The sequence below is a fragment of the Oncorhynchus keta genome, chromosome 16 (assembly GCF_023373465.1).
Source record: "Oncorhynchus keta strain PuntledgeMale-10-30-2019 chromosome 16, Oket_V2, whole genome shotgun sequence".
Taxonomy (NCBI): domain Eukaryota; kingdom Metazoa; phylum Chordata; class Actinopteri; order Salmoniformes; family Salmonidae; genus Oncorhynchus; species Oncorhynchus keta.
Genome location: NC_068436.1, coordinates 6,888,081 through 7,025,269, shown reverse-complemented (window position 1 = coordinate 7,025,269; position 137,189 = coordinate 6,888,081). Strand labels below are relative to the sequence as shown.

Here is a 137,189-nt window from a genome sequence, read left to right as displayed (position 1 = left end):
TAAGGGGTTTAAGGGATTTTGTTAAGAGGAGGACGGTTTTTAGTTATTTGGAGGGTGTGGGGTTTGATTTTTGTTTTTTCACAGGAGGTTCACCTGAGGGATGGAGGGGATGTTAGTAGGTTTAAGAGGGAGTGGGACAAGGGGGAGTCGGTTTGGGGTGTTGGGGGGTGCACTCATCGGGGTAGGGATTTTGTGTGGGCACAGGGAGGTAAAAGTGGAGGATTCTTTTGTGTTAATGCAGGGGAGGGTTATAGGGGTGGATGTCACGATAAGGGATTGTAAATTTAGATTAGTGGTGGTGTATGGGCCACAGGTGGTGGCAGACAGGAGGGAGATGGTGGACTGTCTGACGCCCCTGTGTGTCACAAATAGAAAATTAGTGATAGGGGGGATTTTAATACAGATTTAGGAAGAGGGGGGATAGCCGTGCAGGCGCCATTGCCAGGCTAATGGCTTGCCATGGTCTGGTAGATGGTGGTCTGCACACTACTCCGAAAATAGACGGTCCTACATGGCGCAACTCCAGGGGGGTTGAGCGGAGGCTCGACTATATTTTTGTACCCAGGTCTTTGGGTAAGTTGTCTGGGCGGCTGTTGCCTGTTTTCTTTTCGGATCACGACAGGGTGCTCCTGCAGGTGGGGTCGCCAGTCTGCCTCTTTGGTAGGGGGTACTGGAAGCTAGATCGGGATGTGCTGGAGGAGCAGGCTATTGTTGACGGGTTTTATGGTTTCTTTTGGAGGCTTGAGGGCCTCCGGTCCATGTGCGAGGGGGTGTTAGAGTGGTGGGAATTAGTTAAGGTGAGGATTAGGGCTTTTATAATAGGGTATTGCAAGAGGGAAAAAGGGAGGAGAGGAGGGAGGTGGATCGTATCCAAAGGTTAATTGAACTCGAATACGAGGCAGGCAACCTCGGCGGGTCATTTGACTGGGAGAGATCCGCAACCCTAAAGGCGCAGCTCAGGGAGTTGCAGGAGCGGAAGGCTCGAGCTTTCCTGGAGCATGCGCATAGTGGCTTTCTAGAACATAATGAGACTTGTTCTGCTATGTTCTTTAAGTTGGTTAGGGCAAGACAGAGTAGGAAGGTAATGCATGGTGTTAGGGAAGAAAATGGTAGTATAGTTAGAGAACCAGAGGATATGGTCAGGGTGACAACTGATCATTTCCAAGGTTTATTTAAGGAAAGGGAAATAGATTTAGAGCAGGGAAATGTGTTTTTAGAACACTTGTCCAGGCAGTTGCCGGTAGGACATTAGAGAAGTGATGGAGGCCCAGATCTCACTAGAAGAGGTTGAGAGCGCTCTTAGGAGGATGGGAAAAGGGAAGGTGCCTGGGATGGATGGGCTGCCGGCTGAGTTTTATCTCAAGTTTTGGGGTATACTTGGACCAGTGGTCCTCGAATTCTTGAAGGCCATCCTTGAGACGGGGGTCCCGGGGGGATCAATGGCTGTTGGTGTGCTGTCACTTTTATATAAGAAGGGGGAAGTAACAGACCTTGGCAACTGGCGGCCGTTGACCATGCTGTGTGTAGATTACAAGCTACTTGCAAAGGTTTTAGCAGACCGGTTGCACACAGCCCTCCCCTACGTTGTTCATGAGGATCAGACGTGCGGGGTAGAGGGCCGCTCTATTAGATGGAACCTACAGTTAATCAGGGACTCCATCGCTTGGGTTGAAGATAGAGGACTGCCTTTTATGGTAGCAGCGCTAGATCAGGCGAAAGCCTTCGAACGCGTGAATAGATGCTTTTTATTCAGAGTGTTAGGTCGATTAGGATTTGGGGAGAAGTTTATAGGATGGATTCGTACATTATATGTCGGAGCGGGGTGCCGAGTTAGTGTAAATAGTCACTTGGGTGATGTTTTTGACCTCTCGTCTGGGGTCAGGCAGGGGTGCCCACTCTCGGCTCTCCTCTTCGTTCTGTACATGGAGCCTCTGGGGGCTGCCATTAGGGCAGACACAGGGGTGGAAGGTTTGCTGATCCCTGGAAGTGGTGGGCTGCGTGTTAAGATAACGCAGTACGCCGACGACACTTCCTTGCTGTTGTGCAAGGACTCGTGCCTGACAAGGTCCCTTGCCATCTTTGGGGATTTCACCCGAGCGTCGGGAGCAGTTCGGAACCATGCAAAATCTTCCGTCAAGTTTTTCGGAAGATGGCGCGGTAGAACGGATGTGCCTGGGGGTTATCTCTCTGAGAGGGGCCCTGAGGATTCTCGGGGTCCATTTTGAGACCTCCGGCTCAGCGACGCTAAACTGGAACATGCGTATCGCAGTGGTACAGAGGAAGCTAGCAATGTGGAAAGCTAGGTATTTGTCTTTTATGGGCAAAGTCCTGGACCTAAAGGTGGATGTGTTGCCGTCTCTTTTGTATTTGGCATACATCTACCCATTGCCGACTTGTCTGAGGAAGCCTCTAGTGAGGCTTGTGTTTCAGTTTATGTGGAGTGGCAGGTGCGAGTGGGTCGCCAGGGCACGCATGATCTGTCCGCTCTATGATGGACACTTTGGAGAGCGTGGCGTCTTGTTTAGTAGACAGGGACTGGATTGACATGGAAATGTCGTCTTTTACTTTTTTCACCGGTGGATTTTTACTTGGGGTCTGAGGTAAAGAGGTTGCAAGCATTTCATCCTGGTCAGTTTTGTTCTTTCTCTTGCTTGAGATCGCGGCTTCTTGTGTATCCATGCTGCTCTGGTCCTCGTTGTGGCTAGCTAGCATGTCAGCTGTCTTCTGAGAGACTTGGATATTTCGTCTACTTTTGTCTTTCTGTCGTGTTCTTCCCATTCAGCTTGACAAAAACTAACTCTAAACTTATCCCATGTCCATAAAAAAGTTATAGTTCGTGTCTTTCATAATTAATAGCCAATATTTGACTGGTAACCACCTAACCTTCAATATTGCTTTGAAGAGCGGAAAACACTCCCTCTCACAGCGACGCCATCTTGGAGTCCCCTTCTGGAAAGTAGCTATTGGCTGTCCTAAAAGTCGCTAAATGACGGCATGGTCTAATTTACATAATTGGCCATGTGCGTGTAATTGTGATGGACGCTGTAGGAGAGAGAAATAATGTCGTGGGAGAGACAAAAAAGGGAGTAAAAAACACCCTAAATATGTTTAGAACTACAAATGAACTTTCTGTCGATTCTTGTTTTTTTAATGTCACAATTCCAACCCTCCTCATTCTTATCGGCAGACCAAACAGCCTTGGTGTCTCGTATGACTGCCTCGCCTGGTCACCAACTACTTCTGAGACAGAGTTCAATGTGTCAAATCTGAGTGCCTGCTGTCCGGACCTCTGGCAGTTTCTATGGGGATGCCACAGGGTTAAATTCTAGGGCCGACTCTTTTCTCTGCATACATCAATGATGTCGCTCTTGCTGCTGGTGATTCTCTGATCCACCTCTATGCAGACGACACCATTCTGTATGTGTCTGGTTAGAGGTTATCGACTGTTCAGAACTGGTCTCTCAGATACAGCTTCTGTCCCTAACTAAACAACTTATCTCAGGTGTCCCATAGGTTATCACCTGTTTCAGAACTGTTCTCTCAGACACAGATTCTGTTCCTAACTACTCTTGAGTACCCTTCCGGAAGTTACACCAGCACTCAGAAGGTGAGATACTGTTCTTAATACATATAACAATTAACACACATTGACATACAACATGTCACTACTTCCGCCAAATTCGTTCCCTTCTCCTTGTTCGGGGGGCTTTTGTTTTGTTTATTAAACTGCGCCGTTGTAAATCAGTTTTGTCTCTCCTGCGACTGACTTCTCTCCCGCCAGTACGCACGCCCTACTTAATTCTGATATTCTGATATACTCCGCTACACGCACCGAGCATGTGTCCCTGGTGCGCAGGGTGCTTGGTTGCCTGTTGGAGCATGACCTGTATGTCAAGGCTGAGAAATGCCTGTTCTTCCAGCAATCCGTCTCCTTCCTAGGGTATCGCATTTCCACCTCAGGGGTGCGTAATTGGCCGACTCCCACCACGGTAAAGGAGGTGCAGTGGTTCTTAGGGTTTGCCAACTACTACCGGGGGTTTATCCGGGTTTTGATCAGGTAGCGGCTCCCATTACCTCACTGCTGAAGGAGGGCCCGGTACGTTTGTAGTGGTCAGCTGAGACGGACAAGGCTTTTAGTCACCTGAAAGCTCTCTTTACCTCGGCTCCTGTGCTGGCCCATCCGGATCCCTCTTTGGCGTTCATAGTGGAGGTGGATGCGTCCGAGGCTGGGATAGGAGCTGTAGCTCGGGTACGCCACCGAAGTTCCGCCCCTGTGCCTTCTTCTCGAAGAAGCTCAGCCCGGCGGAGCAAAACTATGAAGTGGGGGACCGGGAGCTGTTGGCTGACGTCAAGGCCTTGAAGGCGTGGAGACAGTGGCTTGAGGGGGCTAAACACCCTTTTCTCATCTGGACTGACCCCCGCAATCTGGAGTACATCCGGGCAACAAGGAGACTGAACCCTCGCCAGGCAAGGTGGGTCATGTTTTTCACCCATTTTGTGTTCACCCTTTCCTATAGACCAGTCTCCCAGAACGTGAAGGCAGACGCATTGTCCCGGCTGTTTGACACAGAGGAGCGGCCTGTGGATCCCACTCCCATACTCCCCGCCTCCTGCCTGGTGGCACCGGTAGTTTGGGAGCTGGATGCGGACATTGAGCATGCATTACATGCAGAGCCCACTCCAGTCCAGTGTCCCACTGGGCGCCTGTACGTTCCGTCTGCTGTTCGTGACCGGTTGATCTATTGGGCCCACACGTCACCCTCCTCTGGTCATCCAGGGATCGGTCAGACAGTGCGCTGTTTGAGCGGGAGGTACTGGTGGCCTACCTTGGCTAAGGCCATGAGGGTTTATGTTTCCTCCTGCTCGGTGTGCACCCAGTGTAAGGCTCCTAGGCACCTGCCCAGAGGGAAGCTACACCCCTTACCCGTTCCACAACGGCCTTGGTCGTACCTGTCGTTGGATTTTCTGAGGATATAGTGTCTGATCGAGGTCCCCAGTTCACATCTAGGGTCTGGAAGGTGTTCATGGAACGTCTGGGGGTCTCAATCAGCCTTACTTCAAGGTTTCACCCCCGTTGTAATGGGCAGGTGGAGAGAGTAAACCAGTGGTATTTCTGACTCTTATCTCTTTCACTCACCTGCAGGGTTCTGTGTCTATGAAGCTCTTTTAGCCTTGAGGCGCTTTCTCACAGACACCATGTTTTGACTGGAATAACTCACATATCTCTCAGACCATTTCTTATAAGAGGCAAAGACTAGAAAATAACTGTGGAACAATATTAAACCTTATAATGCATATATGTATTGCTAATCTGTAGTCTAGGACCCTATACATGTAGTGGGGGAGGGGTATTATAGCCCTTCCCCTTTTATTAATACAACAAAAGCATAATTAATTATTATAATACTTACAATACATATTATAATACATCAAACATTTGGTGCAGCCCCTATCATGACCCTTAGTTGACCCCATCACTCAAATAAAACATCTCCAATCCGAAATTAAATCTAGAATCGGCTTTCTATTTCACACAGCATCATTCAAAACATCCTTCACTGATGCTGCCAAACATACCCTTGTAAAACTGACTATCCTACCAATCCTTGACTTTGGCGATGTAATTTACAAAATAGCCTCCAACACTCTACTCAGCAAATTGGATGCAGTCTATCACAGTGCCATCCGTTTTGTCACCAAAGCCCCATATACTACCCACCACTGCGACCTGTATGCTCTCGTTGGCTGGCACTCGCTTCATATTCATCGCCAAACCCACTGGCTCCAGGTCATCTATAAGTCTTTGCTAGGTAAAGCCTTATCTCAGCTCAGTCGTCACCATTGCAGCACCCACCCGTAGCACGCACTCCAACAGGTATATTTCACTAGTCACCCCTAAAGCCAATTCCTCATTTGGCCGCCTTTCCGTCCAGTTTTCTGCTGCCAATGACTGGAACGAATTGCAAAAATCACTGAAGCTGGAGACTCATATCTCCCTCACTAACTTTAAGCATCAGCTGTCAGAGCAGCTTACAGATCATTGCACCTGTACATAGCCCATCTGTAAATAGCCCACCCAACTACCTCATCCACATATTGTTATTATTTTTTTGCTATTTTACACCCCAGTATCTCTACTTGCACATTCATCTTCTGCACGTCTATCTCTCCAGTGTTTAATTGCTCAATTGTAATTATTTCGCCACTATGGCCTATTTATTTCCTTACCTTCTTAATCTTACTTCATTTGCACACACTGTATATAGACTTTTCTATTGTGTTATTGACTGTATGCTTGTTTATTCCATGTGTAATTCTGTGTTGTTGTTTGTGTCGCACTGCTTTGCTTTATCTTGTCCAGGTCACAGTTGTAAATGAGAACTTGTTCTCAACTGGCCTATCTGGTTAAATAAAGGTGAAATAAATTTTTTTTAAATATTGATATAACAGTAGCTAAGATGGGGAGTAGTCTGTCTATAATAAAGTGCTGCTCTGACTTAATAATACTATCAACAAGGCAGGTCCTACAAGCCCACGTTCTGTCGCAACTGGACTACTATTCAGTCGTGTGGTGTCAGGTGTCACAAAGAGGGACTTTGTAATTTTCCTATCGGCTCAGAACAGGGCAGCACGGCTGGCCCTTAAAAGTACGCAGGGAGCTAACATTAATGATATGCATGTACATCTCTCATGGCTCAAAGGAGAAGAGAGATTGACTTCATCGCCACTTGTTTTTGTAAGAAGTGTTGACAAGCTGACTGCACCAAGCTGTCTGTTTGAACTACTGGCACACAGCTCCGACACCCATGCATACATCACATGCCACCAGAGGTCTCTTCACAGTCCCCAAGTCCAGAACAGACTATGGGAGGCGCACAATACTACATAGAGCCATGACTCCATGGAACTCTATTCCACATCAGGTAACTGAAGCAAGCAGTGGAATCAGATTAAGTAAAAAAATATAAAAATACCCCTCATGGGACAGCAATGACTGTGAAGAGACACACACACACATACAAACACACATAACATACACACTATACACACATGTACACCTGGATTGTGTGTTGTAGTGGCCGGAGGGCAGACAATGTACTGTGAAATCTGTTGTAAAAAGCATGGTGGTGGTAGTGTGATGGTTTGGGGATGCTTTGCTGCCTCAGGACCTGGACGACTTGCCTTTAATAGAAGGAACCATGAATTCCGCTCTGTATCAGAGAATTCTACAGGAGAATGTCAGGCCATCCGTCTGTGAGCTGAAGTTGAAGTGAAGCTGGGTCATGCCGCAAGACAATGATAGAAAGCACACAATCAAGTAAACACCCAATCATGTTTTGGAATGGCCTAGTCGAAGTCTCGACCTAATCCCAATTGAGATGTTGTGCCAGAACTTGAAATGAGCGGTTCATGCTTGAAAACCCACACACGTCGCTGAGTTAAAGCAGTCCTGCATGCAAGAGTGGGCCGAAATTCCTCCACATTGAAGTGAGAGACTGATCAACAACTACAGGAAGCATTTGGTTGCAGTCATCGCAGCTGAAATTGGCACAACCAGTTTTTGAACGTAAGGGGGTGATTACTTTTTTCACACGGGGGCATTAAATAAAATATGTATACATGTTTTGTTATTTGTTCGCTCATGGTCCCGTTACATAATATTAGGTTTTGGTTGAAGATCTAATAATATTCAGTGTAAAAAATATGCAAAAATGCCGAAAATCAAACAGGGGGAAAATACATGTTGTTGTCAACATGACAAGCCTAACATACAGTAGACCTACCGCAAGTGCCTTGGGCTACATGTTCAGGACATGTTATAAACAAACTAATAACATTAATACCATTTTTCTTACCAAAACCACATGAGGGTCAGGGGAACCATTGTAACGGAGTGCTAATCATAGGTCATCACCGTTATAAATCACACTGTCAATACCGACATAGGATGATTTAGGTGCACAGCCAGGGTTTTATGCATTAGTGCACACCATAGCAAACTGTTTTGCAAAGGAAACGAAAACAAGGGTTTCTTATCGGACAAATTCGGGTGATCCCTTTAGGTCAGTTTTCTTCCATTTGGTGCCTAATATATACGGCCCAGTTATGGGTTGTTGGCCTATAGTGACCTGACATGCTTGTTTTTTAAGCACTACCTCACTGCTTTAGCACATGGCCACAGTCACGTGTTCTAATGTGAATTCTTTAAGAGATGGGTGGCTTTAGAGGGTGTGAACAATGCTAAATGGGCATAAACAACAATAGGCAATTTAATACTGTTAATGGTTTGCCTAATGGGGCAACTTGGTGAGATAATGTTCAGAGAGTCTATTTTGTCAATTTGGTGAACGTATTCCTTTTCTAACTACGTTTCCCAATGATTAATACAGAGCAAGTGTGACATTCACTCCTCCTTCCCCATGTTTCCTCCAACTACAATGTATTATATGCCATTTTGAAGCTCTGTCTGTACTTTTATCAAATATAAAAAACACAATTTCAAATGTGTAAAAGAGATTCTGGGTCACAAATGTCCATGTTGGGATTCTCTGAAAGCTATTCTAATTTCAGAGAAGTAGATACGTTCAGTATATTATTTTCGGAGAACATTATTATTATTATTATTTTTTACCTTTTTAACTAGGCAAGTTTAGTTAAGAACAAATTCTTATTTTCAATGACGGCCTAGGAACAGTGGGTTAACTGCCTGTTCAGGGGCAGAACGACAGATTTGTACCTTGTCAGCTCGGGGATTTGAACTTGCAACCTTTCGGTTACTAGTCCAACGCTCTAACCACTAGTACTGCGTTAATAATGACAGTTAGAAGCTAATTATGTTAATAATGGAGGTTGTTGTCAGGTTCATTGTTTCATGTGAAAAGTGACATTGTTTATTTCTCACAAGGGGCTGATAGACATCCTCTTTTCCCTCCTGTTATTGTGTGCGTGTGCATGCGTACTTGCTTGCCCATGTTAGTGGCTGTGTGTGTCTTTCTTTGTCTCTGGTTGTACAGTCAATGTCCCCTCCACTCAAGCTATACTGCCTTTCCAGCCCACTGCCTCAACTCCCTTTCCATCATTAGGAACCGAGGTAGGGGGGGGTATTTTGGGATAAGGGTGATTCTCTTTTGTCCTTTCTCGTGGGTCCACATCTGTGGAGGCTGGTGGGAGGAGCTACAGGAGGACGGGCTCATTGTAATGGCTGGAATAGAATACATGGAATGGTATCAAACAGATCAAACATATAGAAACCACGTTTGACTCAATTACAATGAGCTCGTCCTCCTATAGCTCCTCCCACCAGCCTCCACTGTTCCACATACTCCATTGGGGTGTGTGTGTGTGTGTGTGTCTGTGTGGTGTGTGTGTACGAGCACATGCATGTGTTTACAAGCATACTGTACGTATGAGTTACTTTTAAAAAAACAACAGCAAAGCAAAGGATTTCTGTGGCATCACCTCTCGGACCGAATCGAGCAATCTCATTGTTCAGTGCCTAGACATCCCTCTCAAAATATACAGGGACAGACCTATAAATAACCCTCGCTCTCAGCCACATCCACACATACAGACCACCTCTGTCTCACAGAATACACCTCTCTCTCTGGCCCTGCCGGGCTCTCCAGTCACTGTGGTAACCTACCAAAACAAGAACACCAACGAAATACCTCTGCACAGTGAGTGAGTGAGAGAGTGGGAGTGAGAGAGACCCTTTACTCATTACTTTGTTGAAGCCCCTTTGGCAGCGAATACAGCATCAAGTCTTCTTGGGTATGATGCTACAAGCCTGGCACATCTGTATTTGGGGTCTTTGCCTCGATCCTGACAAGTCTCCCAGTCCCTGCTGCTGAAAAACATTCCCACAGCATGATGCTACATCACCATGCTTCACTGTGGAGATGGTGCCTCCAGATGTGATGCTTGGCATTCAGGACAAAGAGTTAAATTTTGGTTTCAAAAAGTGTCATATTATGTCTATATACGTTGTTGTAATATTGAGCAAATAGTTAAAGTACAAAAGGGAAAATAAATAAACAAATACAGGTTTTTATTTACAATGGTGTTTGTTCTTCACTGGTTGCCCTTTTCTTGTGGCAACAGGTCACAAGTCTTGCTGCTGTGATTGCACATTGTGGTATTTCACCCAATAGATATTGGAGTTTTGCGGGTCTGTGTAATCTTTGGGAAATATGTGTCTCTAATATGGTTATACATTTTGCAGTGGGTTAGGAAGTGCAGCTAAGTATCCACCTAATTTTGTGGCAGTGTGCACATAGCCTGTCTCCTCTTGAGAGCCAAGTCTGCCTTCGGTGGCTTTTCTCAATAGTAAGGCTATGCTCACTGAGTCTGTACGTGTTATTTTAATATATATTTTCTTTATACCCCTCATTCCTCCCCGTACGGACTCGGGAGAGGCGAAGGTCGAGAGCCGTGCGTCCTCCGAAACACAACTCAACCAAGCCACACTGCTTTTTGACACAATGCCCACTTAACCCGGAAGCCAGCCGCACCAATGTGTTGGAGGAAACACCGTACACCTGGCGACGGTGTCAGTGTGCACCGCATCCGTGCGGGCCGGAGATCAAATTAAGGAAAGATTATCTTCCAAGAGAATTCTCTTCGATTATAGTCACAGCCATGTATATCCCCCCCAAGTAGACCCCTTGTCGGCCCTGAAAGAACTTCACTGAACTCTATGTAAACCATACATCCTGATGCTGTATTTATTGTAGCTGGGGATTTTAACAAAGCTAACCTGAGAACAATACTTCCTAAATTCAATCAGTATATCGAATATGCGACACGAGCTGGTAGCATTCTGGATCATTTCTACTTTCCGCGATGCATACAAAGCCGTCCCCCGTCCTGCCTTCAGCAAGTATGACCATGACTCCATTTTGTTGCTCCCAACCTATAGATAGAAACTAAAACAGGAAACTCCCGTGCTCAGGTCAATACAATGCTGGTCAAAGCAATCTTATTCTACCCTACAATATTGCTTCGATCACGTGGACTGGGATATGTTCCGGATAGCCTCAGACAACAACATTGATGTATACTCTGACTCGGTGAGCGAGTTTATTGGCAAGTGCATCGGAGATGTCATACCCTCTGTGACTATTGAAACCTTCCCTAACCAGAAACCGTAGATTGATGGCAGCATTCCCGCAAAACTGAATGCCCAAACCACCGCTTTTAATCATGGGAATGCGACCGGAAACATGACCGAATACAAACAGTGCAGCTATTTCCTCCGCAAGGCAATCAAACAAGCAAAGTGTCAGTATAGAGACAAAGTAGAGTCGCAATTCAACGGCTCAAACACGAGATGTATGTGGCAGGGTCTACAGTCAATCACAGATTACAAAATGAAAACCAGCCCCGTTGCAGACATCGACGTCTTGCTCCCAGACAAATGAAACAACTTCTTTGCTCGCTTTGAGGACAATACAGAGCCACTGACACCGCCTGCTACTAAAGCCTGTGGGCTCTCCTTCTCCGTGGCCAACGTGAGTAAAACATTTAATATATACGTCTTAACACTCGCAAGGCTGCCTGCCCAGACGACATCCCTAGCCGCGTCCTCAGAGCATGTGTAGACCAGCTGGCTGGTATGTTAATGGAAATATTCAACCAATCCCTATCCCAGTCTGTTGTACCTGCATGATTCAAGATGGCACACATAGTTCCTGTTCCCAAGAAAGCTAAGGTAATTTAACTAAATGATCACCCCATTGAACTCATCATGAAGTGCTTTGAGAGACTAGTCAAGGATCACATCACCTCCACCCTACCTGACACTCTAGACCCACTCCAATTTGCTTACCGCCCCAATAGGTCCGCTGACGATGCAATCGCCATCACACTGCACACTGCCCTATCCCATCTGGACAAGAGGAATACCTATTTAAGAATGCTGTTCATTGACTACAGCTCAGCATTTAACACCATAGTACCCTCCAAACTCATCATTAAGATCAAGACGCTGGGTTTTGACCCCGCCCTGTGCAACTGGGTCCTAGACTTTCTGACGGGCTGCCCCCAGGTGGTGAAGGTAGGAAACAACATCTGCACACCGCTGATCCTCAACACTGGGTACTCACAAGGGTGCGTTCTCAGCCCTCTTCTGTACTTCCTGTTCACCCATGACTGCGTGGCCATGCACACTTCCAACTCAATCATCAAGTTTGCAGACGACACTGCAGTGGTAGGTCTGATTACCAACAACGATGAGACGGCCTACAGGGAGGAGGTGAGGGCCCTCGGAGTGTGGTGTCAGGAAAATAACCTCTCACTCAACATAAACAAAACCAAGAAGATGATTGTAGACTTCCGGAAACAGCAGAGGGAACCCCCCCCCATCCACATCGATGGGACTGTAGTCACAGACAAACTGAAATGGTCAACCCACACAGACAGCGTGGTGAAGGAGGTCCAACAGCGCCTCTTAAACCTCAGGAGGCTGAAGAAATTTGGCTTGTCATCTAAAACACTCACAAACTTTTACAGATGCACAATCGAGAGCATCCTGTCAGGCTGTATCAGCGCCTGGTACGGCAATTGCACCGCTCTCAACCGCAAAGCTCTCCAGAGGGTGGTGCGGGTCTGCACAACGCATCACCGGGGCAAACTACCTGCCCTCCAGGACACCTACAGCACCTGATGTCACAGGAAGGCCAAAAAGATCATCAAGGACAACAACCACCCGAGCCACTGCCTGTTCACTCCGCTATCATCCAGAAGGAGAGGTCAGTACAGGTGCATCAAAGCTGGGACCGAGAGACTGAAAAACAGCTTCTATCTCAAGGCCATCAGACTGTTAAACAGCCATCACTAACATAGAGAGGCTGCTGCCATCATCCTGACTCAAATCTCTGACCACTTAAATAAATGAACTTAATAAAGGTATCACTGGTCACTTTAAATAATGCCACTTTAATAATGTTTACATGTACAGTTGAAGTCGGAAGTTTACATACACCTTAGCCAAATACATTAAAACTCAGTTTTTCACAATTCCTGACATTTAATCCTCGTAAAAAATCCCTGTCTTAGGTCAGTTAGGATCACCACTTTATTTTGAGAATACGAAATGTCAGAATAATAGCAGAGAATGATTTATTTCAATGTTATTTTTTTTCATCACATTCCCAGTGGGTCAGAAGTTTACATACACTCAATTAGTATATGGTAGCATTGCCTTTGAATTGTCTTACTTGGGTCAAACATTTCGGGTAGCCTTCCACAAGCTTCCCACAATAAGTTGGGTGAATTTTGGCCCCATTCCTCCTGACAGAGTTGGTGTATCTGAGTCAGGTGTGTAAGCCTCCATGCTCGCACACACTTTTTAAGTTCTATCCACAAATTTTATTTAGGATTGAGATCAGGGCTTTGTGATGGCCACGCCAATACCTTTAGTTTGTTGTCCTTTTGGAAGACCCATTTGTGACCAAGCTTTAACTTCCTGACCGATGTCTTGAGATGTTGCTTCAATATATCCACATAATTTTCCACCCTCGTGATGCCATCTATTTTGTGAAGTGCACCAGTCCCTCTTGCAGCAAAGCACACCACAACATGATGCTGCCACCCCCATGCTTCACGGTTGGGATGGTGTTCTTCAGCTTGCAAGCCACCCCCTTTTTCCTCCAAACATAACGATGGTCATTATGGCCAAAAAGTTATATTTTTGTTTCATCAGACCAGAGGACATTTCTCCAAAAAGTACGAACTTTGTCCCCATGTGCAGGTGCAAACCGTAGTCTGGCTTTTTTTGGGCGGTTTTGGAGCAGTGGCTTTTTCCTTGCTGAGCTCCCAAGGATGAACCAGACTTGTGGATGTCTACAATTTTTTTTCTGAGGTCTTGGCGCTGATTTCTTTTGATTTTCCCATGATGTCAAGCAAAGAGGCAGAGTTTGAAGGTAGGCCTTGAAATACATCCACAGATACACCTCCAATTGACTCAAATGATGTCAATTAGCCTATCAGAAGCTTCTAAAGATGTTTAAAGGCACAGTCAACTTAGTGTATGTAAACTTCTGACCCACTGGAATTGTGATACAGTGAATTATAAGTGAAATAATCTGTCTGTAAACAATTGTTGGAAAATGACTTTTGTCATGCACAAAGTAGATGTCCTGTCCGACTTACCAAACTACAGTTTGTTAATAAGATATTTGTGGAGTTGGTGAAAAACGAGTTTTAATAACTCCAACCTAAGTGTAGGTGTCACTTGTCACTTTAAATAATGCTACTTTAATGATGTTTACATATCCTACATTACTCATCTCATATGTATATACTGTATTCTACACCATCTACTGCATCTTGCCTATGCTGCGCACCATCGCTCAACCATATATTTAAATTTACATAATCTTATTCATCCCTTTACATTTGTGTGTATGTGTGTGTATAAGGTAGTTGTTGTGAATATGTTAGATTACTTGTTAGATATTACTGCATAGTCGGAAAACGAGAAGCACAAGCATTTCGGTACACTCACATTAACATCTTCTAACCATGTATATGTGACAAATAAAATTGTATTTTATTTTATTTGAGTCTCAGTGGCCAGGTATTCTGTCACTGCATACTCTCTGTTTAGGGCCAAATAGCATTCTAGTTTGCTCGTTTTTTTTTGTAAATTCTCACCAATGTGTCAAGTAATTATCTTTTTGTTTTCTCATGATTTGTTTGGGTCTAAGTGTGTTGCTGTCTTTCTACTCACTCTCTGTCTTTGCTCTGTTTCTCTCTCACACACACACACACACACACACACACACACACACACACACACACACACACACACACACACACACACACACACACACACACACACACACACACACACACACACACACACACACACACACACACACACACACACACACAATCTGCCCCCCCCCCCTCTCTTGCTCCCATTCATTCAGAAGTGTGTGCTCTGTTCTGAGGTCAATGTTCTGTTCATTGCCTGCATGCCCTTTCGTCAGTCTTCCCCCTTCACCGTCTCTGCTCACATCAGTGCCTTTGTATTTGATTCAAACCATTGATTTATTATCGACTGACAATGCAGCAGAACCATGTGTATGATTCTGTTCATTGCAGATGCTTTGTGAGACTCAGTTCCACTGTGACTAGGGTTCTTGTTTGGACTAAAGCGCGTGGATGCGTTGGTATTCCCACTCCGTCTCTATTGTCTGAAATAGTTTGGTGGTGTTTGGGGGTTGGTTGGCCAATATCAGACCCAAAGTGGATGATAGAAATCTCAACAGATCACAGCACCGTGTCAAAGGGTCTCGGAGCTCAGAATCTCTCTCTTTTTCTTTCTCTCTCTCTCCCTGTCTCTCTCTCTCCCCTCTCTCATTCTCTCCCCTCCCTACATCTCTCTCGCCTGCTCTCTCTTTCTCCCACCCTCTATCTCTCCTCCCTCTCGCAATTCAATTCAAGGGGGCTTCATTGGCATGGGAAACACACTTACATTGCCAAAGCAAGTGAAATGGATAAACAAAAGTGAAATAAACAAACAGTCAACAGTAAATAGCACTCTCTCTCTCTCTCTCTCTCTCTCTCTCTCTCTCTCTCTCTCTCTCTCTCTCTCTCTCTCTCTCTCTCTCTCTCTCTCTCTCTCTCTCTCTCTCTCTCTCTCTCTCTCTCGCCTTCTCTTGTTCTCTCTGTCTGTAGTGTATCATGAGATTAAGCAGTCAAAAATAGAGGTAGGGTTGTAGAGAATCAAAGGACCATGAATGTAATAAGAAACCGTAGGTGCTGGCTTAAGGCCGCTAGTAAACCACTACAGGATGTCTGGTCAGAACAAGGATGAGGTGGATGACCGGGTTAGGGGGAGTTTACAGTTTTTTCCGATTGCTAAACGACAGTGGACACAACTGGAGTCACATGTGCAAAACTCTAACTACAGTCTGCACAGCAGCAGTTCATGTGGACCAAAATCTAGTTCGTTTTTCATTGCTTGAACACAGTTTTCAAAACTCTACACACTTATCCCATGACTTTAACCACAACCTGCACAACACTGTGGATTTACAGCACTTTGTTCAAATGCTAACACACTGCTGTCAAAACTGTGAACCACACATTCAAAACGGAATAGATTTCAGCCTTGTGCCTTTCAAACACTGCTGATTGCAATTTCAGCTGAAAGGCTAAGCAGGTGTCTTGTTTTAGACTTGTTAGTGAACACACACACACATATTACAGTATATATAGGTAGAGCTCAGAAAGACTCATTTTGGAAATGGAACAAGGAAGATGGGTTCATGGAGGGAGAAGGGTGGCAGGGAGAGGGCGGATGCGTGGAGGAAGAGAAAGAAGACAAAGAGCTGTTATTTCAGATGAAATAAGGGCTACACTTATAGACCATTTCGTGAACCATGGTCTCTCATTGAGAGAGGCAGGGTTGAGGGTGCAACCCAATCTGCAAAGATCCACAGTGGCATCTGTAATGCGAATTTTCCATCATGCAAACAGGTGAGAGTTACATCCTTACAGTAAATGAAAACATTACAGGAATCTATTTTGTATTGCAATTATAGAATATTTACACAGATATATATTACAGTAAGTTTGACTGTAAAATATATTTTTACAACAGGACCCAAAGGCTGCTCCCAACAGGGGGAAGAGGAAAAATATTTTCAGATGCGCAGGAAAATGCTATTGTTGACATGGTTGTTGTCAACAATGCAATAAAACTGTGGGAGATTCAAGATAGAGTGCTGGCTGATAATGATATATTTGAAAATGTTAATTCTGTCAGCACAACAACTATTGCTCGAATTCTAAAGAAACACCAAGTTACAATGAAACAGTTATACACTGTACCGTTCGAGAGAAACAGTGAACGGGTAAAAGAGCAAAGATACCAATATGTCCAGGTAAGACGTCTGAGGTTACGTACACAGCTATACAAAATATTTACAGTAAAAAAAAAAAAAACTAGAATTTCTACAGTAAAACTGTGCACTTACTGTTTTTCAGAGAGTAATGGAGGTGGAAGCACTGGAAAGACCACATTCATTTGTATTTATTGATGAAGCTGGATTTAACCTTGCCAAAACACGGCGCAGAGGAAGGAATGTTATAGGTCAAAGGGCCACTGTGGAGGTTCCAGGCCAAAGGGGGGGAAATATCACCATGTGTGCTGCAATGGCCAATGATGGTTTGCTTCTCAACACACCACTCATTGGCCCATACAACACAGAAAGGCTTATAGCTTTCCTATAACAGCTCTATGCTCAGCTAGTGCCAGCAGAACAGGGGGAGCCAGTAAGAAACCCCAAGTTTTTGTCATAGTTTGCGATAACGTTGCTTTTCACCACTCTGCAGCTGTCACAGATTGGTTTGCAGCACATCACAGATTTATGGTTTTGTACCTGCCTGCATATTCACCCTTCCTCAACCCAATAGAGGAGTTTTCTCTGCCTGGAGGTGGAAAGTGTTTGGTCACCACCCACATGACCAAATGTCTCTTTTGGAAGCCATGCGTGCCGGATGTGAGGACACGAGTCCAGAGGACTGCCAGGGATGGATAAGGCACTCCAGAAGGTTCTTCCCCAGGTGCATGGCAAGAGAAAACATTTGATGTGATGTTGAAGAAAACCTGTGGCCTGATGCTAGAGAGAGGCAGGATTAGCCCCTCAATTATTTGTTCGAAATACAGTATGTACTTTTAGTTTCTACCTTTTTTTTTCTCATTACTGTAATTCCGTAAATTACTACAGACTCTTGAAGCAAACTGCTAATTTTCATTTACCTTAAAGAATTGTTATGTTCTAAAAATTTTAATAAATCATGTGAAAGAATGTCACTCTTTTCTTTGAAGAAAATATTACTTTGTATGAAGTCACTGAAATTGTTCAAACTGTAAAGATGAAAAGTTTGTATTTTCTGTATTGGTGTTTGATGCAAGTGTTTTTACTCTCAGTGTGTTCTGAGTGACAGTGTGTGTTATCTCAGTGAGGGTTGTGCGTAGTGTTTGGCTGCACTGAGCATGTTTTGAGCCATGTGTTAAGAGTTGTGTTGCTTGGAATGAGTTTTGCAGGTGATGTGAACTGTTAAGCTCAGGTGACTGTTGGTAGTGCAGACTGTAGTTAAGAGTTTTGCACATGTGACTCCAGTTGTGCCCACTGTCGTTTAGCAATCGAAAAAAAAAACTGTAATGGAAGAAGATGTCCACATGCACACATCTGAGAACTGACATGAACTATGTGGTGGTTTGGATGCACGCACAATAAAACATCAGACGTAGAGGGATTCAGTCTCGAGGAGGAAAAGTTCAGCAGGAGGGACAACTTTTTTGAAGTGTTCATTATGATGGGGGAAAGCATGTTTCGGACCACACAGCGTGCTGGGGTCATAGACTAACTGAAACTGAAGTCCTGGGAATCAAAGCCACTGATAGGCTGAAGGAGATGTGGCGATAAGTGTTTGGCATGACCTTGACCAATAAGACACTAACAAAAGTTGGAGACTAAGCTGCCCGACTAGAACTAACCAGAAGTAATGGCTAGAATCAGCTGACTGAAAGCTGGCCATTTTCACAAGCAGTCAAACCTCTGTTCGCCTTAATGAGTGTGGGACGAAGCCACATCAAAGACATGCAATGAATTACATTGGTCGCATGAGACGTGTGTGTGTGTGTTTGTGTGTGTGTGTATATGTCTGTACGTGTGCATGCGAACATAAACATGTGTGTGTGCGCGTGTGGCTGGACAGGATGAGAGCCCACCCCAAAGTAATCATGATGTTTTGATTGTTGTAACCTTTGCCCTCTCTTCAACTTAACTCAAGTCTATTCCTGGTTCACTAACTATTTAGTTTGGATACTATTTTTTACTACCACTTATGGACACATTCCAACCTTATGACAGATAGTAATGGGTCTAAGAGTACTTCATATTGGCTTTCAGGGCAATATGTTAACGTTTTATGACAAGCTAAAAGCATGGTGGACATACAAAGTAGCCTCATATAGTCGCCTTGCTGGGTCAGACACAGTGTTTGCATCGCAAAACAGCACGCTATTCCCTTTTGTGCACTTTAGGGCTCTGGTCAAAATGAGTGCACTATATAGGGAATAGGGTGCCATTTGGAACAGAGCCTGTCCCGTCCAACTGAATTACTTGAGTAGTACCCGACCGATCAATCAAATTGCATCTATATAGCCCTGTGAACAAGGTGTCAAGATGAAGCTGCTGCTATCGTGAAGAGTTGGTTTTTGCAAAACAGATGTCATCTCAATGAGACGAGCCTGTAACCTCGTACAACCGCCCAGAAGTCTTATGAGTTCACGCAATAGTTTTGCTACATTACATCTGGCTGGGAGTGGAGGATGTGAGCTTGATGCCCTCGCCGTTTTGTCGGACGACGAACGCGAATCGCCACTGTTGACAGGCACTATATGGCTTCAGTTCAGCCGGCATTTCTTTGCTCAAGCCAAGGTAGTAAGCAGGCGTTAGCTGAAATACTTTTGCAGCCAGGTCACCGCGATACAGGTCAGGGTTAGGGTTTTTAAGGGTTAGGGTTAGGGTTAGGTATTTAACGTCCATCCACGTCCAAGGACCAAAGTTTGCAAGTTTGAATCCAGCGATGGAAAGTTGTTTTTGAGATTTTCGTTCAAGCCTATATCCCAAACCTTAACCCTTACCTTAACCATTCAGAGCTGATGCCTAACCTTAACCATTCAGAGCTGATGCCTAACCTTAACCATTCAGAGCTGATGCCTAACCTTAACCATTCAGAGCTGATGCCTAACCTTAACCATTCAGAGCTGATGCCTAACCTTAACCATTCAGAGCTGATGCCTAACCTTAACCATTCAGAGCTAATGCCTAACTTTAACCATTCAGAGCTGATGCCTAACCTTAACCATTCAGAGCTAATGCCTAACCTTAACCACTCAGAGCTGATGCCTAACCTTAACCACTCAGAGCTGATGCCTAACCTTAACCACTCAGAGCTGATGCCGAAACTTAACCTATAACCTAAAACATTCGAAGTTAATGCCTAAACGTAACCGTAAACACGTCAACATTTGACTTTGAAAGTTGTTTGTGAAACATGGATGCATGTCTAATTGTCAGACCTAGCTGGTCCTGGTACTCAATGTGCCTTCCTCTGCAACGACAGCAAGTGCTTGTTTTACTTCTGCAAAATGCAGCACTGTGGCTTCTGTTGTCTGACTGGTTGAAGATGCTCCAAACGCTTTAAAATGGGTTTTTCTGCAACTCCACTCGGGCAAAAAGGCTTCAATGGTATCTCACACACACACACACACACACACACACACACACACACACACACACACACACACACACACACACACACACACACACACACACACACACACACACACACACACACACACACACACACACACACACACACACACACACACACACACACACACACACACACACACACACACACACACACACACACAGAGAGAGAGAAGGATAATGTGGAGAGGGAGAGCTGAAGAGGGAAAGAGAGTGAATGAAAGAAAGAGAGAAGGGGAGAGAGAATTAAAGAGAGAGAGAGAACATCGCCCACACAGACCTTTTTAATGCACTGCCTTGATCACAGCAGACCTATTAGTGGAATGTCTCCACATTAAAGTTGCATTCACATGGCAGAGGAGGTTTGGGTGACAACCCCTTAACAGCGTGCGTGTGTGTGTGTGTGTGTGTTTGTGTAAGGGTAGGTGGAGTGTAAAGTACCTGCCACACGCTGATATGTGTGTGTGTCTCTGTGTGTACGCGCTTGTACGTGCGTGTGTGGGGGAATTTGTGCAGAAGGAAGCGATTATAATTGTACTTATAGGTCGCAGGGGCGCAGTTTCCTTTGGTAAAATAAATTCAATTTACCATGTGTTGGTTTTTCATATCAGGTCCACCACATTTCCCCAGCTCAGCTACAAGCAGTCTCCTCAACCTGTCTCTATAAGTCTGCATATTCCCATATAGTGCACTACATTTGACCAGATCCCAATGAGCCCTGATCCTGACTAGTGCATAGGGTGCCATTTGAGACACAACTCATGTTTCTGTGTTAGAGTTTGTAGTTTATCTTGATATTCTGTAGATACTAATCATGTGGATTACTCTTTACAACGCCTGCTGTTGGGACACAGATATGAGAGAGAGAGAGAGAGAGATTTACATGACATCTGCACATCTGTCTAAATCTTTCTGTCTCTCCATAATATTAGTAAATAATGTTATGTTATTTGAATTAACAGTGTTTTCTCTATCACAGTAATTGGAATAATTCCAATAATTGATATTACACATAATCATCACGATGATCTTAATAATAGCACAGTCGAGTCAACATCCTTATGTTGATCTTTTATTAAAAAAGGTGCATGTCACCTGTTTCTTTATTTGTGAATGAATCAACGTGGGAAAGAACAACAAAAACGTATCAGTGAACGCTTGAATAAATGAACGACGAAGTCGCTGGAAGCGAAGCCATAATTGCGAGGAGAGCTCGCAAACATGCCTCTAAAGGACCCTTGGAAACGAGTGCCGCCGCGTGCCGTCCACTGTTTTTCCCTCTTTCGGCCGCTGAGAGGCATCACTGGGCTACCACTTACCCGTCATCCAACCACGACGGGCCCACTGTAATCACATCATGTTAACATGGGAAGGTCTGAAGTTGCCTCTGAATGTCACATACCAACAATGTGATGGGGACACATGTAGCCATATAAATGTAGACGCTGACACACGAGCATTGTGACTAGAAGGTTAACCAGAAGGTTGTCTTCGGGATCTTATAACGCGCAATATGGAGAGGAGGAAAGCCACGGGAGAATAACACGGCATCCCTGTGTCCAAAATGTAGACTGCATATTATGGGACGGGCGGCACGTTTATTTCGCTAATTGGGAAAGTTACAAAATATACAATGATTATAAATGGGTCTTATCTGAACAGGTCGTCGCTGGACCCGTACGAGGAAGTGTTGAACCGCCCTCCGTGGGTGACTACAACTTTGGGGTGCTTCCTCATATTCACTATCGTGGTTGATATTTTGGGCAACCTTTTGGTGATATTCTCTGTCTACCGGAATAAGAAGCTAAGGAATGCAGGTGAGTAATGTATACTATTGTGCACGGGGTCGGAGTAGCCAAAGTAATTGTATTGTGTTTATAAACAAGTTTCAAATGGTTGTATTTGACACGACCTTGTTTTGATACATTTGAGTCTGTAATATGACAACAATAAAGGACAGGCGTTTGGGTAAAGCTATATACGCTGTTTGCGCGCACATGTAGAAATTAACTAAACAAGTAGGCTTATTTGTGCAGAATTTGTGATAGACCTACTACCTACATCGATGAAAAGCAATACAATGCACGGGTCTATCCCAATTAATTTAGTTTGAGCTTAAAGCTACGGTGAAAGTAATGATCCGGTGGCATATGGAGGTAGCTACCCGCGCGTTATAGAGGATGCCGTGCCAATGTTGGTAGCCTGATCGTATGCCCTAGGATATTATACCCCAGGCAATAACAATAGCCAAAGAGGGTCAATGAAAAATAGACTCGCGGAGATAGATTGACACGCGCCGCCCGCAGCTACTCAAGAGAATCTATAGGATGGACAGCAGTGTATTTCAGCAGACATGTGCGCCACAGGCTCTTCATGCTTAGTTTGAGTTTGCATTTCACATCCTATCAATCATGTAACTAAACTGGCATGTCTGAATGAGAACATCTTCAACTATCCGTTTTATTTTTCAATGTAAAAATTGGATTAAGTGACGGAAGATGCGTCACGTGCGCACTTTTTTTTATCAATTGGGATCGGAGTGGAGTCGGAGTGGAGCTGCTGTGTCCTGCCTATGATCACCAGATGGCAGATTGGATATAGAATGTGTTTGATATTATAATGTAGGATAATGTTGTATGTTGTACAGTGTGTATATTTTACATGTATTATAGTATTGTACTGTGACGTGGTTGTTTAACTTATGTTTGGATATTTCATGTCTTAATGATTCTATTCCAAAGTACAGTACTGCTGTAACCCTGTGATAAGAACCTACGACATTCTTGAGTGAGAAGCAATAACATACATGTCATAAAAATACAAAACATCTCTTCAGTAATAACATTGTGATTTGATAGGCTACAGATAACATGTGCGCCAGATAGAAGTTAAGCTGTTGAGAAAAGACACATTTAGTCCTACATTATTACTGACTGGTGAGTTCTCCAAATACCCAAATGGACATGCTTTGGGATCCGGTGCTGCTCTGGCCATTCAATGACAGATTGGAATTTTAGAAGAATCCACATTGTACACAGATTTGAGGGTTAGTAGTTTACTGGAATGTGAATCTAGATAAATGACAATTTTTTTTTACCCCCCAAATTACTTTTTTTCCCTTTGACCTTTCATGATATTAGTTGCGTTTGATTGACACAGCCTAGACCTAATGTCAAACGCAGAGCATCTTTTAAGTGATTTAAGAAAAATATATTTGTGCCAGTCATATTAAGACCCTCCCCCTAATGTGAAGAGTATTATTATTATTAACACTTCCTGTAATTCCTTGTCCCACCCCCCTCTCCATCCTGATTTATCATTATAATCACTTCCCTTTGATATAAACATACACACAATTACACAATCATTTGTCCTGGGTGTGAGTCTTTTAATAGTTTATACAGAAAATAGAATTGAACATTCCATCAGGTGCAGAAAAAAAATCACATATTTTTAATTTGGTGTGACATGTTTGATCACATTTTATGGTGCCCAGTCTGTGACCAAAAAAACAATACTTATTTAGGGAGCACGTCTTTGAGGACGGGAGGGATGATACATTTAAGTGCACAGAGTTCAATTGATTTAGCAAGTGCAGTCCCTCTGGGTGCATCTCAATAGTCTGACGTGGCTCCCTCTCCTCCTTCTGCGTCAATAATGGCTGCATCTTAACAGTCTAAAGTGGTGCCCACTCCTTGTCCCATGTGCTTCATTTGCACTGATCTGAAAGTCCTAATGGTAGTCCCGAATTATTAAACTGCTTCACCTGTCCAGTACAGTCCTTTCACATCAGTGCAGATGAAGGAAAGGAGACAAGTCGAGGAAGCTACTTTAGACTGTTGAGAGGCAGCCGTTGTTGTCAACTTCACAGTAGCTGGTGTCCTATTTTCTCCTTGTACATACTCACCCTAAAGTTATTCTTTAGTTTGTCAGTTATCTCCTTTGTCATTGTAGTTGCAAATCCTTGCTACGCCACTGCTGAAAACGAACGATAAATTAAGTATCTAAGATGTGCCAAATCAATTGTTTCCAGCTCAGGGCTCCGGCTAGGTATTTTGGCTCCCGAGTGGTGCAGCGGTCTAAGGCACTGCTTCTCAGTGCAAGAGACATCACTACAGACCCTGGTTCAAATCCAGGCTGAGTCACATCCGGCTGTGATTGGGACTCCCCTAGGGAGGGGCGCACAATTATGTATACCCCGGTATGGTACAGGAACGGTATGAAGGTATGAAATACCGCCCAACCCTAGTTAGAATATCTGCTTTGAATGAAACCATTTCCACTGACATGAATATCCATTCAGTCTTTTGTCAGCTTTCTACACAACAATAATTGTCTCTGTTATGATGTAATTAATAATGGATCTATGTGACAGGCTTCAATTGAGCCACGTGAAAAAATGTGGTAGCTCTCTAACACTGTTTCCACAACAGCGTTTGGCGAATACTAACATCCCTTAAGCAGGCCAGCCAGCCTGTTTCCCTGTATCCTTAGTTTTATGCCTTTCAGGAGCGTTTGCAATTTCCCTGCTCTGTTCTCAAAGATGGTCCAACTCAAAGCCCTCACAATTTTCTTTCTATTCAAGCCTCCCAAAAAAGGAAAAAACCCTACATTGGCAAATCGTATGCCTCATGGCAGCTATATTGATTGACACTTTTCCTTCGTATTTTCTAGGTCTATTGGCATGGAGTTGTCTCACCAGGCTACATCATGTTTGACATGGTTGTTATTTATGGGATGGAATGGAATGCATGTGCCGGTTCGTTTTGTCAATGTAAACACGGATTATGACTTGACTCCTCGAGCAGTCTGCGAGCTATGGATAAACCGCAGACAACCAAAGTCTGTTTGTTGATGCTGACCAAAATGGGCTTTAGTGGTATGGGAAAACTCAGGCATGGGAATAAACTGAAATAACAGAATGGGTTTGAATTCCATGCAAGTTTCCATTAACATGCATCCCAAATGGCACCCTCTCTATGCAGTGCACTACTGTTGACCAGGGCCCATAAGGAGAATAGCGAGCCATTTGGGACACTGATCATGCCTATTTTCTCCTCAGCGGATATTTAAGTATTTTGTAAAGTTCAGACAAAGTGCAAAGTCCCAATCGTGGAGTAAGGCTCATTTTGGGCATCCGGGGAACGTGGAAGCCACCACCACCTCTGCCCATGTGGCCTGCCCCTTTGCCAGTGAACGGAATGGCTGTGCCGCAGAAGAGTGTGTGTGTGTGATTGACTGCGCATTGAACTTTAATCTGAAGCACTCTCTCTCAACCCAGTGATGTTGCATTGCTTTCCATCCTTTCAGAAGCAGAATGTTGTTTGTGTGCTAAAGTTTTGAATACATGCTACATGCACGCTTGTGTGTGTGTGTGTGTGTGTGTTTGAGGTACACCAGGCACAACAACAGTGTTTACTTGTCGTGTTGTGTATGATTTAGGGCATTCAACTTGTGAGAACTTGAAGACATGACATACCTGTACAGCGCATTGGGAGAGTATTTAGACCCTTTAACTTTATCCACATTTTCTTACATTACAGCCTTATTCTAAAATGGACGAAAAAAAGTTTTCCTCGTCAATCTACACACAATTCTTTTTCTTTTTTCTACTGTGTTATTGACTTGTTTATTGTTTACTCCATGTGTAACTCTGTGTTGTCTGTTCACACTGCTATGCTTTATCTTGGCTTGGTCGCAGTTGTAAATGAGAACGTGTTCTCAACTAACCTACCTGGTTAAATAAAGGTGAAATAAATTAAAAAATAAATAATAATAATGAATATGTGGAAATTGGTTTTTAGAATTTTTGGCAAATGTATTAATTAATAAATAACAGAAATACCTTATTTTCATAAGTATACTATTTACTACTAAACACAGGTGCATCCTGTTTCAATTGATAATTCTTGAGAATAAAAAAACATTATTTAACAAAGCAAGTCAGTTAAGAACACATTCTTATTTACAATACCTGCCTAGGAACAGTGGGTTAACTGCCTTGTTCAGGGGCAGAACGACAGCTGTTTACCTTGTCAGGGATGCGAACTAGAAACTTTTCAGTTACGGGCCCAACACTCTAACCACTAGGCTACCTGCCACCCCATGTCTACCTATAGTAAATTCAACTGATTGGACATGATTTAGAAAGGCAGACACCTGTATATATAAGGTCCCAGAGTTGGCAGTGCATGTCAGCGTAAAATCCAAGCCGTGTGTTTGAAGGAATTGTCCCGAGAGCTCAGAGACAGGATTGTCTTGAGGCACAGATCTGGGGAAGGGTACCAAAACATTTCTGCAGAATTTCAGGTCCCAAAGAATACAGTGGCCTCCATCATTCTTAAATGGAAGGTTTGGAACCACGAACACTCTTCCTAGAGCTTGGTCAAATTGAGCAATTGGGGGAGAAGGGCCTTGGTCAGGGAGGTGACCAAGAACACGATGGTCACTCTGACAGAGCTCCAGACTTCCTCTGTGGAAATGGGGGAACCTTTCAGAAGGACAACCATCTCTGCAGCACCAATCAGGCCTTTATGGTAGAGTGGCCAAACGGAAGCCACTCCTCAGTAAAAGGCACATGACAGCCCGCTACGAATTTGCCAAAAAGCACTCTCAGACTCTCAGACCGTGAGAAACAACATTTTCTGGTCTGATGAAACCAAGATTAGTCAGGATCAAGGGAAAGACGAACGGAGCAAAGTACAGAGAGATCCTTGATGAAAGCCTGCTCCAGAGCGCTCAAGACCTCAGACTGGGGTGAATGTTCACTTTCCAACAGGACAATGACCCTACGCACATAGCCAAGACAATGCAGGAGTGGCTTCAGGACCTGTCTCTGAAAGTCCTTGAGTGGCCCAGCCAGAGCCCGGACTTGAACCAAATCGAACATCTCTGGAGAGACCTGAAAATAGGTGTGGAGCGATGCTCCCCATCCAACCTGGCAGAGAAGAATTAGAGAAACTTCCCAAATACAGATGTGACAAACTTGAAGCGTCATACCCAAGAATACTTATGGATGTAATCTCTGCCAGAGGTGCTTCAACAAAGTAATGAGATAAGGGTCTGAATACTTATGTAAACGTGATATTTCTGTTTTTTTTTAAAGAATTTCGGTAAAATTTCCCAAAACTGTTTTGCTTTGTCATTGTGGGGTATTAAAGTACCAGTCAAAAGTTTGGACACACCTACTCATTCCTTGGTTTTTCTTAATTTTGATTATTTTCTACATTGCAGAATAATAGTGAGGACATCAGAACTATGAAATAACACATATGGAATCATGTAGTAACCAAAAAAAGCGTTAAACAAATCAACATATATTGTATATTTGAGATTCTTAAAAGTAACCACCATTTGCCTTGATGACAGCTTTGCACACTCTTGGCATTCTCTCAACCAGATTCAGGAGGTAGTCACCTGGAATGCATTTAAATGAACAGGTATTCCTTGTTAAAAGTTCATTTGTGGAATTTCATTTCTTCTTAATGCATTTGAGCCAATCAGTTGTGTTGTGAAAAGGTAGGGGTGGTGTACAGAAGATAGCCCTATTTGGTAAAAAACCAAGTCCATAATATGGCAGCTCAAATAAGCAAATAGAAAAGACAGTCCATCGTTACTTTAAGACATGAAGGTCAGTTGATGCGGAAAATTTCAAGAAGTGCAGTCACAAAAACCATCAAGCGCTATGATGAAACGGGCTCTCATGAGGACCGCCACAGGAAAGGAAGACCCAGAGTTACTTCTGCTGCAGAAGATAAGTTCATTAGAGTTACCAGCCTCAGAAATTGCAGCCCAAATAAATGCTTCACAGAGTTCAAACATAAGCAATGGACATTAGACCGGTAGAAATCTGTCCTTTGGTCTGGTGAGTCCAAATTTGAGCTGTTTGGTTCCAACCGCCGTGTCTTTGTGAGATGCAGAGTAGTTGAAAGGATAATCTCCGCATGTGTGGTTCCCACCGTGAAGTATGGAAGAGGAGGTGTGATGGTGTGGGAATGCTTTGCTGGGGACAGTGTCTGTGATTTATTTAGAATTCAAGGCACACTTATCCAGCATGGCTACCACAGCATTCTGCGGAGATACGCCATCCCATCTAATTTGCACCCAGTGGGACTATCATCCGTTTTTCAACAGGACAATGGCCGAACACAACTCCAGGGTGTGTAAGGGCTATTTGACCAAGAAGGAGAGTGATCATCCAACCTCAATCATCCAACCTCAACCCAATTGAGATGGTTTTGGATGAGTTGTACCGCATAATGAAGGAAAAGCAGCCAACAAGTGCTCAGCGTATGTGCGTACTCCTTCAAGACGGTTGGAAAAGTATTCCAGGTGAAGCTGGTTGATAGAATGCAAAGAGTGTGCAATGATGTCATCAAGGCAACAAATACAAAATACATGTTGATATGTTTAACACTTTTTTGGTTACTCCAATTCCACATGTGTTATTTCATAGTTTTGATGTCTTCACTATTATTCTACAATGTAGAAAATAGTAAAAATAAAGAAAAACCCTTGAATGAGTAGGTGTGTCCAAACCTTCGACTGGTACTGTATGTGTAGATTGATGAGGAAGAAAAAGCAATGTCACCCATTTTATAATAAGGCTGCAACGTAACAAAATGTGGATGAAGCCAAAGGGTCTGAATACTTCCCGAATGCACTGTATGTCTATACTACAGAGTCTGATTATAGAGTCTGGTGTAAAAGCTATATATGGTCTTACAAGCCATTCGTATACTGACAAATTCATGTCTTTTCATGTATACAGATTAAGTTTCAATGATGTTTAGGTAAATCATTCAGATTCAAAATTCAAGTTCCCATGTTTGTTTTCGTTTCATGAAATGTTATTTTGGATCATCGTAGAATCCAAACCCCACTGCCCCTCCAGAGTGTGTTGCTGTAGCTCCAAGCGTAATACCTGATTTCTAAGCATATAATACGGCATTAAGTGCTTTGCGTATGTCTCCATTTGCGACAAGCGTTTACGGCCCCTAAATATCCCACTGGCTTTGTTGCTAAACCTCTTTAACGGAAATTGGTACACAGCACGGTGACGTCAAATTAGAGAGCTCAGTGAAAAAAACAAAAGACAAAATCTTCTTTTTGGAGGGAAATTGATATTTTTAATTGCAGTTTGAATTTCATCGAGAGGGGAAGACATTTTAAATCCCAATTGAACTCTGGGTCAAACGAGATTGAGGTTTGTAATTTTTGAGACCGTTCTGTTGTACTAGACACACCGAACCAACAGCAACTCTAAGGTATAAAACAGTGTTTAAAATATTTAGATTCGATTAGATAGTACTGTATTGTGTGTTTACACAGAAATGTGTATTAGGTACAAAATTTGCACTGCGTTCAAAGAGATTCCACAGCAAAAGAGAGACATGATATAGTCATAACATAAGACATACAAATTCATGAATTTATTCATATATGACACAGGTCTAGTATTCACTAATAATCTGTCAATGGACAGCTGTTTGTTCACCTCTCTGACAACCTGCTGCCCAATATCTGTCATTGGAGTGTACCAGTGTCACGCCCTGGCCATAGAGAGGCTATTATTTTCTATTTTGGTTAGGCCAGGGTGTGACTAGGGTGGGCATTCTAGTTTCTTTATTTCTCTCTGTTTTCTGTTTCTATGTTTTGGCCGGGTATGGTTCTCAATCAGGGACAGCTGTCTATCGTTGTCTCTGATTGGAAATCAAACTTAGACAGCCTGTTTTCCCACCTTAGTTGTGGGTAGTTGTCTTTGTTAGTGGCCTGTATAGCTCTAGGAAGATGCACGTTAGTTTTTGGTGTTGTTTTGTCTTGTTTTGTTGATGACATTCTTAATAAAGGAAAATGTACGCTCACCACGCTGCACCTTGGTCTGGTCATTTCTCTGATGACGTTCGTGACAACCAGACAGAAGAAGAGTCCCATTTTAGACCTGTCTTGTAAAGTTCAAGGTTCCTTTTGCTGGATGCACGTGGGAAACAAAGTATTGCCAGAATGTAGTGTATTGTATTTACATCACAAGGATTGGAATGAGAACTTATTGGCACCAGGTCAATTTGTTAGATCTAGTTGCAGCAGTCAACTTCTGTTGCTACCCAAGGTTGCCAGGTGCACAGTGTTTCCTCTGACACATTGGTGCGGCTGGCTTCCGGGTTGGATGCGCGCTGTGTTAAGAAGCAGTGCGGCTTGGTTGGGTTGTGTATCGGAGGATGCATGACTTTCAACCTTCGTCTCTCCCAAGCCCGTACGGGAGTTGTAGCGATGAGACAAGATAGTAGCTACTAAAATAATTGTATACCACGAAATTGGGGAGAAAAGGGGGGGAAAAAAAATATATATATCAAAGTGAGCTGTCATGCTGTTCCATAAAGACGTCAACACCACCTGTTTTTGAGAGACACATTCAATAGGCTTGGGCAGTATAGGGTATACCGGGGTATTTTGAAATAACAACTGTATGATTTTCAATACCGTAAAAAAAAATGAGATGTGCCAAATAAATGATCTGCAGCTCATGGCTCATGGTTTGGTAACTTGCTAGATCAGTGAGACTTGCAAGCTGATCAAGAGACTTGATCAGCTTTCAAGATCAACTCTTTTGGTTACAGCGGAGACAATCAATCCCCTCCTGAATCAACATCCCTGCTGTTAAAATTAGCATTGTGCGCCCCCACACAAAAAAGTTTACTCCGGTATGGTACAGGAATTGTATGGTATGAAAATCTAAATACTGCCAGACCATGGCACTCAATACCCAATATTACAATATTTTTTTCATTTTACCTTTATTTAACTAGACAAGTCAGTTAAGAACAAATTCCTATTTTCAATCACGGCCTAGTAACAGTGGGTTAACAGCCTTGTTCAGGGGCAGAACGACAGCTTTTTACCTTGTCAGCTCAGTGATTCAATCTATCAACATTTCGGTTACTAGACCATCGCTCTAACCACTAGGCTACCTGGCGCCCCATTACAGGCCCATGCTTACAGGCCCATGCGGTGTAGACTCCTTGCTTGGACAACAAATGGTGCAAAAATGTTTTTGATATTGGCTGTTGCATCTAATGCAAATCCCAAAAGCTCTTAAACAAAGCAGCAACAGTTCCACTCTTTGAAACAGTGTAAAGTTTGCATCCGTGAAGTGGGATGAGATGTCTGAGTCCTTCTTCCCCATCCAGGCAGCAACACATCCGGCCGTGATTGGAGTCCCATAGGCTGGCGCACAAATGGCCCAGTGTCGTCCAGGTTTGGCCGGTGTAGGCCGTCATAGGCCGTCATTTTAAATAAGAATTTGTTCTTAACTGTCTTGCCTAGTTATATAAAGGTTAAATTATCAAAATCCAGTGATCTGGTAGTATCATTAGCCCCCAGAGTTTTCACATCGGAAAAGTGCGACTGGCGCTACTTTGAGACCGGCCGGGACCCCATTTTTGACTTGGCCCGGTAGGCTCCTTCTGTAAGATCAGTGCAGCTATAGGTGATTTGAATGTGGGTTTAGTGCCACACACCAGGTGTCCACTGCTACCGTGTGTGAAATTGAACAGCGGCTGGCTGATATGTTTATTAAGTATTTGAAATCCGCCACCACTGCGAACGCCACTGCATTTGACACATTGTTACTCTCTGACACTGTTGCAGCGGAGAAGCTAGTCATTAACTACCTCCTTGAAACCCCTGTTCACATTTCTACAGAGACATTGGCACGGTGGCCGTATCGACTCTATTGTGTACATGACGCATCACTCAATGAATACCAGTAATCTGCTTTCTCATTCTCCTCTGTAGACGTTGTCCCTATCTTCTTTAGTTGCATAGCTTTCTAAGTTGGATATGTGTAACCTTGGTTGACATGCTCAAACTTTTCATGATGTCTTGTCAGTCGGAATTTCTACAAAACCGACCGCCGGGAACCAGTCTGTTACCACAGAGTTTGCCTCGCTACACTACACAAAGCACAGCTTGCCTAACAAGGGAATTGGTACCGTTCCCTCAGCATAAGAACATGTTTAAAACAGCACCGCAATGCTTCAAAACGATAACCAGAAAGTCACATTGCGATCGACATCTTTGTCAACTCTTACCAGTGAGCCTTGGCCAAAAAAGCTGCATGCTCCTGTTGATGTCCGTTGCCGCGGCGACTGACAACACTAGGAGTCAAACAGTGGTGGGGGGATAGGGCATGTTGTCAGGAGCAAGGAGGATGGTGGGTAAACTCAGGTGAGGGCCGCGGGATTGCATGACCTGGGGGTCCCATTTTTTGTTAGGAAGAAGTGGATTAGAGAGCGAGGCCTGGCTAAGCAACGTTCTCCTTAGTTCTCGTCATAACCCACTTAACATCGGCCGTAAATCAGTCTCAACATCACCTCCAGTCAACTAGGGTAATAAAAAAGGGAAAATCGTCAACTCCTCTTCAAGTAGGCTTGCCTGTGTGTGTGTGTGTGTGTGTGTGTTTGTGTGTATTTGGTATTTTATTAGGATCCCCATTAGCTGTTGCGAAAGTAGCAGCTACTCTTCCTGGGGTCCACACGAAACATGACATAATACAGAACATTAATAGACAAGAACATCTGTCTGTGTGTGTGATGTGTGTCTATCAATACACCCTGGAGCAGTGAGCAAACTTAATGAAAGGTTTGGATTGTGTTGTGTGGTTCAAATCTAATTGTATTTGTCACGTGCGCCCAATACAACAGGTATTACAGTGAAATGCTTACTTACAGGCTCTAACCAATAGTGCGGAGAAAAAAAAGTGTGTGTGTGTGTGTAGGTAAGTAAAGAAATAAAACAACAGTAAAAATACATTTGAAAATAACAGTAGCGAGGCTCTATACAGACACCGGTTAGTCAGGCTGATTGAGGTAGCATGTACATGTAGGTATGCATATATAATGAACAGAGAGTAGCAGTAGCGTAAAAGAGGGGTTGGTGGGTGGTGGGACACAATGCAGATAGCCCGGTTAGCCAATGTGTGGGAGCACTGGTTGGTCGGCCCAATTGAGATAGTATGTACATGAATGTATAGTTAAAGTGACTATGCATATAAGATAAACAGAGAGTAGCAGCAGCATAAAAGAGGGGTTGGGGGGGCACACAATGCAAATAGTCTGAGTAACCATTGGTTACCTGTTCAGGAGTCTTATGGCTTGGGGGTAAAATCTGTTGAGAAGCCTTTTCGTCCTAGACTTGGCACTCCAGTACCGCTTGCCATGTGGGAGTAGAGAAAACAGTCTATGACTGGGGTGGCTGGGGTCCTTGACAATTTTCAGGGCCTTCCTCTGACACCGCCTGGTGTAGAGGTCCTGGATGGCAGGCAGCTTTGCCCCAGTGATGTACTGGGCCGTACGCACTACCCTCAAGTGCCTTGCAGTCGGAGGCTGAGCAATTGCCGTAACAGGCAGTGATGCAACCGGTCAGGATGCTCTCGGTTCAGTTATAATTCTGCTGTTATCATCACTCCTTTGGGGATGGACGGAGGGGGGAGAGAGAGAGGTAGAGAGAGACTTAATAGAAAGGGAGGGATACAGAGGCATTTCATCTGTGGAATTTGTTCATTGAAAATGAAAATAGAGCACTTTTCTGGGCCCCTATTATTTAGCCTATTCCGTTCCCACTGGGCACAGACGTCAATTCAGCGTCTATTCCTTGTTTGTTCAAACATAATTTCATTGAAATGGCATGGAAGCAACGTTGATTCAACGAGTGTGTGCCCAGTGTGTTGCTGTTTATAGGGCTCCCGAGTGGCGCAGCTGTCTAAGGGACTGCATCTCAGTTCTAGAGGCGTCACTACAGACCTGGTTTGATTCCAGGCTGTATCACAACCGGCCGTGATTGGGAGTTGTCACGAATCCCACCTCGTCCTGTTCGGGTGGCGCTCGGTGTTCGTCGTCGCCGGCCTACTAACTGCTACCGATCCCCTTTTCTGTTTCATTTAGTTTTGTCTGATTAGTTTCACCTGTTTCTTGTTTGGGTTTTGTGTTGGGCCCGTCGGCTTTTGTGCGGGCTTGTTTTTCTGTTTATGGTGTGTCAATATTTTGTGGATTCCATTTTTTCCAAACAGTTTCGTCCTGTTTGTTGGACTGGGTCTTCATGCACCCTTGTGTGTGTGGTGTGACAGTCTCTCTGTTTTTTGGAAGTAAAAGATCCACATCTTTGCACAACCCTGCTCTCTGCGCCTGACTCCTCCACTCACTACTTCTAGAAGCCGTTACAGGAGTCCCTAGGGCGGCGCACAATTGGTCCTGTGTCAGGGCTTGGCCTGGGTAGGCCTTCATTGTAAATAATAATTTGTTCTTAACTGACTTGCCTAGTTAAATAAATGAAATACATACAGTTGAAGTCGGAAGTTTGCATACACCTTAGCAAAATACATTTAAACTCAGTTTTTTTTTTTTTTACAATTCCTGACTTTTAATCCTAGTAACAATTCCCTGTCTTAGGTCAGTGAGGATCACCAGTTTATTTTAAGAATATAAAATGTCAGAATAATAGTAGAGAGTGATTTATTTCAGCTTTTATTTATTTCATCACATTCCCAGTGGGTCAGAAGTTTACACACACTCAATTAGTATTTGGTAGCATTGCCTTTAAATTGTTTAACTTGGATCAAACGTTCTGGGTAGCCTTCCACACGCTTCCCACAAAATAAGTTGGGTGAATTTTGGCCCATTCCTCCTGATAGAGCTGGTGTAACTGAGTCAGGTTTGTATTCCTCCTTGCTGTCACACGCTTCTATTGGATTGAGGTCAGGGCTTTGTGATGGCCACTCCAATACCTTGACTTTGTTGTCCTTAAACCATTTTGCCACAACTTTGGAAGTATGCTTGTCATCATTGTCCATTTGGAAGACCCATTTGCGACCAAGCTTTAACTTCCTCACTGATGTCTTGAGATGTTGCTTCAATATATCCACATAATTTTCCACCCTAATGATGCCATCTATTTTGTGAAGTGCACCAGTCCCTCTTGCAGCAATGCACCCTTGCAACATGATGCTGCCACCCCCGTGCTTCACGGTTGGGATGGTGTTCTTCGGCTTGCAAGCGTCCCCCTTTTTCCCTCCAAACATAACAATGGTCATTATAGCCTAACAGTTCTATTTTTGTTTCTTCAGACAAGAGGACATTTCTCAAAAAAGTACGATCTTTGTCCCCATGTGCCGTTGCAAACCGTAGTCTGGCTTTTTTTATGGTGGTTTTGGAGCAGTGGCTTCTTCCTTGCTGAGCACCTTTTCAAGTTATGTCGATATAGGACTCGTTTCATTGTGGATATACAGTGGGGAGAACAGTATTTGATACACTGCCGATTTTGCAGGTTTTCCTACTTACAAAGCATGTAGAGGTCTGTAATTTTTTATCATAGGTACACTTCAACTGTGAGAGACGGAATCTAAAACAAAAATCCAGAAAATCACATTGTATGATCACATTGTATGATTTTTATGTAATTAATTAGCATTTAATTCCATAAAGATGGCCTGGGCTATAAGAAGATTGCCAAGACCCTGAAACTGAGCTGCAGCACGGTGGCCAAGACCATACAGAGGTTTAACTGGACAGGTTCCACTCAGAACAGGCCTCGCCATGTCGCCATGTCGACCAAAAAAGTTGAGTGCACGTGCTCAGCGTCATATCCATAGGTTGTCTTTGGGAAATAGACGTATGAGTGCTGCCAGCATTGCTGCAGAGGTTGAAGGGGTGGGGGGTCAGCCTGTCAGTGCTCAGACCATACGCCGTACACTGCATAAAATTGGTCTGCATGGCTGTCGTCCCAGAAGGAAGCCTCTTCTAAAGATGATGCACAAGAAAGCCCGCCAACAGTTTGCTGAAGACAAGCAGACTAAGGACATGGATTACTGGAACCATGTCCTGTGGTCTGATGAGACCAAGATAAACTTATTTGGTTCAGATGGTGTCAAGCGTGTGTGGCGGCAACCAGGTGAGGTTTACCAAGACAAGTGTGTCTTGCCTACAGTCAAGTATGGTGGTGGGAGTGTCATGGTCTGGGACTGCATGAGTGCTGCCGGCACTGGGGAGCTACAGTTCATTGAGGGAACCATGAATGCCAACATGTACTGTGACATATTGAAGCAGAGCATGATCCCCTCCCTTCGGAGACTGGGCCGCAGGGCAGTATTCCAACATGATAACGACCCCAAATACACCTCCAAGACGACCACTGCCTTGCTAAAAAAGCTGAGGGCAAAGGTGATGGACTGGCCAAGCATGTCTCCAGACCCAACAATTTCAACAAAGGACACTGGGCGGACCCCTGGTAAATGTAGTCTCTTATGGCCAATCTTCCAATGATATGCCTACAAATACGTCACAATGCTGCAGACAACTTGGAGAAACGATAGAAAGGGCAGGCTAATTCGTGGCGCTTTCACAGCCATATAAGGAGACAATGGAAAACAGAGCCTCAAAAATCCTGCTCATTTCCTGTTTGAAGTTGCATCGTGGTTTCGCCTGTAAGATCAGTTCTGGGGCACCCACAGATAATATCTTTGCAGTTTTGAAGACGTCAGAGTGTTTTCTTTCCAAAGCTGGCAATTATATGCATAGTCGAGCATCTTTTTGTGACAAAATATTGCGCTTAAAACGGGCACGTTTTTTTTATCCAATAATGAAATTAGCGCCCCCCTAGCTTCAACTGGTTAAGGCAGTGCTGGAAAATGATGGTGGCCACACAAAATTATTGACACTTTGGGCCCAATTTGGACATTTTCACTGTACTCACTTTTGTTGCCAGAGGTTTAGACATTAATGGCTGTGTGTTGAGTTATTTTGAGCGGACAGCAAATTTACACTGTTATACAAGCTCACTACTTTACATTGTAGCAAAGTGTCGTTTCTTCAGTGTTGTCACATGAAAATATATACTGAAATATTAAAAAAATTGTGAGGGGTGTACTCACTTTTGTGATATACTGTATATATATATATATATATATATATATATATATATATATATATATATACGTCTCTCTGTCTTCAATACTCAAGTACCCTTTTCATTTTCTTTATCCCCCACCACTTCCTTCCTCTTCATTATCCCTGACCTCTTCCTTCCTCTTCTTTATCACCCATCTCTTCCTTCCTCTTCATTATCCCTGACCTCTTCCTTCCTCTTCTTTATCCCTGACCTCTTCCTTCCTCTTCTTTATCCCTGACCTCTTCCTTCCTCTTCTTTATTCCCCACCACTTCCTTCCTCTTCTTTATCCCCCACCACTTCATTCCTCTTCATTATCCCTGACCTCTTCCTTCCTCTTCTTTATCCCCACCACTTCCTTCCTCTTCTTTATCCCCCACCACTTCATTCCTCTTCATTATCCCTGACCTCTTCCTTCCTCTTCTTTATCCCTGACCTCTTCCTTCCTCTTCATTATCCCTGACCTCTTCCTTCCTCTTCTTTATCACCCATCACTTCCTTCCTCTTCATTATCCCTGACCTCTTCCTTCCTCTTCTTTATTCCCCACCACTTCCTTCCTCTTCTTTATCACTGACCTCCTCCTTCCTCTTCTTTATTCCCCACCACTTCATTCCTCTTCTTTATCCCTGACCTCTTCCTTCCTCTTCTTTATCCCCCACCACTTAATTCCTCTTCATTATCCCTGACCTCTTCCTTCCTCTTCTTTATCACTGACCTCTTCCTTCCTCTTCTTTATCCCCAACCACTTTATTCCTCTTCTTTATCACCCACCACTTCCTTCCTCTTCTTTATCCCTGACCTCTTCCTTCCTCTTCTTTATCACCCACCACTTCCTTCCTCTTCATTATCCCTGACCTCTTCCTTCCTCTTCTTTATTCCCCACCACTTCCTTCCTCTTCTTTATCACTGACCTCCTCCTTCCTCTTCTTTATTCCCCACCACTTCATTCCTCTTCTTTATCCCTGACCTCTTCGTTCCTCTTCTTTATCCCCCACCACTTCATTCCTCTTCATTATCCCTGACCTCTTCCTTCCTCTTCTTTATCACTGACCTCTTCCTTCCTCTTCTTTATCCCCAACCAATTTATTCCTCTTCTTTATCACCCACCATTTCCTTCATCTTCTTTATCCCTGACCTCTTCCTTCCTCTTCTTTATCACCCACCACTTCCTTACTCTTCATTATCCCTGACCTCTTCCTTCCTCTTCTTTATCACCCATCTCTTCCTTCCTCTTCTTTAACCCCCACTACTTCCTTCCTCTTCATTATCCCTGACCTATTCCTTCCTCTTCTTTATCACCCATCTCTTCCTTCCTCTTCATTATCCCTGACCTCTTCCTTCCTCTTCTTTATCCCTGACCTCTTCCTTCCTCGTCTTTATTCCCCACCACTTCCTTCCTCTTCTTTATCCCCCACCACTTCATTCCTCTTTATTATCCCTGACCTCTTCCTTCCTCTTCATTATCCCTGACCTCTTCCTTCCTCTTCTTTATTCCCCACCACTTCCTTCCTCTTCTTTATCCCCCACCACTTCATTCCTCTTCATTATCCCTGACTTCTTCCTTCCTCTTCATTATCCCTGACCTCTTCCTTCCTCCTCTTTATCACCCACCACTTCCTTCCTCTTCATTATCCCTGACCTCTTCCTTCCTCTTCTTTATTCCCCACCACTTCCTTCCTCTTCTTTATCCCCCACCACTTCATTCCTCTTCATTATCCCTGACCTCTTCCTTCCTCTTCTTTAACCCCCACGACTTCCTTCCTCTTCATTATCCCTGACCTCTTCCTTCCTCTTCTTTATCCCTGACCTCTTCCTTCCTCTTCTTTATTCCCCACCACTTCCTTCCTCTTCTTTATCCCCCACCACTTCATTCCTCTTCATTATCCCTGACCTCTTCCTTCCTCTTCTTTATCCCTGACCTCTCCCTTCCTCTTCATTATCCCTGACCTCTTCCTTCCCCTTCTTTATCCCCCACCACTTCCTTCCACTTCATTATCCCTGACCTCTTCCTTCCTCCTCTTCATTATCCCTGACCTCTGCCTTCCTCTTCTTAATCACCCACCACTTCCTTCCTCTTCATTATCCCTGACCTCTTCCGTCCTCTTCTTTATTCCCCACCACTTCCTTCCTCTTCTTTATCCCTGACCTCCTCTTTCCTCTTCTTTATTCCCCACCACTTCATTCCTCTTCTTTATCCCTGACCTCTTCCTTCCTCTTCTTTATCACCCATCTCTTCCTTCCTCTTCTTTAACCCCCACCACTTCATTCCTCTTCATTATCCCTGACCTCTTCCTTCCTCCCTTTTATCCCTGACCTCTTCCTTCCTCTTCTTTATCCCCCACCACTTTATTCCTCTTCTTTATCACCCACCACTTCCTTCCTCTTCATTATCCCTGACCTCTTCCTTCCCCTTCTTTATCCCCCACCACTTCCTTCCTCTTCATTATTCCTGACCTCTTCCTTCCTCTTCTTTATCACCCACCACTTCCTTCCTCTTCATTATCCCTGACCTCTTCCTTCCTCTTCTTTATCCCTGACCTCTCCCTTCCTCTTCATTATCACTGACCTCTTCCTCCCCTTCTTTATCCCCCACCACTTCCTTCCACTTCATTATCCCTGACCTCTTCCTTCCTCTTCATTATCCCTGACCTCTTCCTTCCTCTTCATTATCCCTGACCTCTTCCTTCCTCTTCTTTATCACCCACCACTTCCTTCCTCTTCATTATCCCTGACCTCTTCCGTCCTCTTCTTTATTCCCCACCACTTCCTTCCTCTTCTTTATCCCTGACCTCCTCTTTCCTCTTCTTTATTCCCCACCACTTCCTTCCTCTTCATTATCCCTGACCTCTTCCTTCCTCTTCTTTATCACCCATCTCTTCCTTCCTCTTCTTTAACCCCCACCACTTCATTCCTCTTCATTATCCCTGACCTCTTCCTTCCTCTTCTTTATCCCTGACCTCTTCCTTCCTCTTCTTAATCCCCCACCACTTTATTCCTCTTCTTTATCACCCACCACTTCCTTCCTCTTCATTATCCCTGACCTCTTCCTTCCCCTTCTTTATCCCCCATCACTTCCTTCCTCTTCATTATCCCTGACCTCTTCCTTCCTCTTCTTTATCACCCACCACTTCCTTCCTCTTCTTTAACCCCCACCTCTTCCTTCCCCTTCTTTCTCCTGCTTTTCCTCCCTCTTTCAGGGGCTGTATTTTAATCATTTACAATATAATACAGTGCAAACCTCTTTCTGCTTGAAGTGCACTGGGGATGACGCAATTTGGCGGGCTCAGTATATCCTAATGCTCGTCCGAGGGGAACCGTGCACAACTTATGCATATGCCGGGTCAGAGTATAAGAGATGTTTTGAACACACGCACCCACACTTGCGCCATTGCGCAAAATGATATGCAGCATCATCGAAAAATTCAACGTTCAGGTTCTGCTACCATTTATGTCAAGCCTTCTACACATACGATTTGATACAGACGTTTGTTAAATTCAACGTATGCACCACACTGAACAAATGCACCACATACAACTGCCTCTAACACGCAATGTTGCAAGGCAAACCCAGCGTTCCGTTGGAAATGAATGTACTTCTGGTGTCTCCCCTCTGATGCGCCTGTCTGTTTTCCCAAAAGAGCTTGGGCATGATCCACTTATGTTTGATCCCACTCTCTCCCCCATCCCATCAGACTAAGCCAAGTATGAGTGGGCTACCTTACAGGCAAAAGGGGTTGCAATGATGTCATTCTAACATATTTTGTGACATCATGGGCAGGTTTTATATGCTGATTCTGGAGACCAGAAGACCAGATTACAACCAGGTAAAGATTTATTTATCTGTCAACTCTATGACCAGGTAACCGATTTACAACCAGAAAATGTCATACATCGCGTGACACATTTTTGAATTCTGGTTAAACTCAGGAATCTGAAAAAAAGGAGATATTACTACATTAACTTTGGAACTAGTGAACCGATGTATCATAGATGAACGTGAACAAGAGACCCCCAGCTTTCAGAGTAATACGCCTGATTCACTACGTATGTCCCAAATGGCACCCTATTCTCTAGTGAACTTCTTTTCACCAGCGCCCATAGGGACTATATAGGGAATAGGGTGCCATTTTGGGACAAACCCATAGTCGATGATAGACACACAGGCACTTGATGATAGACACACAGGCACTTGATGATAGACATGTAGGCACTTCTTTAATATCCACTGTGAACACTTTGTCCCCTTCAAGCTTTATGTGAACGCTGACCAGCATTTCCTTGTGATTATTACTGTAGATTAGCAGGGTCACCCTGTATCCTCACTATGTTCAGTTACACTTATTATAATCAAATCTCACAGAAGTAAGAGAGAGAGAGAGGGGGGTAGAAAGTTGGAGAGAGTAAGGTAAAGAGAGAGATAAGGAAAGGTAGAGAGAGAGAGGATGAAGACAGGTTGAAAAAGACAGAGAAAGAAGGAGAGAGAAACAGACAGTGAGAGAGGGATGGAAGGAAGGAAAACAGCAGGACATGTAAGCAGAAACCAGCAAAGGATGACAGGACGTGATGAAACATTACTGTTGTCTTTGTGTGCAGGAGGAAAATAGCAAGAGAGGAATACAAGACAGGCCAAAAAAAACAAAATAACAATCGTGTCTGATGCGCCTCTTTATTTTGGGCAAAAGATTTGTTGAAAATGATAAAGTATCACGATGCTCAAAGTGTAATTACAGAGACAAAACTTTTATCAAATGGGTTTTTGTGCTCAGCAGATTAGAAAGAAAGCCAATTCCACCCCAAGGCAAGATGCGTTCCATGTGATAAAACAATTAAACGTTTGTTTTTTTCTTCTAGGGGTAGGATCAATTACTGTACCTGGGTTTTCAGCAGCGGTTGGAATCCAAATGACTTTCCAATGATTTTGTTCTGAAAATAAACATTATTTTACTAGAGCCACGCTCCTATAACTTGAGCCATAGAGGACCAGCGAAAACCACGTAGTTGTGAACTGCCAAGATAAGCCGATTAGCTTACCCGTCCTCGTCACACGATATGCCAATATCACCCTATACGTTTTCAATAGCCACTCCATTGAACTGACCAAGCGCTAATGGCTTGTATTGTTGTGGCACACCATGCATCCCAAATGGCAACCTATTCCCTACGTAGTGCACTACTTTCCCACCAGGGCCCATAGTAGTTGCACTGTGTAGGGCATAGGGTGACATTTGGGATGCAGGGCATTGTGTCAACGACCGCAATTGCACTTCACAGTACTGTATGTGCCACTGTGGTGACAGGGCCATCCATGCGTCAGAGGACATTAGTGACAGCTTCTCCCATAGGGCAGTATACATTCCCTTGTATGGATGGATCTTAGGGACAAGTATGCACCCCCTCTGACCTCTCCTCCATTGTCATTGTCACATAGTGAGGAACTTTAGAACAGCTAGTGGCTCCTAGTAACAGCCTATTTTTACAGTAAATGCATTAATGAAGCCTAAATTAATGCATACATGTATTTGTATTTGTTTTATTTAACCTTTATTTAACTAGGCAAGTCAGTTAAGAACAAATTATTATTTACAATGACGGCCTACCGGGGAACAGTGGGTTAACTGCCTTGTTCAGGGGCAAAACGACAGATTTTTACCTTGTCAGCTCAGGGATTCGATCCAGCAACCTTTCAGTTACTGGTGCAATGCTCTTTCCACTAGGCCACCTGCATAATGAATTGTGCTACATATAGAAAGTGTGAAATAGGAGCAGATTGCGTTGCCAAACTGCCAGATTGTGTTACCTCCAGTATGTGTACTGTATGTCACAAACTGCACATCTCTTGTATAATTTTATATATATATATTTTTTTTTAGAATTTACAATTGCCGTGCAAGCTCAGTCCATCAGAGGATGGAATACTAACTTTCCATTTGCTAACGCTAACGTGTAAGGGGGTGCAAATGGCTTTCCTTCCAAGCAGTATGTTTTCTTTTAACAGGCCATAAACAAACTCTTTGAAATGCTTCTCAACATGAATTCATCAATTTCATAGACTTTCTAATCCGTTACAATCTCTCTCCTCATGCCTGGCTGCTCAGCCCTTGTCCAAGCCAGCTAGTCTGAGAGCCCCCACCGTCAGGGCCATTTGGGCACAGTCCAAAAAAAAAGTGAAAATGATGCAGTAGGAAATAGGATGATCTCGCCCATAAACTACCCTGACATCCGACACTCGGCCGAGCCGTATTTTCTCAGAGGCCTTGAGCCCGTCAGAAAGCACCTTTTGGATGTGTTATGAATCCAAAGGATTCCGTGTTAATGCGGTGGTGAAGACAGCCTCAGATTTGTCCATGATTGATATCACCTGTGGTATTATAGGGGGAAATATAACATTGATAAGCAGGGCTGCTGAGAGGTTTTGACGCATCTTGGCAGTTGGAAGGTGGGTGCATGGCTGCTGTGTGTGTGTTTGTCAGAGACTACTCTCTCCCCGGTGGAGCGGACGAGGTTCACAGATATTTTCCCTCTGTCAGAAACCACACCTTTGCTGTGGTTACCTAGTGGGTTACCCCACTTTTCATTCTGCTGCTCGTAACAGAAGGAAAGAGAGAGAGTGAAAGAGAGGAAGAGTTGGCTGGACCTCCAACCGGTGCAGAGTCAATGTGGAGGCTATATACAGGGGGTACCGGTGCAGAGTCAATGTGCGGTGGCACCGGTTAGTCGAGGTAATTGAGGTAATATGTACATGTAGGTAGAGTTATTAAAGTGACTATGCATAGATAATAGCAGCAGCGTAAATTTGATAAGACGTTCAGGAGTCTTATGGCTTGGGGGGTAGAAGCTGTTTAGACTTGGCGCTCCGGTACCTAGACTTGGCTCCCTGGTACCGCTTGCCGTGCGGTAGCAAGTCTATGACTTGGGTGGCTGGAGTCTTTGACAGTTTTTAGGGCCTTCCTCTGCCTGGTATAGATAATTTGAAGGGGCTGGAGCAGTTTGGCCTTGAAGAATGGGCAAAAATCCCAGTGACTAGATGTGCCAAGCTTATAGAGACATGCCCCAAGAGACTTGGAGCTGTAGTTGCTGCAAAAGGTGGCTCTGCTAAGTATTGACTTTGGGGGGTGAATAGTTATGCATGCTCAAGTTCTCTTTTTTTGTCTTATTTCTTGCTTGTTTCAGAAGAAAAAATATTTTGCATCTTCAAAGTGGTAGGCATGTTGTGTAAATCAAATGATACGAACGATACGCTTGTAGTCAAAATAGGAATAATGCCAAGGGAGGTGAATACTTTTCCAAGCCACTGTAGGTGTTCCTTTTGCCCAGGTGTGAAAGTGCAGTGTGGAGTGCAATAGAGATAGCATCATCTGTGGATATGTTGGTGCGGTATGCAAATTGGAGTGGGTCTAGGGTTTCTGGGTTAATGGTGTTGATGTGAACCATGACCAGCCTTTCAAAGCACTTCATGGCTACAGATGTGAGTGCTACAGGTCGTAGTCATTTAGGCAGGTTACCTTAGTGTTCTTGGGCACAGAGACTATGGTGGTCTACTTGAAACATGTTGGTATTACAGACTCAGACAATGAGAGATTGACACTTGCCAGTTGCTCAGCACATGCTCGGAGTGCACGTCCTGATAATTCGTCTGGCCCTACGGTCTTGTGAAGGACCTGTTGACCTGTTTAAAGGTCTTACTCACATCGGCTGCGGAGAGCATGATCACACAGTCATCCGGAACAGCTGATGCTCTCATGCATGTTTCAGTGTTACTTGCCTCGAAGCGAACATAGAAGTTATTTAGCTCGTCTGGTAGGCTCATGCCACTAATCTTTCCAGTCTTTTAGGTCATTTGAAGCAGCAGGTAGTCAGCAGGTTGTCACCGTCAAAAACAACGTCCTTTGAGAGCAATTCTGAGATATACATTTTGCGCAGACTGAGCTGGCGCTTATGAGGCGAAATAGTACTAGAACTGCCCGCTTCCTCCTTCCTTCATGACCTACACGAGGTAAAATAGAGCCAAGCATAGCAACGGACACTTTGGTTCATTACCTAAGTTCTAGCAACAGCCCTAGATCTCACCGAATCCCATTGTGAAGCAGGGGGTGGACACTTTTTGGCAGGGGGACACTATTTGGCATGACAAGCCCTGAGTCTAAACCCCTCCCTGTGCAACTGGGTGTTGGACATCCTGGCAGGCCGACCCCAAGTGGTGAAGGCAGGCAACAACGCCTCCTCCACATTGATCCTCAACACGGGGGCCCCACAGGGGTGCATGCTCAGTCCCCTCCTGTAGCCCCTGTTCACCCATGACTGTGTGGCCACGCAAATCGTCTCCAACTCAATCCTCAAGTTTGCTGACGACACAACAGTGGTAGGCCTGATTACCAACAACTATGAGACAGCCTACAGGTGAAAGCCCCACACATCAACGGGGGCACATGGAGTGCCCTCCAAAACATATATAGCCCCGGATGTCACAAGAAGGCCAAGAAGATCATCAAGGACCTCATCACCCCAGCCACGGCCTGTTCATCACACTACCACCAAGAAGGCAGAGACAGTACAGGTGCATCAAAACTGAGAGACTGATAAACAGCTTCTATCTCCAGGCCTTCAGACTGTTAAACAGTCACCAATAGCCTGCCTTTGCCCAGTACAGTGCCCTGAACCTTATTCACTGTTAATAGCCGGCTGCCACCTGATACCTCTACCCTGCACTTTAGAGACTGCAGCCCTATGTACTTGAATAATGTTTAATAATGTTTACATACTGTTTTACCCACTTTAGATGTATATATTGTATTCTAGTCATGGCTCATCCTATATAACTGCTGATGTACACATCTTTTGTATCTATATACTGTCCATAATGTCTATAGACACCAGTTTAATAATATCATATATTGTATATTCTGGACTCTGACATTTCTTAATTTATTTCTTTTCACTTTTTGGATTATGTGAATATTAGTGTTGCTATGGTATTATTGCTGCACTGTTGGAGCATGAAACACAAGCATTTCTCTTCACCTGTATCTGTATACGCGACCAATAAACTTTGATTTGTTTTGATTTGACATATATTCCGTGTTCTGGGTCTCAGTCTTCTGAGATGTAAATTCCCATTGCACACTTGTGGCATGAGTTGGAGTGTTAATCTCAATGTCCTGTCTAAATTCCAACCCTGGCCCTCAGCTTCCAATGGGCTCTTTCGACCTCTCTCTTTTCCCGTCGTATTTGTAAATGAGAATGTGCTCTTCATTAACCTAGTAGCTGACTGATTGTACTGATACTCTTTACTTCAGTCTCGGGCACAGATTCACAAAACACTTTACACAAAAACGTAATAAGAAGCTTCTTAAGAAAAATAAGATGAAGTTCATAAATTAGTTCATAAGTGCAATTCCTCAACAATATCATAAGATAGAATGATTTTCTCAAGAACTTATCAAATATTACAATTACAATTCTTACAAATCTTAAGATGTTTGTTGCTCGCTATCTAGCTAGCAATAACAATCGTATTAGCATATTTCCTACTGAGATTACAGTTCTAAAACATGTTATTGGGATTAAATAATCAATACTGAAACTTTCAGATGAAGTTTGTGAATGAATTAAACATGTTCAATTGATTTCATGAGCTTTTTCTCTCACTGGCCTGAGTTTAAGACAAGGTTTTAGCTATTTGGGAATTATGAATATTTCCAATAATATCATTTCTTCGTAACTTTTTGCTAAAGGAGAAACATAAAAAAAAGCGCAAGAACATTTCCAAGAAACTTTTTGAGGAATAGCAACTTTGTTTATCTTTCTTCTTAAGTCTATAGTTAAGGGAAAATTGCAGTTAAGAAGACATTTCTTCTTCACCTTTCTGGCGCAGGCGTTCCGCTAGCGACCCACCTCGACAACATCCTGTGAAATTGCAGAGCGCCAAATTCAAAATACAGAAATACTCATAATAAACATTCATAAAGGACACAAGTGTTATACATCGGCTTAAAGATGAACTTCTTGTTAATCCAGCCGCTGTGTCAGATTTCAAAAAGGCTTTACGGCGAAAACATACCATGCGATTATCTGAGGACAGCGCCCCGCTTACAAAAGCATACAAACATTTTACAACCAAGTAAAGGAATTACATAAATCAGAAATAGCGATAAAATTAATCACTTACCTTTGATGATCTTCATATGGTTGCAGTCACAAGGGTCCCTGTTACACAATAAATGTTTGTTTTGTTCGATAAAGTCCCTCTTTTATTTCCCAATAACTCTGTTTTGTTGCCGTGTTTTGTTCAGTAATCCACTGGCTCAATAGCGGTCACAACATGCAGATGAATACATCCTAATAGTACCGGTAAAGTTCGTGGAAACATGTCTAACGATGTTTATAATTAATCCTCAGGTTGTCTATTGTCTAAATAAGCGATAATATTTCAACCGGACAATAGCATTTTCAAGAGAAAGGAAAAAGAACGAAGGGCGCGCAATCATTCATGAGCGCAAACTAGCTCTGGTTCATTCTACAGTCCATGTAGAAAATGGTCTCATTCTTCCAAATTTTTCAGAAAACAAGCCTGAAACAATATCTAAAGACTGTTGACATCTATTGGAATCCATAGGAGCTGCAATCTGGGTCCTAACCCAACACATACTGTAAAGGCATTCAATTGAAAACTACACACATCAAAAATATCCCACTTCCTGGATGGATTTTCTTCAGGTTTTCGCCTGCCATATCAGTTCTGTTTTATTCACAGACATTATTCTAACAGTTTTGGAAACTTTAGAGTGTTTTTTATCCAAACCAATTAAATGCATATCCTAGCTTCTGGGCCTGAGTAACAGGCAGTTGGGCACGCTTCTCATCCAGATGTCGAAATACTGCCCCCAAGCCATAACAAGAAGGTTTTGTGAATCTAGGCCCTGGAACTGTCTAGGCCCTGGACCTCTATACCAGAGTGTGTAGTTTATTACTTGCATCAGGTGTATTAGTACAGTCCAAAAACGCGTACACTGTGGTTCCCCCCAAGACCTTGATTGAAAAGCCCTGCTCATTACTCTAGAATCTGGAGGCACCTTTTGACTTCACACCATGCCATGTGAAGATTCAAAGGGGGTGGCGCTCCATTAGTACAGGATGTTTGTGTATTCAGCCCAGGCTCAGTTGAGCTGTATTTATAGACTAATCATCATTTATCTGGTTTAGCTCTCTCTGCACACTCCCAAACTGCAACACCAGTCTCTCCTGGTGGTCCCTTACGAAAAAGCACTATAGGATTACTATAAAAGAGTATTATACAAATATCACTAAAAAACACAATATTCTTGTGGTAAATTTGGACATACTATAGAATAACTATAGTAATCTTATAGTAAAAATATAGCAATAACGATATCAATATTGTAATGATCCTATAAGATTACTATAGAAATATCACAGAAAAACATTTTCTAAATTCTATAGTATTTTATGGTAATTTGGACATACTAGAGAATAACTATAAAATACTTATTTTCCACCATAATTTGCAAATAAATTAATTAAAAATCCTACAATGTGATTTTCTGGATTTTTTTCTAATGTTGTATGTCATAGTTGAAAAAATATCATGAAAATTACAGGCCTCTCTCATCTTTTTAAGTGGAAGAACTTGCACAATTGGTGGCTGACTAAATACTTTTTGCCCCACTGTATTTCATCATTCTACATGTTATTGTACAGTATTTATAGTAAAAAAATGACTAAGCAACTTACTGCAGCCACTTTGGTTGGGCACAGCTGCTTCTTTGCCTCCTGGTCCCAGAATGCATTAAAATGTTTTCCTGTCAACGAAGAGACAGCCGTCCTCTCTCTGGGAAACAGAACTGTCATGAGCTCAGAAATGCACATTGATGGTTCTTTGCTCAGTCGAGTGATAATGTTTGCCTGGAGTTTAACACCCTCTGCCAGTTCCACCTGTACGACTTCAATAAACAACAACTTTAATAAAAGACACAAAACATTAAGCCAGTTACACATGATCTTGGGCCTTTAGAAGCTGTGGTCAAAATTTGCTCTTCGTACAGTACTGTAATAGTTATCAACAATGTATTCAAACTGTCCTTTGTGATGGACTGAAACTTTGTTTTTTGCATGATATTAGAATATAAAAAAAATATATATGTGTCTGAAATCTATACAGTATTTTAATATTAGGATTTGCTCTGACTTCTAGTTTGTGTTCACCTGTTCTAAAAAAAACCTTGCCTTGTTAGCGCAATCATCCCCAGTATGTCTTTAATAGGGGTGTGCAGAGTATTTGGACAAAATCGTTATTGTTACTAATATGAGCACTTTCAATAGCATTGCATTGGAAGTCAATCTGAGTTCCACATGTTTTTTCTCCTCAGGTTTTCGCCTGCTATATCAGTTCTGTTATACTCACAGACATTATTGTAACAGTTTTAGAAACGTCAGAGTGGTTTCTATCCAATCCTACCAATTATATGCATATCCTAGCTTCTGGGCCTGAGTAACAGGCAGTTTTCTTTGGACAGGCGGTAATTCAGGAAACTAGCCTTACTCGCGGAGAGGTTAAAAGTACTTTTTCGATGAACCACCCCTTTAAGTAAGTAAATGTATTTGAATTATAAAAACATTTCCTTTCTGCCATGACTCAAGTTGTTTGCTTGCTGTCATCAACCTAACAACAATCTATAACACACACCATTCGAAACTGTTTTTCCTCTCTCACCATTGTGAGATTTGGGGATAGTTCTCAGACCACCAGCCATGTCTGGGAACACAGTATGACAGTTAGAGAAAGTGAATACAGATTAATTCAACCACCTCCTTCCAACTTCTAATAATCTTTCCTTCTCTCATTCTCTACTGCTCATATTTTGGTCGTCATGCTTAAACCAAACACACAGACACCCTTTGAAGTTGTGTGTCTCATTCTATCCCTTTAGGTTTTTCACCTCCTGGGGAAAACCTGGCAACTCTGAAAATATTGAACATAATGTGCTATCATTACACTTGCATGCAATATGCATTCAACTAATAGATTGGTAGACACTTTACAACTGCACCTACTCACAGATACACCTACAAATGAACCTAATCACTGTATCTATGGGTATATACTCAGGTACACACACACACACACACACACACACACACACACACACACACACACACACACACACACACACACACACACACACACACACACACACACACACTCAGTTTTTTAGCCTCACCCTTGTGAAGTCAGAGTCATGTATTCTAGCTAATATTTTCATTAGATATTGTTCTGTATTGGTTTTCTCTGTTCATTTTTAGGGCCCCCTGAAACACCCCAATCAACCTGGCTCTGATCATTTAGACTATGATGATGCCCCTGAGATGGTAAGTGTCAGGTGCACAAACACACACACATATTTGTTTTTCTATCCTTGTGGGGACTTGAGACCTAAACTTGAACCAAAAATTCATGTTCCCTAGCCCTAAACGTAACCCCAACCCTCATCTTAACCCTAATCTTAACCATAACATTTAGGTTATTGAGGTTAAGGTTAAGGCTAAAATTCACCTGGCCCTAATGCCTAACCCCAAACTTAACCCGCAATGCCTAAACCTTATAGTAACCCCAATTCTAACACTATGCACAATTGTTCTTCCCTAAATTTAACCCCCGAGCAAAAAATTGCAATTCCCCTCATGGGGACTTGCCAAATGTCTCCACGATGTCCAAATTTGTCCGTTTTTTGTATACATGTGGGGACATCAGGTACTCACATGGACACATAAATGTGGTACACACACAGACATTCAGTTTCTTAGCCTCACCCTTGTGAAGTCAGTGTTATGTATTCTAGCAAATATTTCAGTTAGATAATGTTCTGTGTTGGTTTTCTCCATGTATTCCTAATTTAGGACCCCCTGACACACCCCAATCAACCTGGCTCTGATCATTTAGACTATGATGATGCCCCTGAGATGGTTAGTGTCAGTTGCACAAACACACACAACTCTCAGGCCTTGGCAATCTGTTCTACCTTTACAGATTTATTATACGTTTCCTTCTGGCTTCTTATACAAATGTCTAAATATACCTTGCATCTAACTCTTTTCAGAACAAAGAAATGATTTACCCTGGGGCATCAGTAACAAAGGGGCAATGTCTTATGGCAAAAATCCTCTTTGTTCTGCATCATCACCTGACTGGAACTGCACTGATAGACCTACTTGCCTTGCTGAATTTGCTTGTCCCCAATTTGGTTCCAACATCTAAATATCTCTTCAAAAGAATGTTGGGTAACCCAGCCCTGACAGCTGTCTCTCATTGATTTTGTGTTGAATGCCAGAATTACTTAGGAAAGCAATGTGGAACGTCCTTCATCAGAGAAACAAAATGTTTATTTGGGTCAATACCTTTGAGGGACCTTCTGCGAGATACACTGGAGAACCATGGAATAGATATTTTGAGGAAAACAGTGAAGGGAGAAGAATGTGAAATTGAGGATGTCATGGATGGAAAGATGTACCAGACATTACTGAAAGAGAAAGAGGCTATCTGCTGATAATTTAACATGAACCTGGAACTGTGATGGAGTATCCGTTTTCAACTCCTCAAATGACTCAGTTTGGCCCCTTCCATTTACCATAAATGAACTGCCTTACATACATCGGGAAGAAAATATGATGATTGCAGGACTTTGGTTTGGCCCAGAAAACCCCAGAATGGATAACCTTTTAAAACCTTTTATTGATGAATGTTGTGATTCATTACGTTGGAGAGAGAACAGTGGGATTCTGAAGAGGACAAAGGTCTTCTCCTTGATTTGTTCCTCGGACACAATTTCCAGGCCAATCCTTTTACCGTAAGCAATTCAATCGCGGAATATGGTTGTGACTGGTGCTGGCACCCCGTAAAGTTGTCCCCAAAAGGCAGAGGATATGTAAGATCTTGTCCTTACAGTCAACAACTGCAAATTGAAAGATCACACAATCAATTTAAGGGTAATGCATTTCATGCTGTTCGCACTGACATTCTGTAAAATGGTGTAAAGGGGTTGTCAAAATGGTGTAAAGGGGTTGTCAACACTGTTTTTGTTCAACATTGTGTTTGGTTTTGTGCCTAACTACATGCATTCTGTTCTCCTCTGCATAACTCGACAGCTTCTGTCTCTTCAGGTTGGACACGTGCAACTGTTTGAATCCATGGTACATAGGTCGACGCATCACAGAATTAGACAGAACTGTTTCGGTTTTTCACATTTGTTCACATTTGTTGTTTTGTATTCATTGTTTTGTATTCATTGAGTGTTCTGTTTGTGTTTTTAAATAAACAACCATGGACACTTACCACGCTGCGCATTGGTCCTCAGATCCTTCTCGCTTCTCCCCCCTCAGACGAAGAGGAGTAGGAAAACCCTTACACATATCTCATTCAGCGGCAGCGTAGCCTAGTGGTTAGAGCGTTGGACTAGTAACCGCAAGGTTGTGAGTTCAAACCCCCGAGCTGACAAGGTACAAATCTGTCATTCTGCCCCTGAACAGGCAGTTAACCCACTGTTCCCAGGCCGTCATTGAAAATAAGAATATGTTCTTAACTGACTTGCCTGGTTAAATAAAGGTAAAATAAATAAAAAATGAAAATTCAAGCTGACAGTTTGTTCATCAACCGCATTCTAGGCATCTCATTAAAAAAAAATGTATGTGAAAGTTGAGAGGTCGAGACAAAAAAAATACTTTTTCTCTTTGGAAGACATCAAATGTAAATGTATTTATGTGGATGGCTGGTTTGTCCCTCTGTCGAACACTTATGAGAGAGATTAGTTATGGGTGTTTTTTTTAGAGAGCTGGTTGATGTTATTGTGCTGATTGATAATGAGAGCTGAGTCTCATTTGCAATGGTGACCTGGCCAAGAAAAGCATCAACATGTTAGTGACGTGCAGCTTCCAGTTAAATGCATGCATTTAGTTTCACAGGGATTGAGCAATAGTTGGAGATCACAGAATGTGTGTTGTATGTCAATGAATTTGTGTGATTCTAATCGTATGTCTCATTGATAACTTATCAGCAGCATACATCAGTGATGCAAGGGCCATCGCTTATATATAATTGTATTGTACATGTGGTTAACATGTTCAGTGGAATAGATGTTTTTTTTTTTTTAAATACAAATAAATGAACATTAATATTACTGGTCTGTTTTCACTAAGATGCAACATGTGTTTGATGGATTTAATGTATTGAAAGTATCCATCCCAAAAATTCACCCTACTTTAAAAGTAACCTGGCTATAATAACCATGTTGGCATATAAAATAAATATTGGTTGGCTTTCTTTTTTTGCTTGCAGAAAATGTTTTTTCCTGGATATTTATCATCACCTCAAATAGAATACTATTAAAAACACGACTGGAATAGCCTATAGGAATGCCTTCAATAACTTCAGGGGAATACTAACAAAAATAACACAGGAACGCGGTTTAAATTCATAAGAATATTATAGAGATAGTATATAATATTTGTACTATTGAAAACATTGGATATTTTGAGGTTATTGTAGGTAAAAAAGATACATACTATAGAGACTCCTATAATCATTATATTTTCAGGATTTTCATAGCAAAATAATATATCATAGCATACTATAAGCTAACAATAGGGTATTATAATAAAACGTACAGTTTCTTATAGGAACGCTATAGTGCTTTTTCGTAAGGGGTGTGTATGTGTGTGTGTGTGTTTGTGCACGCTTGCGAGCGCGAGCTAGAACGCATGTGCGTGAGTAGTTAACTCTTCACATGGGATGATATCACTGAAAACAAAAGAAAGGGAATATTGAATGCTCCCCAATGATCAATCGCCTCTCCCAAAAACGTTTTCAACATACATCTGTAAAATGATAGTCTAGAAACTAAAGCGTTGGTTGTCTTCCTCTCAGGCTTCCATGTCTTCTCCCTGGACCTCCTCAATTTCCACCTCTTGAACATCAGACTCTATAAGGCCTCATCTTCACTGTCACTTTCCAACCTTGTTGAGGATGGCTCGTTGTCAGGCTCAAAAATCCAGAAATTTGCCCGGATGGCCACCAATTTTTCAACCCTTGTATTGGTCAGCCTGTTTTGATGTGTGTTCTCAAACAAGGACCAGTTTCATACATTCACAAATAACAATTTAATATTCACTTACTTTTTGAAAATGTTCCTGTGATTTGTCATCCAAAGGGTCCCAGCTATAACATGTAGTGTCATTTTGTTGGATAAAATCTTTCTTTATATCCCTAAAAGTCAGTTTAGTTGGCGCCATCGATTTGAGTAATCCACTCGTTCAACATGTAGAGAAAGTCATTCGAAAATCTACCCCTAAACTCTGTTTCAACAAGTAAAAATACATTTTCTATTTACTCCTCAGATACCCTAAAATGTAATCAAACTATATTATTTCTTACGGAAAGAAGTATGTTCAATAGGAAACCAATTTTAGCAGGTGCGTAATGTCTTCATGGCACGCGCAAACACACATTTCCAAGACTGTGTCCTTCTGCTAAACCTGATATTTCTTATTCGATTTTGAAGTTACAAACCTGAAACCTTGAACATAGACAGCTGACACCCTGTGGAAGCCATAGGAGTTGCATCGCGGGAGCTAATTTTCAATATGACCTTACTCTTGCATTTCTAAGAGTCTCTCCAAAAAAAGAAAATTCCGGTTCGTTTTTCTTTGGATTTTCTCCTACCATATCTATCGTGTTATATTCTCATACATTATTTAATTATTTCTACAAACGTCAAAGTGTTTTCTTTTCAATGGTACCAGTTATATGCATATCCTGGCTTCAGGGCCTGAGTTACAGGCAGTTTACTTTGGGCACGGGAAAAAAGGGGCCCAGCCCTATGGATTTTTATTTAGATTTCATGTAATGGACATACACAAAATAGTCCAAATTGGTGAAGTGAAAAAAAACAGAAAAGTGGTATATGCATGTCTGTTCACCCCCTTTGCTATGAAGCCCCTAAACAAGATCTGGTGCAACCAATTACCTTAAAAATGTGAGTAGTTTTCTGTTTATTTGTATTATTTCTTGCTTGTCTCACAAGAAAGCATGTTTTACATCTTCAAAGTGGTCGGCATGTTGTGTAAATCAAATGATACAAACCCTCCAGGTTATAAGGCAACAAAATAGGAATAATATAATAATATATGCCATTTAGCAGACGCTTTTATCCAAAGCGACTTACAGTCATGTGTGCATACATTCTACGTATGGGTGGTCCCGGGAATCGAACCCACTACCCTGGCGTTACAAGCGCCATGCTCTACCAACTGTGCTACAGAAGGACCACTAAAATGCCAAGGGGGGTAAATACTTTCACATGCCACTGTATGTTGGCACGAGTGCCATATTGCATCCCCCATCCCAAAGCCTTTGCTTGGAAGTCTACTTCGCCAGACTGCCAAGAACCCTCTTCCAGGCCAAGGTGGCGAGACACGGTAGTGATGACACCATCGGCCTTGTTGATCTCTGCACCCGACAGGATGCTCTCGCCAGCATACTTGGGGTCCAACGTGTACGCTGTGGCGTGTATGGGCTTCAGGCCGAAGTCTTGACGTTTCCGACCCTTTGCAACCCTATGTGTGAGAGAGAGAGTGTGTGTGTGTGTGTGTACGCTCATGCTCATATGTGTTTCTGTAGATGTGCATAGCCTGTAGTTGTTTATGTGGACTCAAGTCGGAGCAGCTAGGGTGGGAAGGAAGGAAAATCAGAGGGCTGCAAAGCGAGCTGCTGTTTCTCTGGAATATTCTGCCCAATCCTGTTTGTTAAGTTTCTGCCTGCTGGTATGTATCTAATCATCACCCAAGAGTTGTCAGTGTTTTCAAACGTTGAACTCTCTAAGGCCTGAAGACTTGCGCTATAGGTCCCTGAGGTAAGCCTGGCTAAAACAGTATTGTGGCGTGGAAGATATTCGTGTTCGAACCCAGTCAGTCGGTGACATATAGGAGATCAACGAATCGGAAAATGTTCATGGTGCAAAGACACTTTTTTTTTGTCACCAGAATATGTAAAAAAATATATGTATATATTTTTCAAAGTATGAGTCTCTTCTCGATGAACCAGTATGAATGCCACTAGAATTGTAAAATTGTGTTGCACACACAAAAGAGTCCTTGATTGTGTGTAGAAAACAAAGGTATTATCAAGGTACTGAGGTGATATGTTTACACTGACTCAGACATATACTGTACTGATGCATACATGTAGAAGGAGACTGTGAACCGTGTGGGTGCTCAAAACAACAACACCAGCTGCAGCAGATGGAAAATAAAGACGTATGCATTACCTTTACATGGGTCACTGAGTCTTTTTCTCCGGCACACTTTCTCTCTGTAGACTGTGTGTGTGTGTGTGTGTGTGTGTGTGGGGTGGTGAGTGTATGTGTGTGAGTCAGTGTGTGGCTCTCATTTCAGTGTGTGTGTGCATCTCTGTGTGTATTTATAGCTCTGTCTCCAGTTTCTGTGTGGGAGTGAGTATGTGTATCTGTCTCCATTGTGTGTGTGTGTGTGAGTGTATGTGTGTGAGTCAGTGTGGCTCTCATTTCAGTGTGTATGTGTATCTCTGTGTGTATTTATAGCTCTGTCTCCAGTTTCTGTGTGTGAGTGAGTGTGTGTATCTGTCTCCAGTGTGTGTGTGTGTGTGTGTGTGTGTGTGTGTGTGTGTGTGTCTCTCTCTCTCCAGTGTGTGTCCTAGCACCATTCAATGTTTCACATTTGTGTGATCCCCCCAAACCCACAGTAGGCGAGATTACAATGCAATATAGAAACGGAAAGTGCCGTCAACAGGACCACCTTGTTGTGGTACATTGTGGGCCATGGGCTTCCGATTGCAGATGGTGTGCGACCGAATCTGGCAAATGTGTTTAAAAATATATATGGAACTGATACCAGGAGCCTGGATCCCATAGAATAACCCCACATTTAGGTTTGGAGCTAGTATTTCTCTGTCTCCTGAGAGGCAGCTCTGCAGGGTGGGAGGGGAGGGGTGTCTTATTAGGGTTGTCGCGATACTCGGAAGTATCGTGGCAAGGAAACAAAACATTTCTTGAGAAAAACAGTCCTATGATGTATCACCTAGAGGCACATTTGTTTATTTTGCCTGCTATAACACCCACCATTTTACATGAAGTTGTTTTTTTATAGGATCATTTGTGTGTTGTTTTTTTTGCCATGGAAAATCTGGTGCCGTAGTAATGCAATACAGGTATCGTGACAACCCTAGCAATGTGTGTACGGGAGGTGGGAATGAAGTCTGGTAATTAGAGCTTATCATTCCTGCCTGAGGTGTGTGAGAGAGAGAGAGAGAGAGTGTGGGTGTGTGCGTGTGTGTGTTTGTGCACTTCTGTCTATCACTGAGCCGTGTGTGTGTGTGTGTTAGGGATATAACAATTCACTGAAACACATTGGTCCTGGTTCAAATGTTTAAGATAAGAGTGCATCAGTCTGCCCGAACCGATCCAAATGAAGCATGCATTGGTAGGAAACCCGATTGAAACGTTAAGAATCGCCAGTTCACTAATGTTTTTTACTCCTATTGTTTTGTTCCAAAAAATCTTCTTATCAGTTGTGTCTGAATTGATGAATCCTCTCCTCCAGTTCAGTAGCCCATCGAACTTTGTCGTAGCAGAATCAGAATTAGTTAGGTAACATTGATAAATAAGATGTTTTTATCTACTTTCATAAATATGCTTATGTGGGTAAAGTCACTTGGGGCCCAGAGAGGGGAGAGGTCAGGATTGTCTTCATATGTGAGGGTATCTGTTAAACCATGTGAAGGGCTCCACAATGTCTGCACACCAGTCACTCCCTACTTTTCCCATTGGGGGGAGGAGTATGACAGTGTCTGGAACCATTGTATGTCCCCTCTGATGTCAAAACTTGTCTTGATTTAGTATATGACCTCACTACTCTCCGTGAGCTTGTCCAGGAGGGTTGTATTTGAGATGGGAGTATCTACATTTGACAATTGATATATGCCATTAGATGAGGTAATGTTTTGGTGATATCAAGAACGAGAAGTAGAACCTTGTCTTAGAGAGCAAACTGAACGATAATTTATAGCTAATGCTGTCTGGCTATGGGATACTCCTCTCTCAAGTAAAAGTCTTCCTATTGTGCAGTTTTCCTAAGACCTGTGGTTCGTCATTGTGAGTTGAGAGGGGTGGAATTATGCCATTATGTTGACACTCTCAGAATTCATTTATAGACACTGAATTGATCTGAGAGTAAAAGGGCTATGGTGAAGCTCATATTATTAAAAGATTAAGTTTAAAGTATAACTCTGACTTGTGTGGTTTGTAAACTCTCCTTTCACTTAGTAATACAGGAAAATTACCACAACAACGTTTATACATGTAACTGTGTATGCCTGTCAGATAACAACAGTGCAGCAGACACAGATGCTCACACCAACGAGCGGTAGGCCTAATCCTAGCCCCAAAGGCCGACAGATGCCGATATTGAGTCGTGTCATTTAACTATCTAAATGAATTGTATGCAGCCGGCAATACATTGCTATCCCTAGTGGACCGGTTCGTACCTAGAACATTCTCCATCAGACTGCGTAGGCTTTGATTTCCTCCTTAACCTTATTTAATGGCTAGAAGGTGGGGGGAAAAAACTGGGGAAATATGCGTACTTTCTTTATGAAACACCATTTTCCACCATCATGCTAGAAGTGTCTAAATGCTAATCCTGGATGTTGTGTAAGGAAAGTACGCATATTCCCCTGTTTTTTCCCCCTCCTTATCTCCATCATATAAAGTTAAGGAGGAAATCGAAGCCTGTGCAGCCTGAATGGAGAATGTTTTAGGTGTGAACCGATCCGCGAGGGATACCAATGTATTGTCGGCTGCATATAATAATGCATTTGGATGGTTAAATGACACAAATCAACATCGCTGTCTGCCGGCCTTTTGGGCTTTTTGGTATCCAAAGCTGCATTATATTAATTCTCAAAATACCATTGCTCATTTCTAAATATAAATATTGACATAGTACTAGCTCAAAACATTTTCAATCTGCAAAAATGCGAAGTTAATCAGTGGGTGATGGTGATTTCAGATAACAAGTGCTGGGAATAAAAACATACATTTCCCCCACCTCTAATTTGACAGTGGGGTGGTACATGCTCAATCTGCCCAATGGCTCAGCTCAGGTGCCCACACACACCATTGACTTTGGAACGCACGCAAGTACGCACGCACGCACGCACACACACGCACGCACACACACAGGCCCAACTCTTGAGCTCACATAAGCAGCAGATATTCATTTAAAATGGAATATTAAGTTCATGCAACAAAAAAAGAATAATCGTATCATATCGAACCGAATCGCATTGATTCGTTATCCTAATCAAACTGAATCGCACCGAATCATTTCAAACTAAAACATTGTTCCTGTATCATATCGGATCCCATGCATCTAGATGCGTATTGAATCATTCATGTGAGGAGAGATGCACAATCCTAGAGTGTGTAAGTGCAGTTGTGTTACTATCTGTGTGTGTTGCTATGATTTAATATGTTTTGGTGTGTGTTTATGTGTGGGTGTGAGAGAGAGAGAGAGAGAGAGAGAGAGAGACACAGAGAGAGAGAGAGTGATGCACATAAAGGGAAAGAGAGAGTTAGTGTGTGTGTGACAGGGAAAGTGTTTCTGTGTGTGTGTGTGTGTGTGTGTGTGTGTGTGTGTGTGTGTGTGTGTGTGTGTGTGTGTGTGTGTGTGTGTGTGTGTGTGTGTGTGTGTGTGTGTGTGTGTGTGTGTGTGTGTGTGTGTGTGTGTGTGTGTGTGTGTGTGTGTGTGTGTTCTGTCAACCCCAATGTGTGGCTTATTTATTTTGTGTATTTTTGGGGTCACTCGCCGAGCTGTCAGAAAAGTAATTACAGGAGTGTCTGAGCTGTCTGGGATGGAGGGAGAGAGTGGTGGGAGGCAGGCGAACGGATGGGATCTACTCACTGTCGTGGAAAATAGGATTCATTTTAATGATGAATTGAAGATAGTGTGTTTTTTAATATAGGGATTAATAAATGTGACGAAATGCTCAGAATTCCGGATAAGGTATTGGCACGACGTTGATGGTGAACACGTTGCATAAACAGAAAATTGGTGGGCTGGGTGACAGCTTATGCATTGACAGGTCCCTTACTAACCAGGGTGGTGTTCAGTCGGCTACACCGTACCAAAACGTTTTGAAATGGAAAACAAAAAAAAATCTGTTTTTCCGATTGGACAGGTTCAGGTAGTACCTCCCCATTTCGAAACATTTCAAAATGTTGTTTTACCTACTGAATATGACCCAGAAGGCTTGGCTGCTTGTCCTCCTATAGGGCCACATTATTCACGTGGGAGGGATAAACGGCATGGTTTATCTTTTCATCAAGGGGGGGTTGGTTTCATTAGAAAAGACACACGACAGCAAAGTCATAGAATGTCATTGGAAAATGGGAAGATATGAGATTGACATATTATGCAACGCATTCCCATTCAAAGTTTAAGGAGATTAAATTTGAGGTCTTTTAAGTCAGCCGGGGCTAGGTCATCTGCTTAATAAATGGGTGATAAGACTAACAACCGTCACGCCAGCCAATCAGAATTTAGAGGCTCAGCAGGCAGATGTTAAACCATTGGCTAGGCACCGGTTGGCCAACATATTTTCATCAAAACACTGAACTGTCACTTACGGTAGCAATGGATAAACCACACTCCGGGGTGGAGTTTACCCTAGGTACAGATCTGGGATCAGCTTCCCCTCCCCCAATCCTAACCTTAACCAATAGTGAGGTTTAATGAGGCAAAAAAGATCAGCATCCAGGGGCAAATTCAACCTACACCGATAAACAACATATTTATTCCTTAAAGGAATATTAATTGTGTATGTTTTACCAGATGTGTATTGGTACTGTGTAGGTAGTAGTATTCAGCTACTGTAGGCCACAACCTAAACACAGTCATTTTTTCAAATGGTCATTTGAAACTCACAGTATGTCGAGGTGTTTCCATTTGGGAGGAATACAATTAAGAGGTAGGTGTAGGAATAATGTGAGATATTGCAGCCCGGTAAATATATTTTCTTCTAGAAGGCTTCATGGTTTCCATACTAATGACTTTGACCAATGTACCAAGCTCATATTCATTTAGTTCAGATTTAAAGGGCACAACATTTAAACGTTTAACCCATCATTCTTTGGAAAATGACCCACTATCTAGTCCATCTTAATATTCTATTGTAATTATGGGGATATTCAGTACCATGCAAACAAAGCGAACACTCACCCTACTGTAATGCACCCAGTCTTCCTTTCCAAAGATAATCATCCTTTACATTTTTTTTTTACGTTAATCATACCGTATATACCGTTGTAAATAATAACTTAATCAAGAAAAAAAACACCCACACCCTTCCCCCAATCTCCCGCCATTTTTAAAACAGCCAGCATAGTGCTATGCTACCAAAAAGTCTTTGTCTACCGAAAGGTAGCATTTTTAATGGGTCGACCTGTTTATCATTTTAAAGACTGCGAGTAGCTCATCATTTACATGGTGTCTTTATGAGGACTTCAAAAGCTAAAAGGCGTGATGCGTTCAATCCATAGAGATAAATAGAGAATATAAATCGCTACTTGGAAATAACAAATGTTTGCATGGACATTGCCAATGAGAACTTTCAAAGTAGTCAACTGGGTGGGACTCCTCATGGTTTAAGGAAGGATCAGCCAATTAATTAGACTGATGAAACAACATTCCATAACTTCAGGTGGCAGTAAATCGCCATCCTGGGCTTTATACCTGTTCAAACAACACACTCCAGGTGGCGGTATTTCCCCCTTTTAGTTTGTTTACCAACTAATAGAAGAGGTAGAAGAACATTTACTACTTCAAAATGGAGATGGCCCATAGAGATGGATAGAGGACTCATTTTTGGATCTGAGCCATTATAGCGTCTGTGACAGCACGGCTATCTCCATTTTAACATTGGACCAGAGCTAGCTAGCTCGCTAACAAGCTTGGGAAATGCAGAGCGGCACCTGAATTCAAATAAAAACACTTCTTACCCTTTCGTAGCTAATACATCCAAAGTGAAACCTGATAACTGTAGTATCCTTAAATAGCATTAAAAAAAGTGAATCCATTCTCCTCAAATAAAAAAATGTCTCCTTCATTTCTGAATCATGCTTGTAACGTCAGTAGGCTACAGTAGCCTGTGCTTTGGAGGGTCAGGAGTAGGTAGCCTACACACGCACGCAGATTAAACTAAATGTTGTTTTTTCTTCATTTACATTTCTTTATTTTTTTTTTACCCAATCCAATTGTTAATAGTTACTCTCTTGTCTTGTCGCTACAACACCCGTACGGGCTCGGGAGAGACGAAGGTCAAGAGTCATGCATCCTCCGAAACACAACCCAACCAAGGGTTGAACCACTGCTTCTTAACACAGCGCGCATCCAACCCGGAAGCCAGCCGCACCAATGTGTCGGAGGAAACGCCGTACACCTAGCGAACTGGTTAGCGTGCACTGCGCCTGGCCCGCCACAGGAGTCACTAGTGCGCGATAAGACAAGGATATTCCCTACTGGCCAAACCCTCCCTTACCCAGACGACGCTAGGCCAATTGTGCGTTGTCCCATGGACCTCCCGGTCGCGGCCGGCTGCGACAGAGCCTGGGCTCGAACTCAGAGTCTCTGGTGGCACCACTGCGCCACCCAGGAGGCCTATTCTTAGTTTTTTTAACAACTAATTGACCGTCATCGGTTCAATGATTTGAATTCCATTTTTTTCTTTTCTGTAAGCTTATTAATGTGCACAGTTTTTCTAGAGATAAATCAGACCAGCCTGAACTGTGTGATGTAGTAGGGAGTTGTAGTTTCCAACAGGCAAATATTCTACATCGTTTAGCACATAAAACGTGGTAATTAACTACAATGATCATAATCCATTGCACATCTACTTGTCCGGTCTGAGGGGTTATAGAGAGCAGCTGTTGCTTCGCGAGGTACCAATACCTGAAAATAAATGATCCAGTCATAAAAGTATGTCTAATTTACTTTGAAGAACTGCAAAATAGTAATTTTGTCAGACAACATACTGTATGCAGTCGCTCTATAGAAATGCATTGACTTAAACATAAAACACATGTTTAAAACACATGTATGATACACAACAACTGAAATATTTTAATAAAGTAAAGTAATGTGAATAAATGATGGTTAAGAAGTGATCAGCAGTCATGAACAGTCACTACCATCATGGGACTTTAATTCATTATTTTATTCTGTGTTGTTACAGTATTCAACCCAAATAATCGAAACTGAAAACCGCGATTGTTTTTTGAATAATCGAACGGAGACTTAACCCGACCTTGAAAAGCACTAATTGCTCAGAACTAGAAGCAAGTTTGGGAAAATGACGCAGCTAATGTGTTATTGTGTAGCAGTGACTCTACATGCTAACAGCTAGCTAGCCTAAAACACAGCTTTTCAGATCCTCGCGTTGGACCGAATCGTAGTTTCTTGGTCATAATGACACATTGAAGATGTTATCTGGTTTTTTTTTTTTTAAACCTGCAGGTTTGTGCCACATCTAGAACGGTGATGCAAACAGCCTTTGTCACTCAGTTGAGGCATGAACAAACACGATACGATACCTTAACTAGCGCTTCGTTCACAGGTTTGACGTTTTCCGTCAATGTTTTTGGAGGAGAAGTTGCAACTAACATTGGAGACGGCGAAACTTCACAAATGAAGGATGGCGTAATCGGATTGACAACATGACAGCGAACAACTCCGCCTTGGGGGGTTCTGTCTGGCTCCACGACCACCGTGGCTGGTCCTGTCATCTCTCTTCATGCCACCAGTTGTGTGGGCCGTGTTGACATCCCATTGTGACAACACCCATGGTGTTTTGTCATCGCGGCTTCCTCAGCTTCCCGAGGAGAGACTGTGAGTGCACCGGACAGGTAAATGCACAGCGCATGGTCCTCAAAGCTGCAAATTGACTAGCAGCCCGGCAAATTGAGAATGAGACCGTGAACTTTGGGAGGATGAGCAACTTTGGTGGATTTGTTTTGTGGCATGTTCCGTGAGTAGGTGGGATGTACGATTCATGTCTATCTGAGTACTGTTAAACCACAGCGCTATCACACCCTAGGACTTGTCTTATTGTGCCGTAAACTAAGATAAATAAATAGGGAATTGGAAGAACTTGACAATTGTTTTCCGTTTCCATGAATATAACAGTGAATGTCCATTTCCTGAGGTCTTCAAGAGCCCACGCAAGTAGTTGGTCGCAGTTAGAAAAATGTCAATGTGCACAGAACTAAAAACCCCACCTTTGTCTGAAGAGTTCTGTCTGAATACAAACACAGGGAAGCCCCCTGACCTGACAGTCTGTCTGCAAGGCCAAAACCTGCACTGAGAAAAAAAGAGACAGAGTCCCAGAAGATGGAACAAGTTAAAAGCACTTTCCGAAATGTCAAGATTTAGGTAAGTGCCTTGAAATACCTGTGGTAATGTGAATCTCTTCGGTCTGCATTTGGGTTCTTTCTTCTCTTCTCTGGCACTGGTTCGCCTCGTATGATAGCTTTGACTCCTGTGATTTATTAACTAGTGACAATGACAGTTCACGAGGGGCAGCTTACTGCAGAATCAGCTTTCACTTATACTGCTTCGAACTGTAGGTTTCGTTTTGTCTAGTTTGTCTTTTGTGGTCGACTTCTGTAATTCCGTTGTTGCTTTGCATTGTCTCGGCATTTGCTTTATTACAGTATGTCTGCTGGTGTGAATTGGTCGAATGCCAGATGTTTACATATTACATTTAGGATAACATATTGCTTTTATATTAGAGGTCGACCGATTAATCGGTATGGCCGACTAGTTAGTGCCGATTTCATAACAATCGGTATCTGCATTTTTGGACACCGATTATGGCCGATTACATTGCACTCCACGAGGAGACTGCGTGGCATGCTGACTACCTGTTACGCGAGTGCAGCAAGGAGCCAAGGTAAGGTGCTAGCTAGCATTAAAATGATCTTATAAAAAAACATCAATCTTAAAATAATCACTAGTTAACTACACATGGTAGCTTGTCCTATGTTGCATATAATAGACGCGGTGCCTGTTAATTTATCATCAAATCACAGCCTACTTCGCCAAACGAGTGCCTTTCTTAAAATCAGTACACAATTATATATTTTTAAACCTGCATATTTAGTAAATATTGGCTGCTAACATGAATTTATTTTAACTAGGGAAATTGTGTCACCTCTCTTGCGTATATGCAGCAGTTTGGGCTGCCTGGCTCGTTGCGAACTGTGTGTTCCATTTCTTCCAAACAAAGACCATAATTATTTTGCCAGAATTGTACGTAATTATGACATAAGATTGAAGGTTGTGCAATGTAACAGCAATATTATGGCACGGTTCCGTACTTCACTGAAATAATAAACGTTTTGTTTTCGAAATTATAGTTTCTGGATTTGGCCATATAAATGACCTAAGGCTCATATTTCTGTGTGTTCTTATATTATAATTAAGTCTATGATTTGATAGAGCAGTCTGACTGAGCGGTGGTAGGCAGCAGCAGGTTTGTAAGCATTCATTCAAACAGCACTTTCCTGCATTTGCCAGCAGCTCTTCGCTGTGCTTCAAGCATTCCGCTGTTTATGACTTCAAGCCTATCAACTCCCGAGATTAGGCTGGAAATACTATAGTACCTATAAGAACATCAAATAGTCAGAGTTACGGTATATGAAATACAAATGGCATAGAGAGAAATAGTCCGATAATTCCTATAATAACTACAACCTAAAACTTCTTACCTGTGAATATTGAAGACTCATGTTCAAAGGAACCACCAGCTTTCATATGTTCTCATGTTCTGAGCAAGGAACTTAAACATTGGCTTTTTTGCATGGCAAATATTGCACTTTTACTTTCTTCTCCAACACTTTGTTTTTGTATTATTTAAACCAATTTGAACATGTTTCATTATTTATTTGAGACTAAATTGATTTTAGTGATGTATTGCACCAGCCCTCATTCATATTAAGTTAAAATAAAAGTGTTCATTCAGTAAGTATTGTTGTAATAGTCATTATTACAAATATATATATAAATATCGGCCGATTAAATGGTACCGTCTTTTTTTTGGTCCTCCAATAATCGGTATTGGTATCGGCGCTAAACAATCATAATCGGTCGTTTCCTCTAGTGGATGGTATTGAAGGCATCTCCCTACTAGATGGTAATACGTGCTCACGTTGCCTCTAGTGGATGGTATTGAAGGCATCTCCCTACTAGATGGTAATACGTGCTCACGTTGCCTCTAGTGGATGGTATTGAAGGCATCTCCCTACTAGATGGTAATACGTGCTCACGTTGCCTCTAGTGGATGGTATTGAAGGCATCTCCCTACTAGATGGTAATACGTTCTCACGTTGCCTCTAGTGGATGGTATTGAAGGCATCTCCCTACTAGATGGTAATACGTGCTCACGTTGCCTCTAGTGGATGGTATTGAAGGCATCTCCCTACTAGATGGTAATACGTGCTCACGTTGCCTCTAGTGGATGGTATTGAAGGCATCTCCCTACTAGATGGTAATACGTGCTCACGTTGCCTCTAGTGGATGGTATTGAAGTCATCTCCCTACTAGATGGTAATACGTGCTCACGTTGCCTCTAGTGGATGGTATTGAAGGCATCTCCCTACTAGATGGTAATACGTGCTCACGTTTCCTCTAGTGGATGGTATTGAAGGCATCTCCCTACTAGATGGTAATACGTGCTCACGTTGCCTCTAGTGGATGGTATTGAAGGCATCTCCCTACTAGATGGTAATACGTGCTCACGTTGCCTCTAGTGGATGGTATTGAAGGCATCTCCCTACTAGATGGTAATACGTGCTCACGTTTCCTCTAGTGGATGGTATTGAAGGCATCTCCCTACTAGATGGTAATACGTGCTCACGTTGCCTCTAGTGGATGGTATTGAAGGCATCTCCCTACTAGATGGTAATACGTGCTCACGTTTCCTCTAGTGGATGGTATTGAAGGCATCTCCCTACTAGATGGTAATACGTGCTCACGTTTCCTCTAGTGGATGGTATTGAAGGCATCTCCTACTAGATGGTAATACGTGCTCACGTTGCCTCTAGTGGATGGTATTGAAGGCATCTCCCTACTAGATGGTAATAGGTGCTCACGTTGCCTCTAGTGGATGGTATTGAAGGCATCTCCCTACTAGATGGTAATACGTGCTCACGTTGCCTCTAGTGGATGGTATTGAAGGCATCTCCCTACTAGATGGTAATACGTGCTCACATTGCCTCTAGTGGATGGTATTGAAGGCATCTCCCTACTAGATGGTAATACGTGCTCACGTTGCCTCTAGTGGATGGTATTGAAGGCATCTCCCTACTAGATGGTAATACGTGCTCACGTTGCCTCTAGTGGATGGTATTGAAGGCATCTCCCTACTAGATGGTAATACGTGCTCACGTTGCCTCTCGTGGATGGTATTGAAGGCATCTCCTACTAGATGGTAATACGTGCTCACATTGCCTCTAGTGGATGGTATTGAAGGCATCTCCTACTAGATGGTAATAGGTGCTCACGTTGCCTCTAGTGGATGGTATTGAAGGCATCTCCCTACTAGATGGTAATACGTGCTCACGTTGCCTCTAGTGGATGGTATTGAAGGCATCTCCCTACTAGATGGTAATACGTGCTCACATTGCCTCTAGTGGATGGTATTGAAGGCATCTCCCTACTAGATGGTAATACGTTCTCACGTTTCCTCTAGTGGATGGTATTGAAGGCATCTCCCTACTAGATGGTAATACATGCTCACGTTGCCTCTAGTGGATGGTATTGAAGGCATCTCCCTACTAGATGGTAATACGTGCTCACGTTGCCTCTAGTGGATGGTATTGAAGGCATCTCCCTACTAGATGGTAATACGTGCTCACGTTGCCTCTAGTGGATGGTATTGAAGGCATCTCCCTACTAGATGGTAATAGGTGCTCACGTTGCCTCTAGTGGATGGTATTGAAGGCATCTCCCTACTAGATGGTAATACGTGCTCACGTTGCCTCTAGTGGATGGTATTGAAGGCATCTCCCTACTAGATGGTAATACGTGCTCACGTTGCCTCTAGTGGATGGTATTGAAGGCATCTCCCTACTAGATGGTAATACGTGCTCACGTTGCCTCTAGTGGATGGTATTGAAGGCATCTCCCTACTAGATGGTAATACGTGCTCACATTGCCTCTAGTGGATGGTATTGAAGGCATCTCCCTACTAGAGGGTAATAGGTGCTCACGTTGCCTCTAGTGGATGGTATTGAAGGCATCTCCCTACTAGATGGTAATACGTGCTCACGTTGCCTCTAGTGGATGGTATTGAAGGCATCTCCCTACTAGATGGTAATACGTGCTCACGTTGCCTCTAGTGGATGGTATTGAAGGCATCTCCCTACTAGATGGTAATACGTGCTCACGTTGCCTCTCGTGGATGGTATTGAAGGCATCTCCCTACTAGATGGTAATACGTGCTCACGTTGCCTCTAGTGGATGGTATTGAAGGCATCTCCCTACTAGATGGTAATACGTGCTCACGTTGCCTCTAGTGGATGGTATTGAAGGCATCTCCCTACTAGATGGTAATACGTGCTCACGTTGCCTCTCGTGGATGGTATTGAAGGCATCTCCCTACTAGATGGTAATACGTGCTCACGTTGCCTCTAGTGGATGGTATTGAAGGCATCTCCCTACTAGATGGTAATACGTGCTCACGTTGCCTCTAGTGGATGGTATTGAAGGCATCTCCCTACTAGATGGTAATACGTGCTCACGTTGCCTCTAGTGGATGGTATTGAAGGCATCTCCCTACTAGATGGTAATACGTGCTCACATTGCCTCTAGTGGATGGTATTGAAGGCATCTCCCTACTAGAGGGTAATAGGTGCTCACGTTGCCTCTAGTGGATGGTATTGAAGGCATCTCCCTACTAGATGGTAATACGTGCTCACGTTGCCTCTAGTGGATGGTATTGAAGGCATCTCCCTACTAGATGGTAATACGTGCTCACATTGCCTCTAGTGGATGGTATTGAAGGCATCTCCCTACTAGATGGTAATACGTTCTCACGTTTCCTCTAGTGGATGGTATTGAAGGCATCTCCCTACTAGATGGTAATACGTGCTCACGTTTCCTCTGGTGGATGGTATTGAAGGCATCTCCCTACTAGATGGTAATACGTGCTCACGTTGCCTCTCGTGGATGGTATTGAAGGCATCTCCCTACTAGATGGTAATACGTGCTCACGTTTCCTCTAGTGGATGGTATTGAAGGCATCTCCCTACTAGATGGTAATACGTTCTCACGTTGCCTCTAGTGGATGGTATTGAAGGCATCTCCCTACTAGATGGTAATACGTGCTCACGTTTCCTCTGGTGGATGGTATTGAAGGCATCTCCCTACTAGATGGTAATAGGTGCTCACGTTTCCTCTAGTGGATGGTATTGAAGGCATCTCCCTACTAGATGGTAATACGTGCTCACGTTGCCTCTAGTGGATGGTATTGAAGGCATCTCCCTACTAGATGGTAATAGGTGCTCACGTTGCCTCTAGTGGATGGTATTGAAGGCATCTCCCTACTAGATGGTAATACGTGCTCACGTTGCCTCTAGTGGATGGTATTGAAGGCATCTCCCTACTAGATGGTAATAGGTGCTCACGTTGCCTCTAGTGGATGGTATTGAAGGCATCTCCCTACTAGATGGTAATAGGTGCTCACGTTTCCTCTAGTGGATGGTATTGAAGGCATCTCCCTACTAGATGGTAATACGTGCTCACGTTGCCTCTAGTGGATGGTATTGAAGGCATCTCCCTACTAGATGGTAATAGGTGCTCACGTTGCCTCTAGTGGATGGTATTGAAGGCATCTCCCTACTAGAGGGTAATACGTGCTCACGTTTCCTCTAGTGGATGGTATTGAATGCAGCTCCTGACATCCTGGGGACCTGAATAGAATATTGAAGTAATATCTGGTGTGATCTCGCTGATACTCTACACTGCTTGCATTAACATATTGTTTCAGCATGCTTTCCAAATGCTGTCCATTTTCCTTTCTAAGCCGTTTGTTTTATGGTCCGCTCTTGAAATAGCCTTAGTAGAGAGGAGAGAACAGATTAAGTCTGGAGAGGCATGCCTCATCATCCACGCCTGTCATCAGCCCTCATTCACAAACACTATATCTGCAAATCCAATAATGTCACGAGGGACATCGCTCATGTTTCTCTCCTATCTCGACCCCTCTCTCTCTCTCTCTCTCTCTCTCTCTCTCTCTCTCTCTCTCTCTCTCTCTCTCTCTCTCTCTCTCTCTCTCTCTCTCTCTCTCTTTCTCCCTGTCCATCTCTTGCTCTCTCTCACTCTCTCGCTCCCTCTCTCCCTGTCCCTTTTGCTCTCTCTGTCTCTTCCTCTGTCTCTCTCCCTCTCTTACATGAAGGACCCGGATTACAGTGAGTGCCATAGAGAGACGACACACTCATTTTTTTTTTTTTTTGCATCCACTTTTGTCTCAGTACAGTAGCTCCATCTCACCGTTATGTGTTTGACTCTGATCTGTCACATTGGTGCTGTGAGGGAGTTGGAGCCATCGTAATCCAATTTGATCATTGTTGTGCTGGTGGCAGCGGTGGGATATTTTGGGTGAATTCCAACTAGCCCTTGTTAAATGCCTGCCATGCCCAATCTGTGACACATGCCAATTCTGTAACACCATCATTGACTTAAATAAGCCAGTGTTTCCATATTGCCTTTGTGAAAGAAACACTTTATTAACCATTAACCAATTATTAACCATTCTATCGATACCTAAGTACAGAAGGTGAACGTTACATGTGAAGTTACAATTCATGAATGTCAGATACAGTGGGGCAAAAAAGTATTTAGTCAGCCACCAATTGTGCAAGTTCTCCCACTTAAAAAGATGAGAGAGGCCTGTAATTTTCATCATAGGTACACTTCAACTATGACAGACAAAATGAGAAAGAAAAATCCAGAAAATCACATTGTAGGATTTTTAATGAATTTATTTGCAAATTATGGTGGAAAATAAGTATTTGGTCACCTACAAACAAGCAAGATTTCTGGCTCTCACAGACCTGTAACTTCTTCTTTGAGAGGCTCCTCTGTCCTCCACTCATTACCTGTATTAATGGCCCTGTTTGAACTTGTTATCAGTATAAAAGACACCTGTCCACAACCTCAAACAGTCACACACAGAACTCCACTATGGCCAAGAACAAAGAGCTGTTAAAGGACACCAGAAACACAATTGTAGACCTGCAACAGGCTGGGAAGACTGAATCTGCAATAGGTAAGCAGCTTGGTTTGAAGAAATCAACTGTGGGAGCAATTATTAGGAAATGGAAGACATACAAGACCACTGATAATCTCCCTCTATCTGGGGCTCCACGCAAGATCTCACCCCGTGGGGTCAAAATGATCACATGAACGGTGAGCAAAAATCCCAGAACCACACAGGGGGACCTAGTGAATGACCTGCAGAGAGCCGGGACCAAAGTAACAAAGCCTACCATCAGTAACACACTACATCGCCAGGTTCTCAAATCCTGCAGTGCGAGACGTGTCCCCCTGCTTAAGCCAGTACATGCCCAGGCCCATCTGAAGTTTGCTAGAGAGCATTTGGATGATCCAGAAGAAGATTGGGAGAATGTCATATGGTCAGATGAAACCAAAATATAACTTTTTGGTAACAATTCAACTTGTCGTGTTTGGAGGACAAAGAATGCTGAGTTGCATCCAAAGAATACCATACCTACTGTGCATGGGGGTGGAAACATCATGCTTTGGGGCTGTTTTTCTGCAAAGGGACCAGGACGACTGATCCGCATAAAGCAAGGAATGAATGGGGCCATGTATCGTGAGATTTTGAGTGAAAACCTCCTTCCATCAGCAATGGCATTGAAGATGAAACGTGGCTGGGTCTTTCAGCATGACAATGATCCCAAACACACCGCCCGGGCAACGAAGGACTGGCTTCGTAAGAAGCATTTCAAGGTCCTGGAGTGGCCTAGCCCGTGTCCAGATCTCAACCCCTTAGATAATCTTTGGAGGGAGTTGAAAGTCTGTGTTGCCCAGCAACAGCCCCAAAACATCACTGCTCTAGAGGAGATCTGCATGGAGGAATGGGCCAAAATACCAGCAACAGTGTGTGAAGACCTTGTGAAGACTTACAGAAAACGTTTGACCTCTGTCATTGCCAACAAAGGGTATATAACAAAGTATTGAGATAAACTTTTGTTATTGACCAAATACTTATTTTCCAGCATAATTTGCAAATAAATTCATTACAAATCCTACTGTGATTTTCTGGATTTTTTTTCTCATTTTGTCTGTCATAGTTGAAGTGTACCTATGATGAAAATTACAGGCCTCTCTCATCTTTTTAAGTGGGAGAACTTGCACAATTGGTGGCTGACTAAATACTTTTTTGCCCCACTGTATGCATTCTCCAATGTCTTTTTCTATGGGCACAAGCACTGTTCATGACACAAACAGTTCACACCCCTCTTGTTTTGCATATTCATTTATTTCCTGAATTGGTATACATGCTTGCTGCAAACATATATATTTTGAAGTAGGATTTATGTGCTGTTTTAAAGCTAATTCCCTGCAATGTATGTCTTATGTGATTTCGTCTGATATCTGAGTGACTCAAACTTTACAACAAAATCAAAACATTAGACGACATGGGCTAAATAAATAGATAGCTCCCTCTACAATGACTGACTGAACAAGAGAAAAACCTCTGATGCACTACCCAATTTTGAAATTGCACCTTTTACTATTACAACATTCAAGAGTACTGTAAGTTGAAAGTTCCTTTTTCATCTGGTTTGGGAACCACTGCCATACATTATCATAGATTACTTTATAACAGCTATCTAGCCTATGCATAATAATCTGCCAGGGGCAATAGAGTTAGGGCCCTTGGGACCTTCTCCCACTTGCTGACACTTCGACCTTGGTGCCTCGCTGACCCTCAAGTTGTGGAGTTTACACTTTGACCCTAGGCGTTGAAATTCACACCTCATTAGCGGAGCATAACCGTGAGGCTACAGTTGGCCTGCGCCGACGTGCTCGGACTCACTCTGACTCGCTCTACCTGCTGTCCTTCAAAAAGGGCACGCCGCTCGAGGTATTCAAGTTATCTTGTCCATGCTGCTCCATTGAAAAAAATGTATCTCCACTGCCTGCCACAGAAAAAGACCAGAGGTTATTCCCTCATGCCTAAATCCTTATCGAAGTCGGTGGCAAGTGAATGAAAAATTCAAACTTGGAAGAGCTGGGCTGTATCTCCCCTTAAGCCAAATTAATACTTTGAGTGGTGTGTCAATCAGCGGGTCTAGCCTCCACGGTGACAACAGCCGATAGAAGCCAGGCCTCAGGGCACTTGAATGCCAGCCGAGCTGCCTGTAAGGGCTCTGTCTCACAACCTTGTCAAGGTCTAGGCTCTGTATGAACATTCCAAGCAGCTCAAATCGTCTAAACCCTGGCCCCAGCTTTGCTTTAGCGAGTCTCACATTTAGGGGTAGTGCAATCTTGGTCTTAGAGGTCTTAAAGGCAAACTCCTCGACCCTTGCTGTCTCCACCCTTAAGCTCTCACGCCATAGCTTGAGAAACATCTCTTTGTTTTAGCCGCCAGGCCTTCTGTTAAGTCTCCTCGTCCAGCTACAATAGCAGGTGCACAACGCAGGTGCACATAATCCTCTTACAGAGGGCGTCTGGATGACAGATCCAGGAGGACAAAGCTTCATTTATTGCAGGAAAGGTCTTCGGCCATGAAATAATTTCTGGTATAGACTAGAGCATACAAGTCGCAGTGGTGGGTAGTATAAGGTGCTTTAGTGACAAAACGGATGGCACTGTGATAAACTGCATCCAGTTTGCTGAGTAGAGTGTTGGAAGCAATTTTGTAGATGACATCGCTGAAGTCGAGGATCGGTAGGATAGTCAGTTTTACTAAGGTAAGCTTGGCAGAGTGAGTGAAGGAGGCTTTGTTGCGGAATAGAAAGCCGACTCTTGATTTGATTTTCGATTGGAGATGTTTGATATGGGTCTGGAAGGAGAGTTTGCAGTCTAGCCAGACACCTAGGTACTTATAGGTGTCCACATATTCAAGGTCGGAACCATCCAGTGTGGTGATGCTAGTCGGGCATGCGGGTGCAGGCAGCGATCGGTTGAAAAGAATGCATTTGGTTTTACTAGCGTTTAAGAGCAGTTGGAGGCCACGGAAGGAGTGTTGTATGGCATTGAAGCTCGTTTGGAGGTTAGATAGCACAGTGTCCAATGACGGGCCGAAAGTATATAGAATGGTGTCGTCTGCGTAGAGGTGGATCAGGGAATCGCCCGCAGCAAGACCAACATCATTGATATATACAGAGAAAAGAGTCGGCCCGAGAATTGAACCCTGTGGCACCCCCATAGAGACTGCCAGAGGACCGGACAGCATGCCCTCCGATTTGACACACTGAACTCTGTCTGCAAAGTAATTGGTGAACCAGGCAAGGCAGTCATCCGAAAAACCGAGGCTACTGAGTCTGCCGATAAGAATCTGGTGATTGACAGAGTCGAAAGCCTTGGCAAGGTCGATGAAGACGGCTGCACAGTACTGTATTTTATCGATGGCGGTTATGATGTCGTTTACGAGTCAATCACCACCTTCCGGAGACACCTGAAACCCCACCTCTTTAAGGAATACCTAGGATAGGATAAAGTAATCCTTCTCACCCCCCCCCCCCTTAAAAGATTTAGATGCACTATTGTAAAGTGGCTGTTCCACTGGATGTCATAACGTGAATGCACCAATTTGTAAGTCGCTCTGGTTAAGAGCGTCTGCTAAATGACTTAAATGTAATGTAAATGGTATGCTACGAGGGAGAGGGGAGACAGAAAGAGAGGGAAGGCACCGGGCAGACCTGGGTTTTATTGTGCTTGCGTGTCTGTGCCACCGGCGTCCCGGAGAGAGTGACACATTTCCCAGAAGCGTCTGGCGACTGATCTGTGTGATAGATCGTGGCTGGAAGTCAAGGAGTGATTGGTGTGGAAAGACGATACTTCAGTGCTACTGCAAAGTTGCTGAGTCGTTGTAGCGATGTTGTCGAAGCGTAGTACTTGCTGCCTTTATGTTTAGCTCACGTCTGACACAAGAGGAACTCCTCACTAACAGGACCAGGTTTATGACACACATACAGTACTGTAGGCACTGTAGGTGAAAGCTGTTAACCACCTGATCGAGTAAATTCAATCTTTGCCTTTACAATTTCACTCTTCAGAAGATCTGTCGGGCAAACGCGGGGAAAAACACTGACTTTGCATAATTAAAGCAAACTCGGAACTAACTAGCGTGTGTTTGCGTGTGCGAGCCTGAGCGCGGTCCTGACAGAATATAATGAGAGATTTGTTCTCATCCTCCTTCTCTGTGTGGAGTGGCATGTCATGCACTCACTTCACTTGCTGGTGAGTCAATGACCAAAAGCCCCCTCTTTTGCCTCACCTGTGGAATGTTTTTGCATACTGAATAAAGATGATAAAAAAGAAACAAATGATGTTTCTATGTCAAACGGTTTTGTTATATTTCAGTCTTCTGTGATGTATATGAAGTGTAATGTTGGGAGGCAAACTCAAAATTGAAAACATGTCATCTGTATATCTGCCATGATATGGGTGCCTTCTTTTTTGTTGTTGTTGACCATAACCATGTGTGTGAGGTGTATACTTGTGTTTCAAAGTAGATTTGTTTAAGACTACCAAGAAACAGTCTAAAAACCAACTTCTCATTTGGAAAACACCCTATGTGGCATCAATATGAATCAGAAACATTTATTCTACTGTGTCAGTGACATGACTATCGATTAATGCGATGACGGTTATTTCATCAAATCAATTAACTATGTTTAATTATTATTGTGAATAAATTAATCATGTAACACCATTAGTAATCTTTAGCAAACTCATTAGCAATCTTGGGGCACCATGGAAAAAGTTTGTTTAATGAGTTACCGTTTCACGAATTAACTCAATAATATATTGTTATATATCGTTATCATACCATCATCCATTAATAATTATGACCTCGTATCAGTCTCATTCTGAACGTCGTTGACTTCAAATCTGCACGAACCCTAGTCTAAGTTATGATTATTCAGGGTACAGCTGGAACCGATTTACACACCCGGCATGTTTTGGTCTAATGTAAATCAAATCAAATCAAATGTATTTATATACCCCTTTGTACATCAGCTGATATCTCAAAGTGCTGTACAGAAACCCAGCCTAAAACCCCAAACAGCAAGCAATGCAGGTGTAGTCGAGCATCTTTTCGTGACAAAATATCTTGTTTAAAACCGGAACGTTTTTCATCCAAAAATTAAAATAGCGTCCCCTATATCCAAGAAGTTAAAGTCATCAACTGACCCAATTTCCACCCCTTCCTCTCTGGTGGGAGAGAGGGGGGGTGCACTCTTTGATCCTCACCCAGAAGGGAAAGTCATGACAACTGTCAAAACTGACTACCAAGTGTAAATAGGATAATTTTGGTCATAAAGTCAGTCTTGTCCAAAATGTATTTTCGTGAGACTTGTGGTAGTCATGACTGCATCACAATGTAAATGAAGGTTGGGTTGGTTTCAAACTTTCAATCCTGTCCACATGTCCAGAGCTGGCAGCACACAAGTAATTATGAATTCAGAGTGCAGATGCACGCCGGAGATGGAAGACGAAGTGAGACACCACACTTGCGGATTATTTTGTCAAATGTTATGGTTAAATGAAAGTTAATAAATGAAGTTGACCAGACTCAGCTGCTATTACACTGGTGTCTATGGGAGACACACCCAATTAAGCAGACTGGAACGTAATACATTTTTTCAATAGCTAACGGCCTGAGTGAACTATCTTCATTTTTCCACCATCTTTGCTGCATTTGACCCAATCGTAATGTCTGTGGTAAATTTGGGATGACTTTGGATATCCGTATGGGGCTAGTTAGGGACCATCAGTAAATTACACCATGTACATGGGAGAATATGCTAAACTTTCAATAGCTCCAAATGTCAATGACTTTAAAACCTAAAAACAACTATAAATTATAGAAATTCATATACAAATAAACTAAAAGGTGTGCAACTTGAAAATATTGTCTCATTTACATTGTGTAATTGATTGATGGTCCCTAACTAAGAAACAAACAAAGAAACACACACACACACACACACACACTGACATTGACATACTTACACAAGCATATCCAGATCAAAAAGCCATTGTTTTCCTCTCACCATAAGCACCTAGTTGTCAAAGTAGTAGCCTTGAAGCAGATTGCTGTGTTGTGAGGTATGCAAAATGGTATATGTAAATAAATTAGCCTTTCTGGCTGAAAGAATGGAAACACAATTACCTGTCCGTCCATTCAGCCGCTTATTCAGTGACATTAACATCGTGTTTGTCTTGATGACTTTGATTGTGCTCATTGTGATAGGATAGAATAGTTTCTAATTTCCATGATCTTTGTTCTCTCTCTCTCTCTCTCTCTCTCTCTCTCTCTCTCTCTCTCTCTCTCTCTCTCTCTCGCTCTCTCGCTCTCTCTCTTTCTCTCTTTTCTCTCTCTCTCTCTCTAGGCAACATCTTTGTGGTGAGCCTGGCCGTGGCCGACCTGGTGGTGGCCATCTACCCCTACCCTCTGGTCCTCACCTCCATCTTCCACAAAGGCTGGAACCTGGGCTATGTCCACTGCCAGATCAGCGGTTTTCTCATGGGCGTCAGCGTCATCGGCTCCATCTTCAACATCACCGGCATTGCCATCAACCGCTACTGTTATATATGTCACAGCCTTAAGTACGACAAGCTGTACAGCGACAAGAACTCAGTGTGTTATGTCCTACTCATCTGGGCGTTGACCATTGTGGCCATCGTGCCGAATCTCTTCGTGGGTTCGTTGCAGTATGACCCCAGGGTGTATTCGTGTACGTTCGAGCAGTCGGCGAGTTCGGCGTACACCATCGCCGTGGTCTTCTTCCACTTCATCCTACCGATCATGATCGTCACTTACTGCTACCTGAGGATCTGGATCCTGGTCATTCAGGTTAGGCGACGTGTCAAACCGGACAATAGACCGAAACTGACGCCACACGACGTGAGGAACTTCGTGACTATGTTCGTGGTGTTTGTGCTTTTCGCCGTGTGCTGGGCGCCGCTCAACTTCATCGGGCTGGCAGTAGCCATCAACCCAGAGGTGGTGGTGCCTCTCATCCCCGAGTGGCTCTTCGTGGCGAGCTACTTCATGGCCTACTTCAACAGCTGCCTTAATGCCATCGTATACGGGGTGCTCAACCAGAACTTCCGGCGCGAGTACAAGCGCATTGTGGTGTCGGTCTGCACGGCGCGAATCTTCTTCCACGGCAGCTCCAATGACGCGGCCGAGCGGCTCAAGAGCAAGCCGTCGCCGCTCATCACCAACAACAACCAGGTCAAGTTGGAGTTGGTGTGAGAGGACCAGCTGGTCCCAGTGAGCTCCCTACCCCTCCCCCATGGTGCGAACCCATCGATGTCTATACATCTGTAAGGTGGAAGGAAGCAATATGGCGGAAGCTCAAGCTGCCCCATTTCGCTTCTTGTACCTATCCAGTACACTGCAGATCTACAAACATTGGAGGAGTTAAGGAGCCCAGGGGAAGGGGTAGGGAGCGATTTGGGACCGGGTGATACTAACACACACGCATGAACAAAGGGGGAGGGACTCTTAAGGGAACCAACGTGACATAAAATAGCAAGATTAGTTTAAGAAATCCAAGTGAACGGAGAACAATTACCAAATACAAAAACGAAACTTTCTGAACCGTCCGTGATTTGTGCTATCTTCACCTCTATACAGTCAAAGCGAAACGGAGAAAATGTATCTTTTGTCTTTTGCAAAAAGCACTTTTGTTCGTTTTTTTGGTACTTAATTAAAAAAGTGATAATGTACTTTTGTTTTCATGTTTACAGTGATGATAACAGTGACTCTATGTAAGACATATTATATGTTTTTATTTTATATGAAGTATATGTTATATAGATGTACGAGAATATATATCAGGTTCATTTCACCAACATCAATAATCTGATTAAATAAAATGCCTAGGGTTGCAAAATTCCTGGAACTTCTCAAAAATGAACAGGTTTTTCAGAAATCCCAGTTGGAATATTCCCAGAATCAGGAGGGAATAAGCAGCATTCAAGATGAATAGAAAATCTGCATTTTGCAAACCTTCAAATGACAAATATATCATACCGTGAAAGCCAGAAAAATTCTGCAATGTCTGGTCATAAACAAGATTTGACCGATGTTAATGATCAGTTTTGTTGGGGTGTGACACTGTTACACTCCTTCCTTTAGAGGAGGAAGCAATATGTTTGGATTGCTGCTGTTTCGCGATGCAAAACTGTTCCCATCATTCGGTGGAATATGTTTGTAAGTATGGGATTTCTCTCTCTCTCTCTCTCTCTCTCTCTCTCTCTCTCTCTCTCTCTCTCTCTCTCTCTCTCTCTCTCTCTATCTATCTCTATCTCTCTCTCTCTCTATCTCTATCTCTCTATCTCTGTGAGCTCCTTGTATGCATGGATCTGAAGAATCTTTAATATGCAAAATAAAGGATCAGATGCAGATGTGTGCAACTATTTCAGTACAGCACAACAACACACAAGCACACACATATTGTAGTCCGCTTTGTTCAAATCCAATGTCATCTTTTTGTTGTTGTCGATATTTTCTTGGAAAATTCATGCATGTTAGTTATATCGATGCGTAATGAAGTATACTTAGTAAACACATTTGGGTAAAATGGATGACCTTGCTATTAGCCAGTAGATTTTCACAGCTCAGCAGCTTCCTTAGGACTTATTTGAAGAAAGCGTTTGTCCAACGGCACTCGCTAAGACAAATACACTTTCAAACCCACTGATTACACTTTAATTGCCGTTAGAAAACAAACCAATCTGTCTCAGGCTGGGGCCGTATCGATGCGCAACGTTAATTGATGTCCCCCAACTTGGCTGAGGTCCTGGCTCCGCGACCCTATTCTTTGGCCCAGAAACCAGAGATCAACAGTGACGGCGGCGCTACAAATCTGCCCAGGTAATATGTGATTCGACCTGGCCCATGCTAAGGTTCAATCACTAACAGTAGCTGTAAACCAACTAAATATCTATCCTAGCTGGAATTTTAAAAAGTATTATGGTGAAATGGACTATATCAGTTTGGATTCCAGGCTACTAGAAACCAGTACTGAAAGAAGACTCTATTCGTTATCTCTCATGGCAAAAGATAATTAGTTTAACACTGCTAATGATATAGTTTGATAGCTTTCAGGTATTCTAGCTCTAACAAACCAGATTTTCCATCAAACACTTGAACATACTTCCTGGGAACGGGACTCTAGAGCAACTAGCTGGAAACAGTGTTTGATTTGGGATGAAAGAAGTGCAGGAGCTGTCTTTTTCCAATGCGGTCTATTCGACAAGGTCACCAATTCACAAATGCTATAAAAGCTATAGAAACCTCTGATTATTCACAGTTAAGGGTACATACACATTTTTCACGACGTCTCCATTACTTTTAACCACATTTCCATGACTTATTATAGCCTTCATTAAAAAGTAAAGCATTATTGACACTGGAAAGCTGCTGTGTCTGATCCCATGTAGGTCTACCATCTCCTGCCATTGTTCCCTTGATCAAGGCACGTAAACCCTCCACAAAGTAGAACTGCACTGTTAGTCACATGCTGTCAATATGTGGTCAACCCTCCATCTGGAGAGCTCGCTTTTGGCTTTTGATCCAGTCCTGAAACACCCGAGGCTGCTTAGCAAGGTCATGTTGAGCAGCTGATGTTTAGGATACAATTCGGTTAGACCAGTGCTGGGAAAAAAAAGCCTGCACACCCAGTAGCTATCCCGGAGGACGGTTGCCACCCTTGATATAAAATATTGCAACATTTACAATCAACTACTTTGGTCTTTCTAAAATAATCCCCTCATTCAATGAATCAGAGATCAAATGGACAAGGCAGGTTACTTTAAAAGCGAGGTATCTAGCTCGACGTGTTTATATATCAGTCCCAAATATTCGTGTTTGAGGGGAGATCTATGCACAGCAAGTTATTTGTCAATTAGGCTATTCTCAGAGTATTTCTGGACGTTGTCGCAATTACATGGCTGCTGTTTAATAGAGTGGAATCCCAGTGTTCCAACGGACCCCGATTTATTAAGGCTGTCGACAGTGCTGGTGGAAAAGAAACAACGACATTAATGTTTAGTTAGCGATTGTTAACTAGAGCGAGAACTACTGCAAGTTATGTTTTGAATTGGCTATCTAGTTCGTCTGTTGTCTGTCATTATGTTATACCTGCCGCTAAAATGTTGCGCTCTCTCTCCTGGGGCAACGGGCTATTCGCACCAGCACACACAGACACACACTGAAGGGTCGTTATGTTACTGGAATGACGTGTCAATTTGTTGTGATTGATAATATTTAAAAGTGTGCCTTCATGAATTACATTAACAAAAATGATTAAACAAATTTTCCATGACTTTTCATGACCTTACACACCCCTCGTTGGCAACTTGGAACAGCGCACCGTGTGCATTCAGGATGGTGCATTTTCAGTCTGTGCAATCTCGAACAGCCTGCTGTCACGCACAGATTTATAGACGAGCGGGAAAAATAAACTTGAATAAAGCGGATTCGTGAAATCAATGCCCACTTTCAGTATTCAATGCAGATCCCATCCTCATTCCGCTTTGATCAATCTTTTCTGCGTGTCAATCTGGGCCGGCTATGGGCTACTTTGTTTCATAGTGAGCAGTATTGCCTTTGTTTAAGGACCAATGTCATAGGCGGCTCGATTGTGTGTGACGCTGCTCACCCCCCTTGTCCTTGTTGTTGCCTGACGTGTGTGGGCAGCGGTGGTTCGTGGGCCACAGACAAAAGCAGCATAAACCGCCACAATTGCACTGGTTGCAAAAGTCTGAACTGAGCATTTGACATCCACTTGACGGACGGACGGACATCCACTTGACCATCCAACACCATCCTCCACCCACTGAACCAACCAACTCCGAAAGAGCCAGGTCATCGTTCTCCCTACCTCTTCCCCACTTCCCTGTACAATCCCCCTGCTAATCCTGTGAGCTGTGTGTTGTAGGGAATTAATGAGCAGGACAGAGACTGGAGCAAATATACAAATCCCAGGGATATATGCCCTCCTCAAACAGATTTATACAGTGATCTGGTCCCCCAAGGGGACTTTTATAACCTCCCCTTGGCCACAGGATCTACAACACACACACACACACACACACACGCACACACGCACGCACGCACGCACGCACGCACGCACGCACACACACACACACACACACACACACACACACACACACACACACACACACACACACACACACACACACAGAGAGAAATGCACACACAGAGGTCTGGGAGGTGATGAGGGGGAAAACAGTGTTACATGTTTTCCTCCCTCTGTGTGTGTGTGTTTGTGTGTGTGTTGTAGATCCCAGTGTCAAAGGAGGTTATAAAAGTCTGCAGGAAGGGACCAGATTACTGTATAATTCTGTTTGAGCAGGGCGTAAATCCCTGGGATTTTTATATTTGCTCCAGTCTCTGTCCTGCCTATTTTTTAGTGTCTGTCCTCCTCGGGAGGCCAGGGAGAAGGGGGTGAAGTGAACCGTAGGTGACTGACCATGGTGACTTGATTGTGGGATGACTGCTGGGAGGCTTGGCCCTGGCTCTGAATCAAATATTTGCCTGGCTGGTGTTCATCAGGCACAGAATGGAAGAAAGCAGACTGAAATAGGAAGGGACTAGCTGGTTTAATAGGAAATGCTCATCTTAATTTTCCGTTGCAAAATGTGTTTACAATTTTCTGTTGCGTGCCCTAATGAACATGACCCTGGTCGGATCTGGGTGGGTGAAGTGTTCATCAGGGTGAAACGTTGATGATCTCACCACCAACCTGGGCCTCATTCCCCAGTGTTTCAAAGATAACCCTGAAGGAGCTGCAAAGCTCCACAGCAGAGATTGAAGCATCTGTCGACAGGACTACTTTAAGCTGTAAACTCCACAGATTTGGGCTTTACGGAAGAGTGGCCAGGAAAAAAACATTGCTTAAAGAAAAAATGTTAGCAAACACATTTGGTGTACGCAAAAGGCATGTGGGACTCCCCAAACATATAGTAGGTACTCTGGTCAGACGAGACTAAAATGTAACTTTTTGGCCATCAAGGAAAACCTGGTGCAAACCCAACACCTCTCATCACCCCGAGAAGCGTGGTTCAACATCATGCTGTTGGCATGTTTTTTGTCGGCAGGGACTGGGAAACTGGTCAGAATTGGAGGAATGATGGATGGCTCTAAATTCAGGGAAGGTCTTGAAGGAAACCTGTTTCAGTTTTCCAGAGATTTGAGACTGGGGCGAAGTTTCACCTTCCAGCAGGACAATGACCATAAGCATGTTGCTAAAATTACACTTGAGTGGTTTAAGGGGAAACACCTAAATGTCTTGGAATGGCCTAGTCAAAGCCCAGACCTCAATCCAATTGAGAATCTGTGGTATGATTTAAAAATTGCTGTACACCAGCGGAACCCATCCAACTTGAAGGAGCTGGAGCAGTTTTGCCTTGAAGAATGGGCAAAAATCCCAGTGGCTAGATGTGCCAAGCTTATAGAGATATTTTGCATCTTCAAAGTGGTCGGCATGTTGTGTAAATCAAATGATACAAACCCCCACAAAATCTATTTTAATTCCACGTTGTAAGGCAACAAAAAATGAAACATATCTTTTTGATACTAAAAAGTCTACATAGATACTTCCATACATTTTTTTCAACTGGTCCTGGGGACCTTCAGACGAGTCTTGTGGGGCCACTGACATGTACGTGTTTGTGTGAATCTCACCTTTCCACAGAGGGGTCATATTTTTGTGTGGCCCAAACTTTTCGGATGCTGCAGACAGAAGTTGCCAAATCGGCTGTACCAACTTCAGACGAGTCTCCTTACATTTTTGGAGGGTGCAGAGTAAAATGGAGAACACCATCGTGTTCATGAGAGTCTCATCTTTCCACAAAGGGGCTGAACCGCTGTGACGCTACAGATCATTTTGTGAGAAGACCGATTTTCGGGACTTCTCATGGTCTGACAAACACCGCTCTAGCTGTGTCACCTTTCACCGCAGATGCGGAAATACGACGTTGGCGGATGCGGTGGATTGAGACACATCCAATGCAAAAAATGCAGATATAGTCTACACATTAATAATAGACATTCACATGTTGGATTCACATATCCATTTCCACAAAATATCAAAGTTTGGACTAAATCAAAGGACTAAATAGACATTATCCTGACCAACTTGCCCTCCAAATACACCTCTGCTGTTTTCAATCAGGATCTCAGCGATCACTGTCTCATTGCCTGTATCTGCTATGGGTCCTCGGTCAAACGACCACCCCTCATCACTGTCAAACACTCCCTAAAACACTTCTGCGAGCTAGCCTTTCTAATCGATCTGGCCCGGGTCTCCTGGAAGGATATTGACCTCATCCCGTCAGTTGGGGATGCCTGGTCGTTCTTTGAAAGTAATATTCTCACCATCTTAGATAAGCATGTCCCATTAAAAAAATGTAGAACTAAGAACAGTATTCTTAACGGCAGACTCAATAGCCTTTGTTTCTCTAATGACTCGCCTGGTTCACCAACTACTTTGCAGACAGTGTTCAGTGTGTCAAATCGAAGAGCCTGTTGTCCGGGATCTCTGGCAGTCTCTATGGGGGTACCACAGGGTTCAATTCTCGGGCCGACACTTTTCTCTGTATATATCAATGATGTCGCTCTTGCTGCGGGTGATTCCCTGATCCACCTCTACGCAGACAACACCATTCTGTATACTTCTGGCCCTTCCTTGGACACTGTGTAAACTAACCTCCAAACGAGCTTCAATGCCATACAACAGTCCTTCTGTGGCCTCCAACTGCTCTTAAACGCTAGTAAAAACCAAAGGCATGCTTTTCAACCGTTCGCTGCCCGCAATCCTCGCCCGTCCAACTAGCATCACCACCCTGGACTGTTCTGACCTAGAATATGTGGACAACTACAAATACCTAGGTGTCTGGCTAGACTGTAAACTCTCCTTCCAGACTCATATTAAACATCTCCAATCCAAAATCAAATCTAGAATCGGCTTTCTATTTAGCCACAAAGCCTCCTTCACTCACGCCGCCAAACTTACCCTAGTAAAAGTGACTATCCTACCGATCCTTGACTTCGGCCATGTCATCTACAAAATAGCTTCCAATACTCTACTCAGCTAATTGGATGCAGTCTATCACGGTGCCTTCTGTTTTGTTCCCAAATCACCTTATACCACCCACCACTGCGACCTGTATGCTCTAGTCGGCTGGCCCTCGCTACATATTCGTTGCCAGACCCACTGGCTCCAGGTCATCTATAAGTCTATGCTAGGTAAAGCTCCACCTTATCTCAGTTCACTGGTCTCGATAACAACACCCACCCGTAGCACGCGCTCCAGCAGGTGTATCTCTCTGATCATCCCAAAAGCCAACACCTCATTTGGCCGCCTTTCCTTCCAGTTCTCTGCTGCCAGTGACTGGAACGAATTGCAAAAATCGCTGAAGCTGGAGACTTATATTTCCCTCACCAACTTTAAACATCAGCTATCTGAGCAGCAAACCGATCGCTGCAGCTGTACATAGTCTATCTGTAAATAGCCCACCCAATCTACCTACCTCCTCCCCATTCTGTTTTTTATTTATTTTTCTGCTCTTTTGCACACCAGTATCTCTACTTGCACATCAGCATCTGCTCATTTATCACTCCAGTGTTAATCTGCTAAATTGTCATTCTTCGCTACTACACCTATTTATTGCCTACCTCCTCATGCCTTTTGCACACACTGTATATATACTTTCTTTTTTTCTACTGTGTCATTGACTTGTTTATTGTGTTATTGGCTTGTTTATGGTTTATTCCATGTTATTCCATGTGTAACTCTGTGTTGTTGTCTGTGTCACACTGCTTTGCTTTATCTTGGCCAGGTCGCAGTTGTAAATGAGAACTTGTTCTCAACTAGTTTACCTGGTTAAATAAAGGTTGAATGGTTAAATAAAGGTGAAATAAAACATTTACATTTAAATAAAATCTATTCAAACATTAAATAGACTTTAAATAAGGTCTGATTTGATTTTGATCTTTGGTTGAGATATTTTGTTGAGACGGAGACGTGAATCAAACATATCAATTATTAATTAGTAGACAAACTGGAATTCAATTCAATATCACTTTTGAAATACAATAAATAGCCTATTAATTTGTCGCCAAATTAAAAAATGATATGTTGGATTCACATCTCCAATTGAACTAAAAAGAAAAGTTTAAGAATGGGATTAAGCCGGTGTCTCAGACCATTGAAGCATTAGATACATCTCCTTTAAATCTTGATATCTGGTTGCATTTCATTTTATTACTTTTGTAAAACAAGAAATAGCTATCTTACAAAATAATCGAACGTTCAACCTTAAAAGGAGTAACACATCTATGGGAAAAAACAGTTTTGGTGACTTCTAACGTAAACTAATGTCATCATATAAAACGTACATGTGCAAGATAGCATGCATGGGTTGTCGCAGGTCTGTGGAGATCTTCCCAATTGCTGTGATAATCTACCTTTGGCTGTCTTTTTGAGTGGGTGAATATAGGTTGTGGCTGGGCTGAGTCATAATCTCGTTGATCGACGTCTCAACCAAATATTACCCAATTATCCATGTTGAAGTGATCGTTTGGTCGGGTGTTTCTTTCTCTCTTCAGAGTTCTTTCATAATGTCTTTCCACGATTCCTCCCATCCTATCGCCTCACCTCTTTCCCTCACCCCTTCTTTAAGGGGTTTTATGAAGGATGTGTGGAGAGAGGATGCGAGAAATCATGAGAAAATGTATTGAAAATGTATTGAGAAAGACCCTATCCCATGATGATACACTTCTATTCTCCGTCTTCTGAATGGACCATGTCAACTCGGGGTGTTGCCCAACCAATCAGGGCAATGAGGACAGATAGGGCCCCACATAGTGCATCCATGAAGAAGGGTCGAGACAGAATGAGACAAGAAGAGAGGGAGCGAGTGTTAAGGTTTTCTTCTTCCTCCTCCTCTGAAGAGCAGGTGTAGCAGGGATCGGACCAAAATGCAGCGTGGTTATTTTGATTCATCTTTAATAAAAGATAAACACGAACAATACAAAAACCGTGAAAACCTAAACAGCCTTATCTTGTGCAAACAAGCACAGAGACAGGAACAATCACCCACGAAACACTCAAAGAAGATGGCTGCCTAAATATGGTTCCCAATCAGAGACAATGATAAACACCTGCCTCTGATTGAGAACCACTCTAGGCAACCATAGACTTACCTAGACAACTATACTACACCACAATCCCATAACCTACAAAAACCCCAAGACAAAACACACCACATAAATAACACCATGTCACACCATGGCCTGACCAAAATAATAAAGAAAACACAAAATACTAAGACCAGGGCATGACAGTGAGAGAGAGAGAGAGAGAGAGATGGGTTCAACATTGAATGACAAGGACGCTCCTTTTTCACCAGTTGTCTCTGTTGAGAAAAATGTTTTTTTTTTAAACAATAAAAAAAAAACATTCAGCCATTGACACGTTCTCATAAAACACACTTGGAATAGTCCGGCTTCCAAAATACACAATTAGAAATAATTGGTCAAACAAACCAGTAAATAAGCAAAAGCTACAGTACATGGATGAACAACTTATTTATTACACATATTATTTATTATCAGTGAATGTTTTCCCCTTACTCCTTCCCTAACCCTCGGTTAGAATCATATGGGTGAGTGTGTGTGTGTGTGACAACGTTCCTCTCCTCATAATGTTTCACCTAAGCCCTGCTGAGCTACTGGACATGAGTGTGTCTGCCAGCATAATATTATGCTACTCGCTACATGCTACATCCAGCCAGCCAGAGAGCACTGACAGTTGAGATAATGTGGTCGCAATGCAGAGGATGTCCAGGACACACACACACACACACACACACACACACACACACACACACACACACACACACACACACACAGCCTTGTACAACACACACACACACACACACACACACACACACACACACACACACACACACACACACACACACACACACACACACACACACACACACACACACACACACACACACACACACACACACACACATCCCAAGCATCCCATAACCACCCATCAGCGGGCCAGACCAAAAAGCCAGACAACTCATTCTGAATTGAATTCCTTTGCTCTATCGATTGCTACATATATTCAGTCTGACACTGCCATCCTAGAAGTTGTTTGTGTGAATTTGTACAAAACAAATTCCTCAGCATTTGGATGGTCTCTAAAAAATTGGAACCAATCAGTTTCAAGGTTTATTCCGTCATCATGTATGCCAGCTCTGGCCCAACCTATTGGTTTCTGGGACCAATCAGAACAGTCAGAATGTGTTAATTTTTTAGAAATTGTCTTGAGGGAGGCAAATCGTGGAGAAGAAATGTAATTTGGCCGGAGCGATGTTGCTGGATAGCCAGGCAAGAAGCCCATGATTTGGAAAAGGTGTTCTGTCCATTTAGGAGGAGACCAACAACCATCAAATATTGTTCATTCACTCACGTCCGAAGATCAAGGGCCTATTCATTTGTGCATGGCCATATTCATGAACACAACAGAACAGTTTTGCAACGTTCAGGTCCCACTGGACACAAAATGGGTGAATAAACATTGAAAAGTGATTTGAAAGAGTCATAAAGGAACCTCCGCAATTGTTGTCTTTTTCTCCACCCAACCTCTGATCTAAATCCAATGACATATAATTTACATACATTTAAAAACACATAACATGTAGTGTGTGTGTGTGTGAGTGTGCATCTATCAGTCACTCATACATGTCAGTGTACATGTATACACACAACAAGTAGGTGTCACGATTTTCATGTGGTGAAGGAGACTCGGACCAAACTGCAGCGTGTATATTGCGATCCATGTTTAATCACACAAGTAACACGAATCCAAAACACAAACTCTACAAAACAATAAACGTAGTGAAAACCAAAACAGCCTTAACTGGTGCAAACTAACACAGACTAAGGACATCAAGACACTCAGGACAATCACCCACAATACAACAAAGAAATGGCTGCCTAAATAGCTCCCAATCAGAGAAACATGGATTGAGAACCACTTCAGACAGCCATAGCATTAAGTGTCACACCCTGGCCTGACCAAATACATAAAGAAAAACACAAAATACTTCGACCAGGGCGTGACAGTAGGTCACATGGAGGAGAGGCATTGAGTTGTTAGTATATTTGTTTTTTGAAACCAGGTTTGCTGTTCACTTGCGCTATATAAGATGGGAGTTCCATGCACTCATGTCTCTTTATAATACTCTATGTTTCCTTGATTTTGTTCTGGACCTGGGGACTGTGGAAAGACCTGGAGACTGTGAATTAGCCGTCTGTTTACAATTAAGAGCAAGAGATATGGCTCTGTTCTGGGTCCGCTGCATCTTAACTAGGTCTTTCTTTGCAACACTTGACCATACGACTGGACAATAATCAAGATAAGATACAAGTAGAGCCCACAGGACTTGCTTTGTGGAGTTTGGTGTTAAAAAAGCCGAGCATCTCCTTACTACGGGCAGACCTCTCCCCACCTTTACAACCATTGAATCTATATGTTTTGACCATGACAGTTTACAATCTAAGGTAACGCCAAGTAACTTAGTCTCCTCAACTTGTTCAACAGCCACACCATTCATTACCAGATTCAGCTGAGGTCTAGACTTTAGGGAACGATTTGTACCAAATACAATGCTCTTAGTTTTAGAGATGTTCAGGTCCAGTTATTTATTGTCCATCCAAAACAGACTGCAACTCTTTGTTAAAGGTTTCAGTGACTTCATTAGCTCTGGTTGCTGATGCGTACATTGGTTGAATCATCAGCAAGAGCTGGCAGCAAGGTGATAGATCTGCTGCTAGGCTAACTGCTACACTAAGCAGGCTCCTCAGACATGGCCTTGGTCGCCAGGATCCCTGGACAGATAGTAGAGGTCCCAGAAGGTGACGCCAACCGCGACACGGGATCCAAACTCAATAGACTTTCAAAACGTTCCAAAACAACAAACAAACAAAAAACGAGCTCTCCCTCGTTCTGCCTTCAACAGGAAGTGACGTGGACGCTCATCCAAAGTGATCGGGAAGCTCATCCAACACTCTGGAAAATCGAATCAGGGGGGGCTGGGTGATTCTGGATGATGCTCTATCCTGCATATAGATTAGGATTAATCCTGGCCTCAGCTAAGTGCCACATTAATCATGGCGTGAGTCCCAAATGGCAGCAACCTATATCGTGCACTATCTTTGACCAGAACCCTACAAATGTAGGTTCTTAATTTGAGGCCGTTTGCTGCAACAGGAAAATAATCCTGCAGCAACAGGAAATGTGAATTATTATGTGGATTATGATTAAATTGACTTTTTTTGGTAGGGGATGATTTTTTTTTTGTTAGGGCAAATCAAGTCTGACATTTTAGCTTTAGAAGCCTTTTAAACCTTGCATACACCACACGTTTGCGTTTCCTGCTGTGCAGGAAATTCTGAGCAACAAAAGAGTGATCAAATAAAGATCCTACATCCATATGGGCCCTGGTTATAAGTACGTAGTGCACTACGTGTGCCATTCGGGACGAGTCCATAGAAGATGTGTGCAGTGCCCTCTGCGATGTGTGTCTTGTGTTAAATGTATGTCTTTTCAGGAACAGAGAAGGAATCTTGGAGTATACCACTCATTAGGAGCACCTTCATAATATTGAGTTGCACCCCCCACCCCTATTTTGCCCTCAGAACAGCCTCAATTCATCGGGGCATGGACTCCACAAGGTGTCGAAAGCGTTCCACAGGGATGCTGGCCCATGTTGACTCCAATGCTTCCCACAGTTGTGTCAAGCTGCCTGGACCATTCTTGATACATAGGAAACTGTTGAGCGATAAACACCCGGCAGCGTTGCAGTTCTTGAAACCGGTGTGCCTGGCACCTACTACCATACCCCGTTCAAAGGAGCATAAATATTTTGTATACACACAACCCCCAAGCCTGTGTACTTCACGCACGCGCACACACACACACACACACACACACACACACACACACACACACACACACACACACACACACACACACACACACACACACAGACACACACACACACACACACACTTCACGCACGCACGCACGCACACACACACACACACACACACACACACACACACACACACACACACACACACACACACACACACACACACACACACACACACACACACACACACATGCATGCACACAAAAACACTTCACAAAGTACAGGGAGGGGGTGGCCACAACATCAGCTAAAAGCAGAGAGGGGATACAGGAGTGTTATGCTAAAGGATGTTACAAGAGCTATACCCCCCGGGGAAACAGAGTCTATCAACCTCCAAACATTCACCATGCTGTGGAAGGTGAACCACGCTAAAATACCCCCATCACCAAGAAGAGAAATGACATATAAATATGTCACACGACACAAGTCTGTCACACAAGTGTGTGTTCAGGCCACCTTTGATATTGACCTTAATGACAGCAATGGTCGAGACCGATGTCCAGGGATAAGCTGGGGTTAAGTTTCCTCTAGGTACAGATCTAAGATCAGTTTTCCCTCTTTCAATCCTAACCATTAGTGGGGAAAATGCAAAACTAGCAAGATCAGTGTCTATGGGCCACTTCACCCTACTCCCCAGTGATAACCCATTAATTTACAGATTAAACAGACGATTTCTCTTGTGACAGTTTGGAGACTGGCCCTCGCCGCCGACAAAGCCGTGGATGTGATCCTCTGGATCAGAAAATGATCAAATATATTTGAACGTCTCATTATGTTGCATTGTACATTATTTGGGCGTCAGCAGTCCGGTGAGTATGGTGAGTGACCTCTTTGTTAACTCCAGCCCTTTCTGAGCCCCCTCCCACTCTCTCCCTCCACTCTTTCTCCTTCGGCTTTCTCCCTTTGTCTCTCTCTCACTTTGTCTCTCTTTCTCTCCACTAAGAAGTGAGATTTTAATGAACATCATGTATCATTTCATTCACTTGGTATTGAAAGGTAGGTGTTATGTTTCAATACAATTGCCTATAATTTGGACTTGCTTCTCTGGACTGGTTGGAGCATCTCGTCACTCCAACCGATGTTACTTCAAGGCTCTCCTTTGTGTTGTTGTACAGCGAGGTAAGTTGGAACAGGTGATGGCCAAACAGTTATTCAAATGTCAATATAATGTTATGACAATATAATAACATATCTAGAGAAAACATGAATAAATAGACACATTAACCTCAAGTCAATGTCCGCCCCCACAGAAATCGATTTAAAAAAATAATAAAAAACTCATAAAAATCTGTTCGTTTTAAACTAGAGATATCTGGTGCATCTCATTCCGCCAACGTCACACTTCCACATTTGAACAGACCTTCTTATCCAGAGCGACTTACAGTTGTGAGTGCATACATTTTCATACTGGTCCCCTTTGGGAATCAAACACACAACCCTGGCGTTGCAAGCACCATGCTCTACCATGTTCTACCAACTGAGCCACGCAGGACCATCTGCGGTGAAAGGTGACAGCGCTAGAGTGGCGTGTGTCAGACCATCAGACATCCCGAAAATCGGTCTTCTCACAAAATCGTCTGTAGCCTATGGATGGTTTGGCCCCTCTATGGAATGAAAAGATACTTTGAACCTTCACCCCCACAAGCGTTGTGGGACGTGTCTGAGGTCGGTACAGCTGATCTGCCCACTTCTGTCTGTAGGGTCTGAACAGCTTGGCCTACACACTAATAACCCCTCTGTGGAAAGGCGAGACTCTCACGAACACTTACATGTCGAATGGTTTGCTTCAGTACGGCCACAGGCCTCACAAGACTCGCCTGTAGGTCACGCGGTACCAGTTGAATGGAAGTGCAGTATATTATGGAGACTGTTTAGAGCCAAAAAAATAAGGGGACAGGCACTTTAGAACAAAGTTCCTTTCGTTTGTTTGGGGACTATCTGTTGTTCCGTGCAGTGAGTCTGTTATTCAATGCGTTTGTTTGGGGACTATCTGTTGTTCCGTGCAGTGAGTCTGTTATTCAATGCGTTTGTTTGGGGACTATCTGTTGTTCCGTGCAGTGAGTCTGTTATTCAATGCGTTTGTTTGGGGACTATCTGTTGTTCCGTGCAGTGAGTCTGTTATTCAATGCGTTTGTTTGGGGACTATCTGTTGTTCCGTGCAGTGAGTCTGTTATTCAATGCGTTTGTTTGTTTGTTCCGTGGGAGTCTGTTATCTGTTGTTTGGGGACCGTGCAGTGAGTCTGTTATTCAATGCGTTTGTTTGGGGTTTGTTTGTGGGAGTCTGTTATCTGTTGTTTGGGGACTATCTGTTGCAGTGAGAGTCTGTTATTCAATGCGTTTGTTTGGGGACTATCTGTTGTTCCGTGCAGTGAGTCTGTTATTCAATGCGTTTGTTTGGGGACTATCTGTTGTTCCGTGCAGTGAGTCTGTTATTCAATGCGTTTGTTTGGGGACTATCTGTTGTTCCGTGCAGTGAGTCTGTTATTCAATGCGTTTGTTTGGGGTTTGTTTCCGGGGACTATCTGTTTGTTTGGGGACTATCGTTGCAGTGAGTCTGTTATTCAATGCGTTTGTTTGGGGACTATCTGTTGTTCCGTGCAGTGAGTCTGTTATTCAATGCGTTTGTTTGGGGACTATTGTTTCCGTGGGAGTCTGTTATCTGTTTGTTTGGGGACTATCTGTTGTTCCGCAGTGAGTCTGTTATTCAATGCGTTTGTTTGGGGACTATCTGTTGTTCCGTGCAGTGAGTCTGTTATTCAATGCGTTTGTTTGGGGACTATCTGTTGTTCCGTGCAGTGAGTCTGTTATTCAATGCGTTTGTTTGGGGACTATCTGTTGTTCCGTGCAGTGAGTCTGTTATTCAATGCGTTTGTTTGGGGTTTGTTTGGGGACTATCTGTTTGTTCTGTTGTTGCAGTGAGTCTGTTATTCAATGCGTTTGTTTGTTTGGGGACTATCTGTTGTTCCGTGCAGTGAGTCTGTTATTCAATGCGTTTGTTTGGGGACTATCTGTTGTTCCGTGCAGTGAGTCTGTTATTCAATGCGTTTGTTTGGGGACTATCTGTTGTTCCGTGCAGTGAGTCTGTTATTCAATGCGTTTGTTTGGGGACTATCTGTTGTTCGTTTGTTTGGGGACTATCTGTTGTTCCGTGCAGTGAGTCTGTTATTCAATGCGTTTGTTTGGGGACTATCTGTTGTTCCGTGCAGTGAGTCTGTTATTCAATGCGTTTGTTTGGGGACTATCTGTTGTTCCGTGCAGTGAGTCTGTTATTCAATGCGTTTGTTTGGGGACTAGTTCTGAGTCTGTTATTCAATGCGTTTGTTTGGGGACTATCTGTTGTTTGCAGTGAGTCTGTTATTCAATCGTTTGTTTGACTATTGTTCCGTGCAGTGAGTCTGTTATTCAATGCGTTTGTTTGGGGACTATCTGTTGTTCCGTGCAGTGAGTCTGTTATTCAATGCGTTTGTTTGGGGACTATCTGTTGTTCCGTGCAGTGAGTCTGTTATTCAATGCGTTTGTTTGGGGACTATCTGTTGTTCCGTGCAGTGAGTCTGTTATTCAATGCGTTTGTTTGGGGACTATCTGTTGTTCCGTGCAGTGAGTCTGTTATTCAATGCGTTTGTTTGGGGACTATCTGTTGTTCCGTGCAGTGAGTCTGTTATGCGTTTGTTTCTAATGTCTGTTTGTTTGGGGACTATCTGTTGTTCCGTGCAGTGAGTCTGTTATTCAATGCGTTTGTTTGGGGACTATCTGTTGTTCCGTGCAGTGAGTCTGTTATTCAATGCGTTTGTTTGGGGACTATCTGTTGTTCCGTGCAGTGAGTCTGTTATTCAATGCGTTTGTTTGGGGACTATCTGTTGTTGTGCAGTGAGTCTGTTATTCAATGCGTTTGTTTGGGGACTATCTGTTGTTCCGTGCAGTGAGTCTGTTATTCAATGCGTTTGTTTGGGGACTATCTGTTGTTCCGTGCAGTGAGTCTGTTATTCAATGCGTTTGTTTGGGGACTATCTGTTGTTCCGTGCAGTGAGTCTGTTATTCAATGCGTTTGTTTGGGGACTATCTGTTGTTCCGTGCAGTGAGTCTGTTATTCAATGCGTTTGTTTGGGGACTATCTGTTGTTCCGTGCAGTGAGTCTGTTATTCAATGCGTTTGTTTGGGGACTATCTGTCTGTTCCGTTTGTTTGGGGACTATCTGTTGTTCCGTGCAGTGAGTCTGTTATTCAATGCGTTTGTTTGGGGACTATCTGTTGTTCCGTGCAGTGAGTCTGTTATTCAATGCGTTTGTTTGGGGACTATCTGTTGTTCCGTGCAGTGAGTCTGTTATTCAATGCGTTTGTTTGGGCTGGTAGAAGTAGGGCTGAATATAACGCTTCATCAAACAATTTTGTATTATATTTTTGGGATACTTCAAGGGGTCTTAAAATTCTAAATCAAATAGAAAAATGATCCTTGGTATGACTTTATTAAAACAATTCCATACAGCTTAGTAGAACCCCCCCCCCCACCCCCCTCAATTAAAACTGTAATGGGTTAACCATTCATATACATTTTCATCTCTATCACCGTTAGCCCAATACCTCTTTAGAAGAATTGAATTTGAGAGGTTATGTTCTTTTCTGTCTCTATTGTCCAGCCGTATATTTCCAGTATCATACGAGGACATTGGTCAGCGCGTGCAGAGGTGGGTGCTTGAATCCATTGTCTGTGTAAAGGCCTAAACCTTACACTGTGTATATCCCCTTACACTGTGTATAAGACAGTAGTTTGGGAATTGTTAGTTAGATTACTTGTTGGTTATCACTGCATTGTCGGAACTAGAAGCACAAGCATTTCGCTACACTCGCATTAACATCTGCTAACCATGTGTACGTGACAAATACATTTTGATTTGATTTGATTTGGTTTGATTTGAACCTGCAGTCGAAACCAGCCTCTCTGCATTATCCATTCTGGTAATATTTTTGGCTATTTTCGTCGGGCAGACTTGTGCGTCACAAGCCCCGGAACAGTAATGTCATTTTTGAGATCCAAATCAATATATGTGTTGGCATTCAAAAGTCTCTCACAGCCACCTCCTCCTCCCCCACTCTCTGCTCTCCCATCTCTCCATCCCTCCCTCCTTTCTTTTTTTCAAAATAGCATCTCAGTAGGGGGAAGGAATCAACTGACGCCATTTGTAATTCATACCAATGTCAACGGTACCTGATACGTTTTTCGTAGACATCTTCCCCCCTCCTGATGATATCTGTGCCCCAGTGACAGAGTGGGATGAGTGCATAAAAGAGCCACGCAAATGGCTGTGGATGGGGTTTGAAAAGTGATCTGTCTGCCTCGTCCTTGCTTACAGTGCCTGGGTCATGTTCATTAGTGCACTCAACGAGTAACATTTTACGACATTTCACAATGAAAGTGAATGTTTGCTTTTGGACAAGTACAGGTGGGCCCTCCATGTTTCAGAACTTTTTCTTTCGCCTAGTGCCCAATGAAGACAGCCCAGGACTTGGCCATGTCAGACACACACCTGAACATCCCACAAGTAAAGACTACTGTGTCATGGTTGACTTAGATCTAAATCTTTGGAAAATGTTTTTCTACCAACCACCATTAATGTTCTGGAACTTTATTTCCACAAGGAGGCAGAATAATGAATCCTGACCGTGGATCAAAATGAGTTCAAAAACAATTACCACCCAATCTTCTATGACTAATACAGCCGGTTTGATAATTAACTAGTTAAACCAACTCAAGTGATTAAACATAGTGTTTAATTAAACATGTCTTCTTTTAAAAGTGCCGCTAGAAGTGGCACCGGACGGCAATGAGCTTTGATTTACATCAAATGAACGATGAGTTATTTTCATCCCACCGCAAACCCCAATCTGGCGGCCATTTTGACCTTCATCATAGCAGCAGATGAAGGAACATGAAGCACAAAAACACAGAAGCGTAATAAGGGGCTCCTGCTATTCACCCACCAACATTACCTTTGAGAGCTTAGGATCAAACACCCCCATCCACGCCACTGGAGATTAGAAGTAATTAGTAGTATTACTGCCATCATTAAGCAGTGGCTCCTTATCTAAGCTGGCTTATATGTATTCGCCTAGGCGTAAGTAGTGTGAGAGGAAAAGGGAGGAAGGACTAAGGTGATTTGTATAGACCTGGGGAATTTCACAATGGAAGCGTTTCTCCCCACTCCATCTGGGCCTAATGTGTCACTCCTTAGCCGCCACGAAAAAGAGGACAGGAGGAGATGTCGCTATAAACCACTCACACTTGTAACAGGAGAAACATGGACTTCAGGAATCAGTTGATATAAATCACGAGTGAGGATGGATCATCTGGAAACACTCCAGATTTTGGAAGAGAGCGTCTGCCGCTGATGACTCACCCAACAATCATCCTCTGGATAGCCATAGAGTTTGTAACACACACTACCATCAAAGCATAAAATGACAATGTAATAAAACACAAGTACTTAAAGAAATTAAGTTATGAAATTATGAAAATAACAACGACTCAGCCGCAAAGTGGTAGGCCCCTCAAGCTCACAGAATGGGACCGCTGAGTGCTGAAGTGCGTAGCGCATTAAAATCGTCTGTCCTCGGTTGCCACACTCACTACTGAGTTCAAAATTGCCTCTGGAAGCAATGTCAGCACAAGGACAGTTCATCGGGAGCTTGATGAAATGGGTTTGCATGGCCGAGAAGTTGCGCACAAGCCTAAGATCACCATGCGCAATACCAAGTGTCAGCAATACCAAGTGTCAGCAATACCAAGTGTCAGCAATACCAAGTGTCAGGTGTAAAGCTCGCCGTCCTTGGATTCAGTGCAGTGGAAACGTGATCTCTGGAGTGATGAATCACGCTTTACCATCTGGCAGTCTGAAGGATGAATATGGGTTTTGGCGGATGCCAGGAGATCGCTACCTGTCCCAATGCTTAGTGCCAACTGCAAAGCTTGGTGGAAGAGGAATAATGGTCTGGGACTTGACTGGCCTGCACACAGCCCTGCCCTCAACCCCTTTGAACACCTTTGGTATGAATTGGGATGCAGACTGATCTTGAATCAGTAGCCAGGCCTAATCATGCCCAACCTCACTAATCCTCTTGTGACTGAGTGGAAGCAAATCCCCACAGCGATGTTCAACCAACCAGTGGAAAGCCTTCCCAGAAGAGTGGACCAACTCCATATTACTGCCCGTGATTTTGGAATGAGATGTTCGGAGAGCAGGTGTCCACATACTTTTGGTCATGTAGTTTTTGTAGTCAGCAAGGACCACGTTAAAATCAAATAACATTTTATTGGTCACATACACATATTTAACAGATGTTCATTCAGGTGTAGCGAAATGTTTGTGTTCCTAGCTCCAACAGTGCAGTGGTATCCTAAAAACAATTCACAACAATACACACAAATCTAAAAGTAAAATACTAAAATTAAGAAATACATAAATATTAGTTTGAACAATGTCGGCATTGACTAAAATACAGTAGAATAGAATACAGAATATACACTACCGTTCAAAAGTTTGGGGTCGTTTAAAAATGTCCTTGTTTTATAAAGAAAATCACATTCAAAAGTTTGGGGTCATTTAAAAATGTCCATGTTTTTGAAAAAAAATCACATTCAAAAGTTTGGGGTCATTTAAAAATGTCCTTGTTTTTGAAAGAAAATCACATTCAAAAGTTTGGGGTCATTTACAAATGTCCTTGTTTTTGAAAGAAAATCACATCCAAAAGTTTGGGGTCATTTAAAAATGTCCTTGTTTTTGAAAGAAAATCACATTCAAAAGTTTGGGGTCATTTAAAAATGTCCTTGTTTTTGAAAGAAAATCACATTCAAAAGTTTGGGGTCATTTACAAATGTCCTTGTTTTTGAAAGAAAATCACATCCAAAAGTTTGGGGTCATTTAGAAATGTCCTTGTTTTTGAAAGAAAATCACATTCAAAAGTTTGGGGTCATTTAAAAATGTCCTTGTTTTTGAAACAAAATCACATCCAAAAGTTTGGGGTCATTTAGAAATGTCCTTGTTTTTGAAAGAAAATCATTTTTTTTTGTCCATTAAAATAACATCAAATTGATAAAAAATATATTGTAGACATTGTTAATGTTGTAAATGACTATTCTTTGGAAATGGCTGATTTTGAATGGATTATCTACATAGACGTACAGAGGTCCATTATCAGCAACCATCACTCCTGTGTTCCAATGGCACGTTGTGTTAGCTAATCCAAGTTTATCATTTTAAAAGGGTAACTGATCATTAGAAAACCCTTTTGCAATTATATTAGCATAGCTGAAAACTGTTGTTCTGATTAAAGAAGCAATAAAACTGTCTTTCTTTAGACTAGTTGAGTATCTGGAGCATCAGCATTTGTGGGACAGGCTCAAAATGGCCAGAAACTTTCTTTTGAAACTCGCCAGTCTATTCTAGTTCTGAGAAATGAGGGCTATTCCATGCGAGAAACTGAAGAGCTCGTACAACGCTGTGTACTACTCCCTTCACAGAACAGCGCAAACTGGCTCTAACCAGAATAGGAAGAGGAGTGGGAGGCCCCGGTGCATAACTGAGCAAGAGGACAAGTACATTAGAGTGTCTGGTTTGAGAAAAAGATGCCTCACAAGTCCTCAACTGGCAGATTCATTAAATAGTACCAGCAAAACATCAGTCTCAACGTCAACAGTGAAGAGGCGACTCCGGGATGCTGGCCTTCTTATTACCTTTGTGGCCTTCCTGTGACCATTGCAACACACGTTTCGAAAAAGTACCTGAGTTCAATGAAGCTTACCACTGGGCACAGACATCAGTTTAACGTATAGTTTTGATTTAAATTTGTTTGAGTTGTCAACTTATGTGAGTTCAGTGTGAAATCAACAAAAAAATACACCATGTCATTGGATTTAGGTTCAAATTTAGGTTCAAATTCCCTATTACAATGACAGCCTACCCCGGCCAAACCCAGACGACCCTGGGCCAATTGTGCGCTGCCCTATCGGACTCCCAACCACAGCCGGATGTGATGCAGCCTGGATTCAAACCAGGTACTGCAGTGACGCCTCTTGTATTGAGATGCAGTGTCTTAGACCAGAAGTCCTTCTGCAAATCCAATCAGTTTGACACGTTGATTCAACGAGTTCTTGTCCGATCGGTTCGGAAGTCATTGATCACATGATAATTGAAATTTGATTCAAGCATCAATCATTTTGCATCAGACAGCGTTGAAATTTTGACGCAAAAGCCCCGAAGAGTCGGTGTCGTGCATCGCATTACAACGAATTAGGCTCCAGGCCCACAGTCTGAGGAGAACATTGTTTGCACACTGCTTTGGTTGAAAATATACATTGAATAGTTCAAAAGCCATCTGTTTTCATTTGGCCTTTTGGATTTATGTTGGATTATTGACTTTATAACGGAGTTGCGTTGGTATGACCTATTTATCTTTTTTAGGGGCTATTTCCTTGGATTTGGACTTTAACTTCCCTTCAGGACACAATCTGAGGTTCTGGTAGGACTAACGTTTTAAGTTCTATTATTAAATCATTCTTTGTGTTACTTATGTTGAATCCTTATAGTTTTCCTGTCAATACTCTTATTGCAATACTATTATTGCACTCACCAAGTTCCCCAATGCCTTATTTCTGGCAAGTCTGTGTTTTATCCAACTTTGTTACAAGTTTCATTCAACACATACTTTTCTAGCTGCCCTGGTTTTGGGGAAAAGTCTCCCTAGCAACTCACCACCATTAAATCATTTTTTCTTTCATTTTGGGAGCTTTGTTCCAATCTCCCTATTCCACTACTGGCCATACTACCTATACCAGTAATCTTGCTGTATCAATGTGGTTTGGAGGGAAAACGCAGGTGGGTCTTGATTAACGATAACCAGTTGAATTGTTTCTGCGCTTTTCATCCACTTGAATAATGTGAAAAATGGTCCTTACCCATAACCTTGGTAGATTAGAACTCAATCAGTCCTGAACTGGGAAACACCCTCAGACATGGAGTTAATTAGAAAGCACAGTAAAGCAACAGTAGGAGTTGAAAATATTGAAAGCACACGGTACACAGAACGCACCGCAGCCAACTGCGGCACCCCCAACGAAGAGTTGCGGACTGCTCCATTGACAATGAATGACTTCCGCTGGAAAGCAAAGAGTTTGATGCATCTGGTGGACATGAGGTGTTGGCCAGGGCTGTGAATGTGCCGCCTACGATATTCCAGACGTCTACCTCTTTAACCAGCCCTTTATATTATTTAGACTGAAGTGCAGTCATATTTCATTGAGCATGTGTGGATATTTTTAGAACCTCTGGCAGGAGAAAAGAAAGAGTGTGCTTGCACATGAGTGGTTAATTAGGTCACGACCAATTGCAAGCCTGCATTGGAGCTGCACCGTGTGTGTGTGTGTGTGCGTGTGCGTGTGCGTGTGCGTGTGTGTGTGTGTGTGTGTGTGTGTGTGTGTTTTGCATTCAACTGAATTTAGCCAACACTGATTCACACACATTGCATTTTAATACCACATGTTTTACTGACAGATTTGGAGATGTGGTTTTAATGAACAAAAAGCCACAATCTGCCCAAAACGTGATTGACTGCTCAGTGAGCAAGCAGGGAAATGTGACAGATCAGTGAGAAATGTGAAGAAAAAAGCTACTTTTGCTTCTTGGTCATTTCCAATGACATACTAGACTGTTCAGCATTTTTATTATTTTTTTAAATATATTTTTTATAGTTTTCATTTGCAATTCAGTTCAGCTCAGCTCACTAGTTTGAAAAGGGTACTAGTTAATTAACACAAATGTCACATAACTGTCGCTCCACCATCTCTTCAATGTAGACTCAATGTCTCCCTCCCAAAGCAGATCCAACAGAACTCCCAGAAACACATTTTTCCCGTCTAAAGTGTCATTGGGACGCAAATCTAGGCTGTCTGTGGCGGACCTTTCGCTAAAGAGCTGTGCACTTTGCGTTGACATCTCAAAGCGTAAAAGACCAAAGATCCCACTGAAGGGGTTTTAGTTCCAAATAGCAGCCTATTCCCTACATTGTCCACTACTTTTGACTAGAGCCCTATGGGCCCTGGTTCAAAAGTAGTGCACTAGGGAATAGGGCACCATTTAGGACACAGGCCAGGGTTTTCAAAATGGCTAAAGCACTCCATTAAGAGATGAGGCTGCCAGCTCCGGTTTATTTTTAGAGCTTTTCATTATAAAGTGGCATATTCAGACTGCCCAATCTATTCCGGCGACATCACGGATGATGTCGTCTGAACACGGAATTAGCGTGTGCAGTGGCGTCCTCTTTGTGAGCTTTTTACATTTAATGACTGCCATAAAAAGCACCACCAGGCCAGGATGAAATGAAAGTGGGGAAGGGAGAAATGATGGGTGGAAACTCACAAGGAAAGATGGAGGGAGCCAGAGGGATGCCCCTAGCTGGAGCAAGGTCCTAGGCGGCCATTCATGCCTCGGTGGGGTTTTCGTATATGTGTGCGTGTTTCTTTTTACCCTAACGAGGCAAGAGGAGCATGTGGCTCACTGGGTAGGGAGTAATAGAGGACAGCGTGGTCTTACACACACACACACACACACACACACACGCTCGCTGCAACAAGCTCTCGCAGACCCACTGCAGACTCTGAAGTTTGTTCATAAAGGTCAAATTTCCATGCTTAAGTTTAGGCATTCATTCTGAATGTTTAAGTTAAGGGTTGGGATATGGTTAAAAGTGAACATAGATCCGAGCCTAGCACTGGGATTGAGCACACAACCCTAGGTGCCAGAGCATTCACCATTGCCCCTAGTGGCAGGTTTTCAAGTCATCTTCCAACATCCAGGACAGACGTTGAATTTCTCAGTGGATCTTGAGCTCTACACACACTGTCCTTGTCCCTACAGTAGGTTGGGTTAGACATTTTACAGTCATTCTTACCCAGAGAGACTTACGCTACCAATTACGTTAAGTTCCTTCCTCAATGCGCGTCAATGCCTTTGTCCCCGAGTCGACTAGGTGAAACTAGGTGTTTATGCGACTAGGTGTTGACAGGGGACACCTCGTTTCACCTAGTTGCATCAACACCTCATTTCACAATGTTGACTCAGGGATTCAAACCAGCGACCAATCAGCTACTATCCCAAAAGCCCTTATCCTCTTAACCGACCACACTTGCCCAGGAGTGTGGCTAGATAGCCAGATGGAGAAACATGGAGGTTATTTCAGGAAGGAAGGGAAGTAAAACCCATATGCTGGGTAGAGTAGAGTTCAATTCCCCCATATGCTACCATCAGCGCTAATGTATGATCGGCTTGTGTGTGAAGCGTGCCTCTCATCCTAAAGGCATAGCTCTTCATGTTGGCACAACCCCAATGCTATGTCCTAATATCACATGGAAGGTCTGTGGATCGAAATGGTTTGTGGGAGGTCTGTTCAATACATTATGGAGAATAGAAGAGTAGCGCTGTGCTGGAGTTTCTCCCTCTATGCAGCTAAGTTGGCTGTATACGACATGCAAAGAAACCTCATTTACAGGGATATTCATCAAGAGATAAATATGTTTGAAAAAAGCAACAAACCCTTTAACCCTGTTGTTTTTGTTCCGTGTTAAATGAATTCTGTGTTCCCGGTCCAAAACGACCGTACCCATTATAGCTGATTATAAATCCATAGTAACACATATATTATCACCTAATGTTGTGTAAGATCTTTTTTTATCAACTTAAGTTATTGTGAACATTACACGTGTTGAACTTCTATTTGCTATTTATGGCCTGTAGACCTCATTAACCCGAGTTCATACAACTCGTTTTTGAGTACATATTTTTTTTTAAAGCATAATGCATGGATTATTTTGACTATAACAAATACTCAGATGAAACATATTGTGCTATTTATCACAGACTACTTTGTGTCAAAGTTTAACGAGGACATTTGCTTTGAAACCATTTCACATTTTTAAATAGTTGCCTAGGACTTAGGACTTTAATTCATCAGCCCGGGATATGGCGTATCTCGTTGGCCCCGGGGTCATCCTGATAACATTTTCAGCCGACAGCCGACCTCTCCTCTCAGGTGGGGATGAAGACCAGGACAAATTCCCATTCTTTGACCGGAATGTAACAACAACCTCAGCAGGGCCCTCTTCCTCATCACTGGAATGTAACAACAACCTCAGCAGGGCCCTCTTCCTCATCACTGGAATGTAACAACAACCTCAGCAGGGCCCTCTTCCTCATTACTGGAATGTAACAACAACCTCAGCAGGGCCCTCTTCCTCATCACTGGAATGTAACAACAACCTCAGCAGGGCCCTCTTCCTCATCACTGGAATGTAACAACAACCTCAGCAGGGCCCTCTTCCTCATCACTGGAATGTAACAACAACCTCAGCAGGGCCCTCTTCCTCATCACTGGAATGTAACAACAACCTCAGCAGGGCCCTCTTCCTCATCACTGGAATGTAACAACAACCTCAGCAGGGCCCTCTTCCTCATCACTGGAATGTAACAACAACCTCAGCAGGGCCCTCTTCCTCATCACTGGAATGTAACAACAACCTCAGCAGGGCCCTCTTCCTCATCACTGGAATGTAACAACAACCTCAGCAGGGCCCTCTTCCTCATCACTGGAATGTAACAACAACCTCAGCAGGGCCCTCTTCCTCATCACTGGAATGTAACAACAACCTCAGCAGGACCCTCTTCCTCATCACTGGAATGTAACAACAACCTCAGCAGGGCCCTCTTCCTCATCACTGGAATGTAACAACAACCTCAGCAGGACCCTCTTCCTCATCACTGGAATGTAACAACAACCTCAGCAGGGCCCTCTTCCTCATCACTGGAATGTAACAACAACCTCAACAGGGCCCTCTTCCTCATCACTGGAATGTAACAACAACCTCAGCAGGGCCCTCTTCCTCATCACTGGAATGTAACAACAACCTCAGCAGGGCCCTCTTCCTCATCACTGGAATGTAACAACAACCTCAGCAGGGCCCTCTTCCTCATCACTGGAATGTAACAACAACCTCAGCAGGGCCCTCTTCCTCATCACTGGAATGTAACAGCAACCTCAGCAGGGCCCTCTTCCTCATCACTGGAATGTAACAACAACCTCAGCAGGGCCCTCTTCCTCATCACTGGAATGTAACAACAACCTCAGCAGGGCCCTCTTCCTCATCACTGGAATGTAACAGCAACCTCAGCAGGGCCCTCTTCCTCATCACTGGAATGTAACAACAACCTCAGCAGGGCCCGCTTCCTCATCACTGGAATGTAACAACAACCTCAGCAGGGCCCTCTTCCTCATCACTGGAATGTAACAACATCCTCAGCAGGGCCCTCTTCCTCATCACTGGAATGTAACAACATCCTCAGCAGGGCCCTCTTCCTCATCACTGGAATGTAACAACAACCTCAACAGGGCCCTCTTCCTCATCACTGGATTGTAACAACAACCTCAGCAGGGCCCTCTTCCTCATCACTGGAATGTAACAACAACCTCAGCAGGGCCCTCTTCCTCATCACTAGATTGTAACAACAACCTCAGCAGGGCCCTCTTCCTCATCACTGGAATGTAACAACAACCTCAGCAGGGCCCTCTTCCTCATCACTGGAATGTAACAACAACCTCAGCAGGGCCCTCTTCCTCATCACTGGAATGTAACAACAACCTCAGCAGGGCCCTCTTCCTCATCACTGGAATGTAACAACAACCTCAGCAGGGCCCTCTTCCTCATCACTGGAATGTAACAACAACCTCAGCAGGACCCTCTTCCATATCACTGGATTGTAACAACAACCTCAGCAGGGCCCTCTTCCTCATCACTGGAATGTAACAACAACCTCAGCAGGGCCCTCTTCCTCATCACTGGAATGTAACAGCAACCTCAGCAGGGCCCTCTTCCTCATCACTGGAATGTAACAACAACCTCAGCAGGACCCTCTTCCTCATCACTGGAATGTAACAGCAACCTCAGCAGGGCCCTTTTCCTCCTCATCACTGGATCGTTCCACATCGGTTGTCTCTTGGTCTGGATCATATTTTGTGTTCTCTTCAACTCCTGACACTTCCCCCTCTAATGCATCTTCACTGTCAGGTTCCTGGCCATCTCACCTCCTCACCAGTGTCACGATCAAAGATATGATCAAGAGCCTCACATACAATATATTGTTTGGTCATTGTGCTGCTGCAGAATGAATTGTGAGCGAGAGGCCTCAAAAAAAGCTTTTATATACCAGAGCTGCGAGAAAAGCCCTATATATTATTGAAATAATGTGGCGATTGATTGTGAGAATGAAAACAGGTGTGGCTCCCGTGGGGAAAAGATTCTACTGGGGAAAGGTTTTTGTGGGGGTTGCCATGGAAGCCGAGAAGGGGAGTGAGGTGTGAGCATGTGGCTCAAACACACATGCATGTGGGGGTCTGGGAGAGGAAGTGTGTCCATCTGATGAATTGGCATTTGCTTGAACTCAATTTTATACACTAATTGTAGTCTCACCCATTCCTTTTCTAATGACCGTTCATTTTTGACTGGGAACACCACTGGTGGACAAAAGCTAAATAAAACACCCAAAATGTGATGAAAATCATCAAACATTTATTTTTTTATTTTTTTTATTTCACCTTTATTTAACCAGGTAGGCTTGTTGAGAACAAGTTCTAATTTGCAACTGTGACTTGGGCCAAGATAAAGCATAGCAGTTCGACACATACAACAACACAGTTACAGATGGTGTAACGGCGTTCTTCGTTTGTAGAATGAGAGTCGGACCGAAATGCAGCGTAGTGGTTACTCATGTCTTTAATGAAAGGAAAAAAGCGATACATGAAATAACTATACAAATACGAAAACAACAAACGGAACGTGAAACCTATTACAGCCTATCTGGTGAAACTACACAGAGACAGGAACAATCACCCACGAAATACAAAGCGAAACCAGGCTACCTAAATACGGTTCCCAATCAGAGACAACGAGAATCACCTGACTCTGATTGAGAACCGCCTCAGGCAGCCAAGCCTATACAACACCCCTAATCAGCCGCGATCCCAAATACTACAAACCCCAATACGAAAATACAACAACATAAACCCATGTCACACCCTGGCCTGACCAAATAATAAAGAAAACACAAAATACTAAGACCAAGGCGTGACAGAACCCCCCCTAAGGTGCGGACTCCCGGACGCACCTCAAAACCATAGGGAGGGTCCGGGAGGGCGTCTGTCCATGGTGGAGGTTCCGGCTCGGGACTTGGACCCCACTCCATTAATGTCCTAGTTCCTCCCCTTCGCGTCCTGGGATAATCCACCCTCGCCGCCGACCATGGCCTAATAGTCCTCACCCAGAACCCCACGGAACTGAGGAGCAGCTCGTGACTGAGGGGCATCTCGGGACTGAGGGACAGCTCGGGACTGAGGGGCAGCTCAGGACTGAGGGGCAGCTCGGGACTGAGGGGAAGCCCAGTACTGAGAGAAAGCCCAGTACTGAGAGGAAGCCCAGTACTGAGAGGAAGCCCAGTACTGAGATGAAGCTCAGGCAGGTAGTAGGCTCCGGTAGATCCTGGCTGGCTGGCGGATCTGGAAGATTCTGGTTGACTAGCAGATCTGGAAGAGACTGGTTGACTGGCAGATCTGGAAGAGACTGGTTGACTGGCAGATCTAGAAGATCATGGCTGACTGGCGGATCGAGCTGCTCTATGCAGACTGACAGCTCCTTGCAGACTGACAGCTCTGACTGCTCCATGCAGGCTGGCAGCACCTTGCAGACTGGCAGCTCCTTGCAGACTGACAGCTCTGGCTGCTTCGAACAGACTGACAGCTTTGACTGCTCCATGCAGACTGACAGCTCTGGCTGCGTCATGCATACTGACAGCTCTGACTGCTCCATGCAGGCTGACAGCACCCTGCAGACTGGCAGCTCTTTGCAGACTGACAGCTCTGGCTGCTTCATGCAGACTGACAGCACCTTGCAGACTGACAGCTCTGGCTGCGTCATGCAGGCTGACAGCACCCTGCAGACTGGCAGCTCTTTGCAGACTGACAGCTCTGGCTGCTTCATGCAGACTGACAGCACCTTGCAGACTTACAGCTCCCTGCAGACTGACAGCTCAGGCTGCTCCGAACAGGCAGGAGGCTCCGGCAGCGCTGTAGAGGAGGAAGGCTCTGATAGCGCTGAACAGGCGGGAGACTCCGGTAGCGCAGGAGAGGAGAAAGGCTCCGACAGCGCTGGAGAGGCGGGAGACTCCGACAGCGCAGGAGGGAAGGAAGGCTCTGGCTGTGCTGAACAGGTGAGGCGCACAGAAGGCCTGGTGCGTGGTGCTGGAACTGGTGCTACAGGATTGAGGACACGCACAGGAAGCCTGGTGCGGGGAGCTGCTACCGGAGGACTGGTATGTGAAGGTGGCACAGGATGGACTGGACCGTGAAGGTGTACTGGAGAGCCAGAGAGCAGGACTGGCACAGGACGTGCAAGGCTAGGTAGGTACACAGGAGGCCTAGTGCGTGAGGCTGGCACATTTTTCACCAGCCGACTAACACGCACCTCAGGAAGAGTATGGAGCGCTGACCCAGGTGCCATCAAATCCCCGACACGCTACGTCGGACGAATCTTGTACCTAAAGCACCAAGCTAGCAACTCCCTCATTACTCTCCACTCCACCTTCCCCATTAACTCCTTCACAGTCTCTGCTTCGCTCACCTCTAACACCGGCTCTGGTTCAGGTCTCCTCCTTGGCTCCTCACGATAAACAAGGAGAGTTGGCTCTGGATAGACCGGACCGTGCAGGCGCACTGGAGCTCTTGAGCACCGAGCCTGCCCAACCTTACCTGGCTCGATGCCCACTCTAGCCCGGCCAATACGAAGGGCTGGTATTTGCCGCACCGGGCTATGCACCCGCACTGGAAACACTGTGCGCTCCATAGCATAACACGGTGTCTGCCCGGTCTCTCTAGCCCCCCGATAAGCACAGGGAGTTTGCGCAGGTCTCCAACCTGGCATAGCCATACTCTCTTTAAGCCCCCCCCCCCAATAATGTTTTTGGGCTGCTTTTCGGGATTCCTTGCCAACTGTGTTCCCTCGTATCATCGGCTCCTATCTCCGGCTGCCTCTGCTCTCTCTGCGTCGGCCGCCCACCTGTCTATTTCTTCCCACGTCGTATACTCCATGCCATTGCTGTCCATAACGTCCTCCTTTTTCTGCTCCTGCTGTCGCTGCCTGTTAACACGCTGCTCGGTCCGAGTGTGGTGGGTGATTCTGTAACGGCGTTCTTCGTTTGTAGAATGAGAGTCGGACCGAAATGCAGCGTAGTGGTTACTCATGTCTTTAATGAAAGGAAAAAAGCGATACATGAAATAACTATACAAATACGAAAACAACAAACGGAACGTGAAACCTATTACAGCCTATCTGGTGAAACTACACAGAGACAGGAACAATCACCCACGAAATACAAAGCGAAACCAGGCTACCTAAATACGGCTCCCAATCAGAGACAACGAGAATCACCTGACTCTGATTGAGAACCGCCTCAGGCAGCCAAGCCTATACAACACCCCTAATCAGCCGCGATCCCAAATACTACAAACCCCAATACGAAAATACAACAACATAAACCCATGTCACACCCTGGCCTGACCAAATAATAATGAAAACACAAAATACTAAGACCAAGGCGTGACAGATGGAATAAACAAAACATACAGTCAATAATACAGTAGAACAGAAGAAAACAAAGAGTCTATCTATATACAGTGAGTGCAAATAAGTTAAGGAAATAAATAGGCCATGGTGGCGAAGTAATTACAATATAGCAATTAAACACTGGAATGGTAGATTGGCAGAAGATGAATGTGCAAGTAGAGATACTGGGGTGCAAAGGACCAAAATAAATAAATAAATAAATACCATTTTGGGGATGAGGTAGGTAGATAGATGGGCTGTTTACAGATGGGCTATGTACAGGTGCAGTGATCTGTGAGCTGCTCTGACAGCTGGTGCTTAAAGCTAGTGAGGGAGATGTGAGTCTCCAGCTTCAGAGATTTTTGCAATTCGTTCCAGTCATGGGCAGCAGAGAACTGGAATGAAAGACGACCAAAGGAGGAATTGGCTTTGGGGGTGACCAGTGAGATATACCTGCTGGAGCACGTGCTACGAGTGGGTGCTGCTATGGTGACCAGTGAGCTGAGATAAGGCGGGTCTTTACCTAGCAGAGACTTGTAGATAACCTGTAGCCAGTGGGTTTGGCGACGAGAATGAAGCGAGGGCCAACCAACGAGAGCGTACTGGTCGCTATGGTGGGTAGTGTATGGGGCTTTGGTGACAAAACGGATGGTACTGGGATAGACTGCATCCAGTTTGTTGAGTAGAGTGTTGGAGGCTATTTTATAGATGACATCACCGAAGTCGAGGATCGGTAGAATGTATTTGGTGTGCTCAGATGCCCTGTGTGGACGAAGTCACAGAACCTTATGACAGTCAGATTAAATTAACTGCATTTTTCAGAGAGAAAACGTGTAAATCGGTCCAATTCAACCCGGAACACAGCAGGAGGGTTAATACATCGATATTAATGAATAATTATTTCCCATAATGCCTCCTTGCGAAAAACAATACGAAGAACAACACTCAAGAGAATACAAGACACCTTTCCACAAATCCTTTAAAAGAAAATGCAATTAAATTGGATTGCTGAACGTAAACTCTCTTCTCTTTTGACAACAGTCATCTGACAACTCTAGACTTTGACGATTTTAGGACTTACGCCGTGTGCATATTTGCCCATTCCCTGATTCTGCTAAAAGTCTAATATATCCATTGGGATTAATGTCAGAATATGGGTAAGGGATTGGGAGGCTTAAGGAGGGATAGAGGAGGGCTAGAGGAGCTAATTTTCCCTTTGATTTGACAGATGGTGGTTGGAGCCATGGATTTATGCGCCTCAGAACTCAAGGTGCTTCAAAAGTCTATTTCCTATTAAAGACTGGGTCATTCGAGCCCTGAATGCTGATTGGCTGACAGCCGTGGTATATCGGACCGTATACCACGGGTATGACAAAACGTTTATTTTTACAGCTCTAATCATGTTGGTAACCAGTTTATAATAGCAATAAGGCACCTCAGGGGTTTGTGAAATATAACCAATATACCACGGCTAAGGGTTGTGTCCAGGCACTCCACATTGCGTTGTGCATAAGAACAGCCCTTAGCCGTCGTATATTAGCCATATACCAAACCTCTGGCCTTATTGCTTAATTAATCACTGGCCAATGCGACATATTCAATGCTACATTTAATGCTACATTTACAATGCTATATTTAAACAAGGTGACTTTGAGTTGTCAGTGTGTGTGTGTGTTTCTGTGGACATGAACATTCATACTGGATACTGGCAATAGGCTTACAGTCTCTTCTTAGTGTGTGTGTGTGTGTGTGTGTATGCGTGTGTGGGTGCATACTGGTACACACACACACACACACACACACACACACACACACACACACACACACACACACACACACACACACACACACACACACACACACACACACACACACACACACACACACACACACACACACACATTTATTCCTGTAGTTGTTGACACACCCCCAACCTCTGCCCAGGCCCCATTTCATAGAAGACAAGCATCGATTATGTAAAGTTTTGTCCCCTTAACAGCAGTGGGCATAGGGGGCCCTGGGGCTTTCATTACAGATACAGACAGACACAGAGGTCAGAAGGCAGTAACCGCTGCAGACGACTAGATCAGACCATACTGTAGCTTCAGTAGCCTGTGTATGTGTGTGTGTGTGTGTGTGTGAGTAGGGTTGTTATGGTGACCGTATTACCGCCACGTCAGCGGTCATGAGTGATGACTGCATTCAAATTCCACGTGACCTTTTTGTCACGGTAACCTTGTCATGGTACTAATGACCATCAAAACAAATTCTGAACCAACTACATTAATTTGGGGACAGGTTGATAAGCATTAAACATTTATGGCAATTTAGCTAGCTAGCTTCCTCTTGCTAGCTAATTTGTCCTGGGATATAAAATTGGGTTGTTGTTTTACCTGAAATGCACAAGGTCCTCTACTCCGAAAAGGTATCTACAGATAAAAGAGTAAAAGTTTTTCTATTAATCTCTCCTCCTTCAGACTTCTTCTTCTTTGGACTTTTTATGGCGGTTGGCAACCAATTTTAAGGTTCATTACCACCACTAACTGGACTGGAGTGTGGACCTCAGTTCGTCTTTCAATCACCCACGTGGGTATATGCTCCTAAAAACCAATGAGGAGATGGGAGAGGCCGGACTTGCAGTGCGTCAAGCGTCACAAATAGAACCAAGTTCTATTTTTGTCAAGGGTGTGCGTACTGGTAGCGGAGTCAGGAGAACATGCAGGAGAACATAGAGTTGTGAACAGGCGCACACTTTATTGAGGCAGGAGAAACCGACAGACGGACGCCACTGCGTCAAACTTCCAGCCAATTGGCAAAAGTGCAAAACGCGCAGTCACAATAATTATGTTCAAACAAATAAACATACCTCGTGTCAAAAACACGGAATATACGAACACCAGTCTGGCGCATCAAACATGACACGTAACACAAACAATATCACACAAAGACATGAGGGGGAACAGAGGAATAAACAGAGGAGTAAACAGAGAAATGAACAGAGGAATAAATACATGCAGTGTGATTGGGAAATGCAAAACAAGACAAAACAAATGGTTCAATGAAAAATGGAGCGGCGATGGCTAGAAAGCCGGTGACGTCGACTGCTGCCTGATCAAGGAGAGGAGCCGACTTCGGTGAAAGTCATGACAGTCATGACAATCTTAGCGCCTGGCTACGCAGACGCTCGTTGAGCAGTGTGGGTGCAATTATTGAATAACATGTATGTGTGGTCAGCATGTAACTGGCATACATAGGCGGCGCATGACTTTCATGTTTGGGGAAGATCATTATCACCAGCAAAATACACCATAAAGCATTGAATGCGTAATTGCATTTGCGGTCATATTTGCGGTCGCTTTTGCGAATCGCTAATTGATTGCATTTTAGAACATTCACACTTATGGCCTACTGCAGTGTGCACATTGCTGCACTTATAATGTGAAGAAATAGCTTAGTTTATCAACATTTTAAGCTAATTCTTATCTGTTGCATCAGACTCATTGTTTTCAGAATTGTTTTTGGTGCTAATGGTTGTATTCATTTGGAATCTATCACATCCCACAACTATCCCAGACAATATTTGGAATATTAATTTCTCGCACAAAATAGAATCGATCTAAATTTGTACCATGGGGGAGGGTAGATTGACGTAGACTAGTGCTTTTGATGTTCGTTAGGCCTACTAATCTTGTTGGCTGTCAAAAAGTACATGTGGACAGTTCTTCTGACATACTCACCATGTGCCGCAGAATTCGATAAGGACGCGAGCCGTTGCATCCCCGATGTGTCTGTCTTCACTTGTAGCCTGTGAGAAGGACGCAAGATGCCTGTGAGAAGGACCCGATCATGTGAAGGGCATTAGCTAATAATAGTTTATATATCTTGGAGACATATAGCCCAACATTTGTATCACAACTAAAGTTGCATAAATAACTATACATTAAGCATATACAGTGCCTCCAGAAAGTATTCAGACCCCTTCACTTTTTCAACATTTTGTTAGCCTTTTTTACAATGGAATATTTAAAAAATCAGCAATCTACACACAATACCCAATAATGACAAAGTGAAAACTGATTTGTAGAAATGTTTGCAAATTTATTTTTAAAAACGACATAAATACCTTATTTACAAAATTATTCAGACCCTTTTCTACGAGACTCGAAATTGAGCTCATGTGCAGCTTTTTTTCCATTGATCATCATTGAGATGTTTCTTCAACTTGATTGGAGTCCACCTGTGGTAAATGCAATTGATTGGACATGATTTGGAAAGGCACATACCTGTCTATATAAGGTCCCACAGTTAACAGTGCATGAAAGAGCATAAATCGAGCAATCGAAGGAATTGGCCGTAGAGCTCCGAGGTAGGATTGTGTTGAGACACAGATCTGGGGAAGGGTACCAAAACATTTCTACAGCATTGAAGGTCCCCAAGAACACAGTGACCTCCATCGTTCTTAAATGGCAGACGTTTGGAACCACCAAGACTGTTCCTAGAGCTGGCCGCCTGGCCCAACGGAGCAATCGGGGGAGAAGGGCCTTGTCCAGGTCACACACAGGTCACATAATGTTAGCTAACGAGCCAGCCTAGAAACATTAGCTAGTTAAACAACAATGAACATAGCGCCAAATCATGTCATTACTAGGAGATGCTACATTTGTTTATGTTAGTTAAAGGTAAATCACCATGAGACAGGCAGTTATCTGCTTGACAATCACCAGCTGACAAAGTGTAATGACCGCCACAGCCCTATGTGTGTGTGTGCGTGTGTGTGTGTGTGTGACCCGACGAGACAGGCCACAACAACATAGCTACAATAGCCTGAAGGATGGGACTGGCCCGCTGCACTGTCTGCACACTACTCGGGCCCTAGAGGGCTCGGCTAGGTCTTGCTTTAGCCCTTCACACCCAAATAACTGTCATTCACTTGGTAGCTCTTTACAGTCCTCTGTCCTCTACTGAAGGAGAGAGATGATGAAAGAGAGGGGAAGATAAAGTGAGGGAGAGAGAAATGAGGTTAGAGAGATAGGGAGAGAGAAAGAGCAAGGGAGAAAGAGACAGGGAGAGATTGCAGAGACATAAAAGAAGAGTGAGAGAGTATGAGCGTAGGGAGGGAGAGGGTATGAGATGAGGGAGACAGATGGTATGAGGTGGAGAGAGAGAAAGAGGGTATGAGATCGAGGGAGAGAGGTCATGAGATGGAGGGAGAGGGTATGGTATGGTTGGAGAGAGAGAGTAGGAAATGGAGGGAGAGGGTGTATGAGATGGAGGGAGAGAGAGGATGTGAGGTGGAAGGAGAGAAAGGGTATGAGATGGAGGGAGAGAGACTATGAGATGGAGGGAGAGAGAAAGTATGAGATGGAGGGAGAGAGAGAGGTTATGAGATGGAGGGAGAGAGGTTATGAGATGGAGGGAGAGAGGGTATGAGATGGAGAGAGAGAGGGTATGAGATGGAGAGAGAGGGTATGAGATGGAGAGAGAGGGTATGAGATGGAGAGAGAGAAGGAATGAGTTGAATGGAGAGAGAGAGAGAAGGAAGGAGAGAGAAGGTATGAAATTGAGGAAGAGAGAGGGTATGAGGTAGAGGGAGAGAGAGAAGGTATGATATGGTTGGAGAGAGAGAGTAGGAAATGGAGAGAGAGAGGGTATGAGATGACGTGAGAGAGAGTGTATCAGATAGAGGGAGAAAGAAGGTATGAGATGCGTGAGAGAGTGGGATTGAGCTGGAGGGAGAAAGGGTATGACACGGAGGGAGCGAAAGGGTATGAGATGGAGTGAAGGAGAGAGAGCATGAGATGGGGGAGAGAGAGAGGGTATGATATGGAGGGAGTGAGTGAGAGGGTATGAGATGGCTTGAGAGAGTGGGTATGAGATGGAGGGAGAGAGAGGGTATCAGATGGAGGGAGAGAGAGGGTATCAGATGGAGGGAGAGAGAATGTGACATGGTGTGAGAGAGTGGGTATGAGCTGGAGGGAGAGAGATGGTATGTGATGGAGTGAAGGAGAGAGGGTATGAGATGGAGGGAGAGAGATGATGAGCTGGAGGGAGAGAGAAAGGGTATGACATGGAGGGAGATAGTGGGTATGAGATGGAGGGAGAAAGATGGTATGAGATGGAGTGAGAGAGAGGGTATGACATGGCATGAGAGAGTGGGTATGAGCTGGAGGGAGTGGCCTTCCTCTCCAACTTCGTCGCTGTCCCTCCTTCGTTGCTTCCGCCTGCTTCCATGGCAGGCTCTTCTCTCCTGCCATTATGCCGTCCCAAGTCCAGGATGTTCTCTCCCTCATCTTCTCAGCGTGATCTGGGTTCCACATCTTCTTTATTACTAGGTGAAACTCACAGCAAAACAAAAACAATAAATCTCAAAACGAAACGTGAAGCTAACAATAGTGCCAACAGGCAACTATACATAGACAAGATCCCACCAAGCAGAAAGGGGAAATGGCTGCCTAAATATAATCCCCAATCAGAGACAACGACAAACAGCTGCTTCTTATTGGGAACCATACCTGGCCAACATAGAAACATAAATCACCTAGCTGACCCACCCTAGTCACACCCCGACCTAACCAACATAGAGAATAAAAAGCTCTCTATGGTCAGGGCATGACAACTTAGTATATGGTAACTTCTGACCCACTTGAATTGTGATACAGTGAAATAATCTGTCTGTAAAAAATTGTTGGAAAAATTACTAGATGTAGTAGATGTTCTAAATGACTTGCCAAAACTATAGTTTGTTAACAAGACGTTTGTGGAGTGGTTGAAAAAACGAGTTTTAATGATTCCAACCTAAGTGTATGTAAACTTCCGACTTCAACTGTCCATACAGTGGGGCAAAAAAGTAGTTAGTCAGCCACCAATTGCGCAAGTTCTCCCCCTTAAATAGATGAGAGAGGCCTGTAAATTTTCATCATAGGTACACTTCAACTATGACAGACAAAATGAGAAAAAAAATCCAGAAAATTACATTGTAGGATTTTTAATGAATTTATTTGTTTTTTTTTCTCATTTTGTCTGTCATAGTTGAAGTGTACAATTTGTGGCTGATTAAATACTTTTTTTGCCCCGCTGTATGTGTGCTCGCACACACTAGAACAGACACACGTGTCACACACAGTAACAAACATACAGTGTAACACACAGTCACACACACCAAGACTCACAATTTCACTCATACATACGTATAACACGACAGAGCGTTTTTCTGATTAATCCATTTGCACATTGATTCCAACGTTTGCATTAACTTAATGAAGTGGTGGTGTGTGTGGTTGCCATGCTGGAACATGTTTACCCTAAACAAGGGTGAGAGGACAGCAGGCCGATAGGGAGGTTTGCGAAGTTAAGACGTAACCAAAACAGACACACTCGGCAATTCGACTAAACCAACTTTAACTCAAAATGGAACATTCAGCCAGCGCCATTATCCATGCTATGTTTTGTTTAGCGTTAGCGCTACTTAAATGTTCTGTTGGTAAAATGAGAATGTTCAGAGTAAAATAACATCCTTGTTGTTGAGATTTCGGCTGTTAAAAAGAGGTGGGGGGTTGGGGGTGGGGTAAATAGATCTTCTTGATTCTCTCCTGCCATCTGTATAAGCTTTCTCCCATGCTAGCAATGTTATGATAGCTAGCTCTAAGACCTAAGATGGCCGTGCTGTTTCAGTGGCATTACCCACAGATTAAAAACGAGGCGCAGCAAAGCCATTGATCAGGCCTGTTTGTTTTCACAGGCGTTCACACGTCACCACACTAATCCCAGGAAGCAATGGAGCCGGTGACCCCAAAATGGCGCCATTTAGGGGTGTGACGAGTGGCAGTTTCTCCTTGACACATGCGATTTACCATTGATGGGTGACTTCTGCTCGTGTAAGCTCAGCAGTACAGTACACAGTACGGATCCACACATGGAAAATCTGTGGGACTGGTCCTGTGGATTCAATCTTGTAGTGTTATTAATAGAGAGACAGAGAACAAGAGATAGAAAGAGAGAGAGAGAGAGGAAAGAGAGAGGGAGAGGGAGAGAAAACAACAAAGGGAAAGCGGGAGAGAATCAAAAACATATAAATGCATTGCACATCGCTGAGATCCGTGACAAATAGAGATTTGACAACCACACATAGTAGGAGTTGATTATCTGCCAGATTCCATTGCAATTCTCATCCCAGTGCCTTCTGTGGAGGTGACAGGCGTGTTAACCGAACATGTTTGTTCAATGCAAGAGAGGAATCACATGAATTTGTCAGGGCAATCAAGCAGAAAACCCACTGTAGGTTTCCCATGTTATTTAAATGGATGGAGGCAGAGAGAACACGGTTAGTACAGAAGGAGGTGTAGTGGTTGGATATAATTAGAAATAAAAGAGATGAGAGATAGCAATAGAGTGTGTGTGTGTGTGTGCATGGGTGCGTGTGTGCGTGCGTGTGAGTGCGTGCGTGTGCGTGCGTGTGTGTATGCTTGCGTGTTTGTTACGGTGTGTGTCTCTGTCTGTGTCAGAGAGAACCAGAGGCTGGAGCTAAGAATAAAATGTCTGATGCCCTGTTGGTTTACTTTGCTGCTTGCCTGGCATATTCTCTGCTGGATGAAATGACATTTCTGTGATGTCAGCACGGATTAACCTCCCCCAAAACACAACACAACTAACTGGGCGACACTCACACTGGGTTGTGGGAAGGGAAGCTGATCCTAGATCTGTCCTGCCCCACCAGACCTAAGTAGCATGTCTAGCAGAGTACAGGGCCTGAGCCATGATAGAGAAAATGCCACAAGTTCCAAAAGAAACGAAAACACGAATCTTCATGGGGACTCCTTCTATCTTGGGGGCAAGTTTGGGGATCCAAACCACATACTATAAGAACCTTATCAAGAGGTTCAATACACTTGGCGTAACAGCTAAGGTGCTGGATTGACAATCACAGGACTTGGGTTTGTATCTTAGTCGAGGCTAGCCCTCAAATACACTGCAGTACATTACAATCAAGGTCTTCACTTTATCCACAAGGTGTTCTAGCATTTAAACAACAAAAAATGCTACTTCAGTAGACAGATATTTTTGGACAGTTTTTTGATGTTATAGGAAAATACCACTCAAAAACTGTCTTTTGACATTTAATACATTAGTCCACTGTTGATACAGCAAATCAAGTCATCAAGATACAGAACGTTCAAAATAGAGAACGTGTCACAGGAACAAAGCATAATGATTTTGAGTGGTGTTTTCCTTTAAGCATACTGGGTTAAATTATACATTTCTCAATGGTAAAAAAATAACAACTGTAATTGGAAACTTTCTGCTGTACAGCCCTAGGCCTAATTCTTTATTTCACTGACATGTATCACTAATAACATGAATAATATATGCATATATCAGTGCTTATTTGTTCCAGTGAAGGGCTGTTCCGGTGAAGGGCTGTTCCAGTGAAGGGCTGTTCCAGCGAAGAGCTGTTCCAGTGAAGGGCTGTTCTAGTGAAAGGCTGTTCTAGTGAAGGGCTATTCCAGTGAAGGGCTGTTCCAGTGAAGGGCTGTTCCAGTGAAGGGCTGTTCTAGTGAAGGGCTGTTCCAGTGAAGGGCTGTTCCAGTGAAGGGCTGTTCCAGTGAAGGGCTGTTCTAGTGAAGGGCTGTTCCAGTGAAGGGCTGTTCCAGTGAAGGGCTGTTCTAGTGAAGGGCTGTTCTAGTGAAGGGCTGTTCTAGTGAAGAGCTGTTCCAGTGAAGGGCTGTTCTAGTGAAAGGCTGTTCTAGTGAAGGGCTGTTCTAGTGAAAGGCTGTTCTAGTGAAGGGCTGTTCTAGTGAAAGGCTGTTCCAGTGAAGGGCTGTTCCTGTTCTAGTGAAGGGCTGTTCTAGTGAAGGGCTGTTCCAGTGAAGGGCTGTTCCAGTGAAGGGCTGTCCCAGTGAAGGGCTGTTCTAGTGAAGGGCTGTTCTAGTGAAGGGCTGTTCCAGTGAAGGGCTGTTCTAGTGAAGGGCTGTTCCAGTGAAGGGCTGTTCTAGTGAAGGGCTGTTCTAGTGAAAGGCTGTTCTAGTGAAGAGCTGTTCCAGTGAAAGGTTGTTCTAGTGAAGGGCTGTTCTAGTGAAGGGCTGTTCCAGTGAAGGGCAGTTCTAGTGAAGGGCTGTTCCAGTGAAGGGCTGTTCTAGTGAAGGGCTGTTCCAGTGAAGGGCTGTTCTAGTGAAGGGCTGTTCCAGTGAAGGGCTGTTCCAGTGAAGGGCTGTTCCAGTGAAGGGCTGTTCTAGTGAAGTGAAGGGCTGTTCTAGTGAAGGGCTGTTCTAGTGAAGGGCTGTTCTAGTGAAGGGCTGTTCCAGTGAAGGGCTGTTCTACTGAAGGGCTGTTCCAGTGAAGGGCTGTTCCAGTGAAGGGCTGTTCTAGTGAAGGGCTGTTCTAGTGAAGGGCTGTTCCAGTGAAGGGCTGTTCTAGTGAAGGGCTGTTCTAGTGAAGGGCTGTTCCAGTGAAGGGCTGTTCCAGTGAAGCAGCTAGTGCTGTTCAAGTGAAGGGCTGTTCTAGTGAAGGGCTGTTCCAGTGAAGGGCTGTTCCAGTGAAGGGCTGTTCTAGTGAAGGGCTGTTCCAGTGAAGGGCTGTGTCAGTGAAGCGCTATTCCAGTGAGGGGCTGTTCTAGTGAAGGGCTGTTCTAGTGAAGGGCTGTTCCAGTGAAGGGCTGTTCTACTGAAGGGCTGTTCCAGTGAAGGGCTGTTCCAGTGAAGGGCTGTTCTAGTGAAGGGCTGTTCTAGTGAAGGGCTGTTCCAGTGAAGGGCTGTTCTAGTGAAGGGCTGTTCTAGTGAAGGGCTGTTCCAGTGAAGGGCTGTTCCAGTGAAGGGCTGTTCAAGTGAAGGGCTGTTCTAGTGAAGGGCTGTTCCAGTGAAGGGCTGTTCCAGTGAAGGGCTGTTCTAGTGAAGGGCTGTTCCAGTGAAGGGCTGTGTCAGTGAAGCGCTATTCCAGTGAGGGGCTGTTCCAGTGAAGGGCTGTTCCAGTGAAGGGCTGTTCCAGTGAAGAGCTGTTCCAGTGAAGAGCTGTTCCAGTGAAGGGCTGTTCTAGTGAAGGGCTGTTCTAGTGGAGGGCTGTTCCAGTGAAGAGCTGTTCCAGTGAAGGGATGTTCCAGTGAAGGGCTGTTCCAGTGAAGAACTGTTCCAGTGAAGGGCTGTTCCAGTGAGGGGCTGTTCCAGTGAAGAGCTGTTCCAGTGAGGAGGTATGGTATATATGCAGTATTAATTGTGTATTTTTTGGGGGGTTAATTGAAAGAGGTGTATGTGTATGTGACTGTGTGTGTATATGTACACATGGATGAGTCTGTGTGCGTCTGAGTTGTCTCTGTATTTCCTCAATCAACACAGCCATTAAGTGTCCAACATCTTCGAGAACAGCTTGGAGAGGCCGTCCCAAATGGCACCCTATTCATTATTACGTGTGCTACTTTTTTATGGCTCTGTTCAAAAGTTGTGTATTACATACGGAATAGGTTGCCATCTGAGATGCAACCTCTGTCTTCCTTACTACAGACAGTTCTGTGTTTCCCCACAATCCCCAGCGGTTCCCATGTGGGTCGGCATGCTAATTTGAAGGGGTCTCTGGACACAGACTAAAGCCTCGCCAGGGACTTCTTCCAAAGCGTTTTAGCACTTAAAGGGAAATTTCTGTTCTATTTATACTTCATATTCATCATCTCTAGCACCACTCCAACATCAACATATGTGAAAATGCTGCGTTTCCATGTTTTGTAGTAAAACAAATATTTTCAACCAATCATCAATTGGTTGATGATGTCATTGGAAACACTTATCTTCCTCTATCTTGTTTACTACAAAAACCTAGAAACACAACATTTCCACATTATGTTGATGTTGGGTTGGTGCTGGAGAATGAAAATGGTTTCAATTTCACTTTTAATTACCCCTCCTCGTTCTCCAGCCATCTGCAAAACGAGAGAGCTATTTTTAGAAGACACAAACTGCGCCGGGAGACGTAGTTGTGTAATCAGGTAGCTTCGGTGGAGCCAAAAATAGACGAGGAGGGCGAGTGAGGCGAGGGGGCGAGGTCGTCAGCGCTTGTCAATTGTTAATGCCCCCGATGGTGATTCGTTTTGAGAAGCCCACGCACAACAAGTTCAGCGACAGAGGGCGAGCAGTAAAAACATGGGGAGATACAGGCAGACTGGGGAGGCTAAAATTAGATTTGGTCCTGGCCTCACCTTCCCAAGAGTCCCTTAAGTATGTGTGTGTTTGTGTGTGTGTGTGCTTGTTGTGTGTGGGTGGGTGGGAGGGGAGTATATTTGTGTATATTTGTATATTTGTGTATTTGTGTATTTGTCACATGTGTATTTGTAGGCTTTACTGGGAAATGCTTGCTTTACAAGCCCTTTCCAATGATGTAGAATACAATTTAAAAAACATAAAATATAATAGTAATTTGTAACACAAGATGAATAACAAACACAAAATGGAGCTATATGCAGGGAGCACCAGTACCAGATCAATGTGCAGGGGTGAAAACAGGTTGTTCTGAATTGTAGTATTTTTTGTGTGCCAAACCCCCCTGAAATACCACCTTCAGCAGCGATTACAGCCTCGAGTCTTCTTGGGTATGATGCTACAAGCTTGGCACACCTACATTTGGTGAGTTTCTCCCATTCTTCTCTGCAGATCCTCTCAGACTCTGTTAGGTTGGATGGGATCGTAGGTGCACAGCTATTTTCAGGTATCTCCAAAGATGTTCGATCAGGTTCAATCCAGAGAATTGTCCCGAAGCCACTCCTGGCTGTGTGTTTAGGGTCGTTGTCCTGTTGGAAGGTGAACCGTCACCCTAGTCTGAGGTCCTAAGCGTTCTGGAGCAGGTTTTTAACAAGGATCTCTCTGTACTTTGCTCCGTTCATCTTTCCCTCAATCCGGACAAGTCTCCCAGTCACTGCAGTTTATAAACATCCCCACAGCATGATGCTGCCACCACCATGCTTCACCATACGGATGGTGCCAGGTTCCCTCCAGATGGTACGCTTGGCATTCAGACCAAAGAGTTCAATCTTGGTTTCATCAGACCAGAGAATCTTGTTTCTCAGGTCATTTAGGAGCCTTTTGGCTAACTCCAAGCGGGCTGTCATGTGCCTTTTACTGAGGAGTGGCGTTCGTCTGGCCACTCTACCATAAAGGCCTGATTGGTAGAGTGCTGCAGACATGGTTGTCCTTCTGGAAGGTTCTTCCATCTCCACAGAGGGACTCTGGAGCTCTGTCAGAGTGGCCATCGGGTTCTTGGTCACCTCCCTGACCAAGGCCCTTCTCTCCCGATTGCTCAGTTTGGCCGGGCGGCCAGCTCAATGAAGAGTCTTGGTGCTTCCAAACTTCTTCCATTAAATAATGATGGACGCCACTGTGTTCTTAGGGAACTTCATTGCTGCATAATTTTTTTGGTGCCCTTCTCCATATCTGTGCCTCAACACAATCCTGTCTCGGAGCTCTACAGACAATTCCTTTGACTTCATTGAATGAATATATCACATATGGACTCCGATCAAGTTGTAGAAACATTTCAAGGATGATCAATGGAAACAGGATGCACCTGACCTAAATGTTGAGTCTCATAAGCAAAGGGTCTGAATACTTACTCTACCGGTCAAAGGTTTTAGAACACCTACACATTTTTTGTATTTTCTACATTGTAGAATAATAGTGAAGACATCAAAACTATTAAGAGACTTGCTTGGGCGAAGAAACACAAGCAATGTACATTAGACCAGTGGAAATATGGTCTGGAGTCCAAATTGGAGGTTTTTGGTGTCTTTGTGAGACCCATGTGTATTTCCCACCATAAAGCATGGAGGAGGAGGTGTTATGGTGTGGTGGTGTTTTTCTGGTGACACTGTCTGTGATTTATTTAGAATTAGAGGCACACTTAATCAGCATGACTACCACAGCATTCTGCAGCGACACATCACCCCATCTGGTTTGGGCTTATTGGGACTATCATTTCATTTTCAACAGGACAATGACCCAACACACCTCCAGGCTGTGTAAGGTATATTTGACCAAGAAGGAGAGTGATGGAGTGCTGCATCAGAGGACTTGACCTCCACAATCCCCCGACCTCAAGCAAATTGAGATGGTTTGGGATGAGTCAGACTGCAGAATGAAGGAAAAGCAGCCAAGAAGTTCTCAGCATATGGTGGAACTCCTTCAAGACTGTTGGAAATGAATTCCAGGTGAAGCTGGTTGAGAGAATGCAAAGAATCTGCAAAGCTGGCATCAAGGCAAAGGGGGGCTTTTTGAAGAATCTCAAATATATAATATATTTTGATTTGTTTAACACTTTTCTGGATACTACATAATATCACATGTGTTATTTCATAGTTTTGATGTCTTCACTATTATTCTACAATGTAGAAAATAGTAAAAATAAAGAAAAACCCTTGAATGAGTAGTTGTGTCCAAACCTTTGACCGGTAGTGTATGTAAATAAGGTATTTCTGTTTACATTTTGAATAGATTTGCTTACATTTCTATAAACCTGTTTTCTCCTTGTCATTATGGGGTATTGTGTGTAGATTGAGGATTTTTATTTATTTAATCAATTTTAGAATAACGTGAAAAAAGTCAAGGGATCTGAATCATTCCTGAATGCGCTGTATGTAATGTTGTGTGTGTGTATGTAGTCAGTGCAAGATGGGGTCAGTGCAGATAGTCTGGGTAACCATTTAATTAACTATTTGGCACTCTTTTGGCTATTTAGGAGTCTTTTGGCTTGGGGATAGACGCCTGTTGGTCCGAGAACCGGTGCTCCAGTACTGTTTGCCCGATAGTAGCAGAGTAAACAGTCTATGGTTTGGTGGCCGGAGTCTTTGGCAATATTTCGGGCCTTCCTCTGACACAGCATGATGTGAAGGTCCTGGATGGCAGGGTGCTCGGCCCACGGGATGTACTGGGCTGTCCGCACAACCCTCTGTAGCGTTAATACACATGTATGATCAGGATAATACCATTTCACTAATACCAGAACACAATGCCGATGTCAATCCACTTCATACCAATAGTGATATAACCTGAACCTACCATCCACCACAACCAAAAACACCTGGGTTCAAATACTATTCAAAATCATTTCAAATACTTAAGCTGCTCTTGATTGGTCTTGCCAGTTTCAATGGAACCATTGAATGCACCGAGCTATCTGTTTAAACTACTAGCACACAGCTCAGACAACCATGCATACCCCACAAGTCCAGAACAGACTATCCCTAACCCTAACCCTGCTGGACATCTGTAGTATTTGAACCCAGGTCTGTAGACAAATGCGACTTTCAGAAACAATCAACTCACAGAAATCACTTGGAACATGTGCTAGAGTGGGGACCATCGCACCACAATTGACATCGATTCGTTTGGAGGCAGTAATCAGCATAGAAAAGCAAGAAGACCCTTGATTATCTAACAGTGGTGGAACCGTGTACAAATAGGTGACCCCAACTTTTGTCGCCATCGCTGCTTTGTTTGCACCATCGGTTAGTGCAAACATCGGCAGAATAGAGAGAAGAAAGAAAGAAAGCAAGAGAAAATGAGAGGAAAAGTGAAAGAGGGGACAGGATGAGAGAACGTGAAAGAGAAATAGATTGAGGGAGAGAATGAGAAAGGGAACAAGAGAAAGAACGAGAGAATGAATGAATGGGAAGTAAAACAGCAATCGGAGCGGAGTTGTGGAGGGTGGAGGGATTTTATAAAATCATGCATTCTCACTTGATAAATAGCGGAGGGCCGGAGTACCTAATCTCATTAATAATGAATGAGGGAGATATTAAAAACATGCTCACTCATATCGGGCACCAGGGAGTTGGGGGCTGTGCACTTTGCCGAGTTATTGTTAGCTCCTACTGATTCGGCAGGCACGCGAAGCGTCAGTCATTTCAACAGGACGTCTGGGCTGATAACAAGATGGAAAAAAGGAAATGCCAAAGATGACAGAAGAGCTTCACTGCCCAAGTATCAGTCTTTTTTTTTTTTTTAAACGTCCCCGCAAGCGTCACCGCACTTAGCATCAGAACGCTTAGAGCAGAGACATTTCCCTCCCTTCTTCGCGGTTCGATACCGATGGGGTAGTTTGTCTTGGTTTGTGTTTGTTTTTCTCAAGAGAAAGAGAGGAGGAGATAAAGAGGGGGTATTTTCATGGAGCAGGCATGAAAGTCAGTTGGCTAATTAGAGAACGAGAGATGGAGAGATCAAGAGAGAACAAGTGAAAGAAAAGAGAGAGAGAGAGTGAAGGAGAGAGAGCATGTTGACATGAACAGAATTTCTTCCATTTCCCCTCCCTAGACCCCCTGACTCCCGTTTTGTTATGGTTCTTTAATGCCTCTGTGCTTCATTTTGCTACATCAAACTAGCTCCAGGGAGGTTGGGAGAGGCCCTCAGGAGCGATAAGGGCCCCGAAATAAAGCCTAATCAAAGAAAACACAGCTGTGTCGCTTTAACACGGTTATTTAAAGTAGTGTATATCAGACCTGGCTTCAAAAACTATTTAAAAAATAAATAAAAAATAAATATCTGTACTTGATTGCGCTTGTCTGGCTTAATGAACCAATAGAACAGTCCCAAAACTGTAAAACCTGCCCATCTGGCACTCTAGATAGGGTATAACATACGTAAAGGTAGTTTAAAGATTTCAAATAGGATTTGAACCCAGGTCTGCTTTATAGTAGAGTATATATAGTCTGGTGTTGGTCTACGGCCACAGAATGTCCACCTACAGTATCTCTCTCTGAATGCGCACTTCTACCCAGGAAGAACAAACAGGAGCAGGCAAGGAGGAGGCAGGGAGTGTTTGGTCAACCCCTGGTTGTCTCGGCCAACATGTCTTTGAAAGAATGAGAGATTTATTGGTTTAATACGGATTTGGCAAAAATGCTTGCGTTTTAACCAAGTTAATATTATTCCACAAATCACATACAAATGTAGCTGATGATTTATGCATCTGTAAATTGGAGGGTGCCCTCATTAATCGTGTTCCCGCGTATAAATATCTGGGCATCTGGATTGACGAAAAGCTATCTCTAAAAAAAAAACATTTTGATGTGTTAGCTAATAAATGAATAATAATAAATTCATTCAGTAGCAGAAAACAAATCATGCATACCGGTTATAGACTATGGGGATATTGTCTGTATGAATGCAGCTGCCACTGTATTAAAACCATTGGACACAGGTTATCATAGCACACGAAGATTTATCACAGGAGATTGCATACTGTATCCGAAATTAAGCTGGCCCTCTTTGAAGTCTCTTGGATTGATGCATTGCACTCTTTTTGTTTATAAAGCCCTCCTGCATAAACTTCCACTGTACCTTGCTTCCGTCTTAACTTATAGACGTATGGGATACCAGACCTGGTCTCAGGGATGGCTAACTCTGGAGATTCCTTCAATCTTAAATGAGTTGGGTAGATCTGCTTTTAGTTTTTTTCTTCAGATGGTTGTTATAGAGGACCTTTTTTACTGAAGTATTTTAATGTGTGTATGGATATGTAATTTCAGGTGTTTATTGTATTTTGGATGTGAATTGTGGTGTTACACGTCTGGAAATGAAAGCGTGGACTCAATAAACGTTGGTCTTTCTTAGACTTCCTGTCAACGACAACAAAAAAGAACACAACCAACCACGTTGGTTCATTAGGAACTCACAGCACAATTATAACTTGCATTCACAAATGCAAAAACCTTTCAGTCAAATGCAAAGTGCTTGACTCCTGCTCTTTGTAGAAATCAGTGGTGGCTGGTGGACAAATATGTAGGAGGATTGGCTCATTGTGAAAACCACGGGTTTGATGTGTTTGGTACCTTTCCATTGATTCAATTCCTACCATTATAATGAACCCTCCCTCCAATATCGCCGCCTACCAGCCTACTCTGATGAAAATTGATATTTTTCCATTTCTGACTGATTTGTAATTTTTGCAGTAGTTACAGTGGTCACAGCTATGCCATAGCATTTTGAAAATTGGCCTTTTATTGTGTTCGTACAATGTAGGATATACCAAATTGCGAGGTAAATTCCTTCCGTGTTTTTCACCTCCCAAATCATCCCTGCTTGATGTGAAATGAAACCGGGCTGAGCGATGATGTCGTCACGATTAGAGTGTGAAAATTGGCCACAGCTGTCACTCTTCTCATCGTTGCGGCAACCATCAAAGCACCCAGACACATTAAAGCCAGGGGCATAGCAGAGCGATTAGACAGATCGAGAAAGACAGAAAGAGATAGCGGGAAGAGAGAAAGTGAGGGCGAAACCAAAATACATACGGGAAAGAGAACAAGTGGGGAAAAATGAGAAAGGGAGGGGGGGGGGGGATGAGAGAGAGCGGGGGCGATAGAGAGATTGTGAAATAATTTGAGAATAGAGAGGGTAAGTGATTAAAGGAGAGAAATGGGATTAGAGAGTGATGAGAAAGTGAAGTTAGGGGGTAGAGAGAACGGGAGATAGAGAGGGAGAGCGAGAAAGAAATCAGATGACAGAGAGAATGTGGAAGAAGTTAGTGTATGGGGATGTGGGAGATAAAACAGAGTAATATAAAGACATCTAGGCAATGAGAGAAAGATGATGTGACAGATACAAGGGACAGAGAGAGAGAGAGAGACAGAGAGACAGAGAGAGAGAGAGAGAGAGAGAGGGAGGAAATTACAATATGCAGAACTTTGTGGGGTTGGGCGGAACTCGCACAATCAAGCATGGGGCTCATAAGCCCATTCTGTAGGCCAAAAACATAGCATGCCTGTCATTGGAAAATACTGAAGGACAGAGAGAAAGACACAAAATTACTGTTGAGTTGTCTCAAAAATGCTAAGATCCTTTGACATCCATTCTCTCTCCATTTCCGATGTGAGTCATTCCATTCAGGTAGGATAGTCAACACATTAAAGAGAGAGCGTGTGTAAGTGATAAGATGGGGTATAATGATAAGCATTACCTACAATTTACCTGGCCCATAAAGCAGCAGTACGAGAGGCCTCACAAGCTATGCGATTGGTCAATTTGCCATAGTTATGCAGGGATGTAGTGGTAAATAAAATTATGGTAAAAGCTAAATAGAGATGGAAGAGCTGTCACACCCTGATGTGTTTCACCTGTCTTTGTGATTGTCTCCACCCCCTTCCAGGTGTCGCCCATCTTCCCCATTATCCCCTGTGTATTTATACCTCTGGTCTCTGTTTGTCTGTTACCAGTTTGTCTCATTTGTTCAAGTCAACCAGCGTTTAGTGTCTCAGCTCCTGCTTTTTCCAGTCTCTCTTTTCTCGCACTCCTGGTTTTGACCCTTGCCTGTCTTGACTCCGAGCCCGCTTGCCTGACCACTCTGCCTGAGCCTGCCTGCCGACAAAAATATAAATGTAAAGTGTTGCTCCTATGTTTCATGAGCTGAATTTTTTTCAGATGCACAAAAAGCTTATTTCTCTTAAATTTTGTGGATATATTTGTTTACATCCCCGTTAGTGAGGATTTCTCCTTTGCCAAGGTAATTCATCAAAATGTCAGGTGTGGCACATCAAGAAGCTAATTAAATGGAATGGTCATTACACAAGTGGACCTTGTGCTGGGGACAATTAAAGGCCACTCTAAAACGTGCAGTTTTGTCACACAACACAATGCCACAGATGTCTCAAGTTTTGAGGGAGCACGCATTTGACATGCTGACCTCAGGAATGTCCACCAGAGCTGTTGCCATTGAATCTAATGTTAATTTCTCTACTATAAGTCACCCCCAACGTCATTTTAGAGAATTGGGAGGTATATCCAACTGGCCTCGCAACTGCAGACCACGTACTGTATAAGGAGTCTTGTGGGCGAGCAGTTTGCCGATGTTAACGTTGTGAACAGAGTGCCCCGTGGGGTCGGTGGGATTTTGGTATGGGCAGCCATAAGCTACAGACAACAAACACAATTTTATTTTATCGATGGTCATTTGAATGCAATGAGTTACCGCGATGAGATCCTGAGGCCTATCGTTGTGCCATTCATCTGCCGCCATCACCTCATGTTCCAGCGTGATAATGCAAGGCCCCATTCCGCAAGGATCAATACACAATTTCTGGAAGCTGAAAATGTCCCAGTTCTTCCATGGTCTGAATACTCACCAGGCATGTCACCCATTGAGCATGTTTGGGATGCTTTTGATCGACCTGTACGACAGCGTGTTCCAGTTCCCGCTAATATCCAGCAACGTCGCACAGCTATTGAAGAGGAGTGGGACAACATTCCACAGGCCACAATCAATAATCTGATCAACTCTAAGCGAAGGAGATGTTTCGTGCTGCATGAGGCAAATGGAGGTCAAATTTCAGATCAACCCCCTATTTATTTAAGGTATCTGTGATCAACAGAGGCATATCTGTATTCTCAGTAATGTGACAACCAATTCATTATATTGACATTTTATTTTAAAACCGAATGCAATATTAATTAAATTAATTTCAAATCATGAAGTACAAGTTCAATTTACGAATTTAATGATTACATTTGTGAATTACGAGTTCAAAAATATTGAATTGAAGTTATCCTAACAAATTCAAAAGCATACAATTTAAATTCAATATCCTAACAGAAATTCAAAATGATACAATTCAAACACAATATCTGTAGGGTCTAAAATTGCTAACAAATTGCTAATTGCTAACATAGCAAACAGTCAGTATCTAAATAATGTGTGTGAAATGCTTGATAGTGTATGTAATGTAAACAGAGAGGTCTACTTTCCCGGGGACCTGCATATTGACTGGTTTTCTTCAAGCTGTCTGCTCAATAGGAAGCTTCTCACTGTAACCAGTGCCTGTAATCTGGTTCAGGTTAGTAATCAACCTACTTGGGGTGTTTACGTAGACTACCCGAACGATAACATCCACATTTATAGATCATATTTCTACTAATACTTTAGAACTTTGTTCAAAAGCTGTATCTGTACCCAGTGGATACAGTGATCACAATACCGTGGCTATATACAGGAAAGCCAAAGTTGTAAAAGCTGGGATTTAAAATAATGTACAAGAGATCATGCAAAATATTTTGCTGTGACATTGATGTGGATGATGCCAAAAATATTTGTGGGTCTGATGTGATTAACAAGGAGCATCAGATGCTGCATTTGATGAATGTGTTGATAAAAACGCAACTGTTAATAAACCGACTGTTAGAACTGTTAAGGTTCCATGGATTGATGAGGAATTGAAAAACTGTGTGGTTGAAAGAGATGAGGGGGGAAAAAAAGTGGCTAGTAAGTCTGGCTGCTCTTTCTGCAAATTGAGAAATTATGTGACTAAACTCATAAAACAACAAGATGAAACTGTATTATGAAGCCAAGATCAACGAAATAAAGAATTTGTTAAAAAATGAAATCATGTGCAGAAAGACAAATTCAACTCTGTCTTTTATCAAATCAGATGGTATATTCATCACAAAACTCTTATTTTATTGATATTGGCAATGTGGGCAAACTTAGGCAGGAACTGCCAACAACAAACAGTGAGCCATCGTAGTCCGGCATTAAAAAACAAACAATGAAAGAAAAGCATTGAAAGTTCAATTTTTTTTAAGGTAGTGTGGGAGAGGTGGGAAAATGATTGTTATCGATCAATAAAAGCCAATGTCCTGACATTGACAACTTAGATGGAAGCTACTCAGGATGGCAACTCTTAACAAACTGTTGGAACAAATGTTGTTTGACCAAATACAATGCTATTTATACGTAAACAAATTAACAACATACTTTCAGAATGCTTATAACAAGTACACTCAACATGTGCTGCACTAACACAATTACTGATCACGATGATTGGTTGAAAGAAGTAAGAGGGCTAGTATCAGTCATTTGCATGCCAGTCTCTTTTGGCTGAGAGTTGAGGTAAGACTGATTGCATCAATTCTTGTTTTTTTATAAGAAACAATGTGTTGGAAACTCAAACTTGTTCGCATAGTCAACTTACACACAGCACTGACACACACACTAACCCCACCAGACATACCACCAGGGGTCTTTTCACAGTTCCCAGGTCAGAAACAAATTCAAGGAAACATACAGTATTATACAGAAAACTGTACATTGGAATGGATGGAACTCCCTTGCATCTCCTATAGCGCAAGTGAACATGTGACATGTATGTGTAACTGATAGATGCACACACACACTACATGTTCATGTTTTAAAATGTATGTAAATTGTAAATTGTAAAGTATTTTGGCTGTAATGGGGATCCTAATAAAATCAAATGAAAAACACCAGGCGTAGGGGTCAAGCCTGTGTCAGATGGAGGAGTGAGAGAGAAAGAGAGGGATAGAGAGGGAGAAATTGGCAAAAGGAGACAGGAACAGAGAGAGAGAAACAGGGAGAGGGAGATTGAAACTGTATACTAGAGGGAGAAGAGAGAGATTGAGAGGGAAAGAATGAGAGAGAGATTTCCTGTTCGTTATCCTAAAGAGCAAAGCCGAGGTTGTTGAACAAGATTCAACAACTGAGACATAAACTGAACAAGTTCCACAGACATGTGACTAACATAAATTAAATAATGTGTCCCTGAACAAAGGTGGGGTCAAAATCAAATGTAACAGTCAGTATCTGGTGTGGCCATCAGCTGCATTAAGTACTGCAGTGCATCTCCTCCTCATGGACTGCACCAGATTTGCCAGTTCTTGCTGTTAACTCACAATTCCACAGTTTCTGGACATTTCTGAGGGGAATGGCCCTAGCCCTCAACCTCTGATCCAACAGTTCCCAGGCATGCTCAATTGGATTGAAATCCAGGCTCTTCGCTGGCCATGGCAGAACACTGACATTTCTGCCTTGCAGAAAATCATGCACAGAATGAGCAGTATGGCTGGTGTATGGTACACCGCCCCAGACCATGACGGATTCTCCACCTCCAATTCGATCCCGCTCCAGAGTACAGGTCTCGGTGCTCATTCCTTCCACGATAAACGCAAATCCGACCATCACAACTGTTGAGACTAAACTGTGACTCGTCAGTGAAGACCACTTTTTGCCAGTCCTGTCTGGTCCAGCGACAGTGGGTTTGTGCCCATAGGCGACGTTGTTGCCGGTGATGTCTGGTGAGGACCTGCCTTACAACAGGCCTACAAGCCCTCAGTCCAGCCTCTCTCAGCCTATTGCGGACAGTCTGAGCACTGATGGAGGGATTGTGCGTTCCTGGTGTAACTCGGGCAGTTGTTGTTGCCATCCTGTACCTGTCCCGCAGGTGTGATGTTTGGATGTACCGATCCTGTGCAGGTGTTGTTACACATGGTCTGCCACTGCGAGGACGATCAGCTGTCTGACCTGTCTCCCTGTAGCGTTGTCTTAGGCATCGCACAGTACGGACATTGCAATGTATTGCCCTGACCACATCTGCAGTCCTCATGCCTCCTTGCAGCATGCCTCAGGCATGTTCACGCAGATGAACGGGGAACCTGGGCATCTTTATTTTGGTGTTTTTCAGAGTCAGTAGAAAGGCCTTTTTAGTGTCCTAAGTTTTCATAACTGTGACCTTAATTGCCTACCATCGGTAAGCTGTTAGTGTCTTAACGACCGTTCCACAGGTGCATGTTCATTAATAGTTCATATTTAATTGAATAAGTGTGGGGAACAGTGTTTAAACCCTTTACAATGAAGATCTGTGAAGTTATTTGGATTTTTACGAATTATCTTTGAAAGACGGTGTTCTGAAAAAGGTTTCTCTTCTTTTTGCTGAGTTTAGATATCTTAGAATTGACTGACGCAGGTTAGCATGGCCTTGAAGGGCGAGGCAGTAAGGGATAAGCTTACTGTATTGTACTTTACTGTTCTGTACTGTACTGTACTTTCCAAACATGTGAAACATAGACATCTATAATTGGTTCAGATTTCATCATTCATAAACAAACTTGATATTAATGAATACACATGTTAGGCTTTATTGTAACAAACCTAACGTAATGGTAAATCTATTTGCAGGCTGTAGCGCTATAGGTTCAGGGGATTGTCAGAAATATTTTCCCTGTCACAATTATTGGCGCACTTGTTGGCGTTGACACGAAATGGCTGAGTTTTGATGAATTAACAAGCTGTGGGCATGTTGAGGCTTGGCCCCTCACTGGCCAATCAGAATGTGTGATTGCTTCCAGTTCTGTATTGATCATATTGCCTTGGAATCAACTCCAATTCCAATGTTAATCCGTTATAGTTACAGAAACTAAATATCGAAATGTAGTCCTTTCTTTACTTAATACCTTAACTAGAACCCATTTGCAGCCTACATTGTTTCAAGTAATTGCATGGCGTCAAAGCATTGACATTGATATAAGGGTGCGAGGCCTACTGGAAATGGCATAATGGCTGAGCATGGACATGCCAAACATTGTCAAGAAGCAAGAGTAAATGAATTATTAGCAAGGCCTAATAAGAGAGCAAATAAATCAAATTCAACTCTAAGCAAAAACATATTTTTTAAAGGCTATGTCACATTCGTAGGCACCATACCTTCTCCCCGTGGTCATATAATATTAAAATAACACAGACTATGAAGCGTTTTACGCACATCCACACTTTTCACAGTAGCTGGACAAAGACCCAATAGAAATAGAAAGGGGAGAATGTCCACTCACCGTTATACTGCTCCCAAATAGGCCTATGTTTTATGAACATGATTGGAATCATTTTACAGATCAGATGGCATTCACACATCTCCCGAAGTTTCATTGCAAGCGCACCACGGACGTCAACAATACATACATGCAAAATGTAATGAGATCATATAATCGGCAGGATTTAAAAAAACACGCATTGCTGTTTACACCAGCCTTCGTTACATTAGGCAGAAAACAAGTTATTTTTACAGGTCACAGATACATTCTAAATACGAGGTTCTCATCTCCAGTTTCATGATGTACATGGACACGTAGCCTACGTCATGGAGGGGGTTTTACATTGGGAAATCCATGGCTAAAGTAATGTGGGCCTGTCTACAATACATAGGTAAAAAGGGAATGCCAGCTCACTGTTTTACTCACAAAATGTTTATTTCCAAGCGGTCTCAGGAGCCAAACCCTTTATCGACAGTCTTGACGACTTTGGAAACTATTATGTGATGAACTAATAGTAAGACTGGCCTGCTAAGGCTGAGCTTTATAGTGTCCACTCTTGCTTCCTGCAGCTAGTCTGGGCGTCGAGGACATGGGTTTTTACTAGAGATCGCTTGAAGCTGACAATTGATTGATGTCTCAGTGATAAAAATAAAAAAAAACAATCAGCCACATTCCAGTCTATCATTAGTGGTGCATGTGAGACATATGTCTCTGGTCTAACTGGGCCTGCATTCTATAGATGGGATTCTGTGTGTCACTGAGATAGAGGTACCCTGAAGGAATAGAACAAACATTTCCTTGTTTGTTCTCATCCTTGCATTTGGGAAACTTAGCCTGGAGGAGTTGAATAACAGACAACCAAAACGGGCAACCGAAACTCCAGATCGATGGTACTGACTTGATCACAGTAGGATTGGTGAGGTTAATGTAGAGTGAAGGAATAGAGAGTGGGTAATCTTGCGAGACAACTCGGCTTGGTGAAGCTCATTGAATGAGGGACTATAATGCAGGCGACGCCTTGCGAGGGCATCTAACTTGAAGATCAAATGTTCATGTGTATAGTACGTAACTGATCAAATGCTTTGTTAAATGAGGTAAACAGGTATGCCCTGGGTTACTGTAGTTCAGTGTTATTGTAATTGTTTTGGTTATTCCTGATATTAGAAAATATGAGATAAGGTTGGATTTTCTGGGACCGTGTTACATAGATAGGAGACATGGGTACTCTGTTGATAGTTTTGCACATTTGGATAGACATAAGATAATCTATACCATAGTAATCTCAGTAGGCGAAATCCCAGTGTGGAAGCAATACCCCGTTGTGGGACCACTAACTAGGCAATATTTTGATAATGGTACGGATTTCCCCGTTTAAATAGACAGGGTTTTGAAATCGGGGAAAAAAAACGTGCTAACCGGGTTTTCCTTGTCTGACTCATTCCCCTCTGTGCTTTTTGTTTGTATTTTATGTAAATGAGAGTTTTTTGAGTCTAGAGAAAAGAGTTCATCTTACATTTGGATAATAAGATATGGAGTTCGTTCAACACTGCCCATCATAGTATATCACAGAGTGGTATTATTAAGTACGAGATGTTATTCTATAGTTTCTGGAAGACTGGAGAACCATTGAGCATTATTCCCATAGGGCAGCGAAACTAACGTTTTTGGGTTCCGCTGGGAGTGTATGCATCAGGAGTTGTTGGAAACGCACATGGAGTGAATAATTAATGTGAGATTTCCTACGTTATATATTGATTCTGTGAAGACATGAAAAAAAATATATGAAAAATTGTATGTGTGTATAATTGATTACTAGAGATTTGATAAAGTAATTACTGGGAATATAATGATAGGCAACTTAACCAACCTATATGTATAGTTTTAGAACACCTGCTCATTTTTCTTTATTTGTACTATTTTCTATATTGTAGAATAATACTGAAGACATCAAAACCATGAAATAACACATTTGGAATCATGTACAGTTGTAACCAAAAAAGTGTTAAACAAGTCCAAATATATTTTATATTTGAGATTCTTTAAATAGCCACCCTTTGCCTTGATGACAACTTTGCACACTCTTGGAATTCTCTCAATCAGCTTCACCTGGAATGTTTTTCCAACAGTCTTGAAGGAGTTCCCACATATGCTGAGCATTTGTTGGCTGCTTTTCGACTCATCCCTGCAGTCTGACTCATCCCAAACCATCTCAATTGGTTGAGGTCAGGGGATTGTGGGGGCCAGGTCATCTGATTCAGCACTCCATCACGCTCCATCTTGGTAAAATAGCCTTTACACAGCCT

General features: G+C 43.3%; 1 protein-coding gene across 2 annotated transcripts; it reads left to right on the top strand.

The window, feature by feature from the left end:
• The first annotated feature begins 21,434 nt into the window (after positions 1-21,434).
• On the top strand, positions 21,435-79,944 carry LOC118395422 (melatonin receptor type 1A-A). Of its 2 annotated transcripts, XM_035789221.2 has the most exons (3): positions 21,435-21,863; positions 21,960-22,114; positions 77,980-79,944. In XM_035789221.2, coding segments are annotated over exons 1-3 (1,026 nt in total). In that variant the 5' UTR covers positions 21,435-21,861; the 3' UTR covers positions 78,849-79,944. The 2 variants fall into 2 exon arrangements, with proteins under 2 accessions (XP_035645114.2, XP_035645113.2); XM_035789220.2 differs by having other exon boundaries at positions 21,436-22,114; positions 77,980-79,943.
• The last annotated feature ends 57,245 nt before the right edge of the window (positions 79,945-137,189 follow it).

Coding starts and splice junctions, on each gene's coding strand:
- LOC118395422 (XM_035789220.2), top strand. CDS start 21,931: ATGATTATAAATGGGTCTTATCTGAACAGGTCGTCGCTGGACCCGTAC. Junction 22,115..77,979: donor TAAGAAGCTAAGGAATGCAG/GTGAGTAATGTA, acceptor CTCTCTCTCTAG/GCAACATCTTTGTGGTGAGC.